General features: G+C 44.8%; 2 protein-coding genes and 1 pseudogene across 5 annotated transcripts; 2 read left to right on the forward strand and 1 right to left on the reverse strand.

The window, feature by feature from the left end:
• The first annotated feature begins 3,678 nt into the window (after positions 1–3,678).
• LOC136637473 (5S ribosomal RNA) lies at positions 3,679–3,795 on the forward strand (annotated as a pseudogene).
• A 5,289-nt stretch (positions 3,796–9,084) lies between these two features.
• On the forward strand, positions 9,085–30,602 carry SYT13 (synaptotagmin 13). 2 transcript variants are annotated; one of them, XM_066611261.1, is made up of 6 exons: positions 9,085–9,267; positions 15,950–16,172; positions 21,046–21,207; positions 21,689–21,978; positions 26,719–26,848; positions 30,298–30,602. In XM_066611261.1, exons 1-6 carry the CDS (start codon positions 9,085–9,087, stop codon positions 30,600–30,602), a joined length of 1,293 nt encoding a protein of 430 aa, XP_066467358.1. The 2 variants fall into 2 exon arrangements, with proteins under 2 accessions (XP_066467358.1, XP_066467359.1); XM_066611262.1 differs by having other exon boundaries at positions 21,046–21,180; positions 21,665–21,978.
• Positions 30,603–57,355: 26,753 nt separating this feature from the next.
• Positions 57,356–106,108, reverse strand: PRDM11 (PR/SET domain 11). 3 transcript variants are annotated; one of them, XM_066610111.1, is made up of 8 exons: positions 105,902–106,108; positions 92,254–92,351; positions 89,891–89,994; positions 88,151–88,413; positions 87,781–87,848; positions 67,705–67,892; positions 60,322–60,972; positions 57,356–59,542 (listed from the first exon to the last, which is right to left on the reverse strand). In XM_066610111.1, exons 2-8 carry the CDS (start codon positions 92,346–92,348, stop codon positions 57,381–57,383), a joined length of 3,531 nt encoding a protein of 1,176 aa, XP_066466208.1. In that variant the 5' UTR covers positions 92,349–92,351; positions 105,902–106,108; the 3' UTR covers positions 57,356–57,380. The 3 variants fall into 3 exon arrangements, with proteins under 3 accessions (XP_066466208.1, XP_066466209.1, XP_066466210.1); XM_066610112.1 differs by lacking the exon at positions 60,322–60,972; XM_066610113.1 differs by lacking the exons at positions 57,356–59,542; positions 60,322–60,972; positions 67,705–67,892 and adding exons at positions 74,608–75,347; positions 79,511–79,923.
• Between the last annotated feature and the right edge of the window lie 38,071 nt (positions 106,109–144,179).

A 144,179-nucleotide genomic window follows, 5' to 3' on the forward strand; every position in this document is an offset into this window, starting at 1 on the left:
TAGATTTCCCCCTCCCTGTCAACTGCATATTACACATGGTACTCATTGCATACAATCTTGGGCATAATTTGTAGACATGCCCTGTTCAGAGATCATTTAAAGTGCAGGTCTATATTCTCATGCCAGCCTCTAACGGGGTCCAAGAAGGTCATGAGCCCAAAAGAGGATGACTTTGTTCCCAGGAGAGTAAACGTACCTCCTCTTGAGTTTTTCTCACTGGAGGACCCTGGTGTTTACCCTGTTGCTTCAATTCAGTTGTAAAGAAGGAAGGAGTCTTAAAGTCTTCACCTCTTTGTGTTTTGGGTAGTTTCCCAGGGCCTCCAACAGCCCAATGCTCCATGGAGCCCACAGCTTCCCTATCTGCTGCCTTCCATTGTTGACAAACTTCTGGGCCAAGCCTGGCCCAGTGGGAAAGAGCACCTGAAATTGTCTCACTGCTGCCACCCCTCCCTCACTGCTGATGCCCTTGTGCTGTGTGTGCGTGCCCACTTCCTCTTCTGCGGAGGAAGTGGATGAGCACACATCTCCAACTCTTTCACTGAATTGGAGTAGAAATGATGATGATGATGTCCTGGTGGCTACTGTCCCCATTGCTGACCAGATAGCATCAGTAACAGTGCACTGATCATCACAAAGCTGGATCATCACAAAGACTCTGGTGATGCTGGATACATACTCAGGAGAAAATGGTGTATTGTGCAAATGTTTCTGTTTCAGTTATAAAATGCAAAAGGATAAACCAGTTAGTTGTCTGACTTGAGTCTTGAGAGTTATCAGGGCAAATTGCAGTGCTACTAAACTTGATCATTGGTTAGACTCAAATACCACTGGCATACCGGGGGGGGGGAGAGGTTGGGGGACAAATGCCTTGGGGCACCACCCAGTCAGCCATCATGACCCCCTCCCCCAACACCCATTTTGTTTTCTGGTTGTTTTTATTTTTCTTCAGGCCCTGTCTTCTAAGGGCCTCCCCAGCACCCAGGCAGTCTTCTGTAGGCCTACTGGGGGTGGGGAGGCCACATGCAGCCTTTCTAACCTTCAGAAAGCCTAAAAACATCATTTCTGATTTTCTCTGAAAACCAGAAGTCATGTTTTTTGGCCTCCAGGCCACATGGGGGGGCACCATTTTGTGGACCTGGCCCCAGGCGGCACAGGGGCCAGGACTGCAATTGTCAGCTACAGGCAGTTTTGATGCAGGTGACCAATCAACCTATGTGACCTACGCTGCACCCATGCTACCCTAGGCAGGCAATGTTGTGCAATTTACACGGATAGTGGGTTGCTAGCAGAACAGCAAAAGTCTCCCATTAGATGGTATTTTTGGCTGTGCTTCTTTCACAAAGTCCTTTTTCATTTCCTTCACAGTGAGACCAGGTGGAAAGAGGTCATAGGAAGAGGCTACCTCCGTCTAGTAATCATTGTCTAACTGGAGTTCATGAGTTTTTAAAGCTTGCCTAATTTAAGCTGCTTTTATTTGGAAGCCATTCTAGGGCTATCCACACATTATGCTATACCCATGTACACAACAACTGTACCTTGGTACACATTTCCATGTGACTGTATCCAGTTCATTTCTACAGATCTGTGTGAAAAAGCCAGCTTCCTATGTGACTTTAAAAGTAAGCTTCCTAGAGGTATGCCTTCTCTGTCAGTTAGCAGTTTTCAATGAGAGGTTTCTCATAACCTCTATGAGGATGAGCATTTTCAACCTCAGAATGTCTCTGCCTCTTACCCAGAACACTTGAGTCCCCTTCCAAAAACAATGAGCAGAGGTTCTGATTTCCAGTGAGTAGGGGAGGATTACAGCCTATGTCTTACTAAACGCAATGGGCTTACTTCTGAGTACAATAAATAAAACTGTTTTTGAACACCTCAAAGGATGAGGTGTAAATTTAAAAAAAAAAAAAGGAAGTGGTGGAAAATTCATATAAAATAATCCTGAAGTCATACAATCAGACGTGTATAACTACAGAACAGAGATGGAGAGGCAGGAGACTGAAAAGAGACTGATGACGTTCCTTTCATCTCCTGGGAACAAGAGATGGGCAGGCCAATCCTATGTTACCCCAGTGCTCAGAGGATCAGCTGCACCGAAATGGCTGCCTTTGCACCCTATGGGCATGGGGGCAGCTGGTGGAGTCTCCTTGGAGTAAGGGAACAAACATTCTCTTACCTTGGATAATGTAGCTGCAGTCCCAATGGGTCTCGTTGGAGCTGTGCCAGCTATTTAGTGGGTGGAGACCCAAGGAGGCCCATGTTGGGCTTCCTGGCCTAGGAGGGGAGTTAGGATTTGGTGGCAAAGTTTGCTTCTGTCCCCACCCCCCTCCCAGGCCTGCCCCGCCCCCTGCCCCGCCCCCTGCCCCCCAAACCCTTGCTGCCAGCTGGCCGCATAACTCACTACCAGCTACTCCCAATGCACATCTTACAGAATTATTGTGATGGCTGGTAGTGCCACTTGAGTCTGCTGCCACTGATCTACAAAAAACAAAACACCCTTACTGTGTTCCTTGCCGCTGTTGACAAATCTGGAAGTGTGCAACTTCTAGCTTTATTTACAGAGACAGTGTGAATACTTGCACTGACCCGGTAGATAAGACTGGAAGTCCCACATTTCTGGGTTTGATCACAGCACACGAGGAACACAGATTAGGAAAACGATCTGCTTCTTGCTTGAGCAAGTGGGAAGCAAGATCATTGCAGCCTGTGTCAGTGGCAGGTTGGGCAAAAGTGCCAGAGGCAGCGGCGGATTCAGGTTGAAGGGCGCCCTGAGTCTGCTGCCCCCCTTGAACCCCTTGCAATCTATCACAGATGCAACCTGCATCAGGTGGCCTGACAGATGGGCCAGCAGTAGAGACTATACGTGAATGCAGGTATTGGGAAACACAGACAGAAGGCAGTTGGCCTACATGTGTTGTTTCGGAGCTTCCCAGCATCATCTGACTGGCCACTGGGAGAAAACAGGATGCTGGACAACATAGGCCTTTATTCTGATCTTTGCTCTTGTGTTCTGCCTGTATAGTTTGTAAATAAGCAAAAGTTAGTTAGACACCATTGGTTTCCTCTGCTCTCTCTTCCAAATGAAAACAAACCCTCTGGAGGAAAGTTCTCATCACTTAGAAATAGGAAGCATGTAACCATATGCACAAATTGGGAGCGCAGCCACAGAAGGGATGATTTTATTCTTGCTGCTCATGTTGTGTATATTTGAAATTCTTTTTTTTTTAAAGGATGCAGAATTCGAATGATCTGCCATCTGTTGTTCTCTAACCTTCCAAGAAAGCTGGAATTCATTACAGGAATGTATATGCATGGAAAGGCAGAGGGGTGAGCCCAGCGGCATAGCTAGGGAGGGTGCAAAGTACTAAGTTTTGTACTCATCGAAGCCTGCACGTGGCCCCTCCCCTTCAGAGCCATTCTGGGTGGTGAGAGCAAAGCAGGTGAATGCCTCTGTTTTGCTCCTAACGGGGAATGGCTCTTAAGGGGAGGGGCCACTTGCATGCTGCGGTGCAGCTCCCTGCAAAGCATAGTGCTTTGGCAGTGCATTTTTCTGGTGTTGTGGTGGCATCCATGGTGCATCTGACAGTGTGTGGCCTTCTATGTTGGTGGAGCTGCTGTGACACCTGGGGTATGCAGGGATATAACAACAACAACAACAGGTATTTTTATATTGCCTTTCTGGACAGCAACTGTTACCTTGCACATGCCCAATCTCGTATGATCTTGGAAGCTAAGCAGGGTCAGGCCTAGTTAGTACTTGGATGGGAGACCGCCTGGGAATACCAGGTGCTGTAGGCTTATACCATAGTCTTTCGAGACTGAAGGTTGCCAACCAACCAGCTATGGCACTGGGTGAGCCCAGTTTTGTATGGTGTTTATAAAGAATGTTTTCCCATGATCCTCGCCAGAGTTCAAGAACGATCTGAAAAACAGCAGCTCAGAATAGTCCATCCTAGGTATTACAATGGACCACAGGGTGGCGGTAATTCTGGCAAGATGGATGGCTTGAATTCCTGAACCCTTGTCCTTTCTCTTTTGGCCTCTTTATTATTTGGTTGCCTTGTCACTTATTTTTATCCCTAATAAATATACCAGGCCACCGCAGTCTTCAACTGGAAAAAAAAATTCCATTTTCTAGTCCAGTGATTTTCAACCTTTTTCATCTCGCGGCACACTGGCAAGGCACTAAAACGATCAAGGCACACCATCGGCTTTTTGACAATTGACAAGGCACACTGTGCTGTCAGTGGGGGCTCACATCCCCTAATGGTCCTATTGATAAATGACTCTCTCCCAAACTCCCATGGCACACCTGGGGACCATTCGCAGCACACCAGTGTGCCACTGCACAGTGGTTGAAAATGGCTGGTCTAGTCTCAGGATCAACTATACCAAACGTGCACTGTTGCACTCAGCTTGAATCTTGTGAAGGACTTTCTTTTTGTTTTGCAGATATTGATTTTTTTCCTCTCTCTATCAAGGATAGTATAGGTGGTTTTAGAGGAGTTGTGCTTGTATATCAGGCTGGCAGCAGTCTCCTGCAGTCTCCCATGGTGTGTCTGGTACTGTACCCAACTTAACAGTTCAAGGACTACTCCTGCATAATTATTCCAGCTGATGATCATAGGGCCCCAGCAGCTTGACAGTTTTGGTCTGTGCAACCTCTGTGTTGAGCGTTCCCCCACCCCACCCCTGTCTGTTGCTAACTAGTCAGTGCTGGGATTCTCTCTGCTGCAAAATCGATAAGCAGAAAACTTCCAGCAGCCTGGATTTCTTCTGTGACTGAGGACTCTTTGCTTTCACAGAATGCTGCAAGTCAGGTCTGTAGAGATGGCAAAATACAAAGATTGTAATATTTCACAGTTTAAGCCAAACCAACAGCAGCTGGGTGGCAGCATTGGGAATGTTCACTGAGAACAGTGGACTGTTTGGAATGCAGGCATCTCACCACTGACTCTTGAAGCACCATCTGGACAAACCCCCACCCCCCCATGTTTTCAGCAGAAAATTCCTGCACTAAAGTTCTGCAACATAAAATAACTTTTTGTGACTCACAGCCCAGCAAGCATCTAGAATGCTGACTTAAAGACAGACTCTTCATAAATAATTTGGAAGGGAATGATTCTCTAGGGGTCTGAGATGCCCAGTAGTGGTGACTCATGGTGGCAAGGTGCCTCACAATTCTAGCTCCTTAATTGTAACCCACCAAGTTATTCAAATCTGTGCATGCCTCACTTAGAGGAAAAATGTCATCCTGCAAAGCCATATACTCTTGAGTCTCACATGGTAAGAAAAAAGAAGTAAAAGTTGCTTTTTCCCCTCTTCCTTGCAGATTTTGGGTGTTTTGCTTACTGAATTTGGAGTCTGAATAGAAAGGTAGTGTCAGGAAAGGTATTGAGAGAAAGCAGGTTGACCAAGGGGAGTAATGCCTAGTGGTGAGCACACATGCACCCTTCATGCTCCCTGCTTTTCCTTTACTGGTTCAGAAGTTGAATGGTGAGAACCTTGGTAGTTTCTATCTGCTACCACCACCCCAGGTTACAGACACCAGGCAAGGGCGGGGGGGGGGCATGTCTGAGGAAAAACTCCATCCCAATATAGCACTGAACCCCAGGGGTTCTTATTTTTAAAAAATCCCCAAACCATACTAGTGTCTGTGGAAGCGAAGGGACCTGACAGCCCACTGAATTATCATGAATATGGACTAGGCAAGCAAACATTAAACTAATAACTAGTTTGTTAGAAGTTCCAAAAGAAAAGGAATTAAATCAAATTGGGAGGAAAGTGGGGGTAGAAAAAGTACAAGGAGGCTGATACTCCTGAACTCAGTTAGATGGGCTCACACCAAAAGCTCGGTTAAATGGATACATAATAAGCAGTAATTGCCTGCAGATTCAACTCAGATGCTACTCAACATCAAAGATCACAGCGTCTCCCGCAAGTGGCTTTTACACACATTGTAAAACTTTGTAAGCTGGGGGGGGGGGGTAAACAAAGCAAAATAAAAATTAATTCCCTGATGCATTAAGTTAGCATTCAGTCTGTATCATTAGCTACTCACATTATCCAAGGAATCCTGGTCTCTGCATTTACTAACAAGTAAGTAGGTATCTTCTGTGTATCAGCCTTTGGTTTCAACAGGCAAGACACAGCCTTGTGTAATCTAGGTTTGATTATGTTGTCACGTTACTTGATTGGAGGATTGAAACCTATCTGGCCACTCCACCCTTTACCTAGAAGACAGGTTTGTTGCCCAGTCCGCTGAGCTGTACAGGGGAAAGAATCTGAACCACAAATGCATATAATGTAATGCAGTAATGGAGTTTTTCAAACAAAGGACAAAAAGCAGTGGTAGGATTCCCCAGCAGCATCTGTGTGACTGCAATGAAAAGCTAGAATGTTTCTGTGGAACTCAATGCTTCAGTGTTCTGAGAATGGAAGAGGTTGTGGCTGCACTACAGGGGGCTACCTCAAGGTGCTTCCAAACAAATAATGGGAAATTGCAACCAAAGGGGATTGGTCTATAGTAACCAGGATTTCTTGTAAAGACAAACAGAAAATCTGTGATCTCCAACCTGTGCAGCAAGATGCTACATTGCTTATTTCTCCAGTGTCCTCAGCTGATTAACTCAGGCCAACACACATTTTGCTTCCTTAAACGTGACACCAATTCCTGGGTATATCTGGGATGCTGATTCCAAAAATGGCATCTGTTTTGCCCTATCATGTCTAGTTTTGGAGACACAGCATAGCCTCTTTAGTGAATGGTTCAAGCAGCTTCGTCATGAGGAAGCCTACGCCATGGATTCTTCATGAGGAAGCTGCTTGAACCATTCACTAATAAGGCTATACAATATCTCCAAAACTAGACATGATAGGGCAAAACAGATACCATTTTTTGAATCGGCACCCAAAATTCATATCAAACCACCATAAAGTTTGGGAAAAACTTTTCTGACCCTCAATTTTGTAAGCCTGTGTTATCTGTGGTCTGTTTGTTCTACTTCTGCTTCTATCGTCATAGTCACTGCTCCAATCTTTGTTCTGCCTCCCTGTGCTTGGATATGCAGCTCTCCTGAACACAAAGCCCTGCCCCTGCCTTCATTCTGGCCAGACTTTTGCACCATGACAACCTTGCCTAAGTGGCTCTCTCATTCTTACACACTGATGCCTGACACAGTTTGGTCTCTTATTCCCTATTTTGCACCACTTTCTACATAGCTCTGCAGCAGATGGTTCCCTTAGTGACTGTTGGCTACTGTATTAGATAACCATGCCAAAGTCCTGCAAACATGGCACAGACAAGTGGCCAGTTCCCAGTTTTATGATGCTGCTAAAAAATAGATGCTCCTAGGACATTGTAGGAGAACTTATTTTGTGTTGGATATCCACCAGGGTTGGGAAAATCCAGTACAGGGTGAGACTAGAGTCAAATCAAGAGTTGTCCCCCCCCACCCAAAAATGAGTCATAACAAGGGCACTTTCCAAATCATCAAGTCATGAGTCGATAGGACTCAAGTCTCCCTGCTCCCTTTAAAAAGCCTGCCATAGAAAAAAGGGACTGCTGCTGAGGGGTGTGTGTGCTCTCTTTGAACACTCCCCTGCTATCCCCTCCCATCTATAGACAGGATGGGAGGGGTGGGACAGACTGCAAGAAAGTGGGGACAGAAGTGGCAAGAGGGTCATGCATAGCAAGCTGCAAGGCTTACCAGAACAACCTGTTCCTTAGCAGAAGTAGTCCCACTTTAGCTGATCATTCAGTGTGGATTCCCCCTCCCAAGTAACAACAGAGCCCATAGAATCCACAAGGTTGGAAAGCGTGATTGCTATGAAACGCCTCCCCCTTGCTTCCTCCACCTCCTTTTTCCCTCTCCAAGCCAATCCTAAGGCAAGAACCCCCTTGGGCTCCTCCCATCCTGCATCTAATGATCATGGGTTCCTTCCTTCCTTCCTATCATGGGCAAAAGAGCTCATTCCCACTTGCTCCTTCCTGCTTAGATGCATTAACCCTTCCCTGCCTCATGGCTGGAATCTCCCAGTTGCTTGCCTGGTCTGAATGCTGAATGGGGTTTTTCACACCATAAAAACAGTAAGCGAGCACACCCAGACACAGGCAGCCTCAAGTCAACATGTGTGGGGACGAGTAGTGAGACACGGGACCCCGACTCAAGTGTTTCACGAGCCTTCCATGTGCGCAACTCATGAGTCAATGAAAAGTGTGCATTTTCACTACTTGAGTCTGAGTCACTGACTTGAGTTTCCATCCCTGATATCCACACACATTCGCAATCTAGCCTGATTTGGGAGACCGGGAAGGCTAGGCCTATGTGAACTGTGCTTCATCTTTGAGTCCAGTAACCGAAAATCAAAAACACTCTGTGTCAAGAGTTTTCTACTCTATCCATTATATAGAATGCAAATCCCCACATTTTCCCAATGGATGTCCTTATGTGCCCCATGCTTCAGCATAGCCATGCTGGTTGCACCAAGGTTAGCTAGACTGGGTTACTAGGAAGGCACCTGTTGACTCTTCTCTCTGACTCAAAGGAGACCCTCTGTAACCAGGTGTCAGTAAAATGCATCATTTTTAACATTAATGCAATTCTGAATGACAAAGAACAAGACTTGCACGAAGCATTGAAAATCAGTGTGCAGCAAGCCAAGTCTTGAAAGGGTCACTCATGCACTTTCTGCAAGTTGGCCACAGCACAGCCCACCCCCTTCTTGCTGACGTCTGACTCCTCGATTGCACATCAGACTTTCCCCAGTGGAGCCTGAGAATGAGCTTCAATGAAAGCTGCCTGCTTGCAGTCTGACAAGGACTGCAGGCACCACAACCGCTCCAGCTTGCTTTCCCAGGAGAATTAACCAGAAATACCATCAGGAAGGATGGAGAGGTTCTCTGATCATCTTGCAAAGCAGGAGTGATTCATTAGTCTCTTGTGAATCACTTTTCTCCACTCACTGCTCAGCGACTGCCCAGAGCCACTGCACTCTTTCAACCAGACTGAGACCAGCCTGAATTCTGCCAAGAGATGAATGAAGATCCTGCCGGCTGAGTAAAGTTGTGGGCTCTAGTCTGAGACAATGGTTTTGTCTGTCCCAGTGATTGCCCTGGGAGCTACCTTGGGGACAGCTACCAGCATCCTTGCCTTGTGCGGTCTCACCTGCTTGTGCAAATGCAAGCGACCTGGAAAAGGACCCTCAGACAAGGAACAAGACCTGGACACAGAAAATGCCAAACCCAGCGTGCTTCAGACAGTCCAGCAGGTAAAACACTATTGATTTCACTGGGTGATTCTTCTGTCTATGCAGAGGTTGGAGATATGCAAATGTTCAGCTATGTTGCCCTGTGTGTGTGTGTGTTTATGTGAATATGATTTATATCAGTCGCTGTGATATTTGCAGGGTTTCAGGGTGCAGCATGACTCCCAGACAGGGAGGAGGAGAGAGGGAGGGAGGAGGGAACTCAGGTGGCCTGTGAGATTTGCAAGGCAATCATCAGCTTTTGTTCTACTTGGGAGAAATGTGGGGATGGAAAAGATACAGGCACCTGACAATCAGGCTAGAGGTGTGGACTAAATGAATTTGCATGCGACTGAAACCTGAAGTCCAGAGGAAAAGGAGCTGAAACAACAGTGTCTGAATATTTAAAAACCCATTGATTTCTCCGTCTGCCATGAATGAAGGTGAATATGGTGTAGCTGCCTGAGCTTTCTGTGTAACTAACTCATGTATGTTTTAAAAAATCATTCAGTGAAGGGGTCAGCAAACATATCTCAGTATGCCCCTAAACGTCAGGCATATTGAGATATATTTGAGGAAATGTGAAGATGAGCCAGTGACATTTGACTTGCAATAAAAATCGACCGGTGACAGACATAATGGCTATTGTGGAGAGGCTACTGTTGTGCTGTAAAGTGCTACGAATTTATCCTGAGTTTCCATAATAACAAGTTTCCACTCTTGCCAGACCTTCTTCATTAATCTCAGTGCTTGACTGAATAATAAGCAGGAGCAAAATGACCATATCAGTTTTAACTGGGAATGTTCTCAGTGGAACCTTGAAGAAGTGGGTTCAAATTCCACCCCAGTCATTGACTTGCAAAATGTATGGGTGAACCATTCTCCCTTAGCCTCGACAGCTGATCAAAAATAGACATTCATGGCCTATACTACAGCCTGTTGCAAGACTGCTTTATAGCAGCCCAATCCTTACTCAGAAGTAAGTCCCATTAGAGTTAATGGGGCTTACTCCCAGAAAAGTGTGGACAGGATTGGGCTGTAAGTCACTAATAATAAGAATAATAATTCATAGCTATTCTGGCTCCAGCCTGAGTAGGGGAGCTCTGAGTTTCTTATAAGAATCAGATGGTTATTTCTGCATGAATCATGGAGTGTCTGAACATAGACATTGGTGTTAGATGTAGACGTCACGTCAGACAGAAAATTTGGTGCTTTTCTTTTGGCATTACTGTTAACGTAAGCTTCTGATGTCGTTTTTCAATATTTCTAATGGTGTATTTCACTGGGCTTTCCCCTGAAAGTAGCGCAATACAACCACATAAGATTAACAAAGGTGAAATTGCAGGGCTAGCCCAAGATCCCCTGGCATTAGATGGCATGTCAAATTCTGACACCCCCCCCTTACTCTATGCTACTGGTGTACCACCCCTTCGCTTCCACCAAGTAGTACTGCCAGCGGGATAACTACAGCAGGCACTACAATGTGCAGTGTAAGCAGCCTCTCCCACTCACGATTGGGGGCAGTGATGGTAATGCACTGGTGAGCACCTGTGCGTTGCCACTGCTATCCTGAATGGCTCCAATGGCATGTGGGAGAAGTTGTTTACATAGCGTGTTGTGGCACCTACTGTCCTTAATGTACTGCCTCCCCTCTGGCTATGCTACTACTTCCTCTTTCCTCTTCCTGGATTGAAAAAAGAAGAGGGAACAGAACGGAAGAGGGAGTGTGGAGAAGAGGAAGAAACTGAGCTGTGAGGTCCCTGATGCTCTAAACCAGCAATCTCTTCTCTTCCACAATTTCTCCTCCATTCCCCGCCCCATCTTCAAATCTAGGGAGCGGGAGCAGGAGGAGGGGTGGAAGGGGGTGTGACCTGTCAAGCCACCAACTGTAGAGACCACTTCATTCCGCCAGACTGGGCCTTTTATCAGGGGGTACAAAGTTTCTTTTGGGCCCCTTTGCAAACGGGGAGGGGTGAAACAGAGTGGGGGAGGGTGGTGACGGGTGAGCAGAATGGGAGCAGGGAGGGGCGAAATAGGGTTGGGGGAGGGTAGAGTCAGCTGGAAACATCTTTGGAGACCAGGTCTACTAACCCATGTGGCATCAGTAGGGTTCCCAGCATCACCAGTCGTAGTAGTGTCCCCAGCATCCCGTGCAGGCAACAAGTCTGAGTAGATAGAAAAACATAAGATCTCAGGAAATTTCTGGGCCCCCCTTCTTTGGTTCCTGGGCCACCCTTTTGACCCTGGGCCCAGGTGCAAATTACCCCCTTTACTTCCCTCTCCTAGGCCTTGCCGCCAGACTGAAGGTCATGTGAAACCTGTTCATACTAGCATTATCCTTCATATTCTAGGGCAGGGCCTTCCACACTCTGGCCCAGTGACTGGATCTGGAATAACCCTTGCACCCGCGAGGGGGCTTACCATTCTGCTGTGTTGCTGCATGACCTTCAATGTGATCTGGGGACAGGGACACTGTGGGCAGTCGCACATGCCTGGATGTCCTATTGTGCATTCTTCTGGGATGCTGGGCAACAGATGCAACTGGCCAGAGCGTCCCTGTCGCCTGATCATACTGAAAGTCATGCGGTGTCTTGGCAGAACGGTAAGCTCCAGTCTGAATGGGGACTGGTTTTTTGTTACACAGTGGTCGTGAGCTTGGTACCTGCTGTTCTAAGGCTAGGACAAGCAGCTGTGCTTTGCTTCCGCAGACCTGTGATTAGGTACGCATTGCGTGTGTAAACTACCCTTGCACCAGGCAGTTCACAATGGCATTTAGGCTGAGAGAGAGTGAACTACTTAAGGACACCTGATGATCTGCATAGTTGAGTGGGGATTTGATCCTGGGTTTCCCTGTGCAATTCTAGTTCATATTGCATACATTTGCCTTGCCTTTCTTGCCTGCACAAGTCCTGAAGGAACTTGTATGTACCTTAGATAACCTTTTTTAAGGGAAGGGGCATAGATCAGTGGTGGAATGTGTGCAGAAACCCTAGGTTCAAATCCTGGATTTCCAGTAGCAAGCCCAGTAAAGATGTCTGCCTATGAACTCTGATAGTACTGACATGATGGACCATAGTTCTGATTCAGTATAGGACAGCTTGTTGTGTTCATCCTGCTGGCTTTAATGAGCCTTTAAGCAGTTTCACTGTGTGCTAGATTGCTGCCATTAGATACAGCACTTTTCATGTGCTTTACATTTACAACACTCATTGCAACGCTGCTGGGATGTGGATTATTCATAAAAAACCAGTGATCTATTCTCAGTTTTAAATGGAAACAGGACGAGATGGGAACCACGTCTTCTGTTGATTAAACAAAGTTATGTACAACCCAGCCTTGTGCATGGGTGATCAAGTCCTGTTGACTACAGTAGAGCTTAGTTCCAAGTGGGTGAACAACTAGATGGGACCAGAGCGTTCATCAGGAATGTGCAGTGCGGGATTGGCAGGTGAAGCAGAACTGCCCCATCGTAGTCCGTGGAAAAGCACTGCAGCTGTCCTGCCCACTTACACCTGAGAAGGCTCTCCTTGCTCCCAAGAAAGTGGGTGTAAGCAGAGCTCCTCAAGTGTAAGGAGAGTCTCCTCAAGTGTAAGCAGGGGGGTGGCTGTGGTACTTTTCCATGGACTACAACGGGTTGGTTTTTGCCTCACCTGCTGTCCCGGCACTGCATGTCCCTGGTGTTCATCAGTTCACACAATGGGCATGAACAAACCTCGTTAGATCACACATTCTCTGTTTACTCTTGGTTTAACACCTTAACCTTGTTTTTTAGGGTAGCATAGGGTGGCATGCAAGCTGTATCTGTGGTATGAGATGTGCTCTCCCTGTTTCACACACACAAGTCTCCCCTTGATGCTGGAGTTAACAAGTGATGAAGATGAATGTGTGAATCAACCACGTAGTTCCATGGTTAAAATGGCAGGCTGTCACTGATGGTGGAAGACGTCCTTAGATAACTTGCTTGTATAATTCTGATTTTGCGTTGGCTTTCAGAAATAAAAAAGGCTTCTTTTGGCAGGAAGAAGCCTTACTTTCTAAATTCCATATGTGATAGAGATCTGTGTCTCAGGCTGGTTTGTTTGTGTGGGAAGTGTATTCCATCTTTTTTTTTCAGTTGCTTAGGACATACACTCTGTTGTAGCTTTCCATCAGTAGAAAAACTAAGAGTATCGCAGTGTTTGCAAGCAACACACAAATAGAAGCTTGGCAGTATCAGAGCTTGTGATGCTGTCAGAGAGGTGAATCGAGAGTGTGTTTGATTCATAATGGTGTTTCATTCCTTTTCTGCAATGAAAGGAATGCAATGGATTCCAAAAGGATTGCAAAAAATATATACGACATATGTAAAAAAAATCTGCCAGCCTAACAACCCTTTGCATTTTGAAACTGGGTTGACTTATAGGGGGTGTTATCTTTTATGAGCCAGCTGATATTAAATGTTCAACCTAGTAACCCATCCATTTTTTTCTCAGTGCTAAAGAAGAAAGCAAGCTAAAAGCCCCAGAGCCCGACACATTCCTTATATTTGAAACTTTTTGTACAAATCACTGTATTTATAAGGCGGTGGTTGCATTTTCATCTGCAAAGCGAAGGCTCTCTCTTAAATCATCTGCTGCCATAATTTGGAAGTCTGGGCTTGCAGCCTGCTCAGCAAACAGAAGATGCAGCTGGAGAAGGGGCGGATTAGTCCCCACTGTGTTTACGTATGGCTCCCATGGGGGCTGTCCGTTGTTATGTGATGATGGATTGCCTGGTGGTGTGTCTGGCTTTTGGCAAGAAATGATGGCAATAAGAAGAGCTGATATTTGGATAGTGCTGGTTGGTTCAAAATGATCTCAGTGTTACTCCCAGGATATAAAAGATTCAACTCAGACATACAGCAATGCACTGACTTCTGCTGTAGCCGAAAGCAGGCCTTTGAGTATCATTAATTATATTCATTTGAACACATAAAGTGCATAAATGCATTTAAGTAGCACAATGTCTGCTTAGATCAGCCCCGTCCCCTCTGAATCTTAAACAAGTGAGAAAGTGCTTTTTTTAAAAAAGTAATAAAAAATATTACTGAATATTTCCTATTTATAGCAATAGCCAGAAATCACTCTAACCAGCTTTATAAAATAAGGCCTTCAGACCCAAAAGAATTGTTTAAAATTGATTCTTTCTCATCAGAAGGACCTGTGTTGACTACCGCATGGGACATTTCACTGTCTGAGAACATCTGTGACTATTTTTAAAACTTAAAAATCGTACTATTGATTAGAAATCTGCCTTACAGCTTACTGTTGTCGCATGAAGATTTATGTACAGGAGCTAGGGCTGTGACCTCTTGACTCCACATAAGAAATCTCACAGGATTGGACCTTAAGCTGACAAAGGAGAGAGAGAGAGAGAGAGAGAGAGAGAGAGAGAGAGAGAGAGAGCGCAGACTGCTCTTGTACAATCCTGTGCTAAGTCTCCTGGGAAAGTGGAGTCAATTATGTAATATTATTTGCTCCCATGACTGATGTTGGGTGCTCTTGGCCTGTGACCCTTCTAAGAGGCAGCTACAGTAATAAAGTGCCATAACTCCAGGCAGCGCCTTGAGGTTTAAGAGTATTCCTAGCAGATCTGCAGACTGGCAGCCAAATGACCTAACTTCAGTGAGTGTTTTCCCCAGGGCATGGTCTACATGTTTTATTAACAACACAGAAAGAAGCTAATGAAACCCATTAATTACACTTAGTAAAATGTTCCTATTCTCTCCATTTGAGTTTGGGGAAAAAATAGACTTGCACAGAAGTTAGGACCAAATCCTATCCAATTTTCCAGTTCCAGTGCAGATGTGCCAATGGGGCGTGCACTGCATCCTGTTGTGGGGAGGCATCCTCAAGGTATGGGAACATTTGTTCTCCTATCTTGGGGCTGCATTGTGGGTGTACCTTGTGCTGGGAAGTTGGATAGGATTGGGCCCTTAGTGGGCTCAGTTTTGTTCACCATTGCGATAAAGGAAAGCACCTACATTTCTGGAATTCTTGTGTCGAGTGCTCGGCTGAAAACCAGAAGTGCTGGTCTTTGACCTTCTGGAGGCCTCAGAAGGCTTCCTGAGGTTCGGGGAGACCGCATACCTCAGAAGGTGTGGCCTCAGAAAGGCCTCTGAATGTGACTGGAGCACAGCTCCAGTCGCGTTCAGAGGACAGCAGGTGGGGAGATCTGCAGATTTGATTATCTGTGGATTTTGGTATCTGTGTGGGGGGGGGGGTCCGAGATCCCCCACGAATGCCAAGGCACCACCTGTACTGTTCTTGAGAAGGGGGAGTGCCAAGTGAGTCCTTCCTTAATACACAGACATGCATAGCACAGTCCAGAAACTATTTTCCAAAGTCACTAGATAGAGTGTAAAGAATATTAAGTATGTGTATTGAAATGAACTATATATCACTGTAGGCATTTAAGTGTAATGCAAATTGTCTTTTAATTGAATGGAGTTGGACACTTTATGGGGAAAAAAACCCATCAAGGACTGGGAATATGGAAGGACCAATTAGCAGTAGGCTGGTGGATAATTTCTTTGAAAACCAACTTCTTTGGTTGCTAAAATATGGCACATTTTGTCAGTGATACATCAGCCATCTTAAGCATGTTCCCTACTGAACTAACACAACTTTCTCTATGAGGGAGTTTGACTTAACACAGTAAGAATGATGAATGGGTTCTTTGGTTTCAGTTCAACATTGAGAAGACTGCAGAACCTGTGCAGCCCAGGACAATCCTAAAGTTTCCCCATATCTATGGCCCGAAGCCAGTAGTTACTTCCTCAGAAATTGTCAACTATCCCGATTACACCTTGAAGACATCAGAAGAACCAGCCAAGGGCAAACCTGCAACTTTGGATGAGAAAAGGATGAACATACAAGTCAATGAAGAGTTATTCATTCACCCTCAAACTGGTAGGCATGATGCCAAGCTAATTGCTTCCTATTCAGATTCATGACTACACTGACTTTCTTCTTTCCTACAATTGATCAGATTGCAAGCCCCTGTGTAGGGGCTTCACACAATACTGTGCAGGTGTAGAGCACCAGTGCAAAGGGATGACAGACAGTCTTTGAACCATATGAGAACTATAGTAACTTCAAGCAAATCTCTGTGTAATTGCTCACATCTGGCAACATTTGAACCTGATGGGTCAGCACCCCTATTGGTTTTTCCCTCTCCACAGCCATCCTTTTAACTGCACAATTTATTCTAGTGACAGTACCAATCATTCATTCTTCCTGGCAATTTTCCATCAGGCATGGTGAAGTTTGTCTATGGTTTATGGACAGATTTACTTTTGTCCTGAAAAATAATTTGGCACGAAGTTTTTTGAGCTTCTTTAGGGCATGCTGCGACTATTCTATCATACTGATTTTCAGCACAACCTCCTGATTTTAGAAATGGGTTATGTCAGAATGCCAGATGCAAGGGAGGGCACCAGGATGAGGTCTCTTGTTATCTGGTGTGCTCCCTGGGGCATTTGGTGGGCCGCTGTGAGATACAGAAAGCTGAACTAGATGGGCCTATGGCCTGATCCAGTGGGGCTCTTCTTATGTTCTTATGAGTGTTACTCAGAAGTGAGCCCCATTGTGGTCAGTAGGGCTTCCTCCTAGGAAAGTGTGTATAGAATTGCAGCCTCAGTGATGAAGCAACAACAAGTTGTACAATGACAAGTTTTAGAAAACCTGATGAGATCAAATTTGGACATTTATGTATTTGTTTAGAAGTGCAATCCTAACTTGCACTGAAATGGGGAGGCCGGTAGTCCTGCCCTGTATCCAGCATGAGTTTGGGGCTGCAAGTGGCTCAGCCTGGGACAAAGGGAATTGCTTCCCCTTATCCCAGGGAGATCTCCTGCAGGCCCAATGGGTCTACTTGGATCTGCGCCACCTAAAGAGGTGGCACAGATCCGAATAGCCCAGGGCTGCTGCGGGCTGCTGAGCAACGGAGATAGGATCTGGCATAAGTGCCAGATTCTGGCCCTGCCCCTTGCTTACCCACCACCCACTGACGTCACTAGGGGGGTGTGGGCCACACCGGGTGACGCGCTGGGGGGTGACGTGCCATAGGGGGAGGATGCGCTAACTTCGTGGCCTCGAGGGCTACCCCAGGCTACCCCATCCATACACCGTTGGATGCAGAATGTCCAGCGGAGTGCAATGCAGAAAACGGAATTGAAATAGCTCCTTTTTTTGAAAAGTTATGACAAAAAAAACTGGAAAGAAAAAATGCATGGAGCCCTATGGAAAGTGAAAGTGAGCCGTATTGTGCGTTTACGCGCGAGTAGGCAAACTTGCCTTAGTCCAGGCAAGGACTGAGAGGACTCAGGGCAGGCTGAGAGGACTCCAAGGATGTCAGAATGGTCCTGATCCAATGAATGCAGCCCCCAAAAACACAAAAGGGAGAAGGAAGTCCCTCCCTCCCAGCCCTATGGAAAGCGAAGCAGCCTCACGGTTGCGTTTACTCGCGAGTAGGCAGATGAGCCTTGCCTAGTGGTCAGGCCAGGCAAAGGGGAATGTGAGGACACCAGAATGGTCCTGATCCGATGGAAATGAAGTTCAACATATGTTCCAGAAGGCAACTAAAAAGGACAAAAAAAGAGGCTTGAATGGTAAATGGAAACTTTTCTATTTTGCACTTGCAAAGCCAGGAGCGTCTTTATATTGATGTGCTTGAAACAGAAGAACTTTAAACCGGGCACTGGGGAGGGCGGGAAATCTCACTGATTCTTTTTGGGGGGTTGCTATTGCAGGCAGACTACAGAGTAAGCTCCATTGACCACTATGGGACTTACTTCAGAGTAGACATGCATAGGATTGGGGTCACAGGCTGCAATCCTACCCACACTTTCCTTAGAGTAAGCCCCTTTGACCACAATAGGACTTACTTCAGAGTAGATTCACTTGGTGGAACAGGACTGGCTCCCCCTTATTTAATTATTTCTTTTATTTTAATTTAATTATTTATAATTATTTATTTTAATTTGCTTGATGATGTCACTTCTGGCCATGACATCACTTCCAATGGGTCCTGGACAGACTGTCATTCTAAAAAGTGGGTCCCAGTGCTAAAAGTTTGAGAACTGCTGCAATGTTGTTAGTAAGTTGACACAGGGGTGTGTGTGTGTGTGGGACTCTACAAGTTTTCAAAATCACTAAAATCAGAATTGGAGGAATAAGACCATCATGTTATCAATCAATCAATGCGTAATTTCATACAGAATGCAATGAAACAAACCACATTGAAATATCTGTGTTCTAACAAAAGGTGCAGCCAAAACACCAGTGGGGGTGGGGCGATGGCACATCACCACGCCCACCACTTGGGGCGTTGCCCTGCCCACTGCATGGGGTGATGCGCAGGCCTCCCGCACCAGGTGACGTGAATCCTAGTGACGCCACTGCCAGCACCCACCCACAGGCCCACCCACCTCCCACCCTCCCCACCCTGAAACGCCTCTTCCCCGCCCTCCACACCCCCCCATGCTGGCCGAGCTTGGCCAGTGTGGGCTTACCCGTTGCCTCGGTGTATTGGGGCCCACATCGGCCTCTGGAGGCTAGTGCACATCTGTAAACCAGCCTCCCTCCTCTCAAGTCAGTGCAAAAGTGCTTTACGGCACGTTCTTCACCGTCTTGGGCCGGTGCAAAGCACTTGTGTCAGCCCAGGGCGCTGTTGAGATTGCGCCCTAAGACATTTATATCCGTCCTCTCCAGTAAAATTCAAGGCAGCTCACAAAGATGTAACACAATAAATACAATATAAATAAATCAGAATTACACTTTATTAAAATTCAGTATCAATAAAATTCCCTAGTAGCTCATCTAAAAGAACCACGAACACTCAAAGCACAGCCCATCATAAATACATGATATCAATATAAGGGAAAAAGTAGTACTGGAGACTTAAATGAATGACATGGTTTAGTGAATCTTGCTTCACACCATGTTCCTTTTTTAATCCAAAATTTGCTTCAATGAATCCCACCGACTGCATGCTAATTGAATGATTTTCATGTGTTTGTTTTAAACTGCTTATCCTGTTATTATGATTCTGTTTTTTTTAAATTAAAGGATTATATCCTAAGAGTTCCCACAGAAGCAGCCCATGGCTTTAAGCTCTTTCTGTGAATGGAAGAAGAGTAGAACTCACAGAAGGTCTGGGGGGGGGGGAACGCCCATAAACATTGTCTTATGGACTTGCAGCCACATTGTCTTGCGACCATGGAGTGTCTCCATGTGCATAATTAAGATACAGCCCATAGATTTTAAAAAATGTTTTGCAAGGACTATTATGGCAGAGAATAAAGGGGGAAAGGAATAAAATGAGCACTGACTGGAGCCATGAGAGAAAGCATCCTGCATCAGTCCCTAGGGTGCTGGACCCACAGCTTTGGTTTCTAACAGTTCAATCCTGTTGAAATTCCCCCGTGTTGATACAAAATGGCTGGCACATGTCCAAGTGGATCCATGCCAGTGAATCTGACCTGAGAAGGGGGTTATGATATAGTGTGTGCCATCACTGATGATTCTTGCCCCTTCCCAGGACACAATCTGCCCAACCTTTGCCCTGTTCCCCACCCTCCTTCCACCTCTCCACTGCTCGGCACAGAGCTGACCAGTTCTGGCATGCTGGGTCCTGTGCTGGCCCCAGCGGGACAGCACATGCTTTCCCACCAGCGCTATTAAATCCAACGCAACATGCTTTAAAGCACATTTGTGACCATCTGCATTGGTGAATTGTGCCATAAATGTCCACAAGACAATGTTGACAGGTTTTTTGCCCCAGATCTTCTCTTCAAAGCTGAAGCTTTAAGACTATTGACTAGATTCCAGATAGCTCCACTTGTGTTTCCATGATGAGTAGAAACCTTAATAGAAATTTATATATATTTTAACCTCTAGGGTACCATGATATATACATCTATCATTGGGTGCCTGGAGAATGGAAAAACATAAAATGTAAGCCATGATGCTAGACTAGAGTACAAGAGTGCAAGAGGAGTTCAGACTTAAATTTTATCATCAAAGAGCAATTTCTAAAATTATGCAGGGGATGGATAGAGTGGATAGAGAGATGCTCTTTTCCCTCTCACATAACACCAGAACCAGGAACATCTGCTAAAATTGAGTGTTGGGAGAGTTAGAATAGCCAAAAGAAAATATTTCTTTCCTCAGCATGTAATTAGTCTGTGGAAATCCTTGCCACAGGAAGTGGTGATGGCATCTCCATCTCTTTAAGATGCCTTTAAGAGGGGATTGGACAAATTTCTGGAGGAAAAGTCCATCACGTGTTACAAGTCATAATAGGTATGTGCAAGATTCTGGTTTTAGAGGTAGGCTACCTCAGAGTGCCTGATGCAGGAGAGGGCACCAGGACGCAGGTTGTGTCATGTTGTCTTGTGTGCTCCCTGAAGCATTTGATGGGCCACTGTGAGATACAGGAAGCTGAACTAGATGGGCCTTTGGCCTGATCCAGAGGGGCTCTTCTTATGTTCTTATGCTTATCTTCTTATGTCATACATGTTGAAGAAAAAAAAGTTTAAAAAATGCATTGGGCTACTACAGATCCCTGTCCTGTGGCCAGGATATTAAGCTTTGGATCCTTTCCAAAGAGTAGTAGAAGAATGGAAGACATTATATGAAAGCTAGACAGAAAGAGGTTCATTTAGCTAATATTGAAATTGATGACTTGAACCTTACTCAACTTTACAAATGTAAAGAAAACCAGAGTGGGTAAAATGAAGTGGAAAGCATTTTCTTATTAACTCAATTGTGTGAGTTCCAGGTGGGATGAAAGATGTTTGTGTCACCAAGCGCCTGAGTCCTGAGGAGGTTGCTGGCTGCGACCAGGTCCCAGAACTTTGCTATTCTCTGGGCTACAACCGCCAGAAGGATGTGCTGTGTGTGGCTTCCCTTGAAGGTAAGGGGACTCTCTCTGTAACGTACAGTATTTCTTTATTATCATTACATAAAATCCCTGTGAGGTGTCCTCTTAAAGTTTTCACCTGACATGTGACAAACTGAGCTGAGAAAGAGTAATTGATCTAGGCCTCTAACCAAACCTCATTTGGGGTTTTAATGTTCCCAGGTTCTCCAAAGAATCCAGGTTCTCAAGGTTCAAACCTAACACTGCACTGTTTACTCTCTCTCTCTCTCTCTCTCTCTCTGTGTTTCTCACTAGTTATGAAATTTCCAAACCACTGTAAAGCATCAGAGATTTGAATAACAGCAATTACTGTCAAATTCAGTGAGCAGTTTCCAGAATAACTTGCTGTGGTTACAAAAGAATATGTTTGTTGTTTTTAATTTAAATTGAATTAAAACATTGCCATTTTTCTTCTGAAAATACTTTTGGTATTGGAGTAGAATCTGTTCTTCCCCCCCCCCTTTTCCTGGTTCTGCAGTCATGTGTGGAACCACAGTAGGAGACCAGAACAATGGCTGTGACTGCTACATCATGGGCACCTTGATGAGCCGATCTGGTATTATGGAAGCCCAGACAGTGTTGAAGAAGCAGCAGCCCCATATCACCTGGGAAGAAGCTCTAATATTTCCAATCAAAGAGGAGGAGCTGCCAGAAGGGGTTCTGACACTAACCTTGAGGAACTGTGACAAGTTCTCCAGGCACAGCATTGTTGGGGAAATGAAACCGAGTCTGGCTAACATTGGGGATCCATATGGAACAGCACAGTGGGAGAAGCTGAAAACTCTTGAGAAGGTATCCTACCTGTTCAATAAGATTTTGTTATTGCCACTGTTTATTCTCTGTGGGTGGGGAACATTTGCTGTATGTGGATGGCACTGAACCAAAATGAAATAGAGATTTCAGGGGCCTTAAACCATTATACACCACAACAATCCACAGCTGCAAGACTGCAAAAGCTACAGACACTCAAAGAGACCATAGGCCTTTACACTGGGTGACGCTACAGGTCTTGAAAAGAGAGTGGAGCACTTCATGACAGTAAGAGTTTTTGTGAATGCACAAAATACCTCAGATATTGGCTGATGATAATTATGAGAAGTTTCTAGTTTGGCTCATTGTTATCATCAACCCCGTTCTTGTAGTACTGTTTGAAGAAAAATGCACCATATTTATACACAATTAAAGTGTGTAATGGAGCAACTACTTTGTGTCTGAAATGTCTTCAGGGCTCACTTTCATCTGACTGTCAAGATCCAGAAAGAAACAGATAGGTCAGCTACTCAATCCATTCAGTCTCGAAAAAAGGTGCCTGAGGAGGGACATGACTGAAATGTAAAAAAATTACACGGGGGGTGGATAGAATGGATAGAGGTTGTTCTTTTCCCCTTCACACAACACCAGAACCAGGGGACATCAACTAAAATTGAGAGTTGGGAGAGTTAGAACAGACCAAAGAAAAAAATTATTTACCCAGTGTGTAATTAATTTGCGGAACCCCTTGCCACAGGATGTGGTGATGGTGTCTAGCCTAGGTGCCTTTAAAAGGGGATTGGACAGATTTCGGGAAGAAAAGCCCATCACAGGTTACAATCCATGATAAGTATGTGCAGCCTCCTGGTTTTAGAAGTAGGCTACTGCAGAAGGCCAGATACAAGGGAGTGGCAACAGAATACATGTCTCTTGTTGTCTTGTGTGCTTCCAGAGGCATCTGGTGGGCCACTGTGAAATACAGGAAGTGGGACTAGATAGGTCTTTGACCCGAACAAGCAGGAGTCCTCTTATATTCAATGTTGAACTCCCCTTGCCTGTTCGACTGTTCTTTCTAGTTTCCATTCCTAATACAATCTGCTTGCTTTTCTTTCTCCTCTCCTTCCCTGCTACTATGTTTTTTTTTTTTCCCCAGCAGAGAAGGAAGGCTTGGGAAGGATGCCAGGGTAGTGTGTGAGTTCTGATCTCTGATGTGGGAAACAGAATCATGTTACTGTTGTGGTTGTGTGTGTACTATCGCTCCTGTTCATCAGAAGCTTGAAGCAGCCGCATGATACGGAGTTGCGCAAATTGCTAGGAAAATGGTTTCTCCAGTCTGGAAAAATACTGTTGAGAGATTGCCAGGATAAGGTCCTCCCCCTTGCCTATTCATTCTGGGGCCATTGCTTCTCACCTTGGGAAGGAGCTAGCAGGTGGCTAATTGCACCCCTGAAACAGATGGCCTCCGTCAATTTAGCAGATGGTCTCCAGGAACATATAATACCACAAATGCCAACAATTTGCCTGCATCCAGTTAGTACAGCCGCTAATATCCAATTATATCGAGAAACTGACAGCAGTGTTGTTTCATGTGCACTTGGCTGTCCTCATAGCCACCCACACGGCCACAGCGAGGCTGAAATTCTTCAAACCTGAAAGGAGCAGGTTAACAGGCTTCTTAGTTGTGCCCCAGTTTTTGTTGCGGAAGATATCCACAGAATGCTGGCTTTGCGTCATCGGGGACCTGGGAGAGTCAGCCATTACGTGGAGAGCTTAAACATAAGTCTTAAATCATTAATCAAGAGCTGGGGTAGGGGAGAGCGATGAGGGAGATGATCAGAAGAAAAGAGGCGCTGTTTTGTCAGTACGCTTCAGGAGCCAGCTTGTAAGGATTTATTTAAAGCCTGATGTGTTCTGTTGCAGTGTGCCTAGAAAAAAGTCAGACCCACTTGCTGTGTGATTCTGCTGGATGAGCCTAGAGGTGAGCTCACAGCCAGCCCAGTCACGCCATTAATTTAAGAGTAAGGCTCAGAACAAAGCTCGCCGGCTCCTGAAAACCGCAGGCGTAACAGTTTGCAAGGCTCCGTGTTCCATCTTGCTGTTTATTAATAATAAAACACCAGTGTTCTGCCACAGCATCAAAACACATTCATCATTGACTATAAGGATGGCTGACTGATCAAGCACATGCTTGTCAGTTTATTACTTCAACTGAAATAATGCAGAGGAGGGGCTCCTGCGAGACTAGCACTGGGGGTGTTGTCAACCTCAGCAGAGTGTAAGGCAGACCGATCCCATCTGTGGGACCCGATCCATAGGAAAGCTGCACCACACAATTATCATTGGAATAGGTGGGTAATAGAATGGACTTCATTAAGGCTTGTGCTGGAGAAATTCCCTAGTAGTGGGTTGTGCCGCAAGTTATAATTTTTATTACGAATATGTATATACTGCCTTTTAACAGGAGTAGTTCACAAAGCAGTTTACAAAGTAAAATAAATCAAAGTGGTGTCCTCTTACATTTAGCAGGGGGTGCGCAACTGTCCCTTTCCACCCAAACATGGGATCTTTTCCAGTGGCTGTTGCTGGCATCTCTACTGTTTTTGTTTTTTTAAAGATTGTGAGCCCTTTGGGGACAGGGACCCATTTATTGTCGCAATCTGGGTTCCGTAGCAGCAGCTTTGAATGGCCTAGTAACAATGCAATATCTGAACCTTTGCTAGGCCTTTTATGGCAGTGTAGATATGCTGTCATAGGCTTGGGCCATTAGGCTGCAATGCTTAATACACTTTTCTGGGAGTAAGTCCATTTAACCCAATGAGACTGACTTCTGAGAAGACAATAGGATTTTCCTTTAAGAAAAGAAAGACATGCTGGAAACCATATTGTTCCTTTGTCTGGGATAATGTAGAGCTGTATTATCCCCTTGACCACCTAGATCACTGATCTCTTCAAGTATAAGCTCTTTTGTTTCATGTCAACTTTCAGTATCTTTCTGATGCAGCCAAGGATATATGCAGTTCATAATTCCTGCAACAAGCAGCCCAATCCTACATAATGCCCTGTGCGGCAATGCGGTGGCACCAATGTAGCATCCACTGCATCCAGCAGGTGCTTGGCCTTGGGAGGCCTCCTTGGGGCAAGGGACATTTATTCCCTTCCCCCAGGGTAAATTCCAGCCAACCCAGTGTGTCAACTTGTACCTGTTCCAGTGATGTCGCTGGCATAAGTTCACGTTGACCCATCAAAGAGGATCAGACCTGGGGAGGCGGTTAGGATTTGCTGGGTACCACTGCTGCCCAACCTGCCCCCTTCACAGGCCCGATCTGCTTATCTCCCTACCTCATCCCTTCCCTGCTCTGCTCACTCCTGCCCCATTCTGCCCCCTCCCTGCCTCCCTCCTGGCCCCTGCGTGGCCTTACCTGAGGCAGTAGAAGTCAGTGGTCCTGACTGCTTGCACATCTAGTGGTAGATAGGCTGCACTCTACGACAGTGTTGTACTTGTGACTGGAAAGCACGTTACAACAGAATGCACGTTTTGGCGGCACAACAGCCAAATAGGAATGGGCCAAAGTTTGAATTATGGGGCTGAATTTCTTCCCTATTTCCTTTCCCATTTTCCTATGCTCTTTTCAAATACACAGCCTCTCATTTGCTCCTCTTCCACTCTCCCCCTCCTCTTCTACCAGCTGACTCCCTATCAGGACACTGTATTGCTTTTCAAAGGAGGAAAAAATCAATTGTCAATGTGATTATTCTGCCTTCTGGGTTACATGTAGAGAGTCAGATGAAATGAGTGAGACTCCACCTGAGGGGTCAGAAGTCTATAAGGTCAATCATGAAGGGGCCAAGAGGCATTACAAAAAAGTAAAAACTCAATAGCACCTTGAAAATGCGTTCCTTTGCAAGCTGCAGCTCAGAGAGGTTGATGAAACGTTTCACAGAGACCGTCAGGAAAGAATTTAGAACAAGGGCCCCAAAAATGGTCTGCTAAAAATAAAATACTGAGCTTGAGTGATGAGGTTTAGCTCGTTCAATTTGCCGGTAGCACAGGACCCAGAAACAGTAGGTATTTCAGGTGCTGCAATGTGCTGTTTGTAAGTGGCCCCTTCCACTCAAAAACATTTCAGGCAGTGAGAGTAATGCACAGGCGATGCAGTTTGATTCAGTGAGAGCCTGCATGTTACTGTCACTGCCCGGAATGGCTCCAACGGTGTGTGGGAGGTGTACATGGGGTGTTGTGGCGTCTGTAGTACTTATTGCCCCCTAGCTACGCTACTGCAATCTGCCAGTTCAATCTAGTTTTAGACCAATTCCCTATGCCTCATCTATCCTTTATTACAGGGCGCAAATGATTAAATTTAAATTGCATTGCCTAATACAAAATTTAGTTAAATGAAGCAAGGTGGTATTAACTACTGGAGCCTGTGAATCAACTTCAGGTTTTGTTGCACAAACACAAATCTGAAGTCCTGGCACAGTTGGGGAGCTTCTCCTCTGTTCTCTTGTTCTCAGTGCCTCTGTTTTGCTCTTGTGGCCCAGAATTGTTCCAAGGGGGAGGGGGAGGGGCCACTTGCATGCCATGGTGAGGCTCCCTGCAAAACTTAGCACTTTGCACCCCCTCTAGCTACACCACTGGAAGTGTGAATTGAGCCTTGCTATACTGTATAAAGGCCTCTTTGTCCAATGTCCACTGCACACCTCAGTTGCTCTCTTGACTCCCTTACATAGATGGCATAGAAAAAGGAATTTTCATTACTTTTGTATTGTCTTGATCAACTGTAGGACCCTGATGCAGGCTATGGCGAAGTCCTCCTTTCTATCAGCTACCTGCCTGCAGCAAATCGTCTTCTGGTGGTGCTCATAAAAGCCAAGAATCTTCATTCCAAACAGCTGAAAGAGCTCCTTGGCAAGGGTGAGTGATAAATAGTGCTATGGGGAATAGGTCACATCGCAGTATAGGACATAGGTACCAGGACGCAACCAGACTGGATACACCACAGAATTAAAGTCTGTGAGCTGTGATCTAGAATAGCCCTTCAGCCAAGGACTCACTATGCGGCCTTAGGCAAATCACTACTCTTGACTTCAGTCCGCTCCCCCCATCTGCAAAATGGAGCTAAAAAACCTGCCTCCCTTACTGGGTTACTTTAAAACGATGGTTCCCTAACTTTGGGTCAGAAGCCACTGGTGGGTCGTGACCTGATTTTTGGTGAGTCCCCAAAGGATGGTGGAAAAATCAGATAACTAATTACCTCAAGCCCTGAAGCTGTTCAAAAATCAGATACTGTAGCTGCTAATTACCCTGCAAAGAGCTCAGCTACTGCAGTTTGCAAATATAAATATAGGGAGATAAATACGTGTAAATATAGGGAGATAAATGTTTGAGGATCTTTTTTCTGGTTATCATAAATAAATAAAATATTATTTCTTTCAAGATCTCCTTTTTAAAAGTCTGGTAAACCTAGGTGGGTCCTGATAGAATGTCATTTTAAAAAGTGGGTCTCAGTGCTAAAAAGATTGGGAACCACTGCTTTAAGGAATGTCTATGAGGCACTTTGAACACTGTGAAGCACTAAAAATGCTACTTATTTTTCACCTAATACCTCCCATTAAAACCTCTAACAGAGAATGCTGGTGCACATGCATATACAGTATATATACATACATACTTTCTAGCTTGCATAGCTGGTCTACATCTTACAGCTTTGGGAAAAGTGATTATTTTAGTCTGAGCTTCTAAGCTAAGTAAGGGCGCAATCCTAACGCACTTCTCAGCACCGACATAAGGGTAATGCAACTTTGAGGTAAGTGAACAAACATTGCCTTACCTTGAGGAGGCTCCCATGACTGCCCCCCAACTACAGGATGCCGCACACACCCCACTGGCACAGCTTTGCCAGTGCTGGAACATTGGTTAGAACTGAGTCCTAAAATTGCTTGTGACAAAGAGTGCATTTTGTAGCACTGAAGGTTTGAGGGCGACATCAAAAGCAGAATGTAGTGTGATGGGTGGGACACAAGTATGAGTGCATGCAGTGGTTTTTTTGTAAAAAAATAGGTGCAGGAACTCACAACTTTTTATTTATTTATTTATTTTTAAACCATTTTTTATACTTGCGTGTGTGCGCGTGCGCGCGCGCGCGCGCGCACACACACACACACACACACACACGTCCATCCTGTGTGAGCTCCCTGATAGCAAAAGCACTCCTGCCACAGCTGGAGTGAAACACCCCATTTTTTTTAGGTGGGGAGGTGCTCCATTGGGCTATAGGAAACTCTCTCCGTTGGGCTATAGGAAAGCCTATACAGTAGTTGAAGTGTTCAGAACAAATATATAAGGTCTTGAGCCCAGCCGGTGGCCATCAGTGCCTCAAGTGTTAGTTCCAAACACTTTGAGCCTAAGAGCTCTGGTGGCTCAGAGGTTAAACTATAGATCTGTGAAGCCAGAGGCTTGGGGCTCAAATCCCACTGAGGAATAATATTTTATTTCTTTTAAGGTGGGAAGGTGCTCCATGGCTGCAAAATATAAAGGTTGGTTGCTAGTTGCCAAAAGGGGGGCCAGTTGAGGCTGCAAAACTCCTCAAAGTTCAGTCCCAGGCAGGCTCTTTTTTGAACTTTTTTTTTTTAAAGTCCCAGGTAGGACTTAACCCACAGTTAAGCTCCTGGAGTGAGCCCCCTACTCCAGGAGCTTAACTGTGGGTTAAGTCCTAACTGGAACTTAAAAAAAAAAAAAAAGTTCAAAAAAGAGCCTGCCTGGGACTGAACTTTGAGGAGTTTTGCAGCCTCAACTGGCCCCCCTTTTGGCAACTAGCAACCAACCTTTATATTTTGCAGCCATGGAGCACCCTTCCCACCTTAAAAAAAAAATTATTCCTTGGTGGGATTTGAACCTCTAGCCTCTGGCTCCACAGACTTACAGTTTAACCACTGAGCCACCAGAGCTCTTAGGCTCAAAGTGTTTGGAACTAATACTTGAGGCACTGATAGCCACCAGCTGGGCTGAAGACCTTATATATTAGTTCTGAACACTTTGACAATAGGCTTTCCTATAGCCCAATGGAGAGAGTGCTGGGCTGTGGAGCACAAGGTTGGAGGTTCGAATCCCTCCCTAGCCAGCAGTGCAGAGTGGGGTGGTGCAGGCAGGGGAAAAAAGGTGGGGGTAAGGAGGAGGGAAAAAAGGGGGCGGGTGGTGCAGGCAGGGGGGGAAAAAGGTGGGGGCAGAGAGGAGGGGGGAAAAAAGGTGCCATTCGATGCATTCCATTACAAAAAAAGCCCTGAGTGCATGTTACATAACACACACAGCCCACTGCAGTAAGTGTCTGGATAAATGTATATACCTATATATATACTGGGATAAATGTCAGAAACACGGTGCCTAACTAGATGTGATGACATCATCATTCACATTTCTGTTCTTTTCCTACACAAAGAATGTCTTATTTCAGTATCAAAAGGAGCCCACATCTCTCCAACCCTTTCCCACTCCTCAATCAATTATCCTTGCTACTTTTCCCTATTTCCTGGCTCTCGTACCTTAAGTAAGCTGGGGATAAAGAAATGGGTTTGGAGCAATGGACTGAGAGGAGGCATATAGATATAAATACGATCTCATACTTTATTGTCATTGTACAAGGTACAACGAAATTTCAATGCACTCCAAGACACTGACATAAAACATTTATACAACAATCATACAACACATTTAAATCCATCCCACATCCAATGCTGCATACACATCTATTTATATAAATATCTCTTGCATTAACCCTTTAACAGCATTAACCCTTGCTAATTGGGTAAGAGGCACTTTTTCAAGTGGATGCTCCTCTTTTATTTAGCAGGGGGAGAGTAATTGACCCACCTCACCCCAGCAGTGTCTTTTCTAGTGGCTCTCTGCTGGTGTTTTGCATCTTTTAGATTGTGAGCCCTTTTGGGACAGGGAGCTATTAGTTATTTGATTTTTCTCTGCAAACCGCTTTGTGACCTTTTGTTGAGAAGCGGTATATAAATACTGTTAATAATATCTCAAAATAAAATAATACTCCTATTTCACTCAGAGATGTAATAAATAGATAATAATTTATCTATTATAAATTAGAAGGGAAGGAGAATGGCATAGCACCCGTCTCCCACATGCTTGTTTTGTTGTAAAAGCAGGACTCCAACTCCAAAGGTGGATCAGACAGACACTTGAAAAGACATGTGTGACACCTCCAGTCATGTCTAGTCTGGCATTCAGCAAGTGCTGACACTTACTGGCAATTAAGGTTTCAAGAAGCCAGAAGGAAATGTCAGAGCATGCTTACATCTGAAGGCCACCCTTCATTAAATGGCCAAATTTCATCCCTGTTTCTGCAGATATATCTGTCAAAGTGACACTGAAGCACCAGTCCTTGAAGCTGAAAAAGAAACAAACAAAGCGTGCAAAACACAAGATCAACCCCGTCTGGAACGAGATGATCATGTTTGAGGTGCCCCATGATCTGCTCTGTGCCTCGAGTGTGGAACTGGAAATGTTAAGTCAGGATGGCAACGGGCAGAATCATTTATTGGGGAAGTGCAGCCTTGGCTTGCATGCTGCTGGCACTGAGAGGAACCACTGGGAAGAGATGCTGAGAAATCCCAGAAGGCAGATTGCTATGTGGCACCAACTCCACATGTAGCTATGGAGTGAGAAGCACCAGCCAGCCCAGGTCTGTGATCTCAGAGCCAGAACAATGAGATCTGTTTCAGCATTCTGAAGGAACACAAACTGGATCCATCCACATGATCAAGCACAACTTTTGTTTTATTGGTGTTGTCCTTAATTGTTGTTTGCAACTGCAAGACCATCATAGAAATGAAATGAGGAAAGTGACCAATCTTTTGTTAATCCATGGTAATGAACGGTATGCAAGACAATGTTCTCACCTTCTATCATCAGCCTTTGTTAGCCAGAGCTAATTAACATGTTATGAAAGGTAAGATGTAGATGTAACCTTGAGTTTTTTTGAGAGTGTCAATAGACATGTGATTAGAAGTGAACACTGTATATATACTCAATGGCATTGCCCTGGGGGTGCAGAGGGATGTGTGGCTCTCACAAGTCGCAGTTTGTAGGAATAATACCATCATATTATATACCATTCCATGTGTAATTTATAGCAGAATGCAGTGAAAAAAAAATGGAGTGAAGTATCTCCATTCTATCAAATTATAGCCAAAAAATCAGAAAACAAAAATGCAACTGTCTTACGTAACTAAAAAGTACACTTCCTTAATTCAAAATGGACCAATGAGACTGAATGTTCGAAGAGCCAAAGAGATGTTGTTATGACACAGCATGCAACCGATAAGGTGTTAGTAAGGTGATACTCTCGGGAGAGAGTTTGTGACACCACTAGTGACCAAAATAGATAAAGTCATGGTTTGTAGGAATAATACCGTTATATTATATGCCATTTGATGCTTAATTTATCATAGTCTTTCGAGACTGAAGGTTGCCAACAAGATGCTTAATTTACAACAGAATGCAATGAAATAAACCACTTTGAAATATCTCTATTCTATCAAAAGGCATGGCCAAAAAACCAGCAGGGGTGGGACAACAGTACATCACCGTGCCCACCACCTGGGTTGTTGCCCCGCCCACCGCATGGGGATGACATACTGGCCTCCCGCACTGGGGAATGGCGCCACTGCATATGCTTGCACAGATTCTTTTATGGAATGGTGATTAAAGGGCAGAAAGACGAGTATAGGAATAAATAGATAATATTCACAGTGGAGTAAGAAGTGGCCAAGACCTGTCTTGGACTAGTGTTTTTTACTTGTTGATAAACAATTTGGAATTAGGAGTAAACAGTGAAATGGCATCAATTGCAGATGATACCAAACTATTCAGAGTGGTAAAAACTAAGGAAGAGTTCCAAAAGGACCTCTCCGTATTGGGCGAATAGGAAATACAGTAGGTCCTCTTTATCCAGCACTTGCGGATTTAAATATCCATGGGGGCCATCCCCATGGCTGGAGGGCTTCAAAGGACCTCCCAGACGCAATGGGAAGTGCCTTTCCGGAGCCTCCAGTAGATCTTCTGAGATGCAGGGAGGTCACGTGTGGCTTCTCCACACCTCACAAGGCCTCCTGGAGGCTTCAGAAAGATACTTCCAGTTTTTCGGCAAACTGGAAGTGCCTTTTCAAAGCTTTCAGGAGGCCTTCTGTGGTATGGGGATGTCACTTGAAAGCTTCCCAGACACTTGGGAAAGGGACTTTCCGTGCCCCCCCTCTCTGATTTCATTATCTGTGGAATTCTATATCTACAGGGGGTCTGGGAATGGCTTCCCCATGCCTACTGAGGATGCACTGTATTTTCCAGTGTCAATAAGTATCAAGTCTTGCACATTAGTGCACAATATTCCAACTTCACATATAAGCTGACAAGGTCTGAGCTGTCTGTGATTAGCCAGAAAAGAGACCTTGAGGTCATGGTGGATAGCTCAATGAAAATATTGACCCAGTGTGTGGCAGGCAAATTTCATGCAACACACTGGAAAAGGGATCAAGAATAACACTACTAAAATGATAATGCCCTTCCACAGATTTATGAAGCAGTCATGTTTAGGATACTGCCACCCATTCTGATGGCTACATCTCAAGAAGGATATTGTAGAGCTGCAAAAAGTGCAAAAGAAGGTAACCAAAATGATCCAGAGGGCTGGCAACTTCCATAAGAGAAAACAATGTTTGGGGTTTTTTTTAGCTAGGAAATAAAAGTGATTAATGGCCTAGTCCGATGAGATGTTGTACAATGTGCTTTATGGAGGTTGCAAAATGCAACGCAGTCAACAGTGTAGTCGAACCATCACCAGAAACAGTGAGAGGCAGCGGGCAGGCAATGGTGGCCTCTGCAGGAGTGCTGGCACTGATAAGTTTGCGTGGGGGTGAGTGCAATGGGTGGTACAGAATGGGAGTGGGCAGAATGGGATAGGGACCAGGATGGAAGTGTGTCAAGGGCAGGAAGGGCACAGATTTCAGTGACAGCAGCTTTGTTGATGTCCTATCTCCCTTCCTGATTTCAATTCAAAATTTCTGGTGCAGGTCCAAGTAGACCCATCAGGGCATCTAAACCTTACCCCTGGGCAAGGAAATAAATGTTTCCTTACCTGAAGGAGACCTCTGGACTGCCCCATCTGCATGTGCTCAGGTGGCATGGCTGTCTCTGTGGGGTGGATTTGGATAGTATTGGTCTATAAGGGGAATATGATTGGGACTTGTAAAATTATGCATGCTGTGGAGGAAGTGGAGACAGAGAAATTGATCTCCCTTTCTCAATATACTAGAAGCAGGAGTCATCCAGTGAAACCGATTGGCAGGAAATTTAGGACAAAGGGCCCAGTCCTAACCAGGTCTACTCAGAAGTAAGTCCTATTTTGTTCAATGGGGCTTGCTCTCAGGAAAGTGTGGTTAGGTAATTCCTCACACAGCACATACAGTAGTTAAGTCTGTAGAATCTGTTGTCATTATGATGGCCAGTAGTTGCTTTGCTGGCTTTAAAGGGGGATTGACCAATTTCACGGACAGATCTATCAATAGCTACTAATGATGATGATTGTGCGCTACATCCAGGTTCAATATCAGTACAGTATACTTCTGTTTGCAAGGGAACCAAAGTGGGAGAGAAGTGTTCTTTTCACTCCTGCATTTGGGCTTCCCACAGGCTGTTGGTGGACCACTAAGGCAAACAGGATGCTGGCATATATGGGCCTTTGACCTGAACCAGCTGGGCTCTTCTTATGTAATGACATGGATTTGTGACTCATTCATTATGACCATATGAGTTGGCTTGCTAAATTCTGGTTCAGCCTTTTGTTTCCAGCTGTGACTAGCTTGATGTCCCTGAAAAGCTAAGAAGAAAGTCACCATGAAACAGTCAACTTTTGTTGCTTGTACCAACTAACACCAATTAACATCTAGCTTCTTCTTCATCATCATCCTCAGTAGGTAAAAGCCTAAAACGTTTCTCCTGCATTTTTTAAAAATAGTTTTGTGTTAACTGCCTTCACTATGCAGCCTTCCCTGAGAAATTATGAGGCTGATTAGAGCTATAAATAAGGCTGGGGGAAGAAGCTGATGAGTCTTAGTCATTGTTTAAGATCTTTTCGTTCTTCTGAACATGTTTGGGATGGGAACACCTGGTGTTCCCAGGTGTTGGAAGGAAAGTATTTTTGCCTGAGCGAGAATGTCACAAGACACTTCAGGTCACGCTACGGTCTCTGCCTGCATTTTTCAAAACAGCCCTTACCAAAACAAAGAGTAGAACTGACAGTGCAGAGACTTCTAATTTTAAGATACAAGCCTCAGTATTTGGGTTATTGAAAATAGGTGAAGAATCCTTCTTACGTTTATTTTTAATGGCCCTGTCAGCTTTGAAAGTCCTCCATCAAGGAGATGGAGGATCAAGGCCCCAGTCTTCTTTGATGCCATTCATTAGGAGCAGAGAGAAATTGGGCAGATGACAGGAGAAGCAAAACTTCCCACAACACTTACATATGGGTTGTTCAAGGTTGAAATGGAAACAACAAAGTTCCCATTCATAGCCTAGCTTTGGAGGAGATGCTGGTGGCTTCATGCCCCCCCATTCCTTCTCCTTCAGGGGAGCCTCCCCAGGCAGTGGTGTTGCTAGGGGGTGTGGGGAGTGCAGGCCACACCAGGTTGATGCACACAGTGGGGGTGACTGCATGGGAAGACGACCATCCTAGGAGTGACATGCTGGCCTCCCATACTGATGGGAGGGTTGCTGATGATGACACAAACCCTAGAGATGCCACTGCCCACAGGAGAAGGAAATGGGGGTGGAGCCATGGCAGTAAGCTGCTTCCTCTGGGGAGAACCCACTGGGGCAATGTATTATGTCTCTGTTTTGCAGTATCCTCCATTTGTGGGCACTGCTACAGAACCTGTATACGTGTGTGGCTTGTGGGAAAATGCTATCTAAGTGAAGAACTTGTGCCTGTAAAACTAGAAGGGAGACATAGACCCATACAGGTCACCACGAATGCACAACCTAAATGGTTTGTTTTTATATTAATTGCACTTAGAGAGCTCAAAACAGCCTGCAAAAAGTCCCAGCAATTTCCCTTCCAGGCACTGACCAGGTCCACATCTGTTTAGCTTTGCCAGTGGTACAAAATCCGATACTCCTAAATCCTACTGAGTTCACTGCTCTATCTTTACTGTTCTTCCCAGGCCTACACAAATACCTGAGTTCTCCCCAAAGGGGAAGAAAAAGTAGGGAAAGTAACTGATGGTGTCTGCTGTATAGGGGATGTGAATAGAAGGATCCATGTAGGTGACCAGCTTTGACCTTTTTTGTTCGTACATTTATTTTAGATATTTAGAGCCCAGTTGTTTTAGAGATTTACAGCCCAATCCTAAGCTGGCTAATGCTAGCAGGATGGGCACATGCCTGGTTGCAAATATGCTGCAAGGCATGTGGTGGCAGTGCAAAGGGTTGTCACATTGCTGGTAAGGCTGGCACCAGTCTGCCATCACCAGTTGAAGGTCTGCAGGGTGAGGACTGGGATGGGAATGGTGGCCATGACTACTGCTGTATCCTATCCCCCTTTCCGGGCTTGGAGGCCCGACATAGGGGGACTTGGGTTTGCACCAGCAATACCACTGGCACACATCCAAGCAGCCTCATTGTGGCTGCTGGGGCAACTAGGGAGGGCAAGTGTGGGATTGTATTCTACACTGGGTGTGTAGCATTTTGGTGCTACTTGAGGAGCAGCCTGAGATGCTGTGTTGGTGTGGCAGAAAAGCCATGGCAAGAATTAGACAACAGACACAGGTTTCAGAGAGGTTGAAAGTGCTGGAAGCAGGAGCAAGAATGAAATCAAGGGAGAAGTGAAGTGCTCTCTCCTGGCTCCTGACCCAGCTTTTTATTAAGTCTCAAAACACATGATATAAGGTTACGTAGTTGGGAAATTTCCACAAGGATGCTTCCTTGCTTCATAATAGCTGCTTACTAGCTAGTTCTAGCTTTACCGCAAACACATTCCTAGATAAGATTCTCCTTCATAGCATTCTGCTGCTCACAGGCACAGAGTTCAATGACCCAACATATTTTCAAGGGCAGTTGAGTGTGCTCAACTGCGCAGGTGTGCCTGACTGTCCTTGATGCCAAATATGCGAAGACATCTTAGTGCCTGTGTATGTAATACTACAGGGTGGAGTTGGTAGGGTCCATTTAATGGAGGAAATGCATAACCTGTGACTGGCAGTAACACACATTAAGTGAAGCAGGCAGAAGATTCCCAAAAAGTCACAAAGGGCCTAATGCGATCCAGTTTTCCAGTGCTGGTGCAGCCATGCCTGGGGGGCATGTAATGTATCCTGTGGTGGACAGGCAGTCACAGAGACCTCCTCAAGGTATGGGAACATTTGTTCCCTTACCTCCGGGCTGCATTGCAGCTGCACTGGTGCTGGAAAGTTGGATAGAATTGGGCCCTAAAGCCCTTGAAAAAACACGAGATTTAAGAAAATGATGATCATTATTGATGAAAAATATGAGGAACATAAGAAAAACTTCTGAATCGGGTAAAGGCCTGTCTAGTACACATCAGACCAATGGGAAGCATGTAGCTATTGACTTGTCCTTCAGATTTCAGTCTTATCCTTCTATAATATCATTAGGACAGATTATATCATTATGAAAATGATGCTCACACTCCTTGCATTAACATTTGGTTGATAATGTATGTTTAGAGAACTGCTAGGCGGCCTCTGGGAGTGGAGATTTAGCATAGGATGTTCCCTAAGTGACCACTAAATTTTCCTTGCAGTGGTCCAGAAATAATTTTAAAGAAAAACCTGGTCCTTCTACTATAAGTGAAATAATTTTAGAAAGAACTTATTCGTTGTCCTTCCAGTTTGTTAAGCCCATGATAAAGAGTAACAGTATTCAGTTCTATTTTGTGACATTATTGTCTCAGTCCTTGAGTTTTAAAATAAAAACAGAACTGTAAATTTATTTGTATTGAAAATGACAAATTCCGTTAAAGTAGCAAACCATGTGTGTCATGAATGGTGAGAAAAAGAGATCATTTATTTAGGCATTGGGGGAGGGTCAAAAGTCCACTAAAGCTGTTCCACTAATGAAAACAGCTATAGCTTTCATTAGGGCCTGGATCTTATCACTGGGAGGAGAAAAACAGAACCTATTTAGGTGGTTGTCTCCAAGATTGCTAAACTACAGCCAACCAATTTATTCGATAAGACTAGCTGATGATGGCTTGGCTGATATGAGTTGTAGTTCAATAGGCTATCCTGGCAAGTGTGATCTGTTTTATGCAGTGGGAATTTGAGTTGCATTGTAACACCGACCCTCTCTTTCTTTGTTGGTTTAGGTAGAGGCATTGAAATGAGGGGCTAATTGGCGCCATCATGATAAATAAATAGTTTTAAAATAAATAAATGAATGCAAAACTGCTTTAAAAATTCAGTAGCTAGAGTCATGCCCTGAAAAAGACATGTATAAAACTGAGCCAGAATTTTTAATGCATTTTTCATGACCTTAAAGAGCAATTTAACACACACATCTGTTAAACTAGTCAGTGTAGCCCAGAAGACCTTGAACTGAGATAATTGGGTTCAGGTCTCTGCTTACAGAAAGCTCATAGAAATAGGTGACTTGAGACAAAACAATAAGGCTGTTTGTGTATTGTATTGTATTGTGTATTGGATTGTACACATATCCGAACATGTGTACAGGTTTGCGTGTGGATGGCTTATCTGAGCTCATTTGCAAAATTGGCATGATATTAGCCAAGTTAACATTAACAAAGTTCATGCACAAATGTAGGGCATAGATCATGTACACAGCTGAACACACTTTGAGTATAATAGGTCAATAACTGTGCACATGTACATGGGTACACTAGGTTGTACACACATTTGATGTTATGTGTGAATATTATCTCCCACCTTGATTACACAGGCCAACACACATTTTGCTTCCTTAAATGTTACACCAATTCCTGGGTATATATGGGGTGCCGATTCCAAAGATGGGATCCATTTTCCCCTATCACATCTAGTTTTGGAGACACGGCAAAGCCTCTTTAGTGAAAGGTTCAAGCAACTTCCTCATGAGGTAGCCTACACCATGGCTTCCTCATGAGGAAACTGCTTGAACCATTCACTAATGAGCAGTGGCGTCGCTGGGGGGTGCAGGGGGTGCGGGCCGCACTGGGTGTTGTGCAAGGGGGGTGATGCACACTGGGAGGGTGATGAGCTAAAATTGTGGTGGTTAGGAGTAACACCATCGTGTTATATACCTTTGGATGTGGAATTTCCAGCAGAATGCAATGCAAAAAACGGGAATGAAATATCTCCTTTGTATCAAAAGTTATTGGCAAAAAACCAGAAAACAAAAAATGCATGGAGCCCAATGGAAAGTGAAACCGAGCCGTATCATGTGTTTACTCGTGAGTAGGCAAATGTGCCTTAGTCCATCTGAAAGGGCAGGCTGAGAGGAATCCAACAACACCAGAATGGTCCTGATCCAATGAATGTAGCCCCCCAAAAACACCCATGAAGGAGGTCCCTCCCTTCAAGCTGGCGAATGTATTCAGCCCTATGGAAAGCAAAACTAAGCCACATGGTCGCGTTTACTTGCAAGTAAGCAAACGTGCCTTGGCTCCTGGGCAGTTCAGGCAAAGGGAAATGTGAGGCCACCAGAATGGTCCTGATTTGATGCAAATGGAGCTCAACAAATGCTCCAGAAGTCAGCCCCCACACCTAAAAAGAATGAAACAGAGGCTTGACAGGATAATGTGAATCTTTTTGTTTTAGGCTGCAATCCTATCCACACTTTCCTGGGAGTAAGCCCCACTGACTATAATGGGACTTACTTCTGAGTAGACAGGCATAGGATTGGGCTCTCAGACTTGTAAAGCCAGATGGGTCCTGATAGTGATATGCTTGAAATATAAGAATGTAAATTGAACTGGGTACTAGGTAGAGGTGAAAATCTTACTGATTCTTTTTTTTTGGGGGGGGGGTGTTATTGCAGGCAGGCTACAGAGAAAATTCACTTGGTGGAACAGGGCTGGCTTTCCCTTATTTATTTTACTTTACTTTACTTTATAATTATTTATTTTAATTTGCTTTATGATGAGTCCTGGACAGATTGTCATTCTAAAAAGTGGGTCCCAGTGCTAAAAGTTTGAGAACTGCTCCAATAAGGTGTTAGTAAGTTGACACCCTGCGGGGAGGTGACACCACTAGTGACCAAAATCACAGTTTGCAAAAATAATACCATCATGTTATATATCAATCCATGTGTAATTTCATGCAGAATGTGGTGAAACAAACTGCGTTGAAATATCTTTATTCTATCAAAAGGTACAGCCAAAAAAACCAGTGGCGGTGGGGCGATGGTAGATCACCACGCCCACTACCTGGGGCGTTGCTCCACCCACTGCATGGGGGTGACATGCTGGCCTTCCGCACCAGGTGACGCTAACCCTAGTGACACCATTGCTAATGAGGCTATACTATGTCTCCAAAACTAGATAGGGCAAAACGGATGCCATTTTTGGAATCAGCACCCCAAATTCATATCAAACTACCATAAAGTTTGGGAAAAACTTTTCTGACCCTCAATTTTGTAGGCCTGTGTTATCTATTCTCTCTCATCTGAATCTTATTTCACAGGGCTGTTGAGAGAATAAAGAGGAGTAACCCCATATTTGCTGCACTCAGCTCCATAGAGGAAGGGCAGGAAACGTATCATAACATAAGAAGGCAAACTTTTATTGTGTGTAGCACCGAGGCCATCACAAAATTACAAGCACAACACACACACAAACAAAAAAGAATTACACACTTACAGAGTTGCAACCACAAAAGCAAAATCTCAAAACACATAGACGAACAGGCCTTGCTGAGGGAGAGTCAGCATGGCTTCTGTAAGGGTAAGTCTTGCCTCACGAACCTTATAGAATTCTTTGAAAAGGTCAACAGGCATGCGGATGCGGGAGAACCCATAGACATTATATATCTGGACTTTCAGAAGGCGTTCGACACGGTCCCTCACCAAAGGTTACTAAAAAAAACTCCACAGGGAATAAGAGGACAGGTCCTCTCATGGATTGAGAACTGGTTGAAGGCCAGGAAACAGAGAGTGGGTGTCAATGGGCAATTTTCACAATGGAGAGAAGTGAAAAGCGGTGTGCCCCAAGGATCTGTCCTGGGACCGGTGCTCTTCAACCTCTTCATAAATGACCTGGAGACAGGGTTGAGTAGTGAGGTTGCTAAGTTTGCAGACAACACCAAACTTTTCTGAGTGGTGAAGACCAGAAGTGATTGTGAGGAGCTCCAGAAGGATCTCTCCAGACTGGCAGAATGGGCAGCAAAATGGCAGATGCGCTTCAGTGTCAGTAAGTGTAAGGTCATGCACATTGGGGCAAAAAATCAAAACTTTAGATATAAGCTGATGGGTTCTGAGCTGTCTGTGACAGATCAGGAGAGAGATCTTGGGGTAGTGGTGGACAAGTAGATGAAAGTGTCGACTCAATGTGCGGTGGCAGTAAAGAAGGCCAATTCTATGCTTGGGATCATTAGAAAAGGTATTGAGAACAAAATAGCTAATATTATACTGCCATTGTACAAATCTATAGTAAGGCCACACCTGGAGTATTGTGTCCAGTTCTGGTCGCCGCATCTCAAAAAAGACATAGTGGAAATGGAAAAGGTGCAAAAGAGAGCGACTAAGATGATTACGGGGCTGGGGCACCTTCCTTATGAGGAAAGGCTACGGCGTTTGGGCCTCTTCAGCCTAGAAAGAGACGCCTGAGGGGGGACATGATTGAGACATACAAAATTATGCAGGGGATGGACAGAGTGGATAGAGAGATGCTCTTTACACTCTCATATAACACCAGAACCAGGGGACATCCACTAAAATTGAGTGTTGGGAGAGTTACAACAGACCAAAGAAAATATTTCTTTACTCAGCGTGTGGTTGGTCTGTGGAACTCCTTGCCACAGGATGTGGTGATGGCATCTGGCCTGGATGCCTTTAAAAGGGGATTGGACAAGTTTCTGAAGGAAAAATCCATTACAGGTTACAAGCCATGATGTGTATGTGCAACCTCCTGATTTTAGAAATGGGCTATGTCAGAATGCCAGATGCAAGGGAGGGCACCAGGATGCAGGTCTCTTGTTATCAGGTGTGGTCCCTGGGGCATTTGGTGGGCCATTGTGAGATACAGGAAGCTGGACTAGATGGGCCTATGGCCTGATCCAGTAGGGCTGTTCTTATGTTCTTAAAATGAACATCTCTGATTATGTATTCTAGAGCACATGTAGTATCCTAGGCTGCATTTTCAAAAATATAGGTTCACTGCTTGGAACTACTCCATTTGTAAGTGTCAACTAAATGGGTGATATTGTTTTTTTTAATCTCAACTACTTAGGATACCTTATTCCAGCTTGCTGATTGTAGTACATTAACCTGTAGTGTTGTAGATGTGGTTTAATGCACAGAAGTTCCTAGTTCAATACTGTGCGTGCATGCACATGTAGAATGGAATAATCCCCTCACTTCTTGCCCTTTTCCATGATGAGTTTTTGACCATAATCCATAGATCCTGTTCCGAAACAGGAGGACAGCCCCATGAAAATTCCCATGTATGCCCCTACCAATCAGATGACTAGTGTAGTTGGTTCTGATAATGCCATTCACCTGCTGGGGTTCAAGGAGGTCAAGAGAGCAACCCATTTCCTTCAAACTGGTAACTACCTCTGTCAAAGCTGCCTACAAAGGCCATCTGTTAGGAAGACCCAATCTAGGAAAAGGATCATTGTGCTTCTTCTGCACTATGTTGGCCTTAACTCTTCAGGCAACATATAGGTACTGAAGATCAGTTGAGAGCTATTATCACCTATATGGGACTTGCATTTCAATGATAATCAAAGTAATCTAATGTCTTATGCTTTAGCTTGCCTTAGTAAATCCTATTTATATTGTTTTGAGTTCAAAGGCATGATGGGAGACAGTGGGCTGATAGTAGTAGACTAAAACTTATTTAAAATTGGAAAAGTATATGGAGATCATTACTGCCATTTGTAAATCAGCTTATACCTCAGTTGTCCAACCAATTTAGTGGCAGTGAAGTTGCAGCATAAACTTGTTCCAGGCAAAGTCCACAGGATAAGCCCTGAATTGTTTCTAAGTACTATACAAGGACAGCCAAACCAATCCTGCTGCCTGAAGCCACTGGTTGGCAACCTTCAGTCTCGAAAGACTATGGTATAAGCCTATAGCACCTGGTATTCGCAGGCGGTCTCCCATCCAAGTACTAACCAGGCCTGACTCTGCTTAGCTTTCGAGATCAGATGAGATCAGGCATGCAAGGCACCCCCTGAGAAAAAAAGTATTTTTCTCTATAAAAAGAAATTTACTTCAGCTCCTTCCCACTCAATCCTCTCAATAAAACAGGAAGTGTGGGTCATGCTGGGGTCTTCTAGCATGGACAGCACTTTCTGTTTTACTTGGAGGGATGGCAAGGAAGGAGCCAGGTAAAGGGCTACTTCCCCTTTCTTCTTTCCCGTGCAGTCCTTTTAAGTTTAAATGCTTCCTCCAAGTTTAAGTTCCTCACATGTGAAAAAGGAGCAAGGGCAGTACGCTGTACACCACTGCCCAGGTAGCTTTTTCAGTGTGAGACTCTGCACTCACCTTGCTCCTTCCTCACATGGTCCTAACTGCATGAGGATGGAACAGAGGGAGTAGCAAAACGGATGATCCATTTCCCACTTGCTTTGAGTGAAACGAAAGCAGATCAATGTGGCACGTGTCTGCAGCAGGCTGGAGGGAGACAGCAGCAGACCAGGAGTGAAGTGCTGCCCCCCCTTGCCCCCTCAGCATCAACTGCTGAAGTAATAATAATAATAATAATACAGATATTTATATACTGCCTTTCTTGGTCTTTATTCAAGACTTTATTCAAGGCGGTTTACATAGGCAGGCTTATTTAAATCCCCATAGGGATTTTTACAATTGAAAGAAGGTTCTTTCTTTCAAGAACCACAACATTCAGGTGTTTCATTCTGATCTGGTTTCACATTCTGGCCTCCATCCTCCCACGCTCAGACCAGATGGAATAGCTCGGCTTCAGCTTATCAGCTGCTTCAAGGTCGCATGGTGCCGGTGGCCTCGAACTGGCAACCTTGTGGATGTTATCTTCAGGCAAATGGAGGCTCTACCCTCTAGACCAGACCTCCTGCCCTGACCTCCTGTAAGCTATATAAAGTTGCATCATGGCTGGGCCAACCCTAGCACTATATTAATCCTTTCCATGGCACAACTGCACCAAGCAGAGGATCAAGGAAAGTTTGGGGGAGCAACTTAGGACACATTCCTAGCCAGCTTTCCAGCACTGATGCAGCTGTGCCAATGGGGCATGTGCTGCATCCTGCAGCGGTGGGACAGTCACAGAGGCCTCCTCAGAGTGAGGGAACATTTGTTTCATTACCTCAGGGCTGCATTGAGACTACATCGGTACTAGAAAATTGGGTAGGATTGGGCCTTTAGTTTCATCAGCACTGTTTTAGGGGCCAATTGTATGGGCCGCGGTGCTGGCTCTCAGAAAATGCCGTGAGAAACTTTTGCGCCAGCAGAACTGGCACACCACCGGTGCTGAGCACAGAGTCAGTTGGCACGGGGCCTCAGTGCTGGAGGATGGCCGCCAAGAGCTCCTGGCAGTAAGTACTGCTGCTGGCTGGCAGCAGGGGGCAGGGTGACAAGGAGGCAGAACTGGTTGGGCGGAGGGCAAGGAAAGGGGAGGGGAAGAGTAGGCTTGGGAGGGGTTGGAGATGGCGGCAGGCTCTGCCGCGGTTTCCTGACCCCCATCCTGGGCCAAAAAACACAGTACGGGTCTCCTCCATTCTGTGTCTGTTCAATAGCGGGTGCAGATCTGAGGAGACCCATTGGGGCCGCCTGGGTGCTACACAGGGTAAGGGAACGTTTGTTCCCTTACCTTGAGGAGACCTGACGTTGCTTCTCTTCCCTCCTGCTGTAACCCTGGGCACTAGGGAAGCTTAGGATTGGACTGCTAGTCACTCTTACCATAACACAACACCTGCTACATTCATCCTCTAAATAAGCACAAATTGTCCAATTTTCCTTGTTAGACACTTTCAGCATGCACTGTATTCCAGTACTAGACAGAATAAACTTTTTCCTGTGTTATATGATTATTTTATAGATCACTGAAGGTGGTTAGAATTAGAGCTAGCATTATGGTGCAACTTCCATTAGGTCTACCTGAAGTCACCTGCACAAACTGGGTGCACTTGTATTAACCTCTGCGTTGTAAGCTGATTATTTGTTGGTTCACTATGTGATAAGTTCAATTTGTCATCTGTAATAAGTACATGATATAGATTATGATGCAATAGAGAGGGACAACTGGTGAAAAGCTGACATCAGGGGGGAAAGGCAAAAGGCCACCTGATGATATTTACCATCTCTGCTAACCTTTAAGGAAATGATAGCTTTACCTTCTAACTTGTATGTTTGCTTTTGAAGGTCAGTCTGGGAAACGGTCTGAATACATCTAATTTCAGAATTTGGGGTCATGCACCCATTTTTGCTTCGAAAGCTTGTTTTGCCACAGAGTGAAAAACTAATTGTAAATAGTACATAAACCTTAGCACTGCTGTGAGAAAATAACAGATAAACGGAGTAAAATGCAATAGGTGGACGCAGGAGGAAAGACGACACGGACCAACCCCTTTTAAACACCTTTATTGTACAAAATAAAGTATTGACTCTTGTCATTGTATTCATTGTTCAAAGCACAGAAAAAAAAGCATGAGAGTTGGTATCTAACTTTACAGCACAAACGGGAAAAATTCAGCCGTGAATAAAATGATACCCAGCTTGAATCGTTGAGTTGTTCTGTTTATTTTCACGCTCTCCCCACATTCCCCTTACAGATTTTAATGAGTGGTTGAAGAAGATAATCAGTATCAGTTTATATAAGTGAAGTTGATGGCAATGATAATATAACATCCAAATATGCCACCTCTAGGTAACATCATATAACAATGTTAATAAATATTGAAACCCCTCTCAATGAACTACAGTTATTGGCTGAACTGGAACTGCTGTGAAGAAGGCATTCTGAGCAATATTTCTGTGTGTGTGTGTGTGTGTGTGTGTGTGTGTGTGTGTGTGTGTGTGTGTGTTGATACGCAACAGGTTATGTTATGGCGGAAGAGAATGCTGCCAAATGTGTTGGCCTAGAGATAAATATACCTGAATCAATCTGTCTGGTCCAGTGTTGTTTATTCCCAGTTGCAGTGGCTGCCTTTCCCAGCCAACCCTCAGAGACTCTTCTAATAAGAGATGCCCAGAACTGAACCGACTGTTCTACAAATAATATGCTTCACTCCTGAGCTATGACCTATCTTGTCAGCAACTTTATGGGCAATATCATGATGCTCCATCATTGCCTTTGTATACAACTAATCCTGGACCAAAGTACTTGTTCAGTTAAAGCCACTTCTGCCCAACGTTGCATATACGCAACAGGGACCAAATGTGTACACCTGTGGGCCAGGCAAAAATGCATTAACCCACAACAATAAATGTGCTGTTTGGACCTGCAGGTTCTTTTTTTTCTATCGTAAAAAGCTGCTGTGAGTGTGTGTGAGCTTAGTTGGGACCTGAGGGAACCTGCCACTGGATTGCTGCTCCCCAGAATGCCATTCTGCTGCTATTTACAATGCAAAAGAAAAAATGTTCAAGCCAACCTGTGCCTTTAATGTAATGCATAGTTTGGGCCCCCACGTGCTCATAAACACAGGAAAAATGAAGAGTCTGGCCAGTTCAGTATGCACCTCTATGATGTAGTTTAGCATCTCCTCCACCCCTGTCCAGTTTTGATTAATTAAACTAAATGTTTTTCAGCCTCAGTTCCGCTGCAGTCTCATATTCTTTTATCTCTGTCATTTTTTAGCATTGCTGTGTAAACACAGCCGAAATACAGTGTGTACAGTTTTCTCGCAGCTTGTATAACCTGGCAGTCTGTTTCTTCCTGTCCACCACTTGCTCAGGTGTCTGAAGTCAGAGAGGTCATGTCATCAAGAGTAGCTGCTTGCTACTTCTGATCTGTAACCATACCCCCCCCCCCCAGAGAAGCAGCAGCTGAGTTAGTCCACACACTCAGGGATGCGAAGCTAGCTTGATCCAGCCATTTCTGCTTTGTCTTACGGATCCATCTGGGATTTAAGGAAAGGGGGGGGGATGGGAACTGGGAGAATGGAGATAGATGGGATACCAACTATCTCCATAGAAACCAGCCTGCTTCATTAAGAGAAAATTCACACCATGAAATCATTTCTCCTGCGCCTGTAATATGAGACTGCAGCAAAAAATGGAAAGATGAATGGAACACCCCACAGCCTCTCACTTAAAGGGTTTCTGCTAGATTTCTTTGTATTATTCTGCATAGCAAGAGAACCAAAGTCTCATCACCCCCTAGTTTCACACACAGAAGTGGATCAGAAAAAGAGCCATTTGTTGCAGAAAGAACAGTAATAACTTCATTTTTCCATGCGTGCGCTCCTATGCACAGCTGGAGCCTATTAGTGCTCAGAAAGATAATCAGCTCAGGAGCAAAGCAGCCAGCCAAACATGGCCATTCTCAACATCAAGCGTCCTTTCTTCTGTGCCTTTCACCTCAGGCAGACACGAGGTCACTCTGAACAGAGAGTATTCTTTGTCTCCTTCAATAAAACATGGCTCTTCGGAGGCAGCTTCAGCATCAAGTAATCTGCCCGTAATTAAAATGTGCTGGAGGATTTTGCACCATGCAGGCAAAAAGCACTTTCCGTATAACCAGCAGTCTTTGTTGCACTTTCAAGGTGAGGAGGTAAAATGCATTTGGGCAATGTGACAGGAAAGCAACTGCCAAATGAGTCTCTCTTGACTTGGAGTAAATCTTCAGCAAGGTCAACAAAGTCCAATTAGAAGGGTCATAGGACGAAATGACCAGATTAAGGGAAAGCCTAAGACAAAATAAGCCCTCTGCTAGTGATATGCTGCATGTACTGGTGTCTCAATTGCTCTCTATCTAACCCGCGATTTCCAACCTTTTTCATCTCATGGTACACTGACAAGGCACTAAAACTGTCAAGGCGCACCATAAGGTTTTTGACAATTGACAAGGCACACCATGCTGGCAGTGGGGGCCTCACATCCCTATTGACCCTACTAATAAATGACTTTCCCTCAAATTCCTGTGGCACACCTGTGGACCACTCATGGCACACCATTGTGCCATGGCCCAGTGGTTGAAAAAGGCTGGCCCCACATTTTAATACCACCCTTTCTCCAGGATTGTGTTCATAGTACCTTTTCTCCTCACAGCACCTCTGTGAGGTAGGTTAAGCTGAGAGATACTGACTGGCCCATGGTCACCCAGGAAACTTAATGAGCAGGGATTTGAACCTGGATCTTCCAGGTCTATGTCTGACCCCAGAACCACTTCCATATTCCACCATTCTTCTATGATAGAGTTAAGAAACTCCCACTACTACAAAAATGGATTTGGTACATATGACCAAGGAATTGGCATATCACACACGCACATGGGTGCACTTCTTTTAACCCATGCCAGTTTGGAATTTGAAAATGTGGGTACAAACAAAGGCAGTAATGGAATAGGGCAAAGAAAAATAAATACCTGTCCTCCTGGCAGGCAAACATATACAAAGGTACTTCCTTGTGTCTTTGTGGCCCATCACCATTAGCAGTGCCTGGGAAAGTAGTCATTTTTCCCAATAGTGCCCTAAGCAGTCATCCAGTCTGAAAGATTTGAGGCGTGTTGCACAGATGTTCTCCATATGCTAAAATGGATTAAGAAGCAACTAACTGGGCATTTGGAGGGCAAAACGTGTTTGCCAGGAAGTTAGAGAGATTCTGTTAATGAGCAACACTTATACGTACCTATAACAATGCTTATTTGAGTGGCCCTGCTCAGCCGAGCCACTTAATTCACAGGTTAAAAAGAAGAATCTTGTAGAGTTTTAGAATGCAACACTCCTCCCATCTTGCCATGACTGCTTCCCCCCACCCCAGCAACCCTTTCGGTTGAAGGGTGGGGATACCACTTCACTTGCTCAGTTCCTTCCAAACAGAATGGGACAATATTCTGGGCAGAATGGAAACTTCTCCATACTGGACTTCTCTACAGTGGAAAAGGTGGATGAATGATAGGGGGGTGTGTTTTCAGAAATGGAGTGGAAAAGGTTCCATTAAGTACATTGTCCATTTCTTCTGTAAGAGGACTCTTAACAAATGGGGATGAATGGGGTTCCCTTTCAGAACCATATTTATCTGTTGGCTTTCATCTCTTTTTAAATTAAAAAATACACTAATGAAACAACTATATTCTATTCAAGGAAGAGACATTAAAGATCTAAGCCACTGTGTTAAAGATCTGTAGAAATGATACTTAGAGGTGCCTCATATTCCATTATGCTATTAAGGGCGCAATCTTAACCAGCGCTGGAATAGGCAACCCAGGAGGCTTGCGCTGTATCAAGCGCGGGATAGTAGCCATAAGCAGCTCAGCCAGAGGCAAGGGGAAACATTTCCCCTTACCTCCGGGTAAGGGCTGCTGGCCCCTATGGGTCTCCCCAGACTTGCGCCACCTCTTGAGATGGCACAAGTCTGAGGAGAGAGAAGCGACTTGAAGCCACTTTGTTTTCCCTGGGAACATGGGTTGGGATCCAGCATTACTGCCGGATTCCAGCCCCATCTCCCGCTCCCCACCCACCTACCCCCAGGGCAACCCTCCCCCTGCCCAGGAACACCTGCCTCCTCCCCGCCTCCCCCACAAGTGTCCAAGAGGTAGCTGGCACAGAAGTTTATGTCAGCCTCTGTAGGCCTGTGCTTCTCAGAGCATTGGCCCAGCTTCCTCTCGAGGAGGCGCAAACGTGCCTTACAGCATGTTTGCGACCCTCCTGTGCTGGCGCAAGGGACTGGTGTTGGCCCAAGGGCATATTTGGATTTCTCCCTAAGAGCATGAAGGCTGTGGAAACCACCAGAACTTTGGACTCACTGGGAAGCAAACTGGCTTAAGGCTACTATAATCTATCTAATAGCAGGCCTGTTGGCTTTGGGTAGAATGCCTCTGCCATTTTGGAACCAAAGCTTGCTCTCACACAAGAAAACTTCAGAGTAGAAATTGTGATGCATTTATTCCAATCGAGAGAAATTAAATATTGCCACAGGATAACAGGGGCTCAGATGGTTTCTCTCCCCAGAATTTGTCACCAGAAGCAACCATCTAGGTACGAAAAAATTGAATGGCCAGAGAGGGACTGTCAATCCTACCTACTCTGTGAATATCCTGCATTGAAAACGTCTGACTCTGTAAGGGAATCTGCTGAAGTGCCCATAATATAGCCCTGATACTGATGTGGGAAGTAAGCATATTGAAAATCCAGAGTTATGAATCAAACACTTCTATTTATCAAACGGAGATCATCAACCAGAGAGGCCATTTTGAATTTGCTGGTTGGGATAATTTGCTCAGACACGTCAGATCTATGATCTGGCTTTCTTCTCCAGAAGAAATCAGAATAGTGACCCATGAACCTGCCTACTATTCTTGAACTTAGCATTCTATTTGGTCACTAGTGTCAATGATGATTGGAACAAAGGCGCCTAAGATTTCAATAATGCCTTGGTTCTGGGAGCTGGCGAAGACAAGTCAGATAGGAAGACTTTCATTTTCTTGTTTGGGTTTGTGGAAAATCTTTCAGCGGAGTCCGAGTACTGCAGAGCCTAAGTAACGTCATTGGAACTACTCGTGGCAGCACTTACTCTAAGGATGACCCTTAGAGGTGGCTTTTGGAGAAGACATCTCCATAGCAACCAAGGCCGCCTTTCAGAGGATGGTTTTCAGCCTTGATTCTCTTACAAAAGAAATATTTCATACACTGGGCAGGATCTGGTTTTGTGGCCGTTTAGTAAGTGTGTAACAGGGCAGCTTTACAACTTTAGTAAGAACAATTTTTGCTATGCCATAAAATTGCTTATCCTATCGTTTTGACCCATTGTGGAGCATGAGGCTTACAGAGATGTAAGGGTATTTAAATCCCCATTTAACTCTGAAGCCTCCTGATTCCCTTCTGTCGAATATGACATGCCCGTTTTTGGTACGGTTACACGGGGTGGGGGGGTGGGGGTGGAGGACAACATTGGGCTCTCAATCACTCCCATCTTATGAAGATCAACATTCAAATCGATATATCTGTTATAAAGATACAAGTCACCCACCTTGATCAATTGAAGTGTTTTTTTTAATTAATAATCATCTTACATTACAAGTATAATGTATGACAAAAGGAAAGTTCTTGTGTACATACTATGATATATCAACATAGCTCTATTCGTATCCAGTGTCCTAGGCCCTTTCACACAGGTACTATAAAGCGTAGTCTGCAAAGTAATAACGTTTTAAACATTGTCAGAAAAAAAAATGTGATATTAACATTTTAATACATATGTAATAATAGATTTCTAGGTTTCTCTCCCCCTCCTCTCATTTACGTGTGTGTATGTTCGAAAGAACAGTTTGGTGCTGGGATTGTGATGGGAAGGGGAAAAGGCAAACATGGGGGGGGGTATCTTCCCCCCCCCACTTGATTCTTGCAAAGTGAGCTCGTGGGATGCCTGAACAAGAGAGATCCAACAGTCCTCCTGTTTATTTATATAATTACAGTTCATGGGATGTGCCTCCCATGCACATTGGCTGGGGAGATTTCTGTACATGAGGTGCAGTGCTTGAGGGTATTTCTATACAGTGTGAGGATGCTTTTTTGGCAGCATGCAGGCTAGAAAATAGTCCAGTAGCCACAAGAGGGTAACTATCCATGAGTGTCAGTCCTGAGGATATGTTTGCTAGGTAGCCATTTTTGTATGGGCTTACACTCCATAATCTAACCGCTTGTGGGGTTTCAGGTAGGCCAGGTTTGTAACTGAGGTGGGTTTCCGGAGTTGTGTGGTGGCAAAGCCCTGATGTATCACGGAGGATAACAAACTGCATCACTAGAGGTATGCGGCACAAGCTCGCTCAATGGAAGCTGCGCAACACCAGTGCAAGTAACTTGGTTGAGGAAGAAGCAACCAGGACCCCGTTTTCCTCACCAACCCCCAATTTAAAAAGTAAACACTTGCATAAGGCATTACATAGTGATTGGATAACTGGAAGTCCACATCTTACACATTTTCCCCCTCCCTGGGATCAAGCAACCGAGTCGGTGAAAATTGCAAGCACTGAATGAAAATACTATACTTACAGCGTTAAGAAAACAGAAAGACATGATCAACTGCATAATACCAGTGGCTTTGTCTAAATCAGAGCTTTCATTTGCTCAAAGGAGAAGGGAAGGAAAGCATTGTCCAGCCCAAAGACTTCTCAGCATATATTTCACATAGGTTGATCAATGAACACTGTGGCTTGGAATGGCAGTGGATGCATGAATCTGGCATTCATATTGAAAAGAACATTAAATTACAATTGTTTTGCTGGAGTGGAGTAACGCTGCAAGCCAAAAGTACGGAAATCAATTCAACTTCCAGGCTGCATTCAATGTTCTCCATGAGATCACTGTCCATTCCAAAAGCCATCGAGACGGCCAACCAGTTTGCTCAGTCAACAATGAAAAAAGTAGCTGCTCTTTGAAATGTAACCAGAGTGGTAGTAGCTGAGGAGGAACAGCAGTGTAACTGCATATCTAGGCTTGGCCTCTGGGCTAAATACATTCACCTGTTTTTTTTTATTGTACCCTCTTTTTACGTGCCTCCATTTGCTGCTGTCTCCCGCCTCCTTGATTTTGCTCTGTCCGATTCTGCATTCACATTTTCAGATTTTGCATTCTGTATACAACCCTGTTGCAATCCTTATCCTTGTTACTTGTATGTAAGTGCCACTGAGGTCAGTGGGACCTGCCCACACAAAACTGATGCAAGGACTGCACTCCCAAATTAACTTATGCCATTTGGCTTTGCTGGCCACCAAAAAATACCAACAGGGGATGAACACAAGCTGTATTCAAAATATTGGGGATCTCCACTCATTAAATCAATACATGCAGAAGGGGTTAAGTGCATAAGTGAGGAGAAGGGATATTAGCCAAAGTGACAACACAGACACCTACAGTATATGTAAAACCAACCAGCAAGTATTTACCCCTCATCCCTGACAAGAAGGGTCCAACACAGGCTTTATTTAGCATCTTGTCCTCCATGCCAGCAGAATTCCCTTGCCCAGCCACAGCAAACTTTTTTTTTTTCACAAGACAGCTCCATCTACATAGGCAGACCTCAAAGTAAGGCTACATGTGACAATTCTAGCTTTACTCAGAGACTGAGGACTTCTGTCTTTAATGCTGTGTGCCTCTCACCAAAACACAGGACCTGCCTTTGCATCACGATGGCCAGTTCTAGCTCTAAATTTCATATATATCTATTGAAAACATAGAAATATATAAATATATAGTATTTTCTTTATATAACGATATATAGGCATGTGAATTCATTCATTACACGATGTGTTTGTATATGTATTGGTACTTGTGGATTTATCATATATAAGTTATGCGCATGGCCTAGTGAAAGTCTGACAGCTTTGCCCCACTGATTTCTGTGGGAAAATTCAACATATGCTCCTTTCTTTCCCACTAAAATCAATGTTACTTAAGAGTGTTTAGCTTTGGCTGGATCATGCCCAATGAGTGCAATCCAAAGAAAGTCAGGAATGCTGAAAAATCCCTGAAAGCAAGGGGATATTCACGGTGAAAGTCCTGTGGGTTTCTGCGGATTGCACACCTTACACGACTATGCATTGTGTACATACACCAGGTTTCATGCATACACATTTTACATGCCTCCGAAAGAGGCAGGAATTGCATAGATATTACTAGAGTGTGAGTACAATGGCTAAAGAACAGAGTACTGGGTTCCTGCTGTTCAAGAAACTTTTCTGTTGAGCGGAAAAGGGAGTCCGACTAAGGTCACAATCCTATCCAACTTTCCAGTGCTAACACAGCTGCAATGTAACTCAGATGTAAGGGAACAAATGTTCCCTTACTCTGAGGAGGCCTTTGTGACTACCCCCCTACTGCAGAATACAGCACACATGCCCGGTTGGCAAGGCTGCATCAGTGATGGAAAGTTGGATAGGATCGGGCCCTTAGTGGTGTTATGGAGCTGCTGGATGCTTCAAATTTTTTTGCTATGCAAATGTCAGTCCCAAATTATTAGCAGAAACATAATCTGAAAGACCCCTTAGTGGCTGCATTTGTGCTGCGGGATCAAGATGTTTGAATGGGTGACAACTCCCATCAGCAAAAGTACAAGCAACAGGCACAAACAACACAAATATCAATTTTAATGCAGAAAGCATGCCAGAACCATGTAAGAACACACATTTGCATCGTCCACGCATGCGTTCTTACTGTGCTTTCATGGATGTAGGAAGAACTTTGGTTTTCCTGTTTCACTACCATATTCCCTGTTGCAGTTGGCTTGAAAGCCAAAGGAATCTGATTGTGTGCACCACTAACAGACAGCATGCAAGGTAATATCAAGGTGTGCTTAGTTTGCTCCTGCTAAACAGAAGCGTATGTCTGTAGAAGAGCCTGAGTTTAAAAAAAGTAGGTGGGAAATCTGCAATCAGACCCCATTAAAGTTAGAACTGCACAAGTAAAGGTACAGAGGAATGCACAGATTAATCACAGATGCTAAACAGGAAGGAAAGACATGATGAGAAACTGTTGTCTTTTTCTCCTTCAGAGATTTTTGTATACTAGGAGATCACACATTTATAACAATAACCTCTAGCTGGAACACAACAGGCTGCTATTTAGTTTCCTAGGAATGGATGATTTTGAGTTTGACATCTTTTAGGTCATTATCACTCCTCGTACAAGGTCAAATAGCTACCATCCAAAAAGAGATCAAATAGCGCTTCTCTTGTGCTCTACATCTACAAATGTGCAACAGCTGATGCCCTCTAGTGTCCTTTATTTTTCACTACATTCACAGTGCTTGTCAGCCTCTTTTTACTTTGCCTGATTGAGACTGCGACCAAAGAGATAGCAAAAGCACAACAATTGATCTTAGACAAATCCCATTCAGTACAATTGCTGAAAGTTCCTGTACACTCCTAAAGTGATTCACAAGGACAATCAAAAGCTGCATGACAAATGGTTAATGTAGTTCTCATTCTGCAATCTTTATATACCTGACTACAGACATTCAAGTCCCTGAAGTTGCTGATATGCTATCCCTAACTAGATCAGGTTGGATCACACTCTCACCCGGATCTTTATGTTTAGCCAACATTTTTATTTTAATTGTAGGATGCCAAAATTGGATCCTATGGATGCCAAAAATTAAGGACCCATTTTGCCTTCTGTTCCAGACTGGCTTGTTTTTTTAGGAACTGGCCAAACTACTGTAGAAACTACAGTTACTTCTATTTTAGAAACTGGTCAAACTACTGTACTACTGAATCCTTGGTGTGAAAGTTATGGCTTTACTGAAGTGGGATTGATTTAAACAGAGCCAGAATTATATCCTAGGAACTTCTTTGTCTTTTCTTTTTTAACTAATAAGCAACACTCCACCACCACGTGTAACATGTTTTATGAGCTTAATGATACCAGTGTATTTAATTACTTTTTTTGGAAGAAGTAAACTATGCAGCTTTAATACTTCCCAAAGTTCTTCCTCCACTCATCATTCTCATCCCTCCCACCTGCATCCTAAAGGCCACAGAGGGTAATGTAAAATAAAGGACCAATTTTTGAATCCCATCACAAAATGCCGCTTGTGAAGTTAAGGGAGGGAAACTACTGGAGGGCACCAGGTCGCAGGTCTCTTGTTATCTGGTGTGCTCCTTGGGGCATTTGGGGGGCCGCTGTGAGATACAGGAAGCTGGACTAGATGGGCCTATGGCCTGATCCAACAGTGTTGTTCTTATGTACTGAACAGCAGAAAGGCCACCAGTCTCTCTGTGCTTCTTTTTCAGCAAGGGTCTGGGAGAAAGCAGTGCATGAACCTTGGCAGTGGAAGTGGCCGACTAAAGACCTGCATCAGTTCCATTCAAAAAGTTGATGTGCTTCATCTTATCTCCTGTTCCTGATTGCTCCCCATTACTCCTCTGCTTCTTTTCTCCTCCCCACTACCACCACATGGAAGTCAGCACCACATTCAAAAGTAGTAACTTTCATGCAATTAGTTGGTCATGAAATATCTGCCCATCTCCCAACTCATTCATCTAGTTCCTCTTTCTTTAACTCATTTTCTTTTTCCTTACTAAACAAAACTTATTATGCTAGTGTTGTGCATCGGTTAGAGACAAGTCATTAATTTCTGCTCTGATTTTTCTTTCTTTTTGTCTGCAAGTGGCAGGAATGGATACTCCACCTACTTTACAATCCCTTAGAGAGGCATCAAGGCATCCTGCCTCCATCCCCATTTTCTTTCAAAACCACATCAAAGTTATTGTGTTTTTTTTTTTTAAGTCAGCACAAGAGTCCTGAAGAAAAGCAGCACATTATGCATGAGAAAAATGCTAAGGTTGCTCCAGGGACAGTGGAGGATGAATTGAAATGAAATGACACAACAAAATGCAGTGGGCGAAACGGGTGCAGATATACCATAAGAGATACTGCCTCAACAACATGCTACATTACCATTGAAAACATACTGTTTAAAAAATAAAATTATATGTGTATATAAATGAAAAGCTATAATCTAGCAGCAACAATTCCAGAGATACCTTAGCACCAAGACTGATGGGGAGGGTGGGGAAAAACAGGGGTGGGGTACAGGAAAGAAGGAACAGTTCAGTGTAACTGACATCATCGCTGTATTTTCAAACAATGCAGACTGGCGTTGGTTAGTCCCTCTAGTTGCCATCCTAGTAGTTCTTCCTGGCAAGAGGCTTCCTTTTTATTCCTGTGATCATCCAGTACTGTCAGGGTGGTGCCCTATATCACAGTACCAGGGCATGGCACAAACACCCATGGAGATAATGTGCTTGTTTTGGTTGGTTTAACTTGAACTGTTTGGATTAAAAAGGGAAAAAAAATATCTCCACAAATGGATTTATCATTTCAACTTAAAATCCCAGTTTTCATTCTCCCACCAAACTATGCATATTGCACAGGAATAAGCAAACATTCGGGTTTTCTTTGCCACATGTTGGAACTTCAAATCTTAGTCAAAGGGAGATATGTGAACCTCTAAAGGACATTGCCATGTGATAACAGCCAAAGACTGATCTTGCATCGACATCCCCTGCCATAGAAGTGTAGCAGACGCTTCTTCACTTATTAAAAAAACAAACAGAAGACATAACCCATTTATGATTAGAAAGATAGAGTATAAATAACATAAAATTAGCATATATGTATTTAAGCCCTGGAGTCTCTACCCTATTACAGGACTTGACTCATTGGCTATCTAGCTTCCACAGCAGCCTGGATTTTCAGTAAAGAGTTTTAATTTTTTTTCCTTATCCCCTATGATATAAAAATATAAATGCAAAACAATAACCAATAAAATTCCCCGTCTTCTGTATTACGCTATTTTCATCTGCATATGCTATCAAATCGTCAAGATATATGACTTTGTTAGTAGATTTTTCACAGGAAGAACAGAGCAGTTTGCCTTACATTGAGAATGCCCACTGGTGTGTAAGACCGAGAAAGGGCCACCACGAGTTAAACTGACAGAAACAGAAAAAAAAGTCAACCCAGAGGTCATTAGAAGGTGTGAAATCATCTGAGCGAAACTGGGGAGCTGAAAAGAAAATGCAAGACGTACGCACAGGGGCCGGAAATCCCTGTGATCGTTGTGAAGGACTGAAATGGCTCAACAGCGGACTAACCAAGAGGAAATGGCAGAGAGAGAAGTTAGACACACACACAAAACACACACGCACAAAAGCAAAGTGAGTAGGGTGACATCGGCCCGCCACGTCTAGCTTATAAAATTGATTCAGTCTGAAAACATAGACTATGGCCCCAGCACATATTTCTGAAGTGTTGCCACCTACACTGCAGCTGCCATGGTTGAAGATGTCAGTAAATGTTAAGTGTTGTCTCATTCTTAAAAAATTCCTCTTAGCTTCCATCAGATAAGTTTAACTTTTCAGTGTGGGGTTTACATACATACATACATACATACATATACATATATATATATATGTATATATATCATTTCATATATATGTATATGTATATATACATACATACATACACACACATATATATGTATATATATCATTTCATATAATATATCAAAGCTTAGAGTATTGATTAAAAAAAAAAGATTCAACAGCTTTCTAAACGAGAGGCATTCCTTGCTAAATATCAGGGTAAAACTCCGATCCGTGGTCCATGCTCTGCAGCACTGGTTTCTGATCCAGGGAGGACATCCTGCTCAGCATTTCTGCAGACAGTGCGTAACTATTGCTAGATTTCTCCTCAAACCAACTATCCAGTGCCCGCTTGGCTTCAAAGTTGGCAATTAGTGGTCCATTAACAGCAATTGTCAAAAGATCAGTGAGCTGTTCCATAGTGAGCCGAGACCGATTGTTTTTGCGCACTCTCTGAAGGGCGTTGCGCCCCTTTTCACAGCAGGCTGTGGAGGTGGGGAGGACTTTGAGGATCTGGATTATCTTATTTAAAAGAGGAAATCTCTGCCTGTATTTACAAATGTGACTAATTAAATCCTTAAAACCATTTTTGGTATAATAATCCACCTTGAGTTCTCGCCATTCCATGAGCAAACTCCCTCTGGTGTCCACGCCCTCTCGGCTGACTTCTGTACAAAAGGACGGCACTGCTTCCAGATGGTCAAAGATCTGGACCATGTCTTCTCTGCCATAGCTCATGAGCTCCTCTGCACTTCTTGGCCAAGCGGCAAGGTCAAACACCTGGCATGCTTTCACAAATGCCCGGCTGCGGGGCTCAAACCTTTGAGCTAGAATCACCTGGGTCTTCTGGCATATTTTTTCTCGAATTGACTGGAATTTGGCTTCAGCCACCCGTAGGTTTTTCACAGCAACACCGTTAAAGCTTTCGCGGAAGTTCTCCTCAAATTCCTGCAGATATTCACCAGGAGAATCGGCCAGCCTGCTGATCTCTTGGATGGCTTCCTCTATTTTGTCATCTACCTGTGACACAAGAAGGTATTCACCTTGGAAGACAAAGGCAAGGCGTGAAAGTACAGCAATTACGTCCAGCAAAAAGTATATCAGCTTAATCGACTGATAGTCCATAAGGAACTGCAGGAGAGCCAAGGCAATGGCAGATGCATCTGCCCGTTGGGTTTGGCCGCTGACATCTTTGAGATGGGCCACCACTTCCAGGTAATCCTTGATCAGAGCATTGAGAACATTTTGCTCTCCAATGATCCATTTGACTGCTCTAATGTCTCCCAAGAACTCAGTCTCTTCACAGAGAGTAGCAGCAGTAACCCTCAGCTCACACATCAGCCTGGGGGAGTATCGGTAAAAGCTAAGTAACTGCTTCAAGTTGTTCTCTAGTTCCTCCAGGCATGGAAGCTCTTTCCCACTGATTGCATCCAATATTTCCAAGTGTGGCTTGTGTACCATAAGGGGTAAGCAGAGCAACCAAGGCAGAGTCTTTCTGATTGTCATGTACATGTTGGCTCTAAGACTGGCAGTAATGTTAGCACCATCTACTCCCAAGCCAACACTTGGTTTTTCGTCCTGCAGTCTTATTCCCAGGGAGGAAAAAGCTCTATCTAATGCTTGGATATAACTATCTGTTGTAGAAAAACCCAGCTCTTGGAGAGAGAGGAATTCTGTGGCTGGAGGCCCATCACTGCTGATATATTGTACATACACTGCCACTGTGTCAGCAAGTAAGTCATCACTCTGCCCATCCAAAATGATACTGAGGAAGGGAGATTGCCTGACTCTTTCAACTAGATCCTCTCTAAGAGCTCGAGCGATATGATGAATTAATATTTGACAGTCTCCCTCATTCATATACTGATCCACCACCTTGAGTTCACACTTTCTCAGTAGTTCTGCAAGAGGTCTAAACTCACAATAGGGCCGGCCTTCCATAGCCAAATGGTATGCTGTGTTGAAGAGCAGGGTCATGTTTCGGCACATCTCTTCCGTCTTCTCGGGGTGCATTCTGAGCCTATAAAGTTGCAGGCACTTCTTGTGGAGGTTGCTCTGGCTATGAAGTTTTATAGTGTGAATCTTAAATTGCTTAGAGCCAATGATGAAGGCTGAAGTCCGAGAGGATTGCACTGTGTACTGTCGGCAGACATGGCACCACATTTCATTCAGTGTAGGGGAGTACCGCAGAAACCAAAACTTCTTCAGCCACTCTTGCTTGAAGCGCCGAATCCTCCTGGTGACAGCAGACATCTTGGAGGGCTCATCTGTGGCTGTTATCATGTCATTTGAGACAGATTCATCTGCCGAATCCACCTCTTGGTCGTCATCTTCCATGATGGTGGGGACGGACATGATGCTTTCTGAAGCTGCAAAAATATTTGAGAAAGTTTAGGGTATGCTTCTAAGAAATGACAAACACAATGAATAAAACAATGACACCACATCCCACCCATGCCACATATGGTGTACCTGATTTTCAGCAAAACCCAATATATATGTTGCCTCCTGTTAAGTGAAATTTGGTTGATAAACCTGTGAGATTCCTTCATTTTCAAACAATAATTTCTAGTAGGCTCAGTTAATTTGGTCAGCAAACCCCACAGTGTTATTATTTTCAAAATGACAAAAGCATTAATGAGACAGAAGGAAATAAAAGAGCTCTTCAAAAAGAAACACAAACTTGCATTGTCAACAGAGTCACCAACAAGTACTTTCAAAGGTTAGGAAAGGGGGGAAGTGCTGATTGCATATGATGTCACACAAGCCAGGAACCGGGACATGTCACACTCCACACTGAGAGCCAGTTGTACTTTCTAGAAAAGATTCAGAACAACATGCTATTCTTTCTTCTGTAAGGGAATGCATCAAGAACACAGCAAACAAACTTCGCTGCAATTGAATTATTTTTTTTATTGAAGGTGCATGGATTACAGTAAAAGGAAATACTTATTTTATCATTACAGACACAATCCCAAGACTCTTTGCTCAGAGGACTAGGTTCTGCTCCATAAAACTCAACCACGCAGTCTCAGGGAGGTAAGATGCTTCTCAGAACACTCTAGGCTGGAACCTTTTGAGACATGAACAGCAAAAAGACCTCTCCTTATACAGTGTTTGAGGAGCACTTTTACCGAATGTGACTCACCTGTGGGGTATGAAAATGCTTGGTACTCAGGTACCTGAGGAGGTAGTAGAGGTGGCTCAGCTAACTTGCCAGATCTTAGCATATTTAATTCAGCCTGCAGCTCACGAATCTTCTTTTTCAACCGAATGCAGTTTGGACACAATGAAGTAGTTGGGATCTCGAGGGCATCGTCTTGCGTTGATGCCAGAGACAGATCAGTGGGACTGTTCACTTTAAATGACAAGGGTTCTTCACCTTCATCTTCCAACAGGCCAATTTCTTTGGACATGGTGAAAGAGGAGCCATGAGAGACCTTCCACTCACCCTCATTTCTGCTTCTACTATGATTTGGGGAGCTGTGTCGAACACCAGCTCCACAGCTTTCCGAGAGTTCTTGAGCTTGGAATCTGGCAGATTTTCTAGTGGAAGGAGTAGAATTTTTTGTGAATTTGTGCTCTTCCATCTTTGTTGACTCTAAAGAAGCTTCTAGGACATCTTTGAAGATGAGATCTATTTTTTTCTTCTTTGTTTGGGGTGGAGATACCCCTTCTTCAAAGCTGCGCTTGTAGGGGCTCTTCCCTTGCTTTGATGTGGTGAGCTCGAGGGGATAGCTCATATCGTCTTGATGTTCCATATTTCTTTCTGACTTTTCCCTCAGTAACTTTTTATCTCCTAGGAAGAAAAATCAGGAGTTGAGATTATCAGTGGGAACTGTGTAACATTCCTCACCCCAAAGTTAAAAGCAAGAACAGTAAGAGAAACTTCTGCATTTTCTCACATTGCATTATCAACTTACTGGAACAAACCCTAATATTCGAGATTTTTTTCTGAAGAAAAACGATATCTAGGTAGCCATACGGTAGTAGGCCTTGAACGCTTCTAAGGAAAAACTAGCTACAGGAAGCTGATTTAATAGAACAGGTAGAACACCTGTGTTGGAATGAGACTATAAAGTTGAGTCTCTTGACTTCTTGAAAGCACAGTGATAGCTTTGACTTGGTAAAAGGCATCAATGACACATGAAGTTTGAGATCAAGTGAATTCCATGTGAAACCAAAAAACCTGAAGGACCTTTTCAGAGTGCCTTAAGACATGATTGCACAAGGGAACTACTATCTCCTTTCCCACACTCTTTATTGCTGTACTGAACTAGACCCTGGTATACATATCCAACATTGGGATCTACAGCTGGTCCCAATCGCTCTCTAACCATATGGCCACTCTCCAAAATATACCAAAAAGCAGATACTTTGGGCATATTAGCAATTATTTATAACAAAGGGAAGAGCCAGATATCCTTACCTGGAAGTTCAAAAGACGATGGGTTTGGTTCAATTTTCATCTTCTATCTTGTAAACAAGTCCAAGCATCAAGACACATGGTCGCTTCCCACACAAGGTGCTGCTTTATGCTGATTTTTTTTTCAGTTTTAAACATATTTATGCTTTCATAACAGCTATAGGGTAAGTGTGGAATTCCAAATGCTAGCACCATAGTCCTAAACAATTGTAACAGTGTTATCTGCCTGTAATGCTGGAGCGAAGTTGGTATGACACCAGTGCAATTCTGGGTCTGTGACGGCACACCTACACACCTCATCATACGCTTAAGCCCTGCAAGTCTTAGAAACAGGCAGTATGAACACTGAAGATATGCAAGTCTCAAATGTGGCGCTAAATGAAGGACAGACGACCTAGCTTAAGGTTTTAACATAACATTATTGGGCGACTTGATACATTCGTTCACAAATGAATTTCTACTCTCATCTAAACATGGGCTGAGCTGTATGTATTATGTGATTCAATGCCATATGTAATTTAGTACTAGCTACCTACTGTCCCAAGGATCTTAGCTTTCGTTTTAAACCCAGAGCAAGCTTCTACCATGTATGGGTGAAAAAACAGGCTTGTACTGCTTGATGAAATCACAGAAGCTGGATTAAGGGCCACAGTAAAATGTCTAGCAATTGGGGATAGGATAGGGAAGTGCTTCAGACCCTTGCCCTCTCCTATGATTAGCAGAAGTTGAATCAATTGAGTAGCTCCCAACTACATGGCATCTCCTTGCTCCTGCCCATTCACAAGTCCCTACAAGCAAAGCTAGGCATATCTATAAGTTTATAGCTCAAAACGTGAATTGGTGAGAAGGCCTTGATTATTTCAATTCATCACAAATCAAATATTTCAGATGTGGCATGTCTCTTAATCAGTTGGTGATACCATCAAAACCATTCAATCACATTCTCCAGTTTTTGAAATTTCAAGGTAGTTGGGCTGGTTCTCAGTGGATGAAATAGATCTTGTCCTGAACTGTTTATTTCCACTGCATAGTTATTGCCTTTACGATATGGTCCACAAAACAGGGAGATGGAGCAAAAGTCCATCTTCCAGAAGCCCACATTTCAGAACGAGCCATCTTTTACCAAGTCAAAGCATCAAAGGCAGCAGCTGTAGATTTCTGATTGCAGTATAAGGAAAGAGGCCTTAGCATTCCTTAGGTCACAACACTGCACAGCTGATAAGATTCAAACAGCACCCAAGCATAATTTTTGTAGGTCCAGCACAACTTGAAACAGGCGCCACCTCCCTGCATTAAAGGCTTTGTCTTTTTTTTTTTTTTTTTTTGCAAAGCACACAGAAAATTGATAGGTGTCTTTTAACTTCTTTAAGTTCACTTGCAGAAACTCAGCTGAGTCTTTAGGTGTAGTGGTGGCGGCGGGTGCACTAGTATGGAATGTTAACACTTGAATTTAGCCCTGACACTTACCTGTGGGAACTCATAAATACAAAAAGCTGGGTCATGGTCCCTTTGCTGTTAACTGTTGCATTAGATGTTGATATTGGGTCCTGTTCATTGTCTATGCTTGTGGACTGCTCAGTCACCTGCTGGCGTTGCATCAAGCCCACCTCCTTGACCCATTACCCAAGAAACCCTGGCACTCAGGTCAGATATCAGACAGCTGTCTTCTTTTCCAACCTTTTCCCATTCTCCCCAGGGCACTTGGTGAGTGTGCATCCCTTTTGCAAGTTGCCACACACCTGACAACCATTCACTGAGCTGCCTCACAAGGCATCCTTCTCCTGGGAAAGCAATACTGGCCTGAGGGCCAACCCAAGACCTCCCTAGTGCCTGAGGCTGTGTGCCCCCCAATGCCTCAACTGCCCTAAGGTGGTCTTGTGCATGCACATGCACCCCCCATGAATGCAGAGGGAGGGCAGGCACATGGGTGAAGGAGAAGGTGTGCCTCTGTCCCTCTTTCCCTTTACTTACCAGGTGTGCAGCATGCAGTCTTCCTTGCTCCAGTCTGGGTTCCCAGCCTGTTCCATTTCTATTCATATGAAATTGAAGCAGTGCAGAGCAGGGAGCCTACATGCTGTGCTCCCTGTGAGTAAACTAAATAGAAAGTTGCCTGTCCCTGCCCACTTTCATCAGCACCAAGATCTGGAACGCGTGAGTCATTTTATTGGCCCTCTTCTTATTCTGGCAACACTGGAGGGAGTGGGGGGAGGGAAAGCTCCTTACCACCTCACCATGTTTTGACCTCATACTGAGTTTAAAGGTAACACAGAGGTTCTCCAATGTTTCTGTCCCACAACCCACCTTCAGGGTGGAGCTCAGTAACCCAGAAGTATTGGTCGAATTGTGATGCTGTCACTGCCAACGCTTTCAGGTTGCCAAGCTTTCACATTTTTTAAATGTGAAAACATTAAAACAACACCTCTGGGTTGTGTTCTCGCTGACCAGCATGTTTTCATCAGCGAGAACACAATGTGACTTGAAAGCAAGCTTCAAACAAGTTTGGGAGATTACCTGGGATGCTCAAGCTCCTTAAGCATTCTGGTCCTATTCCAGAATGTTATTCTATGTTACACTTTTTAAAGATGGGACAATAAGAATTGTACACCATCTTTCCAAAGGATCTGAAGGCCTTAGGAGTGGACCTCAACAAGTGGGAAACCCTGGCCTCTGAGCGTCCAGCTTTGAGGCAGGCTGTGCAGCATGGCCTTTCCCAGTTTGAAGAGACACTTGGCCAATGGTCTGAGGCAAAGGGGCAAAGAAGGAAGGCCCAAAGCCAGGGAGACAGACCAGGGACAGACTGCACTTGCTCCCAGTGTGGAAGGGATTGTCACTCCCGAATTGGCCTTTTCAGCCACACTAGACGCTGTTCCAGAACCACCTTTCAGAGCGCGATACCATAGTCTTTCGAGACTGAAGGTTGCCAACAACTTCCAAAGGAAGCCCACATCATAGATTTATATAAGAACACTGTGATACTGGCTGTTTTTATTATATGTTCAATGTGCACATTACAGTGTTTTCCCTTTCTAATAATCCCTAGGATTGAATTTGCCTTTTTCACCCAGCACTGACTCAATGTATTCGTTGAAGATGTCTTTCCCAGTTAGTCACAACCACTTGCCTCAATGTACACATTGCATCACTTTACACTTAAATACAATGAACTTAATTTCCCGTGTTTTTGCTCCATCACCCCATTTGGAGAGGTACTTCTTAGGCTCTCAATGGCCTGCTTGGGCTTTTCCCATTTGAAATAATTTAGCATCATGTGTGGAAGTGGCAACCTTGCTACTAACACCTGACTTCAGGAAAATTATGAACTAGTCAAATGACATTGGTCCCAGTACATAACCTTGGGGTTTCAACCTCTATCTGGGCCATCTATTGCTTTGCATCTACCTTCAGCTTCCTATTGTTTAATGACTTACTGATCCATTAAGAGAACCTGTCCTCTTATTCTATGACTATTATTTACTCAGGAGTCTTTAACGATGGGCTTTTTTCAAAAGTTTTTTGGATGTCGGGCAACCCAATCCTATGTTTCCAAGAACTGGCTAGAGCAGCAGCACCAAAGCAGACACCACTGAATCCAGTGGGTGCTGGTAAGCCGCTGGGAGTCTCCTCAGGGGAAGAGGAGACTCTTGGGGCTTCTCAAGCCTGCACTGGCTATTTTGCCAGTGCAGACTTGAGAGATTCCATGTCAGGCTTTTCAGCCCAACACGGAGTTCAGGATATGGTGAAGTAAAGCTCCGCTGATCACACCACCCCTCCTTCCCCAGTTCCTCCCCCCCCCCCCAAAGCCCTTGTTCTGCTCTTTCACCACTTCCCCAGAGGCTGTACTGCCACACAGTGGTTTCACTTACCCCCGGCAGCAGTGCTACCTACTTTCCCAGTACCATAAACGTGCATTATGACATGTTATGGCACCCAGAGCTGGTGCTAGGTCTTACCACTGCATTGGGAAGGTTTAGCATTGGACCCCAACTTTCTGATGCCTACTGGATCACCCCACGCAACTGTTACCCTGCACATGCTTGATCTTGACTGATCTTAGAAGCTAAGCAAGGTCAGGCCTGGTTAGTATTTGGATGGGAGACCGCCTGAGAATACCAGGTGTTATAGGCTTATACCATAGTCTTTCGAGACTGAAGGTTGTCAACCAACCAACAACACACAAACTTGTTGACACTCTCAAAGAACTTGAAAAGATTAGTGAGGTAGGAGGACTTCTGTTTGCAGAAACCATGTTGATTCTTTTTCATTTTCAATATGCTTAATAATTCTATCTCTTAAAAAAAATTCTGTTTTTAGTCGCATTTATGTTGGCTACTATTCAATCCTTTAGTACAGAGGTCAATTTCAGTGACGTTGCATTTTGGAGATCAGCAGTTTTACATTTGAGAACCCCTGGAGCTGTGCCATTTAAACCTGGTTAACTGTTAATTAGCTAAAACTACATTTCTTGTCATTCCTGAATCAGAATGACTAGGCTCACATTAGCTGGATGAATGCTGAAGTTTCCACAAGCCCTCGGTTTTGTACCCAATATCAATGCTTGTACTTGCACATGATGAATGTCATACTGCAGAATACACAATTCAGCTCAATTCTTAGCTCAGCTTCAACACTTTCTGGGTTATTTATGCTTGGATGACAGAATATGGAAAAAAGTCATGTGCTTGCCCAGGGTTTGCTGCTGCGGTTTGTGTAGAATTGACGGATAGAAAATGTCAGGGTAATTCTGTATCAGTTTTTTTTTTGTTTTTTTTAAGCCGGGCACACTCAGAAAAACTGATTTCCCACAAACAGACCAACACCCCCATGCACTCTCATACCACTGCATGCAAAATACTATGGCTTTTGTCCAAATGGGTCAATCCAATGGATGGAAAGTATACTGTGTTATACACCCATGTGCCATATTCAGGTTTGCTTCCAGGTTTAGTAACTATGTTCCCAGGTGGATATTACCCATAAGTCATAAAGAGCTGCCTTATTTAAAGTCACAACATTGGTCTATGTCAGCCATTTCCAACACCGCATTGGTGTGCCATGACGGGTCTCCTGGTATGCTGCAGGAATTTGGGAGAGGGATATTTATTAGTAAGGCCATTGGGGGATGTGAGCCCCCTACCAGCAGTGTGGTGTTTCTTGTCAATTGTCAAAAAACGGGTGATATGCCCTGACCGTTTTAGTGCCTTCCCAATGTGCCATGAGGTTAAAAGGGTTGAAAAATCACTGAACTATGTAGTTCAGTACTGATGGACGACAGCTCTCCAAGATCTTAGGAAAAGTGATTCCCCCAACTCTACTATACAAGATCCTTTAATTGGAGATGTCAGGAAATGAACGTGGGGGCCTCAAGGATGCAGCGTACGTGTTCCTACTACTGAGCTATGACTCCAAGGCAACAATTACGCACGTCGGTGAACTGAGCAGTGCAACTGTTTAGAAGATTATTTTTCTATTTACTGTCTTCATTACCGTATCGCAGAACCACGTATGACTAACGACCTGGTGAAAAAGGTTTTGAAGGAGCAGTGACAAAGACTAGCAAATGAGACAGGATGCCATTTGCCCGAGACCAGGGCACAAGAAAGGAGACAGCAAGAGGTGTGAACAGCTGAGTCTAGGAACTGTGAGAACTGAAGCTCACAGTTCTTTCACACAAAAATCAACTCCTGACTGTCTTCAAGGCTTCTTTGATATAGAAGAATTTTTTTAATAATTTTTTTGGGGGAAGGGTGGGAGAAGATAAGCATTTAGTTGTTGCTATTCTTAGCAATTAGCAGCTAGAAACCCTTGCTAATCAATTGCAAATCATCCATAGAGCTTTCAGCAGATTCTAAATTCTGCTCACTCCTCCAACCCCCCCCCCACAATGCCAAAATGCTGATATTTGATAAACGGATTTTCAGTCTATCATTTTTTATAATGTTGAATTTTTAATTTTCTGCATTGAAACACTTTATAGTGCTGTATTAAAAAGCGTAATAAGGTGCTTACAACTGTGCCAAGGGCCTTCTCTTGCTGATGAGCATGCTAAACATCTCAGAAGTAAGTAATAAATCGATGCCTGAGGGGCAAGGACAGGAAACCACCCACCTCTCGTGAAGTTCCTGTTGATGGTCTCCTGAGACATGCTGTGCAATCGCTTCATGTAATCCTCACTGTACCAGACCCTCAGCTTCTCCCCTGGCCGGATATCCCGACAGGTCCGGAAGTAAATCCTCTCGCTGTGCTGGAACGCCATCAAGTTTTGTTCCCTCTCCTCCCGGGATATGGCCACGTACCTGAGGAGAAGGACGAGGCAGGTTTTGACTCACAAGCAGGCGTAAGAGAAATTAAACAAACCTTAGCCACAGTCACACTGGGGGTGACCTTCAGAGGGAGCACTGGATAGCATGAATAATGATATACAAACTGACAGAGCTGTAAGGGAAAAAAAATCACACACACACACACACACACACACACACACACACACACACCCCCAAGGAATATTCAATTGATTCTTGAGGCTGATGTACGGTTGTTTCTGCTGGGTAAGACACCCTACAGCAGTGCTTCACCACAAACAAGAGTATGTGTGTAAAGACAAACAATTGCCTAGCATGTCATGACTAGCCCCCTAGAACACACAGCTTCCCTTTCCAACTCAGGGATCATTCTCATTCCTTAACCCAAGAGCCACTTCTCCCAACTGACAACTACATGGAATGCCTGCCAAGAAGAAGCCATTCACAGCAGCCTCCATTCTGCCATTGTACGGTAAGGGGCAATTTCCAGTTCCTCTGAAAATATTGTAATAATTTCTATTTCTTTCTACCATCTAACTGAGACAACCAAAAGGGAAGGAGAGCTGTGGAAAGAAGTGATTAGGTTCTATATTATTACACTGCTTTACAGTGGCCCCCTTATCCATGGGTTCGGAACCCATGAATTTGACTCAATGTGGATGCCCACCCCACATCCAGAGGGCCTCAAGGATCTTCCAGACACAGCTCAGAGGCACTTCTGGTTGCATCTGGGAGGTTCTGTGAGAGTCAACCATGGATTTGATTATCTGTGGAAATTAGTATCTGCAGGGGGCCTTGGAATGGAGCCCCCATGGATACTGAGAGCCTACAGTATTACATGTAATACCTGGTTGTACAAGGCATAAAGCTTTTGTCAAGGGAGCATGTTGTTTCCACAGCATCAGTGCAAAACAGAGACCACGCAGTGAAAAGGTGGCTCTCACAAAGATGGATGAGATTCCACTAATGTCATTGGTCCATCAGAGTCTTTTGTCCTCACCAAACCACACTGTTACAGCTGAAGCAGGATGACACTACTGGCAATTCTTACTGCGCAGTACTTCAGATATCTCCTATATATTGCCTCTGGACAACACTGTAGCTTGGTGAGATGCTGAGAGACAGTGGCTTGCCTAAGGAAACCTATTGAATTTATAGCGGAAGCAAGATCTGAATCAGGAATGGCCCGGTTCATGGCTAGTTGCGTCACCACCTTGCTAAACTAGCTAACCATACAACCACTTGGTATATACATTTTGATAATCTGTGTGCTTAGCAGTAAAACCACAAGAGTGTTTTGGGGATTTGTAAGGGAGCCTCGTTTCAGATTTAATTGAAATTAAACATTGCTGGGCAGCAACGGTGTTTCATGGCTCCCACCATTTTTTATAGCTGGCAAATGTTTGACTACTGGGGCAGAGAGTCAAGCTAAGTTATTTCTTCTTGAAGGAAAAGATTCCTGGGAGCTCTCATTTTAACGGCAACAATATATTTAATACTTCATATTGGTACAGTGCTTTCTGAGTGGGCAAAGAACTTCATTTCTGCAGCTGAATCCCCATAACAACCCTGTAAAGTCAGCCAGTTCAGTATCTTGGTGGAGGCTGAAAGGAAGCCAAGGCCACTGGGGAGTGAGCTCATGGCGGAGCTGAGATTGAAATCAGGGAACTCCCGATTAACGGCCCAGTCTCCTATCTGCCAGGCGTTAAACAGGTTAGAATCCAGCATGGTAAAGTAATGTAGCATAGTTAAATAGAAACAAACACTTTAGAATGACGCGCAAGCTGGCTGTGCTAATTTTGACACATTCGATTTAGTTATCCACAGCTCAGCTGACAATCAATTTATCGTATACATGCACTTTTGTGCTGGTACAAATTCCTTACATATGTCGAGCAAGAAAATGAGATACAGACACCACTAAAGACAGAAACAGCAGAACTAGGTCCCAAACAGGACATTCACAAACTCAGGAAGACATCTAAGCCCTATTGGGTTAACCAAGAACAGAGTAATTTCTAACGTTAATGAAGTCTCCCATGAACCTCATTGTCAGGTCAGAGCAGAGTGCGGCAAGGCATGGATGCTGCTATTTCGGCTAAATATCTCAGGATTCAGGCCCCCACCCCCACACACTCCACTTCAGTTTGCATGCGCTTGCTGAATATGCCTTGGATGGCTGGAAATACCTGGAGTAGGTTTTACTTTTCTGGATGTTGGGACTTTCTGCATTTTTAGAAAACATTTAGCATTGATTGTAAACAATGAGTTACAAGGGAGCCCCCATCTCAGCAGATTCCATATCTGCGGTTTCTCTTAACCGCAGATGCGGGAGGACCCCTGCACCCTTTGGAGACGAAGGGAGTCTTCTGAGCTCTGCAAAGTAATGCATATCTGCCCAGAGGGCCTCATAATTGCCGTTTAGGCAATAAATAAATAAAGTCACTTCCAGTTTTATGAAAACTTTTTTTTGCCTAAATGGCCAATCTGAGGCCTGCAGAGGACACACGTGGACACGCGCAGCCTCTGTGGGGTTCAGAAGACTCTCCAGAGGGTGGGAAGCAACCCCAGTATCCACAAATTCAGGTTTCTGTAGGGTGTTCCAAAACAGAACCCTTGCGGATTCTGGGGCATGCCTGTATTCCATATATACCTACATCAGAATGAATAGTGGCCAGTACTTTATCTGTTCAGAAGAGATGGTAATTTTGCTTGTCTATGCATTGGGCAAGTATGTGTGTGTAATTTACTGAACAAGCTATGCATAAAAGTAAAGAAAGATTCAGAAGGGACTTCTGACACAACATAAGAGGGTATGAGACTCATCAGCAAGTGGAAACGCATTTTCACTTAGCTCTCCCAAGCCTCCTGATCTCCTCCCCCCCCAAAAAAAATCAGGATGCAGAACAAGCCTTTTTCTCATGGCTGCATCAGTGAGGGAAAGGATAAGACAGCTGTTAATCATCCAAATATTTTTATCCCCTATTTCCTAAAATTTGTTCAAGTTCTCTTACAATAAAAACACACAGTAAAAGAATCAATAAGGAACAAGGACTGCTTACTGGCCAGCAGGAGTATACCATTTTGTTTGGTTTTGACAGCAATCATTTACAAATTCTACCTTTTTCTTCCTCAAAATTATTTTCTCAGAAACCATCAAATCATAAACCTCACCTGATGAACCCAAGGAGGAACCTACTGATCCATACACCTACAGAAGCAAAAGGTGTATGATAAATTACTGCAGCCAACAAGAACTTCTGGAGAAAGCAGTGTGCTAATGAGAATCGAGGTCGGGGCATCCAACTGGTTCCATATAGTGGGCCAAATAGCATTCATGGTGCCTGCTGAGGGCAGGAAGTGACATCATTAAGCAGGAAGTGATGTCATTAAGCAGCTGATGACATTCACGGTGTCTGCTGAGGGATGGAAGTGACGTCATTAAGCAGATGATGGCCAGAAATAAGCACTTTGTTCTCACATCGAAACTCATTAGCTGCAAATGACAGAAGAGAAAATGTGCAAAACTTTATTGTATCTTGAAAATATGATCAAGCAAAATTGTTATGTGGGCTGCTCTTTCAGCAGCACCACTTCTGCTGATGTATCATTTCACAGCCCAGCAACTGAGAGGAGCTCTGCAAACTGAAACCACAGCTGAAGTGGTGCTGCTGAAAGAGTTGCCCACATGACAATTGGGCTCTTCCAGCAGCTCGGCAGCATCTCTCTTAGTCTGCCCCTTCATCCATAGCGTCCCTTGCCTTCTGAGGAGTCCTCCTGTCTCTCTCTCTCAGAGCCTCAGCAGATGTGGCGCTGCTGAAAGAGTGGCTCTGGAAGAGCTCAGTTATAACAGGGACCAGACAGAGCTTCCGGGGGCCACATCCAGCCCACAGGCCTTACGTTTGGTCTAGGCCAACCACAAGAACAAACAATTGCAGTTCAAATCTTTCAGTCGTACCACCTTTTCTAGATAGGAAGGATGCATAAAACTGGCTTGCTGAGGCAGACTACCAGAGCAGTCAGGAGAAATTGCAACTTCAAGAAACCTAGGAAAACAGATCTGACCATTGTGTCCTGCTACGTGAATGCTACTTGGAAGTATCGTGGACCATGGAGATATATGAAAGTTGCCATTGCTAGGCGATACGGAACGAAATCTCACAAGCACAACTTCAAACACTCACAGGAAGGGGAAGACAATGACACAACAAAGAGTTTGAGTTCTATATACATTGTATATATATTTATTAACAAAATAGTCAAATATAATTTTGCATTGTATACAAGAAATAAAGTATATGTTTAAGCACAGTGTTATGATCAACAGGGGCATGTAAAATATGCCACGTTTAAGGAATCACGTACAAGGAAGCATACCTTGTGAGAGAATACAGAGAAAGCACTGGAAGCTGAACATTCATTCTTTGCTGCCAACTCTCCACCTCAAAAATAAAACACGAGATATACCTTCATATGTGCATATAAATTGCATGTGTTTCACTATACCAAGGTCCCACATTGTTCAAGTTTAGATTTCAGCTTCTTCTCCTGCTCTAAAGGAAAACCACTCAGATCCTCCATCTGGATGTTGCAAAAACATTGGAGAGCACTTATCCTCATTTGGAAAACCCAGAGAAATCAAGCCTCGAGATCTATCAGGAAAGGTGAGCGGTACTTGACAATTTTAGTTGCTTGATTTGCAGGGCTCAGACTTCAATACAGTGGCATATCTCAGGAAATTGGTGTCCATGGCAAGCACTGAAATTTCATTCCTGTCCAAAGGGAAGAAAAAAGCATGGGGTGGGAAGTCAGCCCTGTTGAGATTTTCTTGGGTGAGGTCAGCTTCTGATTATTATTTAGATATGGATCTATATGTCAGTACCCTGGGCAATATTGCAAAAACAGATTACCTTTCCCACTAGTGTTGTGCATTTGCAACGCCTCTGTTTCAGGTATATGGAAACATCTTGAATTTTTTCGGCACACATTTACCTCTTTTTGGAGGTCTCCTGAAACTGGTGCACTGGCTGTGGTGCAGAAATGCACCAACAATATGGGTAAGTCTGTGCCTAGCATCCCCCTTCAAGTGGCACCCAGGGCAGGTGTTCGCACTTGCCACATGCTACTGCCTCAGAAGAAATTCTCCAAGGCTGATTTTGTAGTTGCAACAACATTGCTGCACAGGAAAACTTTCAAATAAGAAAGCTGAGCAACCTTAGCTACCCTAATGGCCTGCAAACACACACAAGACACTTGATTATCAGGAGTTAGTGATAAATGCCACTCTCATTTATTTATCGTATATAGCACCAGAAAAACGTACAGGGTACTTTACAGAGTTAACATAAGCAAGATAGCGGTTTCTGCCCTAGGGAGCTTACAATCTGAATTGCTTTGCATGGAGCAAGATCCAGTGACTTGACTAGAGTTTCACAAGTTTATCTTATCATGCTTGCTACAGAAGGGGTCTTAGCAAATGTAGTTTCACTGTTGCAGTGCCTTTAGGGGAGTATCTGTTGCAACTAACTGTTTAATGCAGCGCTAGACATCAAGCATGGAAACAGGTGCAAGCATGAAAGAGGTGCGGTGCACATGCAGTTTAACTACATGCGCTACAAGCAGAAGTGATGGTAATATTGAAACATCTTAGCCAAGCCATAGCTAACCCTTAACAGACCTAGTGAAGCTACAATTTTGACCTAGTAAAGGTGTCATGTCCTATAAATCAAGCAATATGTTTATGTTTTCATTTGCCCTTCACCATCTTAAGGAGTACATTGGCACATAAAAACACACACTAGCAAATCTTTGACAGACAACACGATGGTTGGATGGCAGCATCTTATCTGTTTGTAGCCCCTTGCATAAATAAAACAATTCTGCTGAAGCAAGAGGATTATACTGGTGTTTCAGCTGGCATTTGTGCATGCTCCAATTATTTGTTTCTGCAAAATCCACTTTTTCCCTTCCAAGGTCATGCAAGCTCATTAAAAAAAAAAATGCTTGCAGACAAGCATGTCCACTAGCCATATTCTCAAGTATCGCAAACATAGAAATACAACAACTAAAGCCAGGAGGAGACTGTTCAACGGAACCCTTTCCCAGAACTTGCCACTTGCATGGTAAGTGCAACTGATCTCAGGGCAACTTCCAAGTAACTGCATTTCTGAAGCTCACTTTGACATGCTGCAATATAAACAACGGACTACCACACCATTGCCTCTGTAGGGGCTCTGTGGTTAACACCTGGGGTTTTCCACTTGAGTTTCAGAGAAAACAAAGTAGGTTAGGAAATGAAGTCTGTTGGTGGTTGTTTGCAAACTTGGGAAGTGAACATTTCACCCTTTAGTTTAGAAAGCGTTCTTCCTGTATCACTGTATTGCCCTTTGCCAATGTTCACCCATCTTAACATCCAAAACCAAAGCCTTAATACCCTGTAACTAAAACTGAGAGAATAGGCAGTTTGTGTGAGCTTTTTTCATTTGTGACAGTGCTTCAGTTCTCTGAGATCCTCATCTACACAGTGCCCTATGCAGAACAGTGGGGGGGGGGGGAAGAAGGGGGAATATTTACACGAATTGTTTTAATTGCATAAATAACATTTCCTGAGCAGAAAAGGTCAAGGACACAGATTTAAATGCACCTTGACTTCAGAGGGCAGGCTCTAATAATTCAAATACTTTTATTTAGGTTCCACAGCTTCCAATGCATGTTGGATGCTAGGCTTCCAATACACAGATAAATGACTGCTACTGAGCTGCCATAATTAATATTACTAAAAGGGAAATCCCACAGTCTCACCCAGTAATCATGTTGAGGAATATGTGCCAATTTCTTGGCATCAGCTGCTCTTTTCTGTTTCACACAAAGGAAGCTAAAAGTGATACTTCCTCTTCCGTGACCTGGTAGCCAGAGCAAGAGGAGTCTGTTTAGGATGACTTTGGTTAATCTCTGCCTTAGGTTCAAAGGGTGCCTTTGATGAGGTTGTCTGCAGGTTAATCCCTTGGCCAGCATTACAGACCTGACTCTTATTCAAAGACTGGAGCTCATCCTTGATTTTGGTCAGTGTCTGGCACATCTGGTTGACTTGTCCAGACAGGTCAGACATCCTCTGGCTAATTGTGTGCATGTTACTTGCCATGTCTCTGTGGATCGTCACCAGCTCCTGACAGAACTGCCTGAATAGTTCCGTCTGCTGGGTGTGGGAGTCCAAAAGCTGATGGTCAAAGCCAGAGCCTGGTGGGTTTCGGGCATGCAGCCGAGGGGGCCTGCAGGAGGACTGGGAACACAGGTTTGGGTGTTTCACTTCCCGACTTTGGCTAATAATATCTGAGTAAGTTGAAGACTGAACAAAAGATGGCATGGATAGCTGGTCATCTTCTGTATCCCTTTGTAGCGACGAAAAGTGATGTTTTTGCGAAGAGCTGGGCACCTCCTCACCTTCATCAGCTTGAAACAGAAAATAAAAGACCAGATTAATTGCAGGAAAAAAAGTTTTTTATTTTTATTTTTTAAAAAAACAACCTCTACTTGAAGAAATCCAGGAAAAGCCAATCTTGCCTGGAATTTGGATAGACAGCTTTTCAAGAATGTCTATAAGATTCCTTTAAACATACTGTAACGTCCATTTAAGAAATAGAGGAGACCAGCTAACCACAAGAGAGCAAACCTCCTCAGCAGAGAAAATTACATAGACCTGGGCACCCAGTGTAACTGGATCACATTATTAAAAGCAAGGACACAAAAACAGTGTGCTTGAAGGCAGTGTTCTACTAATTTACAAGAACTCTAGAGATGTGCCCACTGCATGCTTTATATCCAAATGCTATAATGGACTGGTGAATATTAATTAAAACTACTCTTTTTCTGGGTGGTTGACTCCAGTAAGTATTCCAAGTAAAACAGTCAACAGCAAACTCTATGTAGAACTTCTCTCTTCTCTGGTGCCTCTCTTTCTGGGCCAGGCTGAAGTACTGGAATATTCTAAGTGCAACCAGCCTCCTCTGATATGCTGTATACAGAGTAAGTACCTAGCAATGAGGAATGAAAAGCGGGTTCCCAGACTCTCCACTGGTAAGTGCAAGTGTGCCTATATTCATCTAAAAGAGGAATCTAGAGCATTTTTTGCACCTTCTCTAGAAATGGCTAGGCCTATGCTGGCTCCCAGATGCTGGAGCCAGGCCCTGACCTGGTAAGTTTGTGCTGGCCCAAGCAGGCTAGTGCAGGGTGGGAGTGGTGATAAGAGGGTGGACTAGGAGGTGGATTGGGCCTGGGGGGAGGGCGGGATTGGCCAAAACTGGGCAGTCCGAATCCTAATCCCCATCCCTGGCTAATAAGCCTTACATGGGCTGCTCGGACTTGCACCTGCACAATTGCTGGTGTAGATCCAAGTAGCCCCATAGGGCTAGCTAGGACATTGCTTAGGGGTAAGAGGAAAAATATCCCCTCCAGCTGCCCTCTGTCTTGCACTGGATATGGCACAGGCTATTCAGTCTGGCTGTTACAGCACAAGTTAGCATTGGGCTGCTCATGACAGATCTGTTATTTGATAATTATTTCTGCCCATCATTGCTATAATGGTACTGGAGCTATTTGTTGAGTTTGCACTGCACAGTTTGCTTAGTCTCACTAAATTATATGACTGAGTACTGTGATTCTGAAGTCACAAGGCATCAGGCTAAGAGGCCAAGGCTGGGATATAAAATATAAACCAAAATAATGGACATGAGAGCCTCTTAAGGGTACACAAAAATGCATCTCTTACATTTTCAAACCCCAAGTTGACCAAACATCAGGCTGAATGCAAGCAGATCTGGTTGTGGGGAACTGCTTTCTCTCTCTCTCTCTGAGAATAACTGCACCTTTAAACAGCATTTCTATGGAACCTGAGAGCGCAAGGCAAGTCAGAGCTCATAGCCCAGCATATGCCTTATATATGGGGTTGCCTTTAATGGCTGCCTGAAAACTGGTTTAAAATACAGTGGCAAGATTGATAACTGGTTCTGGGCCAGTGAATCATACTTAAGCTTTGAATCAAGAACCCTGGCACTACTTCATGTCTGAGCACAATTGGCTTGAATGTTTACAGCCCTGAACAGCTTGAAACCAGGGTCTCTTAACCCATATCTGCCCACAAGCCCTACAGGCAGCACATACATGTTGCGTGTGTACACCCACGGGCACAGATATGACCACCTTCTCCCACATGAATCTGCCCAAGTTTCAAGTTCAATTTCAGATAACTTCCTCCAAGCTCCCATGCCATTTAAAGTGAGGCTGATGGTGAAGGAGGACAGGACATTTTGGTGGTGGTGTCTCCCCTTTGGAATACCTACCTGGGGGAGGAAGGAGGCTAGCACAGAGCTAAGAACATAAGAACACAATTATTGCTTGCTTTCTTATCAGCATCAGGTGAAAACTATTTTTTTTAAACAACCAGCCTTTTATATCTTTAAGCCCTAATTGGGTTAAACAGTAGTTTTATTGGTTTTGGCGTGGTGTCATTGTCTATTGTACGTAGTTTTAAAGACACAATATGCTTGTATTTTATGTATAAAAACAATTTTTAAAAAATAGGCTGCTTTGGAAGCCTTGCTGGTCAAAACGTGGAGTATTAAGTGCTCCAAATAAATAAATACTTCTCCAGCAGAGTCCTACATAAAGGACCACATTAGCAAGGCTGGGGAAAACCCCTGCTAGAGATCTTGGAGAACTACTTCCTACTGGAGTAGACAAGTACTGAAGTCAGGTGGACTGTTGGCCCAACTCAACATTAGTGTGTTTTAAATGACACTACAAGTCAAGGGGGGAGGGAAGGAAGGAGCCTCAAGACCAATCTGGCCATACTCACAATTCTACTTTGCCAAACACACTGCAGCTCCTCTTTCCAAGGCAAGCATGCTGGAACCCTAGAAATGCATGCCTTTCTTTACTACCAAGCCTGATCCAGAGGAGCACATTCAGCACCAGTACAGAATAATTAAAGGGCAAAGAGAAGCTTGAACATACTTCAGTGGAATGGTCAAGTTGCCTAGCAGTCCAATCTACATTTAACACAAGATGATGGTGATGGCCTTTTAATCATTTTCTAATGCCATCCTGCCTGTATCACCAACTATGGCTATAAAACTCTAAGCTGAACCACTGCCCAATGTAATATAGTAAAGCAGAGGGGAAATGGAAGAGAATAAATGGTCAGAGTTTATGGAAGTTTCCCAAGCTTTGGCCCACCATAACAAAAAGAAAATGCAGACCACTGCTATGGACAGAATACCATATGCACAGAGTCAATTGCTTGCTTCTTCAGAAGCAATGCAAAATAGTTATCATACATGTGTGATAGTTCCTTAATATCACAAGGAATGGATAAGGAGCTTTGAGTTGCCAGCAAAAAAACAAATATTAATTTTGAAGAGGCAAGAGCTGGGCGTTATAAATACTACTTGAACTGGATACATGCAAGGTCAAATACTGTCCCTAGTTTCCGAAATCCAGTAGAGGTAGAGATCCACAAGTTTGCCAAAACACTTTGCTCATCGAGACCCTTTCCGTTCCCCCTGCCCCAGTGGTGAGGCACAGACCGGGTTTTGATGTTATTACATCATATTCAAGAGCCAGGATGCATGAGTGTCTTCCTAACTCCTTAGCTGGGAATACAGATAGGGGTCTGCCTATGTTGTGGTCATCCACTGTGGGCCCAATCCTATCCAACTTTCCAGCACTGAGGCAGCCATGCCAATGGGACGTGTGCTGCATCCTGTAATGGAGAGGGAGTCACAGAGACTTCCTCAAGGTAAGAGAACATTGGTTTCCTTACCTTGGAGCTGCACTGCGGCTGCATAATTGCTGGAAAGTTGGATAAGATTGGACTTTGAGATACTCAGAGAGCAGCAATACATTTAACTCCTTTCAGATTGTCTCCGAGGCTTGGTGCACCATCCAGAAGCCTCCTCCTCCTCCAGGCTCAGAAAAGGCTCAGGGATTTTTCTTTGATGTTGAGCTCTTCAGTGTAAAATTTGCTTGCTGCCGACCAGCTTGTGAATATATTTGTGTACAGTTGTGAAAAGGGGCAATAAAAGGTCATGGAAATTTAGGGTAACACCACCCCATAATGGAAAATTCACATGGTGCACAGGGATGGGTAATGTTGCACTCATTCACTTATCCTCAATGTAAAGAGTTTCTACATTTATGAATCTGTGAACCATCTCCAAGTTATCCACGCACTGGATTAACTGATTCTAGGTACTTGACTTAAATGTCTGGTTCTCTCTCTCTTTCTCTCTGCATGGGTTTGTGCTATAAGTGCAAGATCTCTGTGTGGCCTTTGCCATTCCACAGACTTGGAACAGTGATACAATACCTACCTTTTCTGCTAATTTAACCAAAATAACATAACCTATACCAACTCTCTCCATGTACGACTCCACACAATCTACTCATGAACTAAGGTTGAAAAGGGCATCAGGTTGGGAAGAACCCAAGCAAAACAGGTAACGCTAATTAGAAGGCGGGACTTCCCTAGCTGGGCAGCATGACCTTTTACACAACACACTTCTTGATCAGATGGGATCTGTACAGCAGGGGGACAGAGGAGGAGAGGCAATACTTACAGCTGGTCGATGGGCTGTCAACCACGTCCAGATCCGCTCTCCGGAAGCCGTGCATCTGGTGTGACGAATGCAGCGTCGACTCGATGGCTCTCTCGTGGGCGGTCAGGACAATGGCCGAGGGCCTCCCCGTGCTGCCGGGACTGGAGAGGGACCTCTGCATGAACGCCAGTTTGTCTTTGGTCCTTCTCTTCATGTCGTCCCATCTGTGCTTAATATCTTTCACAGACCTGGGCACCTGGCTCACCGATGTAATTTTTCTGGCTATCCCTGCCCAGATCTTGTCCCTGTCTGCATGGGATAGACGTATTGTCTCCCGTCCAAACAGCCTGACTTCGTTCCGGGTCACTTCAGTGACCAGAATGTCCAGCTCCTCCTTGGAGAATTTGGGCTTCCTCTTTCGTTCTGTCATGTTCCTTGGGTTCCACACCCCACAAAGCACAAATGGGTAAAAGGAAATCAATGTGAAGCACCCACACTACTACAAGCAAGAAACAGGCCAGCTATGCATTCATCTCCAGCTTGGTGAGGTTCTTCTCCCCCATTCACACAACAGTTCCTGAAGTTTTCACTAAACAAAAGAACTGGCAGATATCTGCTTCTAAAATAGCATCCATCAAGGCAGGTGGAACACACAAGTGCTATTTGTAGCAGATATAAGCTTTACACATATCTGTGTATACATAGACTGTATATATCTGTGTACCTATACACTTATATTTGCAGGTATTTGGAGCCCCTTATACCATGTTGAGGGATTTAACCATCTGCAAAAATCTTGTTTGCAGATATTTGATATAAAAAAATATTTTAGGGATATATCGCTTTAAGAATTCGTTTGTTTAAAAAAAATTGACCATTGAACATTCAATTCAGTTGTGATTCCAGGTATTTTATGAGTTAAATCTGACTATGAAAAACTGTTGAAAAAGTTAATTTCCTCTGTTTTTTTACATTTCAGACGTTAGCAGGATTAAGACATTGTTCTTCCCAAGTAAGTTGTTTTTTTCTTTGTACTGTAGATGAAAAAAGAATATCATCTTTTTCAAAGAGTTTACTCAAAACCCACCCAACAGCATAAGTGAACATTAATTAAAATAGGTAAAAAAGCGATTGAGAAAAAAAAAAAAAGAGTATGGGATGTGGAGAATCACTATTTATTTCAAAACCTTGTGCATTGCTTGCATGAGGAGGAGGATAAAAGACAGTTTTGTGAAAACATTTCCTTTTATAGTGTGGGAAAAATAATCATTTAGCTGCCTTGAGCACTTCCCAACGGGAAGAGAAAGGCAGGATATAAATAAATAAATTTGTAAAGCGTATTTGTAAGCATATTCAGACATCTACGTTACTTCACAAGAGGTTTGCAAATGAGTCTTTATAGGCTAAATGCCCATAACTTCCACCCATTGTCAACTATTTCAGGGTCATAACAACAGCCCCGTTAGATCAGGCCATAGGCCCATCTAGTCCAGCTTCCTGTATCTCACAGTAGCCCACCAAATGCCCCAGGGAGCACACCAGATAACAAGAGACCTGCATCCTGGTGCCCTCCCTTGCATCTGACAAAACCCATTTCTAAAATCAGGAGGTTGCACATACACATCATGTCTTATAACCCGTAATGGATTTTTCCATTTTGCCCTGGACAGATTTAGGATATACAAATTGATTCCTATTTAATCATGGATTTTTATTTGTGGATCTGAATCCTGCAGAGGCAACTAGAGCTCTGCTCCTGTCGCTTCTGAAGGGCTTTCAGAAGCCCACATAGGCCATACACATCCGCCTGCAGCCTCTATAGGCTTCAGAATGCCTTCAGTAGGCAAAGAAGCCGGTTTTCCAACAAAAACTGGAAGTGACACTTTTATGCTTTTGAAAGGTACTCTGAGGGCTGGGGAAGCCCCTTTTAAAAGGCACAAAAATCTGATTTTTGTCAGAAAACCAGAAATAGCTTTTTTTGCCTACTAAAGGCATTCTGAAGCCAGCAGAGGCCATAGGTGGACATGTTCAGCCTCTGGGGGCTTCAGAAAGTCCTCTGGAGGCGAAGGGATTAAAGGGGCAGAAACTGTTAGTTATCTGCTGGAGGTCCGAGAATGGATACCTCACACATACCAAGACGCCACCTCTTGTCATAGTAAGGTACATTCAGATCTTTTTTTCTCCTTAGGAGGAACTGACACTTCCCACCACATGTGTGCATGAAAAGCCCATAGCAAAGACCCTCAACAATTCTCATATGTTGAAGAACACTGAGGTGTGCCTACAGTATCATGTGAAGTAGCCCTAGAGTAGAACACTTCCAAATGAAAAGGAATATTTCCTCCAAATGGCCAAGGAAGCTTACATAGGACCATGTGAAATGGTCATATGATCACTACTTTGCCTGGGGGGGAATGCTTGAGTATTTCTGTTACTTGGTCTAAAGACTAACTTTTCAGTATTCTGTTGAACCTAATTTCAGCTATTACAGTGATGGTGAACCTTTTAGAGACCGAGTGCCCAAACTGCAACCCAAAACCCACTTATTTATCGCAAAGTGCCAACACGGCAATTTAGCCTGAATACTGAGGTTTTAGTTTAGAAAAAACAACTCGTACATTGACATCTTTTACCTACTATTACTTGTAACCCGTAATGAACTTTTCCTCTAGAAATTTGTCCAATCCCTTCTTAAAGGCATCTAGGCAAGTTGTCATCACTGCTCCCTGTGGCAAAGAGTTGCACAGAGTAATTACAAGCTGGGTAAAGAAATATTGGCAGGGAAGGGGTGGCTGCAAGACCTTGCCACTGCTCATTTTCACACACAAGAAATTTTTTTTTTTTTTTTTAAAAAGCCCCATCCACAGAAGTGGGCTCCAATGGTGCAATCCTTCTGCACTCTTTCCTGGGAGTAAGCCTCATTGACTCTAATGGGGCTTACTTCTGAGTAGACACGCACAGGTGGGCTCCAAGGCTGCGATCCCAGCCACTCTTTCCTGGGAGTAAGCCTCATCCACTGTAATGGGGCTTACCTCTGAGTAGACACACAGGACTTGTCTCTGGCTACGCCGCTCACCCCCAGCTGCACCTGTGCTGTGGGGGAAAAGCCTCTCCTGGTGCTGAGTAGGGAGCTGCTCACAGAAAGGCCCTGCAATGGCAGAGGAGGAGGGCGGCTCAGCATTGGCTGGTGGTCAGCCAGTGAAGGGCCCTGAGCCATTCCAAAAGAAAAAGCCAGGAGCCTTCTGGATGTTGATTGGCCGAGTCTGCTGGAGAGTTGGGGAAGGGAAAAAGAGGGACCTTAAGCCTGCAGAGCACGCAAAATTGAAAAGGGAAACAAACTCGGGGCAGGTGGGGTGATGGGAGAGGAGGGCAGTGAGCTTAGGGGGGAGGGAAGCAGCCCGCCCTCCCAACACGCGGAGGCTGGGAAAAAGCCTCCGTTCTCTTTAAAGTGACACGCTGCTTCAGCGCCCCTCTCCAGGCTGCCTGGCTCAGTGCCGTGTGCCCACAGAGAGGGCTCCGAGTGCCCCCTCTGGCATGCATGCCATAGGTTTGCCACTACTGAGCTATAACAATTTGCTTTAAAGAATACCAGACTTGCTCAGGCTGCAATCCTGTGTACACTTACTTGACAGTAAGCCCTGTTGAACAGAGTGGGACTGACTTTTGAGTAAATCTGGATAGGACTGCGCTGTCAGTGAGGTTAATAGTAGGCATGGGTATGTAAAGGTCCAGCCTATTTATACACGGATTTTTTATACATGGATTTGACTCAACACGAATGGCCCCTGCAAGTGAGAAAGAATGTGCTGATCCCTGGAGAAGGGGAAAAATGCATCCCTTTAAAATCAGTTTTAAAAACTGAACAGTCCTTTAACAACAGCCTCCTTAATATGGGGGGGGCAGCAGGCTAACAATCCATCAATCCTTCTCTCTCCTTCGGACCCCTCCCTTCTCCCAGCACTTGAAAGAAACATGATCATTTTGCACTGGTGAAGGGAGGGGCTGAGTGAAGTGCTGATGGATTGTCTTCTTAATGACTCTTATCTTAGAGTCAAAAGGTCAGCAAGGCTATTTTTCAATCACTGGAGCAAAGAAACTTTGTTTTTTAAATTGATTTACTATAGTGTGTTTTTTTTTTTATCCAGTGCTTGGAACGGAACCCATGCGAATAATTAGTCTCAACCTGTACATAAAGAAATAAAATTCTGAACACTTACAAGGAATGTATACTTACAAAGGTATTTGCAAAAAACTTATACATGTTGAGCCTCATTATTCGCATGGGTTCTGTTCCACGCATTCATGGATGGGAAAAAAAAAACAAAACACTATAGTAAATCCATTTAAAAAACAAAGTTTCTTTGCTCCAGTGATTTAAAAACAGCCTTGCTGACCTTTGTGATGTAAGATAAGAGTCATTAAGAAGACAATCCATCAATCAGTCCTCCTTCAAGAGCTTAGAAAGGCGCTTCACTCAGCCCCTCCCTTCACCAACGCAAAGTGATCACCTTTCTTTCGCGTGCTCAGGGGGAAGGGAGGGGTCACCTGGAGTGAGAAGGATTGATGGATTGTCAGCCAGCTGCCCTCTCTCTCTCTCTCTCATTAAGGAGGCTGTTGTTAAAGGACTGTTCAGTTTTTTAAACTGATTTTAAAGGGGTGCATTTTTCCCCTTCTCCAGGGATCAACACATTCTTTCTCATTTGCAGTGGCCATTTGTGTTGAGTCAAATCTGTGTATAAAAAATTCAAGTATAACTAGGCTGGACCTGTAATTGTTCTGTGATTTTTATTCAACATTCAAAGCACCATTAAGCTTCACAAGTCAAATTAACTGTCTGAGCATCACTACCTCAAATCCTAGCAATTCACAGAAAGAGAACAATCTTGCTGTGTACTCCATGCAATCATCAAAGGAGTTGCAATGAATTTCAAGGATTAAAATCTAGTCCACTGCTGCCAATCTTTATTGATTTAGGCCAACACTTCTCTCTCTCAATTCTCCAGTTTATCAATATACTTTTAACTCCCAAGTACCTTTTTGTCTTGTCTGCAAATTGGGTAAGCAGGATTCTATAGAAATCAATTCTATCAGAGAACACATAGTACTGTATAGGTTCTCAACTGCGATGTCCATGATCACTTCATCTTTAGTTATGTAATTTTTTTTAGTTCAAGAGCAAGACATTCATCTAGCAGTAGGTTTCAGGACAGATAGTACTTCAGCATGAAACACATAATTGACTTGTGGCATTTACTGTTATAAGCCACTAGCTCAGAGTTTTTTTAAAGGATTTTCAAAATACATGACAAAGAGGTTATACAGGCAGTAACGTACAGGACCTCCATATACAGAAGGAATAATCTCCTTAATACTCTATCCTGGGACAAGCAACAAGGGTTGGTCATTATCTTCATGAATGTAAATGCCCAGCTGATTTTAAAAACAGACCTGGGAGGACACAGGTATGACACAGTGAGGTGATTATTAATGGCTATACAGGCTGTGTCTTGTTATCCACTGGGGTTCTGTTCTGGAACCCCCAGTGGATTAAAAAAAATCAGTGGATACCAAATCAGTGGAAAAATAGCTTTAAAGACCAGGATTCTTGCTCCTAAAGGTGGACCTCGGTAGTGGTGAGTCAAATCAAACAATAATATAGATGATTTGCTCTTCAGCTGAATGAACTTATCACAGATGGAATGCTACAGACATAAACCAAAACATGATTTATGTATGATTTTTAAAAAAGAACTATAAACATAACTAGTATCTTGCCATTGGCTACCTGACTAAGGTAGCCAGCATACCTCCATGCTTCTCAACCTTATAGCATGACCCTACATGTTCACTCATGTTCAAGTCATGGTAGCTTTAATGGGATTTCCTTCTCAGTAAATATGAAGAGGATTACAGTCTTGGTCACAAGGAGATGCCGTAGACCGTGGTGTGTTTGATTGTGCTGGGGCCAGCCAGCCGCACTCTGTTTACTACGAGTATGCAAACTGATTGATCATAATTTTTCTGTGCCTTAGGATGAGAACTCTTATTACAGCCTTATAGCGGTATGATAAAGTAACAGTAATTTTTGCAAACTATTGGGGAACTGTAGGCTGCAATGAACACAGTTCTGAGATCCCTTGCCTTCCTGTGGAGCAGTATGGGGCTGTTCCTCTGACTCCAAGGTGCCTGGAAGTGATATCATTGATGATGCTGGCATCCTTCAGTCTCGGAAGACTATGGTATTGCGCTCTGAATAGTGGTTCTGGAACAGAGTGTCCTCTCCAGTGTGCGAAGCCTGGGTAGAGTAGATATGGAGGATAGACTGGCTGCATGGGTAACAATCTCCCCTCTCCACATCGCTGAAATGGTCCAGTGGAAAGGCAGAAGCATCACTGATGCTGTGGAGCTACTGAAACAAGAGGCAGCTGGCTGGGGGAGCTGAGCTGACTGGGAGGAGGTGAAGCTGCCAAGGTGGCTGGCCTCAGAAGCAGTAAGGATAGGAATGGAGGGGCAGAGATAAGAAAGACAAGAGATGATGGAGAGAGAGAGAAAGGCCACAGGAGGGAATGGGGGGGGGAGAGACAAGAATGGAGTCTAAGAGAAGGAACCCAGCAGAGAGTTTTGCTGAGTTTCAGAAAAGAGGTACCAATGCTGGAAGAGTAAAGCTAATCAGAAAATGGAGGAGCTGGAGGGGGTTGCTGAAGGAGAGGAAAGGCTGAGACAGAAAAAGGGGAAGAAGACTCAAAGGAATGGCAAAGGGATAAAGGTCAGAATGGCAGAACAAGGGGAAAGTAGCCCAAGCTCTGGTGGTCACAAATCCAGGCCAAAGGCTCTCTACCAGGGGCAAAGGGTCTGGCTCTCAGCTCTAGGCATCTCCAGGCCCATCAACTCCAAAGGGGGTGCCCTGCTGGGCATGGCCATTCCTCCCCGGCAACTTGGCTTCACTTATTAACACTGTGTGCAAACCAGACTGCCATAAACAGCTACAAACAGACTATCGAAGCGTAGTGTGTTCTCTTGGGTGGAGATGGAACCTAATTTGTCTTATCCCACCCACTTTGATGTTGCACTCTTTTTGGGGGAAAGAGGGGTAGAAAGGGTGCCTACAGCTATAAAAATAATAATAATCCAAACAGATAAAACAATTTCTCCCTTGTACTGTTGAACAGGAAAATCAAAACACCGTTCTCGGTATCTTCAAAATGGTTTTGGGTTCTGCTGCTATGGAGCCAACTTAGAAGGAGAGAAGCATATAAATAATGGAATACTCTCTCACTCCAGGCTGAGGGACAAGAAAGCAGCCACATCACACTTCTGACCAATATGGCCCATTTTCCACAAGTGAAGAGATCAAGGAATTCAATAAAATAGGAGTGAGTGTGATTTTGCAAAGTCAGAAAGAGGTAGTAAAAGAACTTTCGGAATGAAAAACGGGAATATTCCCTTGTTTAGCATATATGATTCAATTATCTTTTTTCCAGCTGTACCATTATAACCAGTAACATAGCCAACTAGCAGGACAAATAAACCCAAACAAGAATACTATAGTAGAATTCCCCTTTTAGAAATGCACAGAAAACAACACCTTTTTTAAATCACCTGCCAAGAGCAATAGAATTAAAATGGATAAATTATTTTTAAAACAAAAAGAACACAGTTTTGTTTTGACCACACACACACACACACACACACACACACACACACACACACAGAGGAATTAAAGAACCAGAGAAAGAAAGTATCATCAGTGGTTAAATCAGGGGTGTCAGACAAGGCCAAATGCAGCCCTGGCAATTTATCCAGCCCTAGTTATAATTGGCCTCTCCCAGCTTGATAACTGGGTTCTCTCATATCTTGAAAATCTGAACAAGATTTGCACATTTTCTCTTCTGTCATTTGCACCTAATGAGTTTGTACACGAGAACAAAGTGCTTATTTCTGGCCATCATTCGCTTAACGATGTCACTTTCTGCTTAATGATGTCACTTCCGGCCCTCAGCAAGTACCATGAATGCTAACTTGGGCCCTCCGTATGAAACAAGTTTGACACCAATGCCTTAAATGATAATCTAAATCCTTAACCCTGACCCCTCTCCCCCATGAAACCCTTCAATGCAGAAGTAGAAGGGAAAATGGAAAACTGTCTCTTATAAGAATGTTTTAAAAATGAAAGCCTTCAGGTAGACAGTAATCATTTTCTGAAATGAAGAAGTAATACATATCATTCCTCCTCTGAACCATAAAACCCTTTGAAGGGGAGAGGAACCCATAGAGATAGGAATCAGACTCACCTCATCCAGTTTGATGCAGTCTCATCTGTCCCATCTATAGATTTATAGCGATTGTTCTTATCGACAATCTGAAAAAAAACAATTAAAAAGCACATTAACAGGAAGATTGGCTGTGAACTTTCATTTTCTTAGCAAGAAAGCCATTAGTTTCTTAGCCATTAGTTATTTGATTTTTTTCCTGTAAACCACTTTGTGAACTTTTGTTGAAAAGCAGTAAATACTGTTGTTGTTGTTGTTATTGTTATTAATAATAATGATGATGATGATGATGATGATGATGATGATGATGATGATGATGATGACGACGATGACGACACAAAGCATTAGCTCCACTGGTTGCTTCAAGAGTTACACCACTAGCGATACTCACCAGCCAAGAAAAGAATCCAGCCGACTTATCCTGACTAGAGAGCTTCCCTTCATATGGTCCAAAGATGCGGCCTTTGGGAATAACCTCATTCACACAGCGCACATCCCGCTCCCCATTCGGCTCTTCTACCACCTCCATACCAGGTGGGATAGTCAGTGCAGCTCTGTCAGGGATGCCAATGGGTACTGGAGCATCTGCTACAAACATGGGTGGGCCGTGGTTTGGACATTCATCCACAAAATACTCCTGGCAGGACTCACAGACTGTAGGAGGAGAAGACAGGAATTACTCTGAGGCATTGAATCTGAGACATTAACTAGGATGCAGTGAAGTGCTTTATAGGCTTTGTTTTTTCCACTTCAAAACTTGCCCTTTTGATGAGGAAGAACTTGCCAGACTAGTAAATACGTTCATCAAAAAAAAGTTGTGGAGACTATTTTGTCAGGGTTGACGTGCAGTCTTAAAAGTTATACAACCTTGACCAAAGAGGAAGTTGTGCAATCCCTGATCTAGACTCCCCCAAAACCCGGCACAGTAATTTCAGCTCAACCCTATCATTAATACAGAAAGTCAATTACAGGTGGTGCCTGAACATCTACAGTCCCCTGACCTACGTTGGGCCCCAATCAGGCCTGACCTGAACCCTCCAAATGTCATTGGAGCTGTGTTCCAGTCATGTCTGGAAGGTGTTCTGAGGCCCAGGGAGGCTGCAGGTGGCCTCCGCATGCCTTCTTGAGGACAAAAAAAAAAAAGTTACTTCCAGTTTTCAGAGCAAAAACCAGAAATGATGTTTTCATGCCTTTAAAAGGCATTCTGAGGGCCAGGAGGTGTTCCCAGTAGCTTTTTTTCCCTTTTCTGCCTCTAGGAGGCATTCAGAGGCCGAGGGTGGACATGGTCAAGCTGTGCTCCGGTCGTGTTTGGAGGGTCTGGCATGCCTGACCTACAGGTTTCACGACCCGTGAATTCTGGCATCCACAAGCATTCTGGGAATGGAACCTCCATGGACACTGAGGCACAACATGTAGTTGTTCAAAGGATGAAGGCACACTTCATACAATCATGGAACTGAAAGGAATCGGTTGGGCCTGTGCTGTTCCCTATAATGTTTAGAGTATATCTCTGATTGCATCACTCATACTACATTCAGCAGAAGACATATTTCACCATAATAATAGCGTAATCCCTTCCTAAATGAGCAAGAGGTCCTTTTTCAACTAGTGTTTCTCTTATATTTAGCAGGGGAGAGTAACTGTCCCTCTTCACCCCAGCACTGTGTCTTTCCTTGGGGCTGTTTGCTAGCGTTCTTCTGCATCTTTTTAAATTGTGAGCCCTTTCGGGACAGGAGACTATTCAGTTATTTGATTTTTGCTGTAACTTTGCGGTATATAAATACTGTTAATAATAATAATGTATACCACCAGTCCAAGGATCAAAAGACAGATACTCCAGACTCACAAGGGTATGAAGCAGGAAGGACTGGGATCTAAAGATATGTCAGGCACAGACTATGTCTGTCCATCAATAATCCTGTTCAATTTCCATTCTGCAACCTATGCCCTTTTGTCTTGCTGACGAGACAGCTGGTGGTATGGACCAGCTATGCACTTGCACTCTCAGAGAAGCAGGGGACGACTTAGCCCTGCTGCTAGTCAACTGTTGGCAGTGACAGGGTGGCATCCAAGAAATACAGTAGACAAAATCTGAGTAGAGCAGCATTTTGTCCAGTAATGAAACACTTACACCAGAAGTCCACCTGCTGAAAGCTCTTCGACATGATCAAATCCTGCTTTCCTTTCAGTTTCTTCGGCTCCACATCAACAGACTGGGAGTCACCCTTTCCTGAGCTGAAGAGAAAGCAAGATAACAAAGAGGGGGTGTAAGACTGGAATATCCTGGTAGAACCAGAAAGCAGGTGCAGAAAGAGAGAGAAAAAACATTACCTAAAGAGCAAGACAAGCATTTAAAAAAACAAAAAAAACTTCTGTCAAGTTATATAAGCTTTCTTGGACCATCCAACATCTTGGCAATTATATCTTATCTTTAAGCAGCAGCTGTGGTTCTTCTGGATGATTTCTGAGCTCAAAGCTGCCCATAACTGAACAGACTAGGGCTGCAATCCTATACACACTTTTCTGAGAATGTATCATTGAAAACAGATGCCTAGGATTGTGTTGTAAATCATGTAAAAAGGGTAACTGCTACACCAAGCACAACTCCACCAAAAAGCAGGCTAAGTAACTGTGATCGGTGCCACTGCAATGAGTTTTGTTTGCTCATTTTAGGATGATGTCTGCAATCTATAGAGAATGGCCAGAGGGAGCCTAACACAATGCTGATCATTACTTGGTTAAAAAGATACCTTACTTAACTGTGGTCAGGAAATGAAATAACTGCTCGGCTGACTATCTTCCCAACCCTACCCCATGCTAATTTCTCTCTTTTCACAGATACAAACTCCTTTTATACTCCTCCTTTTCACAGATCCTATTCTATTTCCTATGAACAGATAATCCATGCATCACACTGTAAGACACACACTACAGACTACACACTACCCTAAAAAAACACACTAGCTCTTATTTTTGGGAAAGGTCTTATTTTTTTTAATGTACAACAATCCACAGTCATTCAAGTACAAAAATATCCCCTCAGCACCCAGGAGGATGCCTGCCTGCCTACTCAGAAGTCAGTCCCTTTATAGTTAAAGGGACTTACTACCTGGAAGGTGTGGAGAGCCTCAGAGCCTGGTGGGCAGGGTTGCCTCACTTGCTGCTTCCTGCCTCAGCTCCTCCTCAGCGTCTTCTGCCCAAGGCAGCACAGCAGGTGCTTTCTAGGTGGCGTGCGGGAGTGCAGCATTCCCGGTCATGTTGTCCACCCGTCCCGCCTGAAGACCCCTCCTGCCCCTCCCCGCCCTGGCCCTGATCACAACTAGGTCTTATTTTTGGGATAGGTCTTATATTTCAGCAATTCTCAAAAAAACACTCTAGGTCTTATTTTCGCGGTAGGTCTTATTTTCAGAGAAACACGGTATCTGCAGTGGCAGTATGTGTTGAGTCTAATCTGTGAATAAAAAAAATCAGTGTATAAAAAGACTGGACCTTTACTTCTCTTAACCCAGGGGTGTAACACTCATTTCATTCAGCAGGCCAAATAAGGTTCCTGGCACCTGCTGAGGGCAGGAAGTGACACCATTGAGCAAAAGGTGACGTCATTAAGAAGATGATGGTCAAGAATAAGCACTTTGTTCTCACATAGGAACTCATCAACTGCAAATGACAGAAGAGAAAATGTGCAAATCTTGATAATGTTTTCAAGATATGGGAGAGTGCGGCTACTTTTTCAGCAGAGCTGCTTCTGCTGAGGTGTCACTTTAAAGCTCAGCAGCTGCAAAGTGCTCTGTGGAGTGATGCCTCAGTCAAAGCTGCACTGCAGAAAGGGGAGTTCTGAAACAGCCCTATTATAATAGGGGCCAGATAAAGAGCTTCTGGGGGCTGTATCCAGGCTGTGGGACTCATGTCTGACATCCTTGTCTTAACCCAATGCCAGGGTTTAGTATAAACGGTTTAGAATAAGGGTTTAGAATAAACGGCCTTGATTCTGATTAAGGGAAACACAGCAGGTAGGCATGAAACTTTAGAGCAAAGAGATCGGTGGCAATAAGGCACAAAAAACGATAAGATATTTTTGGAATTTTCATTATTGCAGTTTTAAAAGCTTCAATTTGCACATGCTTTCAAAAATGCCAATGCTGTATAGTTACATATGCATATCATAATGGTACCCAGTGCTTGCGTGAACTTGAGCTGAATTGTAAGGTGGCAGCCCTACGCACCCAAAACCTAGATGAGAGTGAAACCGCGCTTTAACAAACTAGAATATTTTCAGTTTAGCTAGGCGAGGAAAGGAAAGGCAAAATGGGGCTTAGGGCTTGCTCCCAGTCCAGCAGTCAATGGTTTGTTATGTCAGTATTTACTTTCAACATTCTCTGTCAGACAGAAGACGTCCATGAAAGCACACAGGGCTTGTTGACAGGTCAATCAACATGCAAAGGCTCCTTGAAGGTAGAGGCTTGCAATGCATGGGCTTTATGAGAACTCTCTTACCAAAGTTGTCCATATTCCTCTTCGTGGCATGGAGAGCAGGGCTCTGTCTTGATAGTCACCATCTCCCCCAAGCAGTCGTTCCGTTTTTCACTCATGTTCTGCAAGGAATCCAAACATTGGAAACCAACATAAACCTTCCTGGAAATGCAAGTTTGCAGTTCAAAACACCTGTTTCCCAAAGGGCCCTTTAAGAAAACACCCCGATGCTCCAGCCGACAAGACAAACCACAGCTGTTTTTCCACTTGCTATCTGGTAATGAATCAAATACTTCTTTCTGTCAAGAGGCATTATTACTTCCCTCCACGAATCAAATTGTTCAGATGGACAGCCACTGGAGGCCACCCACCAGGGATGCGGCGACTAAACTAGGAACTGATCAGAAACAGACTCGCTACCTATCATTATGCTAAAACATAGTAAGAGGTATCTCCATTTTCCAGATGCTCCTCAGATAATCATAGACTCCCTTTGGTTCCCACCATGCTTGAAATCTGCTGCAAAACAAACCACATGGTCATTCCGTTCTTTGTTCTGAGCACATTGATGGTATTTGAAAATTTCTTGAGACCTGAAAACTCGAGCAACTGCAACCGAGAAGATTTTAAGGTTTTAAAAATCTTAAGATTTTAAAATAAGTCTCTCAGAAGGGTCTACTGGAATGAGCAGCTTGAGTACCTTTTTTATACCAAAGGTATCATCACACCAATTCCGCACACCATTTGGGGACATATGTCATAGCTCAGCACATGGTGTCTCCACTAGAGTGCCAGCCCTAGCCTCTTGCAAGTTCACCTGAAACACAGTCTATGTATGGGTTGCGGCCAAAGTATCGTAAGGACTGCCTGCTTCCAGAAGAACCTACTTACTTTCTCAAGTCTTCCTCAACCCCCACCTAGGCAAACCCGAGCTTTGCATTTTCAGTGGCAGTGCCCCGACTGAGGAATACTTTTCCCAAGGACACAACTGGGAATCTACTCTGTTAATTTTTTTAATGTTAGGACAATTTTATCTTCCCATGCTTTTTATTGAAAGATGTAGCGTCTTTCAGCCTCTTTTTAAAAAAAGAAAATGATGTTTTACTTCTTGACTACTGCTTCTGATGCACACCCATTTTTGCTCTTAGCTGTCTTGGGAAATTTATGCTGAAGATTAGGACAAAAATCACTTAAATAAATAAATGTCAGTTTCTAGGATAGCTATTTTATATTTGGCGTAGAAGAGAAAATGTAACTTAGGGCAGTGGTTCTCAAACTTTTAGCATAGGGACCCATTTTTTAGAATGAGAATCTGTCAAGACCCACCGGAACTGATGTCATGACTGGAAGCGACATCATCAAGCAGGAAATTTTTAACAATCCTGGGCTGCAATCCTACCCACACTTACCCAGTCCCATTAACTATCATTGTTAAAAGCATATACCTAGTAGCCTGTTAAAAGTACAGATCTGTAACATTTCCGCAAATACAGTCACATACCATGGCAGCATCAAGTCTAAAATAAAAGGTGTGCACTCCTTAGCGATGTTCTGGCCAATGCCAGATCGCACATGCGACGGCCAACGCGACGATTACTGCTTGTCATGTGGTTGTTGCGGGGTATACTCCCCAAGTCTCCAAAGGCAAGAGGAGCTCTGCTCCCCTTGCCTCCAGAGGCCAGTCTGAGCTTCCCAGAGGCAGCACGTGTCTGCTCGCTGCCTCTGCCAGGCTCAGACTGCCCCAACTGCGCGAGAGTCATGATTTCCAGTTTCCTCCATGAAATCAGAAGTCACGTCTCTCACGTGATTCTGGCACTCTGAGCTTCGCAAAGGCAGCGAGCAGGCTTGCCTCTGGGAAGCTCAGACAAGCCTCCGGAGGTTAGGGGAGTGGAGCATTACCTCGCCTGCAGAGGCTTCACATTGTGTCAAACCTTGCTTGACAATGGGGGGGGGGGGAAGCTATCCCTATCCCTGTCATTAAGCGACACAGGATTGTATTAAAATATTGAAATGAATGGGGACCCACCCAAAATTGGTTCATGACCCACCTCGTGGGTCCTGACCCACAGTTTGAAAAACACTTACCTAGGGCAAACTGATGCTAGATTTAAAAAAAAAAAAACACAACTTCTTAAGGCACTCAAAAGATTACTCAGAAAGCGTCACATGCATGTTCCTTTCATAGCTGAACAGGTGCTCTCAAAGAGAAAAGAACGGGTATGTAAATCCTCTTAATGGGAAAGTTTTTTTTTTAATCAGGTTTTAAGGCATGTGTTGTTAGTAAAGTGATGCTAGAAGCAGTCTTGACATCATGCTGTTACTTTAAAGATAAAGAATATCTGCAATTTTGCTGGTAGCTTATTGTCTGCATGCAGAAGGCCATGAGTTCGATTGCTGACACCTCCAACCTGGGATGGAAAGACAACTACCTAAAATCCTGGAGAGTGTCAGTCAGCCAAAGGTTGAAGGGCCCATCATGATCAGGCCACATATAAGCCTGCTTCATATGCAGCTTATGTTCTTACACATTAGACCACTAGGAACATGATCCTCCCCTATTCATTTATGTTTTCTTGCAAACCACTAGTATAAACCAATCTCATAGCACAACTGACAGCATTCTGGGTTGGTAAGTACATCTACACGTTTAGAGTTCCTATTAGACTTGCCCCATCATGGTCATTTACAACCTCTCTCATTCTAAATACATACACCCAGCCAAAAAGAGGTCCCCATATGGATTCCTAAATGTTTACAACCTTCTATTCACAGGAAGGGAAACTGAGGCTTGAATTGCTGAAGCAAATTACACTGGAGTATGCACACACACATGAAGACAGAGGAATTCTGAAAATTCTATATCTGACTCCTTTGCTCTCATCTCAGACTAGCTGAAGCAAGGGTTATCAGCCACTTTTTATCACAGACACAGACTTACTAACAGCCCAATCCTGACTTGCGCTGGAACAGGCAAGCCGGTGGGCCTGCAATGTCTCCGGCTTGGCCTGTGGCAAGGGGAAGCTTTTCCCCTTACCCCGGGAAGAGCAGGAGCAGCCCCAATGGGTCTGCTTGCATCTGCAACACCTAAATCGGTGGCACAAACCCGAGCAGCCTAGGACTGCCCCAGGCCGCCCGGGAACGGGGTAGGATCCAGCATAAGTCCTGGATCCTGGCCCTGCCTCTGCCTCCCGCTCTCCACCCACCCCTGGGAAAGCCTGCCGCCCACCCTCCCCCTGCCCTGAAACACCTCCCTCCTGCCTCCTTCCCACCCTCCCCATATCCCCCCCCCCCACCGAGCCTTGACCTGGCCGAGCTCTGCCAACATAAACTCACTGGCTGGGGGCACATCTGTGTACTGGCCTATCTCCCATAGAGTGGCACAAAAGTGCTTTATAGCACTTTTGCAACAGCCTTCAGCTGACCCAAGGAACTTGCGCTGGCCGAAGGGGTGCTTAGGAATACGCCCTAAGAGCTCATATAGACTGGAGAAAGTATCTAATCCTGAGAAAGGCAACAGATTTCTTTACCAGGTATGCATGAATGTCTACCTTTTCTCCTCATTGTCCAAGTGCATTTCCTATGCACTTCCTCTTGCTGAAACTGTGGGCTGGTCTTTGAATCAACTTTTCAAACAAAATATGAGCCATAGACATCAAAACACATGCTACAATATAGGGGTAACCTCTTATAATGGAAAAGATACGGCTTACAGCCAAGATGATAGACACGTCGGGGTGTTTGTAAGTCTGCACAGGGAACATTTAATGAGGCACTGACTTTCTTATTTATGAACCTCAAGGGAAGAGCACTAATCAGAGACAAGTCTTGGGATGAGGTGTGAACTGCTGTTTCCAGTATGTCTGAAATTTATTATGTATAACAGCTAGTTCAGAACCACACTTACAAAAAACACCAGGCGAGTATCAACAAGCAATTTACCTAGCGACAATTCTGTGTCTGGAGATAAAATAAGACAAGATACTTGAGCTGACCAATTCACTCAGGCATCAAGATGGCGGGAAGGAAGAAACCAGAAACCCAAGTTCAGCACATACGGGCTCAGGCAGCGCTATCCTATGCTGTCCCAACACCCAGAGGAACAGCAGTGTTGAAATGGCCGCCACTGTATACAATTGGGCAGGAGACTCCTTGGAGAAAGGGAGCACTTGTTCCCTTAACCAGGGTTACAGTGCTGTGGCCCCAATGGGTCTCCTCAGAGCTGTGCCAATTTAGGAAGCCTGTGTAGGGCTTCCTGGCCAGGGAGAGAGCACAGGATACAGCAGCAGACTCTGCTGCCATCTCTGCCCCTTCCCAGGCCTGATCCTCTTCTCCCGCCACCATTCTCCACCTCCCCCCTGCTTTGAAAAACCTCGCCGCTGACTGGTGGCAATACTTATCCCCTGCCACTCCAGCACAGGGTTCTCCTGGCACTAAGGCCCAGCGCTGACTGCCACTGTCTCAGCACCGGTGGTATGTGCCTACTGCTGGCAGGAAAGTGCTTTATGGCATTTTCACAACACTTAGCACCAGCAGTACAAGCATATTGCCAGTGCTGGGCACCATAGGTTAGGGTCCTAAGACAGCCTTGTTACTACACAAGACTGAAAACTGGGCATTTGCACATCTCCCCCTTGAAACAGAGACACGATATATATCCCAAAATGGTTAATCATACTACCGCACTAGGTATAAAGATAAAATTTGGTTCCAGACATTCCAATTTCTGGAAAGGTCCAAGAAAAAAAAAAAAGGACATTTTAAACATTCAACTATCAGAGCAAAAAACTTAACCTGATAACAGACATCACCCATCTTACACAGATCAAACAACAAAATTTTGGTTTGTGGGACTTGAATTGTGCATTAATATGAATTAACTGTTGATTATCTGTACCAGAAATACATCTTCAGAATGCAAGGTGTCACTAATTATGGCATGTGCATAGTAATCACACCTATTCTTGTTTGAACACATAGCCTTTCCAGCACGCTGGCACCCTCCTTGCCCCTAGGGCACACATGCAGACTAGATGATTAATGCAACCACAGAGAAATCAAGACAGGAAGGCCTCTTTCTGCTGCCTTACAATCACACCTGAATGGGCAATTTGGGATGGTAGACAGGCAAGGTGGAGACAAATTCCTGTCGTCAAGAAATGCCAAGCCCTATGAATAAGGAACACTCCAAGGTTCAAATGTCCAAACATATACACAGATCCCAACTTGCCATCTGAAACAATAGGATTTACCATGATAGGAAGGCAAAAATCCAAAGAATTTGTGTTTGGATCTCCTCCTATAATGCAAGGCAAGAGTGACGCAAGGGAGAAAGCATTCTGTGCATGAAGTTGCTTCTTCTGGAGTTTTCAATGTTTTGCAGTTTAAAGTCTTGGCGCAAATGACCGAAGGCTAATCCAGAGGTAGAGAGGGCTGAAACTCGTACCAAAGGATATTTTGAAGCTTGCCAGAACACACTTAAACACGAAGTTTCCATTTAAGCGAGGAATCAGCAAACTACCCCAAAACATTTTCTCCACCCTACCATCAACGCCTTGCAGCTAACTCTTTACCAGCAGTTTGGAATCTGTCCTTCCTGCTGTATTTTAAACCAGAGATTGTGTAAAAGATATTCAAACACTAAGCTCCACTGAACAGAACTGAAAACAGACACTCCCCAAACTGCCATCAAATTAGAATGAGGAAATATTTAAAAACAAAACACACACACACACACCCGGCAATTCATACCTAATCTACACAGAATGTAACAGTTTAGAAAATATTGAAAATATGCATTGGTACAGGCCAGCTCACACATTTCATATTCCAGCAGCTCAAAGCCTATCCACTTTTCAGAAAAGCCTGCCAAATTCCTCAATTCCTGCAGCCTGCCATAGTATCGTCAATTATTATTTTTACAGGGCAACCTTATACACATTTACTCAGAAGTACATCCTTTATAGGATTGCGGTTTTAGTTTGGTATCACAGTATCCTCCAGTGTTTAGCCCAGTGGTTGCCAAACTTTTTTTGACTGGTGGCTCCCTTGACCTCCTTGGCCATTGGTCATGGTTCCCCATTAGGGCTACAATCCTATGCATCAGTGATTCTCAAACTTTTTAGGAGATGGATTCCCAAAGATGGATTTATGAGATGGAGATGGATTTAGGAGATGGATTCCCAAAGTGAGTCTTTGTGGGGGAGGGCTGTGACCAGGATCACATTGCTAAGGGGGGGTGGGGGAGATGCTTTCACTTACTTTCCATGGAGTTAGGGCTCCAGGAGGTGCAGGGAGCCCTGCGCATCTGAGGTTTGAATTCTTCAAACAGAGCAATCACAAAGCACCTCCTGCAAACAGGAAGTGCTCTGAAACTGCTCCGTTTGAAGATTCTAAGCCTCAGGGAACCCTGGGCAGGGCTCCCCACAACTCCTGGAGCCTGCTGCAGCCCTAACTCCATGAAAAGCAAGGTCAAGCACCCCCTTAGTGACTCGATCCTGGGATCACATCACTGCCTCTCCTCTTCCACCACGCCTTAAAGGGACAGTGGAAGCTTTACACAAACTGCTGGTTTTGCAACCCACCGGTTTGAGCACCACTGCTATACATTATATAGGGCAGCAAGTTTTTTGCAAGGGTTCTGCAGCTCCCCTGACCGGTTTCTGTGGCTCCCCAAGGAGTCACGGCTCACAGTTTGGGAACCACTTCTCTTTACAACCTCTTTACACAGTGAATAAGTTGTCCTCTATATTGTATTACTTTTACTATCACACTCCAATATCCAATCATCTCTGGACAATTCCACCAGATGTGAAATGATGGATGGGTGCAGATTTTCTTCACATTTTCAACAGCAGCCACTGCTTTCTTTACGTATTTTACTTAAATTTTGCAATGTCAGCTACTGCATGCATAGCACATAGGTATGTTTTATTTTTTTAAAGATATACTATTGCACTTTTCTTTTAATTATTGTGATCCACCAGAAATGATAAACATACACTGATAAAATTAAACTACATTTATTTTTAGATCAAACACAATGTAAGGTTGTCTGTTTTTGAAAAATGGATGTCCATTATCAGTTAGATACATCTTGGTCCAGGATCCTATAAAATCCGTTTTATGTGTGCAACAAAAAGAGCTCAAAAACTACAAATAAAACAATGATGTAGACATACTGAGAACATAAACATCACACACATGTTAAAGAGTGGAGTTCCACCTAACACAGACAAGATTTAATTTATTGTTTTTAAATTTATTGGAATGATGTCAGCCAATGGGTCAGAAATGCAGCCTAAAAATACTTTAAGAAACAGTGTATAAAAACACTAGCTATTCCAAGTTTACTGAAATCTTGGAAAGGATCTCGCAAGTCTCGTTGTGATTTATTATTTGCTTCGTTTTGCTAAATAGTGTTTTTATTTAGCAAAGTAAATTATATTATTTCTCTCTCTCACACTCATTCTCACAGGGGCAGATGTGGCAGCAACAGAGGGAATTGCTTTAAAAAACCCAGGGAGTGTTTGCCAAATCCCCCCCCATTGAGATGGTGCAGGCAAACACCAACACAAGCAAACCCCCCCCCCCCCCTGCAAACACAAACAATCCTTCCCACCAAGCAAATCATGAGATATAGCCTACAATCCTCTCCACACTTTCCTGGGAGTAAGCCCCATTGACTACAATGGGGCTTACTTCTGAGTAGAAACACATAGGGCTGGACTCTTAAAAGATAAGCATCCCATGTGAAAGAAGCCAGGCAGCTGGCAACGGGGAAGGCTGAGTATGGAGGGGATTGATAACAGCTGCCTTAGTTTCCTTCCTTCCTTCCATCCAAAAGTGTCAGGCTGCAGTGTATTTGCACAATTCTATGGAATTTAGCACAACCTGTTTTTTGTTACGAACAGAATTAACACAGATAAATAGGCTCCACCTGTACCTGGTGTCACAGTCCAGGGTCTCTCTGAGCGAACTTCCACACTCCTGGTTCACTGGCCAAACACCCACAGTGAGTGAGAAATGCATGTTCCCAATTTGTTCTTCTGTATTCTATTATCTCACTGGTCATAATATACCAGGAAGCAGAGTACAGTTCCCAGGCAAAAAGCCAACTGCTGAGTACTGGTTCTTGTGCATGTTCACCTGTCTGGCCAAACACACCAAACATCTGGACATACAAGTCCTCAGGGCAAACTGTCTTCAACCACCCCTTCAGCCAAGGAGAAGCTGAAGTCCTACAGGCTAAACTCCCTAGTTCTTGTAGGTACTAAGCTCCCCAAACTCCAAGGATTCAAGCAGTGACATAGCTAGAAGGAATGCAAGGACTAAGTTTTGCAGGTGCCTGAATGCACCATACAAGTGGCCCCTCCACCTCCACTTTGGAGCCATTCTGGGTGGGGGAAACAAACATTTTGCTCCTACCAAATGGCAGTTTGCACAGCGCATTCAGGCACCTGCAAAACTTAATGCTTTGTACCTCCTAGCACTGGACTCAAATCCCAAGATTGGTTTGTTCCAGTAGCAGACTGAGAGCCCAATCCTATGCCTGTCTACTAAGAAGTCTCATTATAGTCAATGGAGCTTATTCCCAGGAAAGTGTGGATAGGATTGAAGCCTGCATGACCTGGTATGGAGCACCTGCCAAACCAGGCAGGGGGCATGAAGTAGGTGGGAGCGGGTGAGATCTGGCAATGGTGACATGTGCCGAATGCTATCCCCTCCAATAGCAGCTGGCATGCTACTTCTCTCCCCTTGGGCTTGGGCCAGTTGAGGTGCTTATGGAGAGGCAAATATATCCCCTTACTTCTCTTAAGCTTCCCAGTCTGCTCCTCCCTGCAGGATGCAGGGCAAGCCCTTTTGGTATGGCTGCATTGGTGGTATAGAATTAGAGTTGCATGCTTCATTGGACATCTTGTCTACAGCTGTGCTGCGCACTTAAAAGGGAGTCAGTACTCTTCATAGACTTCTGAATGTAACTTGTTTTTGGTTTTAAACTGAAAAGAGTCCTGTTACATAAGAATAGCCCCACTGGATCAGGCCATAGGCCCATCTAGTCCAGCTTCCTGTATCTCACAGTGGCCCACCAAATGCCCCAGGGAGCACCCCAGATAACAAGAGACCTCATCCTGGTGCCCTCCCTTGCATCTGGCATTCTGAAATAACCCTGGCATCTGGCATTCTGACATATATCCTGTTGTAATGGGGGTCTGGTATCAAACTACTTATAACAGTTTTAATAGGCACAGTGTCAACAGAATAAAGGTAACTCTCAAAAAGAAGCTAATGATACTCTGTTCCCCCCCCCCCCACATTTCTGGGTAAGCATCTTTACAGGGGCTTCCAGTCTTGTTGCAAAGCCTGCAGTCAAAACAAGTTGCATGCCTCTTTGCAATGCTCAGGTTTAGAAGCAAATATTGCACTAACTTGGCTCTTATCTGCTTATAGTGATGATCTATTATTTGTACATATTAGCTTTTAATACTTTTATTCTCTGCCTCCACGCACAGTTACATGATTTGCTAGTGCCTGCTGCACTGTTGGTCACAGTGGTCCCCACAGTACTGTCATTTCCCCACAGTACTTGCCATAGTAAAGGGAGTTATACTATAACCGTGCTAGATTTCTAAGGCAAGTGAAGTAACTTTTTTAAAAGAAAAAGTAACATCCAGGACTGGTAGCACTCCATGGTGCAAAGGTATGAAGTAAAGCACTCCTGACTACAAATATACACTGCATGCAACGCCAAAATCCTTACGCATGGCTTAGAATCATATTTATAGAACTCCATTGTGTTACAGGTATACTACAGAGAAAAATCAGCAAAACAAAGTCATTTGTGGAAACTCAATTAACAGTCTGAAATAGAGAAGAATGTCAAAGATCAATGCCTTCATCCAGCTGCCTCGCCTCCCCCCCGTTATTTTTATTTACGTTACATATACTTATAACTTTCAGAAACTTTCCCATCCTTGCAGTGACCGTACCCAGCAAGCTTAGATTCAGTAAGCTTATTACACTGTGTCTTGAGATTATTTCAAGAGAATTTGCCCACACAGGTCTCTTTATATGCAGAAAACACATAATCTCACATGTGTCTTTTCTAGTGCTTTGAGGAAAGCATTAACAAGGAAAATGCCCTTTTACTCCTGAATAGTTAAACCCAGTGTGACATGCCACCAGTATTATAACTATGGGTAGCGGATGTTTGTGCTATGAGGTGTAAGAAGGATGGAGATCGGGCACCGATCAGCAGTAAATTACATGCAGGTCTCAGGTTCAATACCTGGCATCTAAACCTGAAACCCTGGAAAGCAGCTGCCAATCAGTAAGCTTTCTGACCTAGATGGACCAAAGGGTTGACTCAGAATTAAGACAGCTTCATATGCCAATATGTTACATTTGGCCATAGATGCTTTCGTTTCAATCATTATACAGTACTGTAAACATGCTTTGAAATACCAAAGACAGCAATATGTAAACTATATCTTTCCACTATTCTTATCTCTTGTGTGTTAAATGGGGAGGGGAGGCGGACCAGTATTCTAAAAATAGCACTGTCTGGGCTTCTACTTTTTCTTAAGCTTATATTAGCTACTGAAACAGCAGAAAAGCAGACAAACTGGTTTAAAACTGGTCAGGTGGATGCTCAAATACATATCATACACAAATACTGCAGGCTTTCCTTCAGTCCTGAGAGCAGCAGCTGGAAGCTACCACCAAGCCACAGTTCCACTCAGCCTTCTAGAAAATGCTGCCCTAAACTTCACACTTCATTTTCTAGTTCAAACCTGCACACAAGACACAGGCCACCTATTTCCTCTCTCCATTCATTCTGAAACATGGAGTAGAAAGGATCAGAGGGGAAAAGGACTAAGGAAAACAACACATTTGGAGATGCTATTCCAAGCATGTTCACATTCTACCTGTGAAATGATGACAGCATTTGTACTGTAAACATGCTTTGAAATACCAAAAGCAGCAAAATGTAGCATTTAACCCATTTCTGTCCGGTCCACAGGTGTACACTTTTGATCCCTGCTGCATATACGCAACATACGCATTTCTGTTGGGCAGAAATGGCTTAAACAAGTCAAGTTTCCCCTTCTCTGCAGCTCTGAAAGGCAGAAGAGTGCTGTCTGGAATAAAATTTGACAACCCAATTTAGAGGCTCACCAGAGGCACCAGACCCTGCATACTCTCTCCCACTTGGCTTAATGGTTGGTTGGCAACCTTCAGTCTTGAAAGACTATGGTATATAAGCCTACAGCACCTGGTATTCCCAAGCGGTCTCCCATCCAAGTACTAACCAGGCCTGACCCTGCTTAGCTTCAGAGATCAAACAAGCTCAGGCATGTGCAGGGTAACAGTTGCTGTCTAATGAAGCTTGGCTTAATGAAGCAAGATGCATCAGTTGCTAGCCAACATAAGGTGGGCTACAGGCAACATTTCCTATTTTAGATACCATTCTGCTGCAAAGTAAAGATGCACGGGCCAGTAAGACGTGTTCAGTTATCTACACCATTGGTTCTCACACATTTAGTAAAGGGACCCACATTTTAGAATGAGAATCTGTCAAGACCCACCAGAAGTGATGTCATGACCAGAAGTGACACCATCAAGCAGGAAAATTTTTGCAATCCTAGGTTGCAATTCTACCAGGATTAAGTCCCAATTACTATAATTGTTAAAAGAATATGCATAGCTTGATAAATATACAGCTCTGTAACACTTCCCCAAATGCAATCACATAGCAATGTAGCATCAAGTCTAATATATTAAAAATATATTTGAAATGAATGGGGACCCACCTGAAATGGGCTCTCAAACCACCTAGTGGATCCTGACCATAATTTGATAAACAATGATCTACACACTTTCATCAAGGAACTTAGCATTCTATAACCTCTCCCCCCCCATTGGCAACCTTCAGTCTCGAAAGACTATGGTATCACACTCTGAATGGTGGTTCTGGAACAGCGTCTAGTGTGGCTGAAAAGGCCAATTCGGGAGTGACAATCCCTTCCACGGGGGAGCTCCCCCCCACATCACTAATATTATTATGATCAACAGGATTAAAAGTCATCAAAATATTAAAAAGATCAATAGAACACAATTGTCCTTATCAATCTCTAGTCAGAAACCGCTGCTTAAAGAGACAAGAGCAGTCCACATTCAAGCTGAAAGACTGTTAATGTCCAGGTGTGCCTAGACTGACAATGTTTCACCCAAGAGAAAGGTAAAATGGGCTGCTCTGAGAAAAACTGAAGCTAGATTCCATTTTCCCCCGATTGGAGCCAAAATATTATAACATTACAAAATATATTTCCCAGGTAGGTGTAGATCTCCTGACATGGCTGAAACCAGGAGCAACTATAAAAGGTTCAGAGGAGACACAGGTGCAGAATGGCAAACCTCTGTCCACACAGCCATCCACTCACACACTAAGGTTGCAATCCTATATACACACACTTTCCTGGGAGTAAGCCTCTTTAAACACCATGGAACTTACTTCTGAGTAAACATGCCTAGCACTGTGCTGTAAGGCTGCAAACCTATATGCACACTTTCCCAGGAGTAACCCTCATTGAACACCAGGAAACTTACTTCTGAGTAGGACATGCCTAAGATTGGGCTGTACAGCTGCAAACCTATATGCACACTTTCCTGGGAGTAAGCCTCATAGAAAACCATGGGACTTACTTCTGAGTAGACATGTCTAGGCTTGGGTTTACAGCTGCAAACCCACACACACACTTTCCAGGGAGTAAGCATCATCGAAACCATGAAACTTACTTCTGAGCAGACATGCCTAGGCTTGGGTTTACAGCTGCAAACTCATACACACACTTTCCAGGGAGTAAGCCTCATTGAACAGCATAGGACTTACATGCTGAATAGGATTGGCACAGCCTCCAGCTAAATTACATGCTGAATAATCTCTGGCACAGCCTCCAGCTAAGTCCAAGACATGGGCTTGCTTGCCTCCTTCCCACAAAAAAAGCACCATCAGCCCACTCTACACAGAGTCCAAGCCCATGCCTGTCTACTCAGAAGACCCATTAGAGTCCATGGGGCCTACTCCCAGGAAAGTGTGGACAGGACTGCAGCCTCAGAGCCCCATCCTATGCCTGTCTACTCAGAAGTAAGTCCCACTAGAGTCCAGAAAGTGTGGACAGAACTGGTCTGGCAGTCCTGCGCACGCTTCCTCAGAAGCAAAGGGAGCCCAGAAGAGCCAGGGGCAAGACATCCCCGCTCCGCTCTTCGCCCACTCCCCGGGTTCTTGTTTGGCGACCCCGCCCCTGCGTTCCATCCTGGAACGTTCATACTCTCTCCCCGGCCGCTCATTGGGCCGCGCCCACGTCACTCACCGGATGCAATGTTGCAAACCCGAAGGAGGGGGTAGAAAAAGGGCAACAGTGTAGCGGCGGAGAAGAAGGCAGCGGGAGGGGGAGCACCGCTTGCGCTGCGGAGAGCTGAGCACCCTGCACGCCCTGGCTGGCGAGGAGGCTTCTGCCGGGCTGGCCGCGCCCTCCACCGTTCCCGGGCTGGGGGTGCAGAAAGCGCCCCTTCCGCGGTGTGCCCCTTCCTCCCGCCCGCCCGCAGTGGCTCCCCCAGCCAGCGCTCCGCAGCCATCTTCGTGGCCACCTTGGCTACCCAAGGGCTGACTCACCTCGGCGCTGCGGGGCCCGGGCTCGTCGTCTGGGGGCAGCCCAGCTCTTCCCCCCGCCGCTGCCCCCGTCCTCCTCCACCTCCTCCTTCCGCAGCGCCGGCCCGGCCAGCCCAGCCTGGCTGGCTAGTCCCAGGCGAGGACAAGTCCCGGGGCCGGGCCAGGCTGGGTGGAAGAGGAGGCGGTGGCGGCGGCTCCCTCCCTCCCGGCCGTGACCACCATCTTATTAGCACAGGAAATGACATGGCGAACGGAAGAGAGGGGCGTTCGGGGGCCGAGCCCGGGGACCCCCCGAACCGGGAGGAGGAGGAGGGAGCCTGGCAGGCAGGCAGGCGACGCGGGCTGGCTGGCTTCGAGGCCCGGGCTGGGCGCTGGAGGGCAATCGCTCCCCCAACGCTGCGCCACGGACCCTCTGCGCGCTCTGGGTGCGCTCCGAGCGCTCGCCACCCAGCCAGCCACCGCGGTGCAGCCAGATCCCCCTTCTGCAGCAGGGATCTGCCCCAGCAGCAGAGGATCCTGCTTAGCAAATGCTCTCCAACTAGCAACCTCATTGGTTTCTTCCTCCCCCCATAATAAATCTCTTTCTCCCCACTTCTCCAAACAAAAGTTGACCACACCATCCAGTTTGCAATTTCTTTTTTCCAGTCACCCCTTTGCACACCTTGCTTACTCTGAGGCACAGCCTGATCCTATGCATGTCTACTCTGAAGTAAGACCCATTCTAATCAATGGGGCTTACTCCCAGGAAAGTGTGCATAGGGATTGCACCCTAAGTCCCATGGAATTCAGTGTGAGCATAGAATTCTCCCTGTGCATAGAGTTCTAGCCATGAAGCCCAATTCCTTTTGCATGTTTAAGGCTGCAATCCTAACCACACTTTCCTGAGAGTAAGCCCCAATGAACAAAATAGGACTTACTTCTGGGTAGACCTGGTTAGGATTGTGCCCTAAGTGTCATTGAGGTGAATGGGCCTCACTTACATTTCTTTAGTCTGCATGTCTTTCCTGTTTTCATATTACCTACTGCAGTGATTTTCAACCTTTTTTGTGTCACGGCACACTGATGAGGTCCTAAAATCCATCCATCATCCAGTTTTTGACAATTGACAACGCGCACCATGCTGTTGGTGAGGGGCTCACATCCCCCAATGGCCCTGCTAATAAATGACCCTTCCCCAAACTCCTGCAGCACACCTACAGACCATTCGTGGCACACCAGTGTGCCATGGCACAGTGGTTGAAAATGGGTGATCTACTGACTTAAATTCAGCCATTATAGATGTATAAATCACACACACACACACCATCCTTGGTTTTGTTTCCTGGGAGCAGCAATTGTCGGACTTTTTCATCTCACGGCCTGCTCACAAGATATTAAAATTGCCAAGGTATACCATCTGTTTTTGGACACAGCTGGCAAGGGACTCGGGGCCCAATCCTATTCCATTGCCAGTGCAGCTGCAATGGAGCCCTGAGACAAAGTTACAAACATTCCCTTACTTGTGGAGTCCTCCATAACTACCCTCCCACCACAGGATGGAGTGCAAATTTTATTGACACTGCTACACCAGGACTGGAAAGTTGGATAGGATTTGGCCCTCACATCTCCAAATGGCTATATTAATATATGATCCTCCCCCAAACTTATGTGGCACTCCTGCAGACCATTCACGGCACACCAATGTGCCCTGACACAGTGGTTGAAAGTTGCTGCCTTGATGACTTCTGAAAAAACTTGGCACTCCATGAGAGTTATGTGCTTAGAAATCTGCAATGTAGAAGTGATTACAATATTGATTTTAAAATGCTTAAGACCAAGTAAGCCTGTTGGGCCTGAATAGGACTTAGGCTGGAATCCTACATGTACTAAACACAGTTTCCTGGGAGTGAACCCAATTGAGAACAAAGGAACTTCTGAGTAGTTGCATAAAATTCTGCCATCAATTTGGAAGCAAGGCTGCAATCCTATATACATATTAACTGTACAATTGTATATATGTCTACTTGGATGTAAGCCCCACTGAGTTCAATGGGAATTGCTTCTAGGTAAATGTGTATATGATTCCAGCCTTAGGGCCCAATCCTATCCAACTTTTGAACACTGATGCAGCTGCAATGCAGACCCATAATAAGGGAACAAAGATTCCCTTACCTTGAGGAGGCTTCCATGATTGCCTGCCATGATTGCAGCATGCTGTTGGCACAGCTGCATTGGTGCCAGAAAGTTGGATAGGATTAGGCCCTTAGTCTTATCTTGTTGAACCTAAACTTCCAAAAAGAAGCGCACATGATTGGGCTGCATGTAAAGTTAGATTCGTACAGTAGACAATGTTCAGGGGGAATTGTTTGTTTTTACTCAGGTGGGGGTAATATTCCTACCCCAGATCCTCAGTAAAGTATCTGCAAGGGATAATTGCAAGTATCTGCAATTATCTTCAAAATAATTTGTTAAGGTCCTGAATGTTCAGGCATTTGCAGGAAGGTTTTTGCGTGTGTACTTGTTAAATGATGGCCATGTCGGTAATTTATTCATAATTTAAATAAAGCTAAAGCAGAAAGAAATGCCTTGTGGGAAGGAAGAACCCTGTACTTCCTGGTGCTGGAATTATAAATGCACAACTACACACTAGCTGGGTTGTCTCAAATATCATAATACATTCAGTGGATTAAAACTGATATGGAGGAAGGCACAGCCATGTGGTGTATGTTCCCTGGGCTGAAGATTTCCCTGAGAAAGATTTACGGAGAATATAAGCATAATATAACTAACCCAGTCCAGGGCAGCCCAGGCCTAACCTGCGCTGGTGCAGCTGGGGGAGTGGCCTATGCCATATCCAGTGCAGATTAGGAGCAGGCTGGAGGTACATTCAGGGTAAGGGGATATTTTCCCCCTTATCCCATGTAATACTCTGGCTGGTTCAATGTGGCTATTCAGATTTATGCTAGCTAGATTGCGAGTGCAAATCCAAGCAGTTCTGTGGAGTGTTGCCAGTCCCGGGAAGGGGGTTCGGGTATGGCAGAGGCCTCCTCCACCAATCCTACCCCCTCCCAAGCCTGTCCCCTCCCCCGTTCTACCCTCTCGCTGCACCATTATACCCCCTCCACATCTCCGTTCTACCCTACCCCTGGACTGCTTGGCAGAGTACTCAGCTCCACTGGTGGACTTTCCTCTGGATGTAGTGCTGATGGCCCAGCCTTTCCACTGGTGCTGCTTACACACAAGTCATCACATATGTTCTTTATTGTGGCTGCGCTAGTACTAGGTAGGATTGTGCTGTGAATTGGTAGAATTCTGGACTATACCACTTCACTGTTTTACAGGTGGGGCATCATGTGTTTGATGTTTTTCCTATATAAAAACTTCCTGCCTGCATAAAGTACATATTGCTGTAAGGATTGCAGAATAATATACAGTATATGAAGCATTCTGCTCAGGTGAAATATTATTAAGTGTAAAATACATCACTAGCACATCAGAGAGAGAGAGAGAGAGAGAGAGAGAGAGAGAGAGAGAGAGAGAGAGAGAGAGAGAGAAGCAAAACTTTTCTCCCTGAAGGTTTAGTTTACTACGATGTGCAGAAGCACTGGGGAATGACCAAGGACCCAAGTCTATCAGAGATTCCGCCTGACTGGACCAGCTCCTGAACCCTTAGTATCAATGACAGTGGTAGTACCCAACACACTGTCAGGGGTGCCATAAAGGGGACTCAGTTCAAGTCTTTGAGCCAGAGCCCCTGACAAGCTGGCACTGAGAATTATACAAAAAGAGAAGAAAAGTCCAGGATTCTGTTGCATCTCAGAGCTGGCCCATCCATGAGGCCAACTGAAGCAATTGCAGATTGGCAGGAGGTCACCACCTCTATCTGGCAGTTTGCCTCCATTGACTCCTCTCATTCACTGGATTGAAAGAGGGAGAGGGAGGCAGAGCAGAAGTGTGGAGGAGAGAAGAGAGTGTTGGAGGGGCAGAATGTGACACATCACCAGGTAAGGGGACAACAATTGGCGTGCTGCCTCAGGCAACATGACTTTTTGGACCAGTCCTGACTCCCCCCAACCCTAGTCTAGCAGAATAGCATTTAATTTATCTGAGAGCATAATCCAAACTGACCCTTCTGCCCAGTGTGTGTGGGATCATGATCCACTGTAAGCCCCAGGTAAGACTGGAGCCTTTTTATTTTCCAAACATTTCTTAGAATTTCCGAAACTGGATTTGCCCTTTTCACTAATGCAGCTCATTGTGTGTGAACGTTTTCTGGGAGCTTTTCAGCACAATCCAATTCCAAAATCTTTTTCCTGTGTAGTTTCAGCCAGTGTAGACCCCATTGGTATATGCTGGAACGTGATGTGTGTGTGTGTGGAAATCCAGGTGCACAGTGTCCACGGCATCCCCATGGTCTACTTAGACTTGGCACTCTATCAGAGAAGGAGATGAGGCTAGTCTGGCACAACCTGTTCTTGATGAACCCATGCTGGTTCCTAGAAATCACCCCATTGATTTTTATGTGCTCACAGACATTCTACTTAGTAATCTTTTCCACTATCTTTTTGGAATATTGACACCAGGTTGCTTGGTCTGTAGTTTTTTTTTTCCTTTTTAAAGACTGGAATCACATTTGTTGGTCTCCAGTCCTTGGGCATTTCACATGTTCTCCAGGAGTTCTCAAAGAGTACAGACAGTATTTTGCTTAATAATGTTTTCAAAAATCTCCAAGAATACATCTTCTAAGTCCTTCAGTATTCTGGGGGTATAATTCATCTGATCCTAGAGACTTAGGGCACAATCCTAACCAAATTTCCAGCACCAATGTAAGGACAATGAAACTCTAAGGTAAGGGAACAAACATTCCCTTACCTTGAGGAGGCCTCCATGAGTGTCCCCCAACTGCAGGATGCAGCACATGTCCCACTGGCACAGCTATGCCAGTGCTGGAAAGTTGGTTAGGATTGCGGCCTTCAGTTCATTTCAAGAAATGAGGTGTTCCCTTACCAATAATCTCTTTACCGATCTAGAGTTGTGATACAATCTCCAGGTTTCAGAGATAGCCAGTCTCTGAATGCCGGATGCAAGGAAGTGGCAACAGGATACAGGCATCATGTTGTCTTGAGTGCTCCCTGAGGCATCTGGTGGACCATTGTGAGATACAGGAACTGGACTAGATAGATCCTTGGCCTGATCCATCAGGGCTCTTCTTATGTTCTTGTGCACCCATTTCCACAATAGTGCAACCGTTAGGTTAGGTTGGGCCTATGTTGGAAAGCACAGATGCAAGCAATGAGCAGTTCTGTCTTCTCTCCATCATTTGTTCCCCATTTCCTCCATGCAACAAGCCTATTGCTTCCTTAAGCATTCTCCTCTTTCAGAAATAATTAAAAGAGTCCTTTTTGTTGCTTTAGGTTTCCTTTGCCAGTCTCAGTTCCGTCTGTGCTTTAGACATCATCCCTGCAGGAGCGGGGATGATGCTTGTTTACTGTTCCTTTGTTAGCTGGCCCTCTTTCCACTTCCCCATGTACATGTTCCTCTTCCCAGCTTCTCAGAAGGTCCTTTGTGCAGCCACACTGGTTTCCCTTTACCTCCCCAACTTCTCATGGGAACTGTTTGCAATTGTGCCTTCAATTCTTTGCTTCAAAACAAGGGTCTCCAAACTTTTTGGCCGGAGGGCCACATCAAATATCAGGTATGGTGTCAAGGGCCCGGAAAAAAAATAAATTTTAAATATAAAAGTTAAATACATTAGTGATGGAACTTAGATGAATGAATTAATGAATGAGTGGGCTCTAAGTTCTAGGATTTCTCCAAGAACCAACCCACACTACACACTCAGATGGACTCCCATTCTCCTACCCACAAGTAGCTTACTTAAATGTTCAGGAATAAAAAACCAGCACATCACAGGAAACTCCCAGAGCATGTTCTGATGGCCGTGGAAGTCTCAGAAAGCCTAAGGCCTTCATAGAGCCCAAAAAGTCATTTTTGGGAAAACCAGGAAGTGATTTTTCAGGCCTTTAGAAGGCATTCTGAGGTGTGGGGTCCCCAACCTTCAGAACACCCTCCGGACACAGCCGGAGCACAGGTTCGGTCACATTCAGTCAAGTGGGCCTGAGGCTTCCAGGGGACCAGAGGCTTGTCGCAGGCTGGACAGAGGCTCACCACAGGCCACATCTGGTCCCCAGGCCGGGGTCTGGAGACCCCTGCTTTATCCCATTCTTGAACCCATGTCTATCAATGGTTACTAGACATGAATGGTTACTAGAAGTAGCCAATGTGCTGCCTCTAGGTTCAGCTGCACTATGCTTCTGCATACCAGTTGTCGGGGAGCAATGGTGGAATAGAAGTGTGCCCTTTTTCTCTGCTTATGAGTTTCCCAGAGGCAGTTGATGAACCACCATGGATAAGAGAATAATGCACTAGATGGGCCTTTGGCCTGAACCAGCAGAGTTTTTCTTATGATCTGATGAAAGTCAGTGATGGGATGGCTGTAAGGGAACAGGCTGAAATTCATTCAAATAAAACAATTTATTTTATTATGGGTGTGGTGTCAACAGTGGCCCCTTGCGCTGGTAGGCAAGCATGAGGTTAACACCAGGACCTTAGATTGCAGTGAGTGTGCTGCACAGCTGCAACCACTTGGAGGTAACAAGGTCCACAGGGATAAAAGCTGCACCTGGAGGAAGGAAAAAAGGTGTGGGTGTAGAAAGAAGGAAGTTGGAATGACTGAGAGAGTAGAAGGAAGGAGCTTGGAGGAGAGAGAATAGACTGATGGACTGACTGAGGGGCTGACAGACTATTGGACCAGCTGCCTGACCAACAGACTAACTAAACTCACTGGTTGACTGACAGACAAATGGGTGAACAAACTTCTGAGGATTCCTGAAACGGACTGTTGGAGACTTCTGGAACAGAGACACTGGAGACTGGTGTGTGGCTGCCATGCCCAAGATCTGCTGAGAACCAAGGTGTTGCTGCGTGGCTGGAGAAGCTGCTGGCGGGAGAGGGGAGGAAGAAGGACTTCAGTAAGTTGAACAGGTGAGCTAACCTGGTGGTGAGGTCCAGCAGTGCTGCAGCGCAGAACTAGGACTGCTGTTGGGGGAAAAAAGGGGGGAATTAATTGGTTTAAAGTGGGCATAAATTTACTAGGTGAAGCTTGAACTGGGAATCTGGCAAATCAGCATGTACACACAAACAGCATGATACAAGGACAACACCCCCATCTCCTATAGGAGTTACAGTGGCATCAGCAGCAAGGGGTCAAAAGCAAAGAACTGCTAGGAATCCCTGCACCCAGGGTCCAAGTCCCCTCATCCCCTTCACACACAACAAATACCTCTGTTTTTGAGCAGCGCACGGGTAGAGAGGTAGCTCCCTTAGATGAAGGAAGCCATGTGAAACAAGCACATAAGGCTCTCCATGGCAGAGATTCAAAACTGTGTGGGACATCCGCCAGTTGAGAGGAACCCTTTTGCCAGGGGAGGAACTGGAAGAAGCAGTGTTCCCCTTTGGCAGCAGTGCGGCTTTGCGATGAGTCATCATGCCATCTCTGGATGTTTGACGACGTTGCCTTTGTGCACCATGCCCTTTCACCACCGTTCCCACCACCAAAGTTCTCCTTTGAGGAGCCAAAGAGGTATAGCCCCAAGCTGCACATCTTCTCATCTAAGATGCAGTCTCCCTGGCAGGGGCAGAGTGTGCTGTGGTTGGCTGCCAAATATAGCTGTATCCTTGGCTCCCTTGTAAGAAAGTTTGTGGGAAGGATAGTGGGAAATACAATTATTTGCTGTTTCTCTCTTCCCCATTGTTCCTTATGAGGTTACTCTTTCCCCTGGCATTAGCGTGCTGGTTTTCCAGCTTAGGCAGTGTGACTGTAGTCTGAAGGAGGGTTAGGATATGGTGTGCATTGACTCCCCCTTGCCCTCCCATGTCACAACCCAGCCCCCCACCCCAATTTTGGTCTATCTACCAGCAGAGTTGCACTGACTGACATTTGAGCTACATTGGCAGTGCATTTTTCTGGTGTTGTGGTGGCATCCATGGTGCATCTGACAGTGTGTGGCCTTCTATGTAGGTGGAGCTGCTGTTACACCTGGGGTATGCAGGGATATAACAACAACAACAACAACAGGTATTTTTATATTGCCTTTCTGGTCATTGGATTGCTCCTTTGGCTTTATTCAAGGAGGTTTACATGGACAGGCTTTCTCCCAAAGGAGTTTTTACAATGAATAGAGAAGTTCTGTCTTTCAAGAACTGACGACATTCCAGGTGGCTCTTCTCACAGTCTGGTCACATTCTGGTTGCTGTTTTCTCCCACACAAAGAGCTTCAGAGCTGGCTTCTTTGGCTCTCACCCAAAAGAGCTCTGCTCAGCTTGTCAAGGTCTTGCCGCTCCTAGGGCTTCCAGTGATCTTGAATAGGTAACCTTCAGATGATATCTTCAGGCACACTGGCAGTTCTTCACCAAACCTCCTGCCCGATATATGCAGGCATATCAGGAGTATAGGATTGGGCTGTTAGTCTTTGCTTCCTAATTTGATCCATCCACTTAATTCCTGTTGTGCTGAAGAAATAAAATCACTGTTGGTCCTCCTACTCTAGTACTTTCCCTTCCTAATACTCTGATCTCTTTTTGGGGGAAAGAACTTGGTCTCTGGTCATGCTCTTGTTCCTGTTCATGTTCCCATAAAGTTACATAAGACAGGGTCCTGCTTTTGTAATTTCAGCAAGTCATAAATAAGTAATAAAACACCATCAAATAATTAGCCATACCTTATTGAAGATCTAAATTAAGCAGGGATTTTTAAATCAATGCAGCATGAGCTGAATTTGACTTGCAATTCCCTCTCCACGACTCAGTGCCATCACTTCCTGACATTAGTGATTCTGCCACAGCAGAAAACAAAACAAATGATCAGAAGTCAAAATTTCATTTGCTGTGCATTCCCTGTGGAACAAAGATCTAACCCAGAAAGAGAAGCGCATTAGCAGAACAAGAAGGACTTGGTAAGGAGAAAATTGTGTTAAGAAAATGCTTTCCATAGCAATAATGTAGACAATTTAACTGTTTAATTAGATGCTTCTCTCATATTCACCCCCACAGGAACTTTGGCACTGTATTTTCTTAACTAATGACACATCTATTTTCTAGCTAATAAAATAGCAGGCAGTGTGTTGTCTGGTGAATCACATTGCTACAGACTCCGTATGCTCACACAGGAGATAGACTGAGCCCCTGGGAGCTATCTGCCCAGTGGGTGCTTGCAAAAGGCATGCAACTTTAGATTTTAAAAGGGCACTTTTGGACTGTTGTGACTCCCACACCAGTCAATGGGGTCCTCCCAGCCTCAGCAAACAAACCCTTTTGGCTGCTGAGTAGGGAAAAGATGAACATCCTTCACTCTCCCTTACCCTCTCCAACAGTCAATAACTCCAAGCAATGGTCACAGGACAGGAAAGTAAGAGACAGAAATGCTTAATATGCTGCCCCACTCATATTATGACCATTCCTTTTTATCCATACAAAGGTTTTCAATAAGAATGTTGGGGGGGGGGGGAGAGAGGAACCAAAGGCCCAGTCCTTTCCAACTTTCCAGCACTGATACAGCCATGCCAACAGCGTGTGTGCTACACATTGCAGTGGGGGCGGGAAGCAGTCACAGAGGCTTCTTCAAGGTAAGGGAACATTTGTTGCCTTACTTTGGGGCTGCACTGGAAATTTGGATCATATTGGGCCCCAGGTCTTTTGCAGAAACAAGGTCCACCTTCAATTGCCCCCACTGAGTACCAGTGATCGACCACCCCAGCCCCATGCCCCGGGGCAAATGTCTGCGATGGTGCCCGCCATAGGATGTCACTGCCCCCCGTATGCAGATCCACACACCCCTCCTCCACTTACCTGGAGCTCATGGAGCTTCACAACTCCAGGACACATTGGGGAAGCCTCTCTGAGTTTCCCTGATGCTTTAAATTGTGCTTCCAGAAAATCAGAAGCACAGTTTCTGACCCCATCAGGAACCTCAGAGTGGCTTCCGTGGGGGGGTCTGCATCTGGGGCACATAGAATGAATAGGAGGTCTGCCACTGCTGGGCTTCCCCTCAACTTTGAGCTCCAGAGACAGAGAAGAGGACGAATTTGCCTCATGTGTCTAAGAAGGAGTTCTAGGAGGTTGTACTGAATTTTGGATTTCTCTCCCTGGTAGAATGGAAGCACCCCTTTTCTCAGGTGTGCTCCTGCAAACTGTCACTCTTCAGGACTCTTGCAGGACTGAGTGCAGCTTGTGAACCTCACCCCCCATGCTTTCAAGGCTTCTCAGCCTTTTGGCTAATATCAAGGCAGATGCGTTACATGCTCCCTTTTACAGTGCATCTGTTTTTGTGCTGAATTTCCACAACTTACTGTGAACAGGGGCCCTAAAGAATTTTGAAGTTCCTAAGGAAAAGTGGAAAGGCAGGTGAAACCTAAGAGTTGCTCATTGTTCACTACTGAAGCTTGAGCTGCTAAACCTCATTAAGTGATGCTAGAACGTCTGAACAGGAAGCAGTAAGTTTATGTTCTCTCTTACAGCCCAATCCTATCCAACTTTCCAGCACGGGTGCAACTGCAATGCAGCCCTGGGGTAAGGGAACAAATGTTCCCATACCTTAAGGAGGCTTCTGTGACAGCACCCCCAACACAGGAAGCAGTGTATACCCCAATGGTGCATTAGCACCGGCACTGGAAAATTGGATAGTATTGGGCCCTTAGTCTCTTTTCTAGCCTGCAGGGTGCCTGCCTGCTTCTCTTGCTACAAACTCTCAGCTTATAGTGTTTGGTTAAAGCACAAATTACTTTGCACAAAATGAAGATAAACAATGGTAATGGTGTGTGGAGCTGGGGAACCACAGAGATAGGGTTCCCCCTTGTTCATGGTTTCCAGTGTCTGCAGGGGGATAGGAACGTATCCCCTAGAGATACGGGAAGAGGGACACCTGTATCTAATGTTTTTTTTTTAACTAACTAGCAGTTATACCAGGACCCCTCATAGTTCAATACGGCAGCATGAAGGGAGGGGGCCTTAAACCTTTGCCTCCATGGTGGTTCCAATCACATGCATCCCATAGTTGCTTTACAGCACAGTCCTAACTACAAGTTAGGGACTTGTGCCAGGGACTTGCACGAGGGACTTGCACCAGCCTAGGAGGGTTGCAAACATGTTGTAAAGCATGTTTGCACCTCCTTCAGAGCAAGCCATGCCAGTGCACGGGGGTGCACTGGCATACAGAGGCTGCATTCAGCCTCTGTTGTGGCTTGCGGGGGCGAGCCTTGCGTCGGCCGATCTTGCTGATGCAAGGCTCTGGGGTGGGTGAGGAAGAGGTGGGGAGAAGATGTTCTGGGACAGGGTGAGGCAGGGCAGAGGGCAGCCCCAGGAGTGGGAGGGCAGGGAGTGGGAAGGTGGGGCTGGGATCTGGCTGCTATACCTCAGGAGGTAGCATAAGTCCAAGGACATCCATAGGGGCTGCAGTGGTTTACCCAGACATAAGAGGAAGAGTTTCCCCTTACCTTCAGCTGAGCCACTGTAGAGCTCTATCTCGCTCTGGATACAGCTCAAGCCTCTTGGCTTGCCTGTTCCAACGCAAGATAGGATTGTGCCCTTAAAGCAGTGGTTTTCAGCTTTTCATCTCATGGCACACTGAAAAGGTACTAAAATTGTCAAGGCACGCGATCAGATTTCTGATACTTGACAAAGCACACCGCATTGCTGGACAGGAGCTCAAATCCCCGAATGACCCTAAGAATACATGACCCTTCCCCCAAACTCCCATGGTCCACTTGCAGACCATTTCCAGCACACCCATGCTCAGTAGCAGAGTGGTTGAAAAACGCTGCTCTAAAGTGAAGCTTCCCTTTGTGTTGATAGGAGCCCAGCAGCGCTGTTCTTATGTTCTTATGAGTTTCTCTCCTGGGATCAATAGCAACTGCAGGGACCAGGGTGACCAGATACACAGGAGGACAGAGTGCCTATACCTGTAACCATTTTATAGAAGAGGGAATTGGGGCAGATGCAGCTTTTTAAATCCTTCTATACTGAGCTGTACCTGCCCCAATTCCCTCTTCTATAAAATGGTTAAAGGTATAGTGTTGAGGTCTGAACCCAGGAAATCACTCAGGTTCTGTGCACAGGAGGGAATGTGACAAACGCTATGGTGAATAGACTGTTTGTAGCATGTAGCAAGTAGCAGCTGTTCCTGATTGCTGACTCTGTGCAGCTGAGTGTGGGCGTGCCTTGTGCATAAAATAAGGCCACAGACAAACGCTCAACGGTGAGCGTGTAGGGTGTTGGGTGTTAGGGGGCATAGGAATCAGGATGCCGTATATGTGTGTTGCTGTATGTTTGACCATGTTATGGTAAATATCCTTGTAAATAATATACCTTGGTGATGGAACCCAGCTTTTCGTGTCAAGTGCTTCTTTGCCTCCTGAAGGACTGCCTTGACATTAGCCTCGAGTTTCTGTTGCGCTGCTGCTTGTTTTTAGCTCTGCTAGAAACTCCTACATCCTACCACAACATATAGGCACACTGTCCTCCTTTGTAACCAGTGGCAGGGACCCCACTCTGAAATGGAACACCTTTCTCCATGTTGTAGTCCTGCTTCAAGTCTTCCCAATCCAGTTGCTCTATAATTCAGGAAAAATAAGCAAGTTGGCATTAAGAAGGTTCTTAACGTAACGTGTAGCTTGACCTTCGATGGTGGCTCAGCATGCCGTGCAGTCTGAATAATGAATCACATGTAATTAAATTAATGCGCCATGGTCTTTGTACTAGCAGAATACAGAGTTGTTGATGATTGTCATCCAGTATATAATTACAGCCTAGATGTATTAAGAATGCTAATGGAATGGAAAGTAAGGTATAATTAAAACCTTGATATATTAAGAGGTGTGAATGGCATGGACTTTGTACGACCCAGGTAGAGACACAACCAATGTAACTTGCTTAAATTTAAGCATGCTGAATTAAGAGTAAACAGACCCTCACTGAGTAAAAGCACATTTGCTTGGTTCTGAGGACCTCTGCTTTCTTTTTGAGAAAATACCCCATAAGGACCAAACAATGCATTACATTAAGCCACAGGTTCCCAAACTGTGTCATCGTGACACCCCAGCCAGGAAGCCCTGTCTCTGCCCCCTTGAAGGGCAAGGGGAGAGCAAAGGCAGCAATGCAATTGTGCTGCTACCTGGGGTAAAGGTTTTTTTTTTTAAAAAAACTCATATCAGGTAGTGCTGGCCTCCTGGAGAGTCTGGGGAGCCTGCAGACCTCTCTGCTGGGCTCCCCAAACTTCTTAACTTAGTTAAAAAAAAAATACCAGGTACTTCTGGACATGCAATGAAAACAGGAAGTGACTTTTTTTTTTAAACTTTTTAAAGAGATTTAGAGGCTTGGAGAGCCCTTCAGAGGAGCCTGCAGGCTTCCCGGAACGCCCCCCCCCCCCCAGCCAGCACTTTCCCCTTTAGTGGCTGTTTGTAGCAAACATAGTAGCTAATTGGAGCAAATAACTGTTTCAATAAATTGGAGCAAATAACATGGATTACTGGCAGAAAAAAAGCATGCTGAGCAGTGGCATAGCTAGAAGGGGTGCAAAGCACTAAGGGCGCAATCCTATATTTTGCTGGAAGAGGCAAACCAAGAGGCTTGTGCTGTATCCAGTGCAGGATAGGGGCCATAAGCGGCTCAGCCAGAGGCAAGGGAAAACATTTCCCCTTACCTCCGGGTAAGGGCCGCTGGCCCCTATGGGTCTCCTTGGACTTGCACCACCTCTTGAGAACTTGAAGCTGCTCCATTCTACCCAGGAATGGAGGTTGGGATCCGGCATAACTGCTGGCTTGCAGGCCTGCCTCCTGCTCCCCGCCCCCAGGGCCGCCCACCACCCACCCTCCCCGGTTCAGGAATGCCACCCTCCTGCCTCCTCCCTGCCCCCTGCCTACCTCAGCCTTGTGTCGATGCAGCCTTACCTCTGCAAGGCACTCAGAGGAAGTTGGCGTGGAGGCTTCCTTCAGCCTCCGCAGGCTGGCGCTTCTCTGAGTGCCAGCCCGGCTTCCTCTTGAGGAGGCGCAAACATGCCTTAAGGCACGTTTGCAACTCTCCTGGGCCAGCACAAGTGTGCCGGCTCAAGTCACGGGCTGGATTGCAGGGAGCAGCACCATGGCATGCAAGTGGCCCCTCCCCCCTTCAGAGCCATTCTGGGTGGTGGAATCAGTGTTGTCACTAGCAGGGTGCAGGGGTGCAGGCAGCACCGGGTGACACACATGGGGAGGGACGCGCACTGAGGAAGTGACATGCTAAAATCGCGGTGGTTAGGAGTAATACCATCATGTTATATACCGTTGGATGCAGAATTTCGAGTTGAATGCAATGTAAAAAACTGGAGTGAAATATCTCCTTTCTATCAAAAGTTATGGCCAAAAAAGTGCTAAAAGTTTGAGAACTGCTGCAATAAGGTGTTAGTAAGTTGACACCATGGGGGTGTGTGTGACACCACTAGTGACCAAAATCACTAAAATCACAGTTTGGAGGAATAATACCAGCATGTTATGTATCAATCAATGTGTCATTTCATGCAGAATGTGTTCTATCTTTGTTCTATCAAAAGCTACAGACAAAAAACCAGTGGGGACAGAGTGATGGTACATCACCACGCCCACCACCTGGGGTGTGGCCCCGCCCACTGCATGGGGGGTGACGCGCTGGCATCCTGCACCTGGTGACGTGAACCCTAGTGGCTCCGCTGGGTGGGAGCAAAATGTCTCTGTTTTGCTCCCATCACCTGGAATAGCTCTGAAGGGGGGGAGGGGCCACTTGCATGCCGCTGTGAGGCTCCCTGCAAAACTTACTGCTTTGCACCCCCTCTAGCTATGCCACTGGTGCTGAGAAAGTTTTAAAGCCTTCCCCCCACTGTTCAGCATTGGGTGCCCTTGTGACGTATTTTTGTGAAAAAGAGACACTTCCAGTCATGAGCCCATCGTCATGTGCTTAATGTAATGTGCCGGTTGGCTCTTAAAACAGAGTAACACTGGGGTAAGAATGATTGCTTTCTTCTGTTGTTTGGCTACTGACTTAAGACACTTTGGTTGCAGTGAAACCAGCTTCACTGTAAAGGGTTTGGCCTGACATTCTGATGACAGAGGACTTGGACCCTACTTTGCAATTTTATGATTCCCAAAATGCAGGTGTTTCTTATTTGTGAACTGAAAAAGAGCTATTTGCTTTCAAGTGTCCCAATAACTTGTGGGTCATGCTATTATTTTGCCACCAGGGGGCATAGAAGAGCTTTGGCTGGAAGGCGGGTCCCCCTCTCCTCTTTGTAAACTCATTGCTTTGCTAGTTAATTTTAGAAATCATTCTTGCTCTGAACTGGGACAGCATGAAAGGATTGTCCAGTACAAAACAAAGCGAGCATTGACAGCAGGGTGTAGAATGCAACGTGCTAAGATCATATGTGCTCAGAGCCTCTTCACACTTTATTTTTTTCAGTGTACACCTAAAATGTAATGTGTGAATGTGACAAATGTGTTTGAAACACTTGTATTCTTATTCAGTTATGCTAATTGGGAACTAGGATTGACTGTGGCATCCTTTGTTCACTTAGAACCTGATCCAGAACAGTGCGCACCGGCTCACTGCTGGTGCACACTGTCACAAATGTACTGTAAGGCATGTTTGTGGGCATTACTACCAGCCTAACGCTGGAGCTGACCCAGCGTGAGCCTGTGCTGGCAAAGCGCCATCAGAGGCCAGCAATCTGCTGTTGGGCGCTCTGTGCAAAGTGCTGGGCGGCAGAGAAGTGGGGTATGGGAGGAGGTTGTGGGGTGGGCAGAGGGCAGGGGAAAACATGGTGGGAGAGGGAGCAGGGTGGGAGGGACAGGGACTGGGGGAGCTCAGCTTCATTCAGAGAATGTCCCCTTCTCCCAAGGAACTGGCAGTGGCTGTCTGGTGCGCACAGGATACCACAGCAGCCATTTTTGGCACCATGGCAGCCCTGCCTGCTGGATAGCTCAGGATTGGACTGTCAGTGACAAACCCAAGTTTTCTGTCACATAATGTGAAATGCCCTTCAGATAGGAAGCAATGTTCATGTCCAGGAAACCACCCCAAGATTGTTTTTCAGGAAGAGTATTAGGAAGGTGAAATAGGTATAAGGAACCCATCTGTGCATCAGCCATGATGCTCATGATAAGTATATCACATTTTGATAAGTATAAGTAAAAATATTGTCAGGCCCTTGGCATCCCAGGCCCTGAATTGTTGAAAGCCAGGATGTGGCAGGAGGGGCCTTGATGTCCAGGCCTGGTATGAAATGCACTGTATATGTATGCTGATGAAATCAGCTGCACCTGTTGCAGGTGGGAGTCATGTGACTTGGGGAGAGATGAGTGCAGAGTCACGTAGGCTATGGTGGAGTGGTGCCATGCACCACTGGACAGCCAATCAGAATGGGTCCCAAGACAGACTTGTGATGATGAGGTTGTCCTGATTGGCTGTTCCCAGTATATATGGGGGCAAGAACAGACACCAAATGTGGGTTGCTGTGGTGGAGTTTGGTATGTGGTGCCTCTCTGTATCCCTGACTCCTGGACCGTTTGACTGACTACTCTTCTGCCTGCTCCTTGACCAATACCTGCTTCTGCAACAAACAAGCCTGTGTCAGCTTCTTTGACTCTGTCTGGGATCACCTGCTTCTTGTGCTATCTCCCTACGCTCCCGTGCCGCTCTGCTATTGGGAAGGCAAGGACTATCCTCTCCTGCTGCCCTGACAAATATGCTGTATTATAATATTTTCTCTTACTGCTTTATGTGAAATTCTTGTTTGTTACAGGATATCTTGATTCACTTTAAATATCTTGTGTATTCTAATTAGTTTCAAAACTATTCTAGATTTAATCTGATTAACCTATGAATGTGTCATGTAATTACTCTTGATTTTATTGTTTTTATTTACATTTTTTTCAATGAGCCATTGTTTGAATGATAAACTCATTTATGCAGCAAGCTTTCATTTGTTGTTTTCCAGTGTCCTTGAGAAACGCAAAGGAAGAAATACATAGGGGTCTTCAGAGATGGGCAAATCCAGCGTGGCTTGAGTTGAGTCACGAGTGTCCACCTCCTTTAACTAGATTTGAAAACTAGTCCTAATGGGTGGACTTTCCGAGTCACCCAGAGCATTTTGGCGACTCGAAGGGTGCAATCCAGACTCGCCCTTGGGCTGGCGTAAATCTTTTGTGCTGGCGCAGGAGGAGGGTCGCAAACGTGCATAAGGCACGTTTGTGCCTCCTCGAGAGTCGACTGGGCCGGCATGCAGAGGCTGAATCCAGCCTCCGTGCCAACATATGGAGCAAGCCTTGCGTCGGCCGAGCTTGGCCAACGCAAAGTGTTCTGGGGTGGGGGAGGACAGGCAGAGGGCGGTCCCAAGGGTGGGTGGGCGGGCGGGCGGGGAGTGGGAGGCAGAGCTGGGATCTGGCTGTTATGCCAGATCCTAGCCCCCATATCCAAGCAGCACAGAGCAGCTGCAAGTGGGAGGTGATGGGACAAACTTCATGAGAGCGGGGAGGGAGGATGGTCATGCTCAACAGCTGGGAGACTTAGCAGTATGACCCAAACTTTTGCAGCTCTACTCAGTAGTAGTCCCATGTGTGCCGATCATTCAGTGAGGCTTCCTCCTCCCAAGTAAGAACGAAGCCCCCGGAGCCATGAGGTTGGAAAACGTGATCGCTACAAACCGGCTTCCCCCGCTTCCCTGGCTCCTTTTCCCCCCTCCTTGGGCTAACCAAGTTCAGTGGAAGCTCTTGACCCCCTCTGGGCTAACCCTTGATCTGCTCACTGTCTCAGTGATGGGCAGAATGGTAAGAGAAGCAGCAGCAGCTGTTTTCATGAGCTGGGGAGTCACTTCTTTTTTTTCAGGCAAGTGACCCAGGTGAAAAATGGCATAAGAACATAAGAACAACCCCACTGGATCAGGCCATAGGCCCATCTAGTCCACCTTCCTGTATCTCACAGTGGCCCACCAAATGCCCCAGGGAGCACACCAGATAACAAGAGACCTGCATCCTGGTGCCCTCCCTTGCATCTGGCATTCTGATACAGAGCCCATTACTAAAATCAGGAGGTTGCACATACACATCATGGCTTGTAACCCATAATGAATTTTTCCTCCAGAAACTTGTCCAATCCCCTTTTAAAGGCATCCAGGCCAGATGCCGTCACCACATCCTGTGGCAAGGAGTTCCACAGACCAACCACACATTGAGTAAAAAAATATTTTTTTTTGTCTGTTCTAACTCTCCCAACACTCAGTTTTAGTGGATGTCCCCTGGTTCTGGTGTTATGTGAGAGTGTAAAGAGCATCTCTCTATCCGCTTTATCCTTCCCGTGCATAATTTTGTATGTCTCAATCATGTCCCCCCTCAGGCGCCTCTTTTCTAGGCTGAAGAGGCCCAAACGCTGTAGCCTTTCTTCATAAGGAAGGTGCCCCAGCCCAGTAATCATCTTAGTCACTTGCTTTTGTACCTTTTCCATTTCCACTATGTCCTTTTTGAGATGTGGCAACCAGAACTGGACACAATACTCCAGGTGTGGCCTTACCATAGATTTGTATAATGGCATTACAATATTAGCTGTTTTGTTCTCAATACCTTTTCTAATGATCCCAAGCATAGAATTGGCCTTCTTTACTGCCGCCGTGCATTGGGTCGACACTTTCATCGACCTGTCCATCACCACCCCACGATCTCTCTCCTGATCTGTCACAGATAGCTCAGAACCCATCAGCCTATATGTGAAGTTTTGATTTTTTGCCCCAGTGTGCATGACTTTACACTTACCGACATTGAAACGCAGCTGCCATTACATTGAAAGGCATATTTATTAGCAAATAAATAAAACAGCAGACAACCTGTATTTTTGGAGTGAGTGCCTTTGTGAGCAGTTTGAAATTCTTGGGTTGCAATGAGGCACAAAAGACAAGATTCACATATCCTATATATAAGCACAGGACTCTGCTTTACAGTGAAACAGACTGTTGATGCACTTAGTTCAGGATTGTCTGCGCTGACTAGCAGTGGTTGTCCAGGGGTTCAGATAAGTCACATTCCCAACCCTACCTGGAGATTCCATGGATATAAACCCGGGACCTTCTGCATGCAAGGCAGGGGCTCTACCATTATGACCTCTTTCCTATTTTGCCCTGTCTGGGATCACCTGTAGTATCAGGATGACCCAACTCAGATCATCCCACTTGGGATACAATGCTTTAAGCCCCATGGCCCCAAAGGGGCCAAAGTGTGAATCTGTGTGAGGGAAGAGTTGGAGGCTCAAGAATCACAGACCAGAACAGGGGTGTCCAACATAAGACCTGTGGACTGGATACAGCCCCCAAAGCTCTTTATCCTGCCCATGTGATAAGTGGGCCCAGTGGGCTTTCAGCAGTGCCACTTCTGTTGAGGCTCTGGGAGAGAGAGATGGAAGTTGTCCTCAGAAGGCAAGGAATGCTATGGGGGGGAGAGATGGAGATGTTGCCAAGGTGCTGAAAGAGCCCAATTATTACATGGGTCATTCTTTTAGTAGTGCCAATTCTGGCAAAGTGTCATTTGTGAGCACCTCCCAGCTGCTGAGCTGTGAAATGATTCCTCGGCAAAAGCAGTGCAGCTGAAAGGGTAACCCGTGTGATAACTGGGCTCTTCCATATCTTGAAGATATCATCAAGATTTGCACATTTTCTCTTCTGTTCTTTGCATCTAATGACTTTCTATGTGAAAACAAAGTACTTATTTCTGGCCATCATCTGCTTCATGCGATCGCATCCGACCCTTAACTGAATGCTATTTGAGCCACTGTATGACACAAGTTTGACACCCCATGGACCAGAGTCTCCAATGCCAGAGCAGTGAAGATACTTGGTCTAAGGCCAGGCTTGGAGGAGAGGGGGAAGTAGAGCCTGAGCTGTCTGTGGAAAGGGTTTGGAAACCTGTTCAGTGCCAGGGATGAAGGCGGAAGAGAGGAGAAGCAGAGGACTGAGGTTCTGGTGAGCCTTAGGAGAAAGAAGCCATCCAAGGAAGCCATCTGCAGAGGAGGAGAAGGAGGAATAAGGTGAAATCTTAATTCCTCAGAAGACAGATCTTAAGACTCTGCACAGTGCTGTACAGGTATTTTCCTGTGACACCCTTACAGGAGAAATGAGGAAAGCTGGTGGGTGGGGAAGTGCCCTAAGGCCTACGCCTACTATATGAAAGACGGAGACACACACATAACAGTTCAAATTCACTGCCCCACTAAACATGTGGTTGCTAATGGGAATGAAGAAAAGTGCTGGGAGAGGAGAGAACAAAGGCAGACCATGCTGTATCTGCTTAGCTTCCTGAACTGGATAGTAATTCTTAGAAGTGCCCAGAAGAGGGCAATGACACTATATGCAAGCTGAGGTGGAAATTAAATGCTGTGGGAGATTGTACTGACTCTTTCAAAGTGGCCTAAGGAACTGTAACTAAAGCATTTTCTCAGACATATTAAGGAAAGGCAAGTACCAGGCTCCCAGCAGTGAGATTGGCTCCATGGTTCAGATGGGACATTGAGTCATGCAGTGATTAACTTGAGTTGGACTCCAAGGCTGAGAATCACAGAGCAAGTAGGATGATTTCTTTAATTAGACCAATTAACATTTAGCATACAGGAAAACAAAGTTTCTAGTTACACAGGCTTAGGTTTATCAAAATAAATGAGCAAAAAAAAAAAAATGCTCAGAGACTAATTTTTTGATTATTTTTTGCTTTTTTGATTGAGAAAGAAAAACCCCAACAAACAATGAATGACTTTGCTTGCAAACAAATGTTCCTGAAGGAAGGGATCTAGACAACATCGGTGTAATAGAAGCTGGAAAAGCATGCTGCAAGTGCTACTGGGAATACAAAAACCTACATAAGCCATCTTCAGTTCCTTTGGGAGGCAATGTAGAGATAGCTATGAAGAAATAGTCATTGTGTTAGGAAAGCCAAGATTGGAACATGCCCATTTGAGGTCAGCACCTGTGGTCTTGCCACAGCACCTGTGATCTCACTGCCACCAGATGTTTGGCACCAAGCACAAAAGACCCATCAGAAAGTACCATTTCTGTGATGGACCCAGACTGGGTGACACCATCCAAGGGGTGACCTAGTAACTGACATGCAGAGGCAAATGTGGGATAAACAATGTAATCTAGGCTAAGTCAGAGCAGAACTTGGCTATCTTTAAACAAAGACATATTTATTTTGAAAAAGAGTATATAGTTTCAATCACTAAAAAAGTAAATATCGTATTCATGCAATAGGCAGCCCTATGCAGTGGGTGAAGCAGCTGGGTTACACAGAACATGCCTATCCAGCACTGAAATTGACCGGACTGGAGGTCTCTTCAGTGTAAGGAAACATTTGTTCCTTTATGCAGTGTCAAACCCCAGCCTGCCCAATGGGGCTACTCAGATCTGCACCAGCTAAATCACTGGCACAAGTCTGAGTATCCTGTGTAGGTCTTTCAAGTCTGGGACAGGGGTTAGGATTTGGTGGAGACCTCATCCACCATCCCCACCCCCTCCTGGGCTTGAACCACCACCCCCTTTACCCTCCTCTTACCCTGAATCACCCCCTGCCCACCTCCAATCTGTTCCTGCTCCTGCACCACTTAATGCAGAACTTATCTGCCTGGGCACCTGCAGGTCCTGATTCAGCTGTGGTGGGACAGCGCAGGCCATCCCATTGGCACTCTTTACTTGTAAGTCTTCTCAAACATGCCTTACGGCACCTTTGCAACGGCTAGCCTTGCCGCACCAGAGATAGCTCAGAATTTGGTGGCAAATTGCCCTGTCACATTAAGCTGGGCAGTTTATGAAATCTTCCATAGTTCCCTCATTCTGTTGCAAGGTGCAAAAACCAAGATGTTACAAGGGATCCTAGATGTTACAAGAGATCTCAGATGTTGCACTGTAATCCCAGGTACCAAAGCAAACTCAGTAGACAAAAGTGATCAGATCCTGGCTTTTATTGTAAATCCATCAGCAAAAGATTGTAAATCCATCCACGTCCCCAAAGGAGACTGTGAGCATAGGAAGTGTGAAGGAGAGAAGCCTGTAAGGAAACTGCTTGCACCAGAAGTGGGGAGAAGAGAAGCCCCAAAGGAGACTGTGAGCATAGGAAGTGTGAAGGAGAGAAGCCTGTAAGGAAACTGCTTGCACCAGAAGTGGGGAGAAGAGAAGCCTCAAAGGAAACTGCTTGCACCAGAAGTGGGGAGAAGAGAAGCGTGTAACGCCTCCTTTAGCTGACTTTTATTACAGTCTGGGGTTCCCTCCTTGAAACACATTTGGAGACAATTCATTGGTGGGTTCAAAACATCTGTTGTTTTATAATAGGCCATCTCATGCATCCATCATATACAATATACCCCCAGCAGTTAGCCAATGGCACTGCACACAAACCTGACCTCATCCATAACCATCGGATGATGTTCTGTGGCCTTCGTAAGGCAACCTGTGAAATGCAACATACTTGCTATTGACGTCACGGTGTGTGTGTTCATCTAAAAACTGCTGTGAAATGATTTTCTCTGGGAATCTGACCTTTGCAATGTGTTAATCCGGAAGTGCTTTGATATCATGTCTCTTTAAACTCTAGAATGCAGTTAGTCCACTAAAACTCAGTTAAAACATTACTATTTGTTAGTCACACTTATGTGTACCCCAAAACTGATTTCAAAATGAAAAACAAAGAAATATAAAAGCTAAGCTTACTAGTGTTCTTCTATGAGAGCTGGTGTGAATATGTGCTTTCTAGCATGTGTGTGCACAGCTTAGTGCTCTAAAAGTCTTCAAACTGAACGTTAAAGCAATGTTAAAACTTCAAGCCGAATTTCAAACTGCTAGATTTTTTTTTCTGTGCTCTGAAGACAAAGACTTCATTCAAATGTATCAATATTGTTCTAAGAGAACAGATTGTGGCAGGCTGCCCAATCCCAGCCAAATGCTTGTGAGACTCAAGTTGAACTTGCTTGGACATTTAGAGAGAGAGATCAAAAACCATGCTGTTTTTACATTTCAGGTAAGCATTCTATACCATAACTTCTACTGATAACACCTTGCATCAATTCTAGAATCAATTTCCAAAAGTAATTACCCCCTTAGGGCCTGATCCTTATTAGGTCCGGGCTTACAGCCAGCATGCATTGTCAGAAAGGTGCTGTAAGGCATATTTGCGAGTCTTACCGCAGGCCCAGCACTGGAGATCATCTAGCGTGAGCCTGTGCTGGGCCAGCTCTGGCTCTGGGCCCACATTCTGCTGCCTGGTGGTTGTCTGGACCACCGGGTGGCAGAGAGGTGAGTGGGGGTGGGGGGAGGCGTTCCAGGGTGAGGGGAGGGCAGGGAGGAGGCTTGGCAGAGGGAGTGAGCGGGGGGGGAGTGGGGTTGTAGAACTCAGCTTCACCAGACCCTGAGCCCTGTGCTGGCCCAGCTCCAGGGCTGGGCCCACATTCCCTGGACCACTGAGTGGCAGAGAGGTGAGTGGGTGCATGGGGGAGGTGGGGGAAGGTGTTCCAGGGTGAGGGGAGGTGGGGGGGAGGGCAGGGAGAGGGCAGGGAGGAGACGTGGCAGGGGGAGTGAGCAGGGAGGGAGGGGGCAGAACCGGTGGAGCTCCGCTTCACCGTATCCTGAGCCCCATGTTGGGCCATGTGGCCTGAACGGAACTCTTCGATTTTGTGCTGGCTCAAGAGCTACTGCAGAATTAGCCCCATTGTGGGGTTACTTCCCTTACTCAGGGGAAGGGGACAAAAGTCCCCTTCTCCTGAGGAGACTGCAGCAGCTGCCCAGGGCATGTAGGATACTGCATGTAGGAAACTGCCCAGGGCATGTAGGATACTGCCATTTTTGGTGCTGGGTAACCCCAGGCTCTGGGCAGCTCAGGATTTGGGTTGTTAATCATCAGAGAGCAAACTTGGTCAAAATAGCGAGGACAGCATGATCACATTACAGCAACACTTGGTCTTTCCATGAATGATAAGATTCCTGTTAAATAAAGCACAAACACAGTGCATAAAATAAAAATAGAATGTTGAAGGAGATAAGGCAAAGCGAGAGATAAGATAGGCAGAAAAGGAAATGCTCCATGATACATTTAAGTATGGGAATGAAGATGGTCCTGTAAATACATGTGGGACAAGGGAAGTAGGATGAGCAAACTGTGAGGATGTGGTTCAGGGATGCTGTTGGTGGCAAATATAGAATCCTAAACATTCAATAGTAATAGTAATTTTGAAATATCAGCTTTCTAGTCTTCAGGAGTGGGTAACATTTTAAATCTGAAAACTCAGGGAATAGAGGGATTTTGGAATAGCTCTGTTTATGTTCAGTAGCCATACAATAGAGCATTACTCAGCATCCTTTGATATAGATATAACTTGGGAGTGGGCAAACTTTGGCACACCTGTGTGAGCACACATGTGAGAGAGAGACAGAGAGACAAAGAGACAGAGAGAGATGTGTCAATGTTGTACATTGCCCGCTTTGTTCCCCACTCTTTACAAGCCAAACATAAAAGAAATATCCCACTTCTGCAAAAAAAAGTGATGTACTATAACTTCAATACTTATTAATGAAGAAAAATAAGGTGTCACTTGGCAGGGTAAGCGGAGTATATCACAGCCCACATGGCAACACTGATGGAACACACTTAATAGATTGTCAGCGGGAGACTGCAGACATTTATCTGGCCTGGTACTTCAATAAATTCTAGAATTTGTGTGTAGTCGCATTGTCTCACACCATTGTGGCACTCCTGTGGCTTGCCATTTGAAAACAGAAGGTTTTGCTGTCCATGGTGCTAAAAATGAGAACAGATTCTAGACAACAAACATGTACCTAATAAGAAAGACCAAACAAACAAACAAACAAACAAAAATAGGGACAACAAATTTAAAGTTCTTGTCCTGATCTGCAGCTGCTAGTTACTCACCAAACAGAGGACTGAGATGAGATTCTGTACTGAATGTTCTGGGGAGCACAGAGGAAGGGGCATGAGTGTTTTTGTTTTGCATTCTTGTTGAATTTGTCAGTTTAATTGTGGAATTATGGCCTAGTAGTAGTAGGCAACCTTCAGTCTCGAAAGACTATGGTATTGCGCTCTGAATGGTGGTTCTGGAACAGAGTCTAGTGTGGCTGAAAAGGCCAATTCGGGAGTGACAATCCCTTCCACACTGGGAGCAAGTGCAGTCTGTCCCTGGTCTGCCTCCCTGGCTGTGGGCCTTCCTTCTTTGCCTCTTTGCCTCAGTCTGTTGGCCAAGTGTCTCTTCAAACTGGGAAAGGCCATGCTGCACAGCCTGCCTCCAAGCGGGCCGCTCAGAGGCCAGGGTTTCCCACTTGTTGAGGTCCACTCCTAAGGCCTTCAGATCCCTCTTGCAGATGTCCTTGTATCGCAGCTGTGGTCTACCTGTAGGGCGCTTTCCTTGCACGAGTTCTCCATAAAGGAGATCCTTTGAGATCCGGCCAACATTCAGAAATAAGTGCTGGAGTAGTTAAGCTGTCTGCTGTGGTGTGTTTGTGAATCATTGAATGACAGCAAGAACGCTTTTCAACCCAACCCAAGCTCCCATCTTTCCCCCCATACCCCATACACCTTATATGTATAGTGAGAATTTGAATGCAGAAATCTGCATCAGCACATAAATAGTTAATCAATGTACTGATGTGCCCTTCCCCTGAACAAACTTTAGTAATGTCTGATTCAGTAAGGCCCAAGATGTATTTTTAATCATGGCACAATAGAAGTGTCACAGCGGCTAACCTTGTGTCTCATTAGTATATTCCAGCAGGGATTGTCAAATTCATGATGGCCAGGGGTATTTAACATGGCCTTTGGGCTTAGGAGCCAGAGTTGTCACTAAGGTTGGTGTCACCCAGTGTGGAGAGGAGGAGAGGAGGGCAGTGACAGCCAGAAACATCTCAGGAGCCCAGGTTTACTGGACTTCCCACTGCCAAGCCCAGGTCTACCAATTGGTTGTCACCTCCCCCATGGTGTCACCCACACCTCCCTAGTGACACCAGTTAGGAGCATCTACTGTGATCGGGATTCTGTCCTGACTTAGACCATGAATTAGTGTAGATGATTAGTGTCCTCAAGCAGAGGGCTGCCTTCCTTTTAACACACAAAAGCAGCTGTTCACCAGGCCTCTGTCTCTCTTTTCCTATAACTCAAAAGCTCTGGAAGCTACTGTCAGGCACATCACTCAAGCAAGAAGTGTTCACCCACCCACAACTTATACAACTTCATTTTTGAGCCTTGGTAGATCTTTACTTAACATTCTGCAGCTGTTACAGGTGGGGATTTTAGTCCTCTGCTTTAGGGTCATTCTTTTGCCTCTTCATTATCTTCCTCTACAGCCCAGGAGTGGTGGGACTCTAGAAGATAGTACATCTAGATCAGAGGTGCCCAAACCCTGGCCCTGGGGCCACTTGTGGCCCTCGAGGCCTCTCATTGTGGCCCTCAGGGAACCCCCAGCCTCCAATGAGCCTCTGGCCCTCTGGATATTTGTTGGAGCCTACACTGGCCCAACGCAACTGCTCTCAGCGGGAGGGCGACTGTTTGACCTTTCGTGTGAGCTGTGGGATGAGGGCTACCTCCACTGCTTGTTGTTTCACGTCTGTGATGCAGTAGCGGCAGCAAACAAAAGGCCAGCCTTGCTTTGAGCAAGGCCTTTTATAGGCCTTGAGCTATTGCAAGACCTTCATTCATTCATATAAATTCATCTTTAATCTATTCATTTATGTAAACTTATGAAAATTAATTTTAAGCTATTGCAAGACCTTCATTCATTCATATAAGCATCTTTAATCTATTCATTTATGTAAACTTATGTAAATTAATAGCCTTGAGCTATTGCAAGACCTTCATTCATTCATATAAGTTCATCTTTAATCTATTCATTTATGTAAACTTATGTAAATTAATTCAAATTTTGAATGTAAATTAATTCTTTTTTTTTCCTCTGGTCAAAGAGAGGATGTGGCCCTCCTGCCAAAAACTTTGGACACCTCTGATCTAGATGGAACTCCCAATACACAGTTAACTTTAATGGCATTATAGAAAGAATGACAAAAGAAAGAAAATATACTGTGTATATTCATACATGCACATTTGTAGTTTCTTTGTTAATGTACCTTTTCCCTGCTTATAGCATTTTAATATTTCCTTCCTTTGGCTTATGTTCCATCACTCTCCTAACACTGAAAGGGGCTCATTCCTCATATCTGAGCCATTTCTAAATATGGTCAGTTTGATCTGAGGAAACTGGTATTGGGACAACAGGCCCATGATCCAGAGCAGGCAGGTGGTATTTTGAAGGGCCAGAGACAGATGGTATGGTCACAGAAAGCTGAGGATCAGGTTCTAGCACAGTCAAAGAGAGAGCAAAGTGGCAGAATTAGACAGCACTGTCAGGGCCCAGCTGGGATCAAGAGCCAAGCAGTCAATTCACTGGCAAGCTTGTTCAGCTCTTTCTCTGATATACAAGAAGCTCAGACTGGGGAGCCAAGCTAAGCAAAATTCATATATAGGGTCAGCAGAGCTACTACAGACCCTTACATCACCAATTCCTCATGGGTTCTTTAACTGTTAGTCTAATCCTAACAGGGCCTTGAGCTGACAAAACTCCATCAGCGCAAGGCCTGGACCACTGGCCTGGCATGGCTGGCGCTCCCATGCACATTCCAATGGATTGCCAAGCCCCCTCTGCAACAGGCAGAACAGTGGAGGAGACATTCTGGGGAAGGATCAGGGCGGGGATCACTATATGTCAGGGGCATGTTGAGAGAGGACAGGGGGCAGATATTGGTGGAAGCAACAGCACTGATATCCAATGCCCATGGCCCAGGCTCAACATGCCCTCCCCGGACGCGCTCAGATTTATACCAGCCAAAACCTAGCACAGATCTGAGTAGAACCACTGGGGATCATGCAGTGGCAGTGCAGGTAACAACCTGCTCATTTTCCCCGCTGCCTACTCCCGCAGGTAGTGCGCTGCCTACTCCCAAGTGCACGGCTGCGTCTGTGGCGGGCACGAAAGGAAGTCCGCTGCCCCCCGCCCAGAGAGCATCTGGTGGGGAGTAGGCAGAGCAAGACGCTCCCTGCACACTCCCTGTCCTCCATTGGTCTGGTGACGGCAGGACTTAAGTGAGTGCGTGCAGCAGCTGCCCTCTTCCAGGGCCCCTCCAGGAGGCGAGGCTGCCAGGAATCCCACAACCCCACGCAAGACCTCAAGAGGTGCCGCTGCCCCTCCCGCAGAGTCCCTCCTTGACCAGGCAGGGTGCAGATGGCACCCTTGCCCCCTCAGTCTGCCTACGGGACTGCACAGGTAAGACGAGGGGGCGATTCGCCCATCATTTCCAGGTGCAAATTTATTGCCTTATAAGCGAGTATCTACCGTAATTCCATGATTTGGATTTCAAACAATACACTTGCATGCAAAATTGATCTCTTGTGTCTCTTTGATGAATGAACAGTGAAGGTCTTGCTAATAATTGTTCAAAGCCACAGTGGAGACTGAACCACACTTCTCCTTTCAAGCCTACTACGAACGGGTCATTATAATCCTCTGCTTTTTATTTTTGCTCAGTTCATCCGTAAAATGAGACATCACAGAGCAGAACACCCTGCTGTGCATAGTTCAGTAGCAAGGAAAGGTTATCTACAGCATCGCCAACACTCTTCCTGCCACACCTAATTGCCGAGGAGAGTCACCAATCGATGGACAGACTGTGACATGCTCAGTGAAGTGTCCCAGACCAACACGTCCAGGGTAACATTTCTATCCCTGGCTGAGTTTATGAACCGTCATTATTCACCAACCGGAGACAACAGCTGTCAGAGGGTTGACAGCTGAGAAGTCATACCGTATATGCATGGAAATGGCAGTCATTGTCCTTTGTTAGACAGGCAGCTGGTGATGCATCCTCCAGATAGCTGGGCCTTGTTTCAAAGCCAGGGCAGGTTGGAGGAGGCGCTCCTGTTGAAATGGAAATGAATCCAGATGGTGACACTGGGGCTGTGCGGACTGCCCATGTTAATCGAAATAACCAGTATGTCACTCGGAGATGCTAATGATAGGCTGGCAGAGATGAAGGGAGCCACTGAAAAGAAAGGCCCCAGTTCTTTCATTTACCTCCCTCCCCCCCACGCAATGTATGGAAGTAACTACAATCATTTCAATCTTGTGAATGCATTTCTGGTTGGTTTGGCAGTGACAGGGTTGAAACAACCAGTGGATGCTTAGGCACTGACAGACAGGTCTAAATAAACCACGGATCAGTTCAGTCTAATCTTAAAACAGCACATTGTGTCATGATCTGCTCATAGGAAAACCCTGTGTTTGCATGTAGTACTAGCCTTGTGTGTGTGTGTGTGTGTGTGTGTGTGTGTGTGTGTGTGTGTGTGTGTGTGAGAGAGAGAGAGAGAGAGAGAGAGAGAGAGAGAACATTATTGTGACCTATCAAGGGGCCTGTCAAACTGCAGTGAGCAATGAGAGCCTGCCCAGAGAGCTTCTGGGTGGGGTGGAGGGAGGAGGGCCCCCCAACTCAAGATTTTTTTTCCAAAAGGGTATCTAAATGCAAATGAATGGTCTTACATGGTGGAGGATTATCCTCAAAGTTCTCTATAACCTGCTCACCATCCGGCAACCTGATGTACTCAGTAAGCTTTACCATAACAGCAATGTACCAGATTACGATACCATTCTTACACTGCTGGTACATTGGGGATATTGCAATTGTTGGCAATCACAGCTGATTGGTATGGTATGCTCTTTCAGTTTTCTTCACCAGTTCTAGAGTTGGTCATGAGACAAAGAATATCCCATCATTCTTTCAATAACTGCTAGCCTTCCCCTTTTTTTCCCAGAAGGACCTCACTTTCTGTCACTTTCCTACTTATTATAAAACCAGTGATCATGATGGGGCCATAATTCTCTAAGTCATTCATGTAGCTCTGTCCATTTCGTTCTGTCCTCTTCAGACTGAAACACATTTCTTTCTGCACTCACTGATTAACCTCCTGGCATTTGTTGCCAAAAGGGTTGCGTTCTAGAATGCTGATCAGGCTCTTGAATACACACAGCTGTGAGGCTTATCTGAGTAATTAACATGAGTAGTTAATGAGTGGCACCCCACATGGAGTACTATAAAGTACATCCTCTTAGCACAGAAAGGACGCTGCTTCCTTCCAAGACATTTGTCTCTTTTGTCCCAAGCATCTAGAGTGGCTACGTAAAGCATAGGTGGATTTCTGGATATGTGATCATCTTACAATACAATCCTAGGCATGTTTACTCAGGACCAATGGGACTTACTCCCAGGTAAGTGTGCATAGGATTGCATCTTAAAGTGATGGAGGGTTACCCCTGACATTTGTCAAGTATTGTAATTTAATAAATGTCTTGTAATAACCACCTTGGGCATCAGGATTTATTACTCAGGGAATGGTGGTATATAAATTGGCAAATAAATAAATTGGCAAATAAATAAATTCTGCAGTTTCTCTAATCTGCAAATTCTAATTAGTTCTGAAAACTGAGGAAGATTTACCCAAATCTGCAATGATTCTATTCGATGCATGGAATAGTCATCTAGGCCAGCGGAACCCAAACTTTGGGTCCAGGACCCACCAGTGGGTTGTGACCCAATTTTTGGTGGTTCCTGAAACTGACAGGGCAGGTTAGGCTATGTGCATCAAGGGTTAAACAAGCTGCTATTCAGGGGAGCATTGCTGCCCAAATCACTCCTTGGCATTTATAAATCGGGCAGCAGCCTATAGGGCCTCTAAAAAGTTTGGGAACCACTGATCCAGGTTATTTTCAACCTCTCAGTGATTTCAGTGACACAGCAACTTGCCATCACCAGTCACCTAAATTGTGTTAAAAGGGAAGTAGCAGGACTTTAATGCACCTTAATCTGCTCCCTGCTTATTGAAAACAAATGAGAAGCAAAACTTTCAGCTAAAATGGCAGACACAACAAACATTGAATGGTGAGCTTTTTGAGGCCTACTATTCATAAATTCAGGTCAATTTTGGGGATCTACCATGCCCAATTTCATTTTTAGTACCTTGTCTCTTGAATTGGGGCTTGTTTTCAACCTCTTGTTGAAAAGAGGTTGTTGTTTCAACCTCTTCATAAATGACCTGGAGACAGGGGTGAGCAGTGAGGTGCTAAGTTTGCAGACAACACCAAACTTTTCTGAGTAGTGAAGACCAGAAGTGATTGTGAAGAGCTCCAGAAGGATCTCTCCAAACTGGCAGAATGGACAGCAAAATGGCAGATGCATTTCAATGTAAGTAAGTGTAAAGTCATGCACATTGGGGCAAAAAATCAAAACTTCACATATAGGCTAATGGATTCTGAGCTGTCTGTGACAGATCAGGAGAGAGATCATGGGGTGGTGGTGGACAGGTCGATGAAAGTGTCAACCCAGTGTGCGGCGGCAGTGAGGAAGGCCAATTCTATGCTCGGGATCATTAGAAAAGGTATTGAGAACAAAACGGCTAATATTATAATGCCATTGTACAAATCTATGGTAAGGCCATACCTGGAGTATTGTGCCCAGTTCTGGTCGCCGCATCTCAAACAGGACATAGTGGAAATGGAAAAGGTGCAAAAGAGAGCAACTAAGATGATTACGGGGCTGGGGCACCTTCCTTATGAGGAAAGGCTATGGCATCTGGGCCTCTTCAGCCTAGAAAAGAGACGCCTGAGGGGGGACATGATTGAGACAATAAAATTATGCATGGGAAGGATAAAATGGATAGAGAGATGCTCTTTACACTCTCAGAACCAGGGGACATTCACTAAAATTGAGTGTTGGGAGAGTTACGACAGACAAAAGAAAATATTTCTTTACTTAGCATGTGGTTGGTCTGTGGAGATCCTTGCCACAGGATGTGGTGATGGCATCTGGCCTGGATGCCTTTAAAAGTGGATTAGACAAGTTTCTGGAGGAAAAATCCATTACGGGTTACAAGCCATGATGTGTATGTGCAACCTCCTGATTTTAGAAATGGGCTATGTCAGATGCAAGGGAGGGCACCAGGATGCAGGTCTCTTGTTATCTGGTGTGTTCCCTGGGGCATTTGGTGGGCTGCTGTGAGATACAGGAAGCCGGACTAGATGGGCCTATGGCCTGATCCAGTGGGGCTGTTCTTATGTTTTTTTCTCCACCCTTGCACTGACATAGCTAAGGGATCGGGCACCTAGGGGCACAAAATATTTAACACCTCCTCTCCAGGAGCCACATGCTGAGAATACCCCCCCCGGGGGTACCTAGGAGGTGGTCTGAGGTGCAGGGAGGCTGTACGTGACCTCCCTGTGCCTCAGAAGGCCTCCTGAGTCAGTTTCCATGAAAACCGAAAGTGCTTTATGAAGGCCTCCAGGAGGCCTTCTAAGGTGTTCTGAGGCATAGGGAGGCCACACTTCGCCTCCCTGTGCCACAGAACTCCTTCTGGATGCCTCACGATCTACCTTCAGGGTGCAGGTTGGCATCCCTTCAATGCGTGGTATCCAGGGCAATGTACCCCCCTTTCCCCTTTGCTACCCTTGGTGTTATCTTATGGTACTCTGAAAGAAGTAGGCAGCTAAACGCCTTAATAGCAGCCTCTGCACCTTCAGAGACTCCTGCTTCCCCTCCCATGTCTGACCCTGGGATAAGGAAAACTGATCCACTTTAGTAAAAAATAAAAAAAGAGGGGGGCTCTAGAGATGGCATCATGACTTCAATCTCCATGCTTCAGGTCACTGTGGGACAACTAGATGGAAGGGTAGATAGAGCTGAGGAGCAAATCTCTGAAGTAGAGGACTGAAGTCGATCTCCAGCAGCAGCCACTACAGAGCTATGCAGAGAAAATCAAGTATTAAAATTCAAAATTGCAGAAAGAGATGTAAAGAACTGTTCTCACCAATGGAACCTGCAGACTATAAGGATTCCAGAAAACACAGAACAAGGCAACCCCTTGAAATGTATTGCATTGCTATTAAAGTCGCTGGTGACAGTCATTGGACCCACTTGCACCCCCTTTGGGTGTGGGGAATATAACAACTGATTTATATGTCATACATAAGAATGGCCAAGTTCTTTCCTGAACAAGCCAAGAAAGAATCTTACTTGCCCTTTTCATTATTATAATTATTTATTATTTATGCATAAATAATTATGCATAGCTCTGCATATATGATTTATATGTCATACATAAGAATGGCCAAGTTCTTTCCTGAACAAGCCAAGAAAGAATCTTACTTGCCCTTTTCATTCTTATAATTATTACTTTTTGTTTCATCATAAAGAGAGAATCGTTATCTCTCACCAAGGAGAAAATAATCTTATTAAAATCTGTGGGCAAAAGTCTATGCAAGATTAAATTGATAACTCGTAATGTTTTTTCCACTTGATCTCATGATGGTAAAAATTTTGTCTTAGGAGTAACAGTTAATAAAAATGATCTATTTTAGGCCCTGTTAATAACAGTCCAAGTATGAGCTACCAGCAAGTAGCTTGTGCTCTGTCTGTATCCAAACAGTTCCACTGAAAAATTGTTGAGGTTGACTGAATATGCAGTAGCTCCCCATATCTATGCTTTCTCTTCGGCTCCATTACCTTATTCCAGGGTGTCCCAAAGTGTGCATCACAATACCTTAGAGCAGGGGTGTCAAACATAAGACCCGGGGGGCTGTATGTGGCCCTTGGAAGCTCTTTATCTGGCCTTCAGGTTCACCCAGCACCTTTATAGCTGCTCTCAGTTGCTGACTCTTGCTGGTATCACTGTTGAAAGGGCAGCCCGCACAAGAACCGGGCTCTCCCATATCTTGAAAATATGATCAAGATTTGAATTTTTTCCCTTCTGTCATTTGCAGCTCATGAGATCCTAAATGAGAAAAGGTGCTTATTTCTGGTCATGATCTGCTTATTGACATCACTTCCTGCTTTATGACATCAGTTCTGGTCCTTAGCAGGCATTATGAAAGCTGTTCGGCCCACTGTGTGAAACAGGTTTGACACCTCTGCCATACAGCATTGCAGGACAATCACAGGTGCTGCAGGATATCCCTGGTCACCCCTCCTATCTATTTCCCCAGGCACTGCCATCTCGGATCGCATGAGATTTTGCAAGATCCAAGATGGCGGCACCTGGCACCAAGGCTTAAGAGAGGGGGGTAAAGGGGGTAATTTGTACCCAGGGTCAGAAAGGGGGCCCAAGAGCCCAAGGAGGGGACCCAAAAATTTCCTGGGATCTTACATTTTCCAATCTTACCAAGACTCACTGCCCACATGAGATGCTGGGGGCTTTATCATGGGCACATGTCTGCAACTACTGTGACAAGCCATACACACCAGGCCCAGGAATGCATACATTCCTTAACAGTGTCACATCTGGGAGGAAACTGATCTGCTAGAGTAACTCTTTGGCTTGTGGATCTGCTAAACATGAAGGAGTATATAGGAGCTCAGCGACATAGCTGTGGGATTGCAGCTGTTGCAGAACTACATTTTGGTTCATACAGGTCACTTTCCATTCTAGTGTGAGCCTAAATACAATGATGCTAATCTCCTGTGATGATTTTCCATATTTGAAATATTTTAGAGAGAGCACAATCCTATGCATGTCTACTCAGAAGTAAGAACCATTAAAGTCAATGGGGCTTACTCCCAGGAAGGTGTGGAAAGGACTGGGTTGTTAGGAGTGTTTTTGGTTTTCTGTATTACTGTATCTAGCTGCCAACGCTGGGCAGGCAGGCAGACCTGAGCTCTGCATTGGGAAGACTGGTAGACTTGGGCTTCAAAGACTATTCTGACTGTTGCCACTTTCCCCCTGCCTGTTTTGCCGTGTTCACTCCATTACTGTTTTACCCCCTCCCTCTTTGGGATGGGGCCCAAAAGAATCTTTGTACCCCCTAGTAAAATTCCTCTCAGAGGTCCTGCCTGGTACAGCCGGAAAGAAGAGGTTCCGGGAACATCGTGACCCAGGTGAGTTTGGGAACTACTGCCCTATTCCTTTTCAAATTCAGGAAGCAGGAGGAAGCAGAAGAGTGATGTATATACTGCTGGGTAAGGGAGGCATACCACCCCAGGTGTCTGGAGATTTAGGGTCTTAATTAAATTCCTAAAGGGATATCAAGATGGTCTGTAATGTTCTTACTTGCCACATTGCAAGCATTTACTTTTAAAGAGGATCCACAATCCCATTCACTGGCAAAATATCTGAAGGCCATATGCCTATACTGCATCCACTTATAATACCCAGGTGAAAAATAAAGGAAGAGGGTGATGATTTGTGAATGTCATTCAAAACTGTTACTGAACCAGACATGATTTCACATTTTCAAAGCCATTCAGCATTTTGTGAGCATGTGTGACAGGCATCGATGGCAGTGGCATTTTGGTCTTTCAGAAAAAGAACATTGACTAGCAATTTTAGGAAAGTTTTTGGGAGAACAAATCCCAAACTGCTAATCAAGGTAAATGGAGTCCTGCTGGGCCTGTGATTACATATCCATCCTAGCAAGATTTGATTTCTTGCTCATTGTTCCTTCTCCTCACTATTCATCAGCATACGCATTATCGCTGTCTCAGTCAATAGAGTATTTGAGCAGGTGATGTGCTCCACAGGCAAAATGAGAATGATTGGATGGGGAGGATGTCTTCCGGTGTAGGCTATTCTCTTAGTAGTTTCTGCACAATTAGGTAGAGTGAATGTGAAGCCTACCTGTCTGGTGACAGCATCTATCAAAATAACTCCTGCAGAAAATGACTGAGATATTCCCCTTTTCCTGGGGGTAGTTACTATCTCTCTCAGTTGTGCTTATCCCAAGGAGTTCAATGCAGCAGAAATGGAACCCTCCCAATCACCCCTTAAAGTAGATGAGACTTAAGGCCAAACAATGCACTATATTAAACAGGCCATTGAGAACTGATCAGTGGTGTAGTTAGAGGGGGTACAAAGCACTAAGTTTTGCAGGGATCCTCACCACAGCGTGGAAGCGGCCCCTCCCCTCCCCTTCAGAGCCATTCTGGGCCACAAGAGCAAAGTGGAGGTAACACCTCTGTTTTGCTTTTGCAGCCTGGAATGGCTCCAAAGGGAAGGGGAAGGGAAGGGATACTTGCATGCCACAGTGAGGCTCCCTGTAAAATTTACAGTTTTGCACCCCCTCTAGCTTCACCACTGGAATAGATACTCTTTTCTGTACTAAACTGGAGCCACGGGAAGCAGACCTGAATGTGAACCACAGCATGGAAGGAAGGGGAATGTAATTCTTTGCTCCCACCACAGTCAACATCCGAAGTCCCCAGCTGCAGTGACTATAATGAGACTTACTTCTGAGTAGACATGCACAAGTAAGACAGAGCTATGAATACTTTTCAACCAGACTAGTTCACAAAGTGGTTTACATAATAAAATCCATCCATCAAGGATTCCCTGTCCACCAAAGGGGCTCACAATCTTAAAAATAAAAAGACAAAAGAAACGGCAGCAACAACCACTGGGAAAGTTTTTAACAAAGTCAGACTATCCATAAAGTCAAGTGCGCAATCAGCATTCACATGCATTTTTAGAAACACTGATCCAGCTGCCACTCATTCTTTTTCCTGGCATATTTCAGAATCCATCCGTCACAGCTCATCCCCCTCAGCAGCTCCCACAACACCCACCTGATACTGGGAACCTGAGGCGTGATCTCCTAATATATCCTAAGGGGAAGGCTGTTCTCTCGGAGTAATTAAAAAAACCCCAACAGCTTGCTCACTCAGATAGTACCCAGGTGCTGGTGAGGCATCAGACTGCATTCAGCAAACAGCACATTGATTGAGGCCTCAGCGGGAATTTAAATCAATACAACATCTCAGAACACAACAAGATCATTTGAGGAAGAAGCCTGGAGATTGTAACATGAAAAGTGGTTCTTCCCTAGATATCTGTTTTGCACAGAACACCCCTCCCTCACCCCACCCCACCCCAAGTAATAATATCAAGAATGTGATGAATGGTCTTGTTAATTTTACCACCATTGTTGCAGGATGGGTGGGAAGGGAGATAAGGTGGCTCTGGAGCATCCAGCTGCCTCTGTGTTGCAAGCAATTATTTGCTGCAATAGGAATGATTTCATTTTCTGATGTGCTGAAACTCAAAACATTTTTCCCCATCTGGAACTCCAGAGGAGTTGTGTGGCTCTGAAGATCTGAACATCAGTGCTACAGAGGAGATGAAAAGGAGGCCTGCTGGCTAATGGAATGTGTCAAACGTAGCGAGGTCTTATCATGGATTGCTTTAAGGGAGAAGCCTTGGATTGCTTTAAGGGAGAAGCCTTCTTTAAGGAAGAAGCCTAAGGGAGAATATTTTATTTGTTCATGCATTTTTGCCAGACTTTTTTGCTGGCCTCCCTTCTTTCTGCAGCTCCCTCCTTCCGGGTCTTCCAACCCTCAGGAGCAGATTTTGGGAGAAGATCACAGAAGGAAGGAAGGAAGGGGGATGGGTGAAAATCACCCAACCCCCTTTGCAGAAACATAACTTTCAGTGCAAATGGAAGACATTCTGAGTCTATAATGCTAATTCTGGAATTTTTGCCAGTCTTTTTTTCTTTCCTGACTCACTTCCCTGTAGCTCTTCACTTGTACTTCCTTGAACCTATGCCTTTGGTCACACAGGACCTCAGCTTTACCTATGCCTGCCAGACATCAGGCTGGCTCAGCTCTTGAACTTGCTCCTGAAAGGGGTATTTTATGGGAAACCTGCAATTGCAAGGAAGGAACAGCCCCACTAGTTTGGGACATTGTGTTTGGTTTCTGTAACTAACATTATCGGAACACTTAAAAAAAATATTTTCCTGTAAGTGGTTATTAGATTGTGTTTTACATGAACTCAAACCAAGTGAAATTAAACTAAAATTAACTATTAAATCCTAACAAGGACTCTTCATTTATTTATGTTGAGCACATATGAAAGAATGGATGATTGTGTAGTAGTGAAGCTGAACAGAGCACAGTCTGATCACCAGTAGAACGAAGGAGCACACAATACGATACAATGGAAAGACCCTTCTGTTAGTGTCCAGGGGCACCACTGGAGCAAACACTGGGAGAGAATAATGAACAGATAAGAGGTGTTGAAAAAACAAGTTATTCAATCCATTGCTGGCCTATATCCCCACACTGCCTGACTCCCCTCCCCCAAATGTGACATCTGCATGGTACCCATAATGGATGAAGGGGAAGGGGGGCGAG

The sequence above is a fragment of the Tiliqua scincoides genome, chromosome 1 (assembly GCF_035046505.1).
Source record: "Tiliqua scincoides isolate rTilSci1 chromosome 1, rTilSci1.hap2, whole genome shotgun sequence".
Taxonomy (NCBI): domain Eukaryota; kingdom Metazoa; phylum Chordata; class Lepidosauria; order Squamata; family Scincidae; genus Tiliqua; species Tiliqua scincoides.

What these genes read in the sequence shown, in the direction of transcription:
- SYT13 (XM_066611261.1), top strand. Translation starts at nt 9,085, where the DNA reads ATGGTTTTGTCTGTCCCAGTGATTGCCCTGGGAGCTACCTTGGGGACA. An exon ending in TGCTTCAGACAGTCCAGCAG is followed by an intron (nt 9,268 to 15,949) that starts GTAAAACACTAT and finishes CTTTGGTTTCAG; the next exon opens with TTCAACATTGAGAAGACTGC. An exon ending in AGCTGAAAACTCTTGAGAAG is followed by an intron (nt 21,979 to 26,718) that starts GTATCCTACCTG and finishes GATCAACTGTAG; the next exon opens with GACCCTGATGCAGGCTATGG.
- PRDM11 (XM_066610111.1), bottom strand. Translation starts at nt 92,348, where the DNA reads ATGAGTGAAAAACGGAACGACTGCTTGGGGGAGATGGTGACTATCAAG. An exon ending in GAGGAATATGGACAACTTTG is followed by an intron (nt 89,995 to 92,253) that starts GTAAGAGAGTTC and finishes CTTTCTCTTCAG; the next exon opens with CTCAGGAAAGGGTGACTCCC. An exon ending in AGCATTTTCATACCCCACAG is followed by an intron (nt 59,543 to 60,321) that starts GTGAGTCACATT and finishes ATATTTTTGCAG; the next exon opens with CTTCAGAAAGCATCATGTCC.